The sequence below is a fragment of the Carassius gibelio genome, chromosome B19 (genome assembly GCF_023724105.1).
Source record: "Carassius gibelio isolate Cgi1373 ecotype wild population from Czech Republic chromosome B19, carGib1.2-hapl.c, whole genome shotgun sequence".
Lineage (NCBI taxonomy): Eukaryota > Metazoa > Chordata > Actinopteri > Cypriniformes > Cyprinidae > Carassius > Carassius gibelio.
The window spans coordinates 24,728,309-24,862,331 of record NC_068414.1 but is presented as its reverse complement, the minus strand read 5'-3'; the positions used below and the strand labels follow the sequence as shown (position 1 = coordinate 24,862,331).

Genomic DNA, 134,023 nt, shown 5'->3' with positions numbered 1-134,023 from the left:
AGGAAACCGACAAGAAGAAAAATACCCATTACACCATTTATGTCATGTATAAAATTTCTTGACAATTTTGAGAGCGCTGTTGCAGATGCTGCTGATAAACATCAGCTCTTATTACAGTCATGTTTACACAACTTATGAATTCTGAAGCTCATTCATTTCGGGGAGTGTAACAATCAGCTAAATGGATCTTGAGCGTAATTGCTTCAAAAGATCAGTGCTGTTGCTAATGATAGCTTGGCACCTATACAGTGCTCTACATCACTGTTGAATGTGATCATAAATTACATTTCCAATCTCCAGCCGAGCAGAAGCATTTTATTCGGCTATTTTAATAAACCATGTAAGGAAGAATTGAAAAATGATATCTAGCAATAATTCAGAATGAATTGTATATATATCTTTTTTTTATAATGTGGAAGTTTTGCAGCAGCCGGTTTAATTTTTCTTTTAATTGTATGAGTGTTGTGTGAGCTGGAATTGGGGAGAGGCCAGTATTTTGTTTCTAGGGTGAACCTACACAAGGAAAGTTATGGAGGATAGGGGTCAGTATCTGGGAGTCTCTGAAGGACCTGACAATGCTGCTGCAACCTCTTTTCCCATTGGGACGGGGTCATGCCGGGGGGTCAGTCTTGTTCATATTCCTGGGCTGCATGCCACTGACCCAGCGCCAATGCCCACAGCACTGACAGACACCCAGACTCTGCCTGTGTTTACATGGCTGCTTTGTATATTGATTGAGTAGAGTGTGTATATCCCTGCTGAGAAGACCTGCTTAAATCAGTTCAGTCCAGGCTGATTTGTGCCAGCAGAGTCACAGTGTTTTCACATGGCGCTGATTCACCAAGTAGGTTTTGCTGGTTAACCTACATTAGTTAAAAAGTTTGGTTGGGAAACTAGCATTCCAGCATCCCATGCTGGGAATCAGCAACCATAGCAAAACATATGCTGATGGCCATGATGATCTTTTTTACATGAGTGTGTGTTTGAGTGGGCATTCTGAGTAAAATATTAATTAAGCTTAAAATTATGAGAGAGGATGAGGTATAAAGTAGCTGGGGGGGGGGGGGGGGGGGAATCAGCCGAAAAGGTGAAAAGCAGTTAAAAGCCAAAATAAACTTACTTAAACTTCAGCATTTTATCACTCACAATGTACTTGACTTTGTTTTTAAAGATAAAAGATCTAATTCTCAATACTTTGTTTTGTTGATTTTAGAATTTTTGTTTTTATTTGTTTTGAGTGGCGTTTAAGTTTTTTGTATGTTTTGTTTTCTGTTGTTTTTTTTTAAGTGTTTTTGTGTTTTTGTTCTGTTTTTTGTTGTTTTTTGTTTAATTGTATTTTTGATCAGTGTTTTGTATCCCCTGATGAGGCATACATTTTTTTGTTTGTTTGTTTGTTTGTTTTTTTTTGTTTGTTTTTTAGTAAAGTATCAAAAGACCTGGTAAATAACAATGGCAGGGAAAATGACGGGACTGCTGAAAGTGAGAAAGCACCTGAAGTAAACATGTTCATTTGTGACCCTGTTCCACAAAAACAGTATTAATTAGCATAGGTATATTTGTAGCAATAGCCAACAATACATTGTATGGGTCAAAATTATAGATTTGTCTTTTATGCTGAAATCATTAGGATATTAAGGAAAGATCATGTTCCATGAAGATCTTTTGTACATTTCCTCTCGTAAAAACTCCAAAACGTAATTTTTTGATAAGTAATATGCATTCTTAAGACCTTAATTTGGACAACTTTTAAGGCGATTTTCTCAATATTTTGATTTTGATTTTATTTTTTTATTGCATCCTCGGATTCCAGATTTCCAAATAGTCGTATCTCTGCCAAATGTTGTCCTATCCTAACAAACCATACATCAGGGGAAAGCTTATTTATTTAGCTTTCAGTTGGTGTATAAATCTCAATTTTGTATGGAGGTCTTGGCACATGTACACACCCTGAAGGCTGTGAACTCTCTGCTGAAGCATTAAAAGTCTATACTCTCAGGTTCTTCCAAAGTGCTGTCAGCAAAAGGGCGCACAGACCAATTTCCTAGGTCTCCTTCATTGACATCCAATTTTTGTACATTATTTGCTCATTGTTATATCCAGATGAGGTCAAAAAGAAGGAACTGTGAATGATCAGTTTGACCTTTTAGATGAAAATGGAATTTTAAGATGTTTTGGGCCAGCAAAATGGCGCAGTAACTGTCATTAGAGAGTCTTTAAGATGCTGTAAACAGTAATTCATGTTTCCAGACTCAGCTTAAATTGCACAGCAACATTACCAAATTAAAGAAATATTACCGCTGCAGGATCGTTGCATGTTTCAGATGTGACAGATTAAAGGCGCTCTGCAGGAGCTAACCGTGGGTTCCTCTCAGGAGTGGGCCTCACGCCTATCACACTATGGGTTTTGACATGTCCCACAGCCGCAGAAAGGAAACGATATATAAGGCTTTTTATTTTCAGTCTTTGACAAGGGGCTCTGACGCATGGACCCCTATGGCACGTGTGACTTATAGCACTCAGGTTTTTGTTTTTCTGCTGCTGTAAGAGGACTTTGTATTTGCTTCCTGCATTCTTCTAGTTTGTGTTGCAGAATAATAGTTTAGTTCATCGAATGAACATCATTTCAACTAGGAAAAACACATCCATACATTCTCTTTTACTCAGAATAAACATCACATATCCGGTGAGGAACAGTACCAAACTGCCATCGTTTCAGATTAGGGAAATGAAATGACCGGACACGAGAACGCTTCCCTCGGGGTGCTGTTGTGAAACACCACATAAATCTCATTCCATTCTCAGTTTTCAGCACAGCTTTTCCTAGTAAGGCTCGGACTGATTCAGCAATAGTTCATTAAGGCTGGTGAGAAGGAGGATAAGGAACAATATCCTATGTTGGCCATGCAGATGTTTGGGCTCAACATTGAAACAAAGGCCATAACATGACATGATATATGTGGGATAACAGTAACTGAACGCACAAGACTTAAGTGTGTTGAAACTACAGTGACTTGAGATGAGCAGGTGTGCGTTTATTCACCTGGTTTTTGTGTGTGAGGGACTTGATCTAAATGCTTTAAACCAGGGTTTTGTAAACCACTGTTCATATCTATATTCATATCTATCAATAGACAGTTCATTAGTTTTTTTGTTTTTTAAAGGAAATTAATACTTTTATTTAAAAAAATTATCAAACATGACAGTAAAAACATTTATAATGATTCAGGAATATTTGTGTTTTATGCGAATGCTGTTATTTTGAACTTTCTATTAATCAGAGGATCCTGAAATCTGTCACACTTTATATAAAAATATTTGGTTTTGACTACTGTTTTCATTAATAATAATAATAATAATAATAATAATAATAAAAGTTTCTTGGTTGCTGAAAATTCAGCTTTGCAATTTCAAGAATAATTTGCTCGTCAAAATAAAACAGAAATCAGTTGTTTTAAAACGTAATAATATTTAATTTACAACATTCCTGTTTTTACTGTTTTTGATCAAATACATGCTACCTTAGTGAGCATAAGAGGCTTCTTTAAAAAAAAAAAAAAAAACCGAACTGCACCCAAACGTTTAAATTATATGTTAATATTCAATCACTTTTAAATTATAGCTTACAAATTTTATGATTTATGTGCATCACTACATAAGACAAAAATTGTTTCTGAAAATAACTTTTATATGTTGGCCAGTGTTTTAATGTAAACTTGTCACACTCTTAATGTACATTGAGTATTTAGTATTATAACATTTAGTCACATTTTTATAATGTTTGTGCATTCTGGATATTTCTTGAAATAGTGATTTAAATTTTACTAAAAAAGTTTTAAAAAGTAAACATCAATTTAAATGAAAAAAAAAAAAATTAAATATGTTATTTGGCTATGCTTTATGAAGAAGTGAACTTGTAAAGTGCAGTTAAATTGTGCAGTTACAAGTCAAATTATGCAGCAACATGTTTGTGTCTGCCGTTTAATGTTCTGAGGACGTCCTGGAAGTTTATTTCCTCATAAAAACAAAAGCTTGACAAATTTGACATCTTATACAGTACTGTAAATGAAGCGTGCAGTCATTCTGAACGAGTGCGATCAGTATTGTATTTGTGTATTATAAAATGTCTCTTAAAATATAGTCTTTTAGTGTCAGCGAAGAACAAAATACATTGGTTTGGCATCAAGCATATCCGGAAACCACAAACAGCCAGTTCATTTATCTTTGTTTAGAGACCGCAACAGCGCACTTCATCTTAATGAACATGATGTCACTGAAGAAAGTTTGCAACTGATATTTGATGTGGGTGGCTTTAAAATGATTAGACAGCTTGTTATAAGAGAGTCTATGAGATGGATGATGTGTGAGGAACAAAAAAACGTAAAGAAAAAAATCCCACTTAACAATAAGAACGCCAATCACACACTTGGCCTCTAAAGCCTGTCGTTGCATCACTGGCCTCTTTGGACATCCCTAAAAGTGTAACCAAAAATATATTTTCCAAATTGCCTTCCAAGATTCATCTAAGAAGAGATTTATAAAGCTCACTCTCTACTGTCTGATCTTATTTGTGGCCATGACTTTAAGGAAAATTATTTTGAGGGGCCGAACATGTTTCATTTGGTGTTCCTTTCATTGCTGGCGTGCCCATGCAGTACAGTATTTTGACTTTGAGTATAACACTTTAAAAAGAAAAAGAAAAACAGTCAGAGGGGTAATAACCCTCAGGTTAAGACCTTGGGCAGAACTTTTGCTGACACAATGAAGCAAGATGGGAAAATCAAAGGCCGGCCTTCAATCACCAAACTCTGGGCGTCAGTGCTGCATAAAATTAAGCATTTGAATCCAAGCCTGCATTAAGTGAGGGTTTTGAAAACTGCGGTTGAAATCCTCAAGTGTAGGTGGCTGGAGTTGAATTACACACTCTGTGTGGTTTCTACGTGTCCTTTGGTGCCTGAATTAAATGGTATGGGGATTGTGGCCAATTTTATAAAAAACTGATGCTAACAGTATAGAATGGGTCATGAGTGTGAAGGTAATTTGCATAAATCAGTCATATATGTTTCTGGCAGTATTTTTTTTCTTGTCTAAGGCCTCCTTGTTTACTTATTCCCTCTCTTCTTTTCTGTCCTCCCTCTGTCTCAGGTTGTTCCTGAAGAGCCACAGCGGGACGGCGGGCAGACAGAGCAGTCTGGCGATCCACGGCGCTGACTTCAGCACTAAAGACATGGACAATGACAACTGCACGTGCAAGTGTGCGCTGATGCTCAGCGGGGGTAAGGCAGAAATCCACTGCTGCTGAATATGTCCATACATACTAAACAATCTGTACAAGCTTGTTATTGTTCTTGGGATACACTAGCCGTGATCCTCAAGATGGTACTACCATTGCGTGTAAAGTAGAATAAAAGCTTTAAAATACATTACCACTGGAAAAGTAGAACATGTTCTTTTTTAATGATATGCAGTTAGTGCAGTGAATACTCAGTGAATAACAATTCTGTTAGGAGTTTTTTTGCAAATACGAAATGCTAATCTTGTTGCATTTACTCTACTTACCTGTCTGTTGCCACACAATGAAATGACCTAGACCTAGGTCTCTGATTCTTAAAGATTTTTAAGAAATCAAAACACACTGCGCTAAATATTTTTTCACTGTAGACATAGTGTTTCTGTAAAGTTTTCTATTCACTTCAGCAAAACTTAAGATTAGAACCCAATAATTAATCATTCTGTTTAAAAAAAATAATAATAATTTCAAATAAACTACTTAAAGAGCTGCTATAATGTTATGCTCTACATACACACTTGTCCCATTGTGAATTAAGAAGTGTGCAGACAGTAGGTTCAGTCTAAACGCTGTCTGTGTCTATGTACACAGCTAACTGCTGCAATAGGACCACCACATGCTTTCTTTTTGGCAAAGGAACTGCATAAAGATTTGAGCAAGTAGTAATGAGGCCTTTGTGGACTTTCACATCCTGTGAGGAGTCTACCAGAATGGGCTGAACACCAAGTATCTGTAGATCTGTGTAGGACTCCCACAGTCTTTCTTAGTGGATGCAAACCACAGACAACTTTTGCTTTTCATACAGACAGCTCTCAGGTCTCAAATCACTGTGCATCATTTAATCAAACCTGTCCACCCAAATCTGCCGTCACCTTCTCTGTCCTTGGTGGCCAAATGCTAAATAAAACCCTGACAGCGATTCATCTCTGAGATATTTAATATCAGGACGAGAACAAATGTGAGCCTTACATTAGGTTGACATGCATAAATCTGCTGTATGTGCAAGGGGATTTGGGCAATGCAATTAATAAAACAGAGTAGTGTCGCAATGAAAGATTTTTAATGAAAGTTTTACATAAAAAAACAGTGCAGAAATGTTTGAAATTGTCAGTCCCTTTTAAATTCTGTAGTGTGAGTGCTTTAATGAAATACATATTGGTTACAGCTCTGGTTTATATCATGAAATCAATTTTTTATAATTCTGTTGCCTCATTTCTTGTTATGCAGTGTGGTTAACAAGCTTATAAAACACATAGCCTAGAGACAACCGAGGACCTCGGCCAGTTAACGGCCTGAGATGAGAAGGCGTAGTAACAAGTAGAATCAGCATCCAACAGTTAACTGTGTCAGTGCGAGCCGTGACAAAGGGCAGCGTATTTGGCTCGCGGGACGGCTGTTAAAATGTCACAGATCTCTCTGGCATCTGAGCTTGTGAAGTGAAGCTCAAGTTCTTCATGGGAATGAGACGTGGCACAACAGGCACTCTTTTTTTTATATATACGTGTCTAATTGAATGAACATGCCAGATTAATATTATTTAATGCGCTGAAAAGTTGTACAGTGACTCAGTGTTGTTATTGTTAACTGCAACTACTAAGAATATATATTTTTTGGCCACTTTAAAATATATATAATCTTTTAGATGAAAACGAGAACTAGACAAAAACTTCAAATAACATTTCAAGCGGAAAAACTACAAATATTAAATAAAAATGACTTATAAAAATGACAAAAACACATAACAGAATTACTCAAACTTAATTATAATGAATACTGAAAATGTATCAATAAAAGTTCATTCAAATCATGCTTAATGCTATTATTCATTATAGTATAATAATGCCACAGTGACTTTTGGAGAACATCCGAGGATCTTAAAGCTAGATGATAACAAATGATAATGATTTGCCAGCAAAACCCAATCATCCAGTTTTAAATGTACTTTACTTGTTCTCGTGCACTTCAAACCTATTCAAGTTTCATTCTTTTCTGAGAAGAAGGTTCATGCTTCATTCTTGCTTATAATGTAAGTGAATTGGGACCAATGTATGTCAAGATTATTTAATTATTTAATATAATAATTAGTTTTTATGGCTATATTTTGAGTTCTATGAAACACTATGATAGCTTTATTTGAGAGAACAGAGTGAAATTAAAGTTGTTGAACTGAAAATCTTGCGTTTTTAACCTTGGTCACCATTCATCTTCTTTGTATCGGGAAAAAACAGCATGGAAGTTTTACTATAAATAACACATTTTGGGTTCCTTTGGAAATCATACAGCTTTTAAAAGACATGAAGATGAGTAAATGATGACATGACATTTAGAGACATTTTGGGAGACTGCTTTTTTTAAATTCAAGCCCATCGTATCGGGTCATCCCTCAGCACATGCTATTAAAAGTGCATCTGTCAAGAAAGGCATTAACACAAATAACACTTCGAAATCCACAGAAGAGACTTCTCAAACAGCTGATTTAAACAATTATGTAGAACATATGATTGGCACATCCTCTTTGCTCTGTTACCAAGTACAGTTACTTCAAGTATATATATATATATATATATATATATATATATATATATATATATATATATATATATATATATCCACTTTCCCTAAATACTTTAAAGGTTACGGTTTCACTCACTCCTCACCTATACCACAGTGACCACATAGCACCTGCATACTGTTGGATCCAGCTTCAAAGCTGCCTGCATAGCCTGACAAAATACACAGCTAGACTGTCAGGAATAAAAATAGTCAATAATCTGAAATAATAAACCAAAATAGTATCACACATGTACAAGCAATGTTTTAGGCATCTAGTTTCAGACACCTAGTTTACGCAAAGATGTTGGTAGCACTTTATTTTACAGTCCTGTTCCCCATGTACAGTACATACTATGAACTTATTATAGTAATTACAATAACTATGTAATAACTAGGTACTAACCCTGAACCTACCCCTAAACCTAACCCTACCCCATGTAGTTATCTTGTGTTACCAGAACTTTCTTATATAAATACACTTTAAGTACACTATAAGTACATGTAAGTACACGTACTGTAAAATAAAGTGCAACCAAGATGTTAGCCTGGCCATAAGTGGCTTTTAATGATGTGGTTGTATTTTTTTTAAGAAAAGTACAGTAATTAAATGTATGTATGATTTATGTTGTGTGGTACTACATTTGTTTGCTTTCTTCTTTTAAGATAATGTGATCCTGAATAACAGTATTACCAGTTGTTCTCAATTGTAAATGTTTTTGTTTTAGGATGGTGGTATGATGCCTGTGGCCCATCCAACCTGAATGGGGTGTACTACAGACAAGGTCAACATATCGGAAAATTCAATGGAATCAAGTGGCACTATTTCAAAGGCCCCAGCTACTCTCTCCGATCCACTGTCATGATGATACGACCGGCAGACTTCTCATAATTCCCATTTTGGTGAAGTGTTACTTTTTGGCCCAGGACAATATCAAGTAACACTGTATAAGTGGTTAGCTGCTCACCATGTGGATAATGCAGCATTCTTTTGGATAACAGCTCTCCAGGAAACAGGAATCCTGTGAATAGGAGGCTGTCCTATCACCTTCGTGGGACTACATGGGAGATGGCATGGTCTTTGGGAATTTAGGGCAGGAGGTTGACTTGGCTGGGCTTTTATTTTTAAGTATCAGAGGTATGAATTCAAGTGCCATTCACTTGTCACTCAGGACCTATGGACTGCTGAGGCAGGCACATCACCTTTGATGGTAGTGGACTGGGTTGCATCGTGTAGCAATTGCCCCGTGCTCATCTGGCTTTCGAGTCTCCAAGTGAATTTAAAGCAGCTTGAATGTCCTTCAGTATCCTATAAGGACCTATTAATGTTTAATACAAACATGTTGCACAGTTATATTTGGGTTGTGATACTCCACATTTTTATGCCTTTTTATCCCAATATATTATAATTATTATTATTTTATTGTGTACTTTATTCCTGTCAAAGTGAAGAAAACCATAGCATGCAGAATTAACGGTGACTTACAGTGCTATTTACAAGGGACATTTTCAGCAAAGAATAGCACATCCATCCTCCTGATTGTATTGATTGTGCAAACTGCATATTATTATTATTGGCTTTGAACTTTGGTGACCTTTTAAACACTTCGTAACTTGGCATAACATTTTGAAATGCATGCCAAAGATCACAGCTATTAAAGATAATACCATAAAAATATTGATCTAATATTAATCATCATTAGAACTGATGGAGTAAAGCCAATATATTTTTTTTTGTACTCCACTGGTGCAGTATTATACATATAATAATGTTTTAATTGATTCAAACCATATTGTCTTATGAGGATTTGTCATATTAGGATTGTTTTGCAGTCATATTTTGCAGCTCTTCTCTAAAGCAGTGTTGCTCTTACCGACAAGCTTGGATGAACTTATTGTAAATTTATCCTTAAACTTAAGACTTTAGGTTTTCAAAAGTGTTTAATAATTCTGAATGACTGTATTATTGAAAGATAACGTTTTGATATATGGAGTCAGATCTGAGTTTCATTTGTACATGATGTTTATTTGTAGCAATCGTAGGGCTGGTTCACACAGACTGCATTTTTGTGTTTCGATATGACATTTTTAACTGTTTTCACATATAAACATTTGCTAAACTGATGTCTTTGACTGTCATGCTAGGTTTGCTACTTTTGAAAGCATTGTGTGCTTGTTGTTAACAAATCAAGTGAAGTTAAAAGTTAAAACCGCATCTTTTCCATTCCATCCACTGTGTGAGCGAGCCATTAAGACTTTTGGTAACAATGCACAATAAGGTTCCGTTTGTTAACATTAGTTCAGTACATCAGTTAAAATTAAATAAAAAAATGTCAAATTAAAAATCCTTCGGAAGCATTTTTGTCTTTGTTAATGGTAATTTCAACATTAATACTACATTATTTAAATCCAAAGTTGTATTTTTATCTTGATTCATGCTAATTAATGGACCTGAGCCAACATGAACAAAGAAAAGTTGTATTTTTAATCATTAACATTAACAAAGATAAAAAAAAGAATACTATAACTGTTATAGTATTCTTTTTTTATCTTTGTTAATGTTAATGATTAAAAATACAACTTTTCTTTGTATTTATTTCACAATAAGCAATACAATTGTTATAGTATAACAATTGTATTGCTTATTGTGAAATAAATACATTAACCAATGTTAACTAACGGGACCTTATTGTAAAGTGTTGCTGGACTTCACAAATGTACATAAATTCTGTCGGTACAATTGTTTTGGTTTGTGGAAGAAGAAAAAACATTATCATGTAAGACTTTTTGAGCTGGCAGGATTGTAAAGAGGCTATGTTTAGCTTACTGGCATGCTCACTAAAGTCATTTGAATACCATCAGAATCTTTCATCAAAAAAAAAAAAAAAAGTCTGATAATACCTTTCTAGTAGATTGTTGCTGTACTGTCTTCCATCAAGTAACAACAGCATGGAGCATTTTACTGGAAAGTGGTACTTTTATTGTAAATCCATAAACTGTCTGGAAAGCTGCATGATAGCATGTTTCATATCACACTCCAAATACTGTAATTTACTGTGTTTAAAATTGCTTTCTAGAGGAAAGCACTGCTTTACTTTTTTTTTTTTTATTAGCTCAGAACCATCAACATGTTCTGAATTAAAGAAGATGTAGCTGAAGTAACATTAATGATATTGACCTTGTTTGCCTGATTCAAATTTCATTTGCCATGTTATTTAAATGCCTCATCCTTTGTAATGATGTTCATGACTTTATTCAAAAAAATAAACTCGATGCCCCAAGCTTAGCTGGATAAGCAATTCTGAGTCATTTATTACTGTCTCTGGAATCCAGTCTTTCTTTTTCTTTCACAGAGCTATTCAGCATTTTCTGTTTGGGTCACGTCGCAACATAGACACAATATTTACACATGGCAGAAGAAAAAAATATAAAGGAGCTCAGTTTTTGGACAGAATGGGCCCTGAGCAAGCGAGCCACCTTTGTGTCCAGAGCGAGCAGACTGTTAGTTCTTCGCCACTCTGGCGTGACAGATTGCTGAGTTGTCAAACGATCCTGTCGGGACCGCTAAATCCCCCCATAGCTGACATTCCTACACCCTAATCGAAGGGTTAAGCAAACGACGGGCGCCTGTAAACCGCTGCCTGTCCTTCAACACCTGAGCCGACCCACTATACCCTCCAGAATGCAGCTGCCATCAGATGGGCACAGACACAATGGAGGACCACACAAAACCTACAAAAAGGACAATCAAGAAGCATTCAAGATGTGTGACGGATTCATGCCAACACATAATCTAACAGAAGAGGTGAGATACGGTTGCCTTGCATTGCTGAGATATAATTTAACAAATATGTATTAAGTATTTAACAACATGTATTGATGACACATTGATATCTTCCAGTGCTTAAAGTCTTATGTGACCAGGAACACTAGGTGAAGGGCAACTCAGACGCCTCTTTGCGGTCCACTGGTGATTCTGAAGATGGATCATTTCCTGTTTGCTCAAGCTGAATAGGGGGACAGGAACCCCAGAGGAAGAGGGGGACTGGTCTACTGACGAGCAATGGGCCTGACGCCGGATCAGACGAGAAAAAGTTGGTACCTGTAGAGTGAGAAGGAAGAGATAGCATCATCACACACCAGACCCTGAAACATATTATTTCCAATAGCAATTGGAAATAATGCCACCTGAATAATAGAAAAATATACATTACTCTAAAAGTATGTTTCTGCATAGTCCAGAAATAAACCAGATATAACCTTTTAATGAATAATGGGCCGCAGTTCAGCAATCTTTTCCCTCAAGTTAGATTGAGGGAAGCAAACAGAAAAATGAATCTTCTGGAATTTCTTTGGCTCAGGACCACTTGAACTTATTCCCAGGGTGAGTTTAAAACATGCTGAAGCTGTGGATTGCACCGTTTGGGGCTATTTTAAAGTTTTTTTATTATTATTATTTCTAAACTTATTGAATTTATAGGATTTAAACATCTACAACTAAGGTTTCAGCATGTTTCGTTCATTGTTTGTTCAAATTAGGATTAATGCAGAAAAACTGTTGTGCTGGCCTTGATGTTTAACAGATGTAAATATAGTTTAGACAGTGTCATCACTTCAAATCAAAGAAGCACCACAAATGTAGCCTGTAGGACTCTTGCGCCATACATTGTGTGAAGAACTGACTGAAAAAGAAATTCAACCAGGCTTGTTGTAAACATGTGCCTGTGGCAAGATTTTAGTTCAATTATGTGACCATTTTCAGCAAGCAGTGCTAAAAACATCTTCAGATTCATTTGAAACAAATGAATGTGAATCTAGCAAGGTTTGTTTTTTATTTTGTATGATTGTAATACATATTGTGGCGGTTCAGAAGTGAAATTTCCAGTAAATGCCATTAAAAGGTTAATATTCCATTATGTTTGAAAATAACATATGTACCACCTACACTACATCTTATTGTTAGTGTTAACTATAGTAAAACTATAATAAAACCACATTTGTGCAACAAACAACAGTGCCATGTTAGCTTGCTTCTATAAGTGTTTGAGAATTTTTATCATGACTCACGTCTTTTACAGGACTTGACATTGCTACTGCCATGTTGTACCGGGTGAGCTACAGAGCAACTTTACAACACCAGAAAGATATTTTTAGCTCACAGCATTGTCATATTGTGTAAGGAACTACGCATCTGAATCTTTATTAACTGATAATCTGCCCCTGTAACCAGTATTTGTGTGAAAAATAATAAAGGTCTTTGGTCTTTTATTGCCATTAGTGTTTTAGAGTTGGAAACTGATTTGTTCATATAGGTACAATTTTACAGTTTTGCAAAAATGTAAGAAGAGAAGCATGTACTTCCACTGAATCTGTTTTGCCCTTCTATTCGCATTCAAACATCTCTAGAATCGTGCCAGGGTAAAGTTAACCATGACCGATCTTAACATAGTGAGTCGGAATAACGTTGTGCAAAATTTCTCCTTTTATGTTCCATAGATGAAAGAAAACAATACAGGATTTGGAACGACAGGAGAGTGAGTAAATAGACAGAATTTAAATGTTTGGGTCAATTCTAGTGCTTCAACTGCCTGAGAAACGCACAACCTCACTGCGACACCAATAAGTGAATAGTTCAATTTAAATATGGATCAACTTGTTGATCTCAGGGTCTTTATATTTTTAAAATGCAATAGTGGTTACTGGCAGATCCTCGGTTTCAGAGAAACAGATACTCAGTCTATCTACAGCCTGGTTGCCCTGGAGATTTCCCTGTTTGGCATTGTCAGGCTGCATTGATTTTGAGTCTGAAAGGAAAATAAAAGTGTAAACACAGTTAGTGGTTTGGGTCTTTTCTCCCCCTTTTGGAAGTCCAGAAGGTGTTCGTGGTGATGGATGGATGAAGAGAGTAAGAGTGAAATTTGGGTTTTGAGGCTGAAGGGAGAGAGGGAATGTGTTGAGGTAATGCAAGAGACTAATGGGACGAGGGAGGTGTTCAGAAGAGTTATGATGGAGCCGCGAGCCACAAGGCCATCAAAGGCCTGTTCATCAGACTCCCTCTCGTCCTGTTAGCCACAGCTGAATCAGGCCCAAGAGGGTCCTTCCCCCCCCCCCCCCCCCCCAGCCGCACTGAAGTGATTGACTGTGAATGTGCTCTGAGAAAAGCTCTGTTTGTTTGTTTGCTCAGTGGCATGAACCTTTATTTCACCAGCAGCAATCCTAATGTTTTTGGAGCACAGCAACACAGCACCCTTAGAGAATCATGCCCTTGATAAAAGTAGGACTGTTGTTTGCTTTGACTGACTTTATTATACTGGCAAAAGCTTTGTATGCTAGTCACGTCAACGAAAGAGCATGGGACCATAACTGAGTGCTAGATCCCCAACAAGCAGCCCAGAAGGAACTGGCAGACCCAACGCAATGAAACCTATGAAGCAACCATTGGTTCACAACAAAAATGGAATATAAATCAGGAGCTACAACACAATAAAAATGGGTCTGACCACAAAGAGGCAGCTTTGAACATTTGAGAAATCAAGATTTGAAGTCTTACAGGCATTACATGGCAACAGATGCAAATGTATCATCCTATTAATCTATGCACTTATGTGGCCATTAAGTTTAGATAACATATTGCACTGTTACTTTAAGTATTACATTCAGAATTTCAAGGGAGTTCTCAAGAAAGTCTGTTGGATTATATATGAGAGCTGCTGTCTTGGGTTATCTAAAAGCTAATTAGACATACATGGTTTTTTTCTTACACACAAGGTCTCAGACAACAGACAATATGGTCTCATTCCCTTATGAAGATGTGCTAGTGTTATTTTCACAGAATGGCTCGTGCCCAGTATCAAGTCTTTCAGAACATCTAGAAAATGTCTCTTTGCAGTTGCATACATCTTCAGAAAAGGTTTTATATCCTCTTGTGCATTTGAGGTAATCTGCACAGACAGTCAAGGATGAGTAATTGTGTGAGAATAGTTTCCTATTCATTATGTCCTAAAGCATTACAGTACAGCAAAGATGAGGGACAATAAATCATGTAACTCACACAAAAAAGGCAAGACCTCTTAATTATACCTCACTGTAGAGGAGAGGAAACATGTTTACATGGTATGGCCCTGTCCTCCCTCTCAGATATCCAGCTGAACTCCTAGATTTTTTCCTTCATTTTTTAATACTGTAAAATTGTGTTGTTCTTCTCAGAAAAATGTATAATGGATGTACTAACACTACCTCAGGAGATTTAGTGTCTGACATACAATTCTTTAGCATGAGGTCATGGCTTGCTGAGTTTGCTTAACACTTGTCCATAGGGATGCTGACTCAGGGGCAAACAGATTCCTGTCCAGAAATATTTATTGCAACAAATAAATTAAATTGAGAAGAAAAAAAAGAACAAGCATATATATATATATATATACAGTATTAGTGCTGTTAATCGATACAATATATCTAACATTGAAGTTTTTACATATACTATCATCTTGCAATAATTTCTCATTCATTCTTCATATTTTTATATTTGTTTAATGGCAACTTGCTTATGACTGAAGCCCAGTGTCACTGATTCCAATAATTCTACAGATGAAATAGTTTTTCCTCTAATATTTAACTGACTACTGTATAGTCATTCAACATTACAGTATACTTGAGAGCTTTCAATTTGATCATTTATTAGACTAGCAAGTTGAAAATATACAGAAATTGAAATTGAAAATGTCTAAATTAAATATAAACGAATCTTTAAAATTATAAAAGTTATTAATTTCCTCATTATTCTTTTGCTATATAATATTGACAGTCCTAAAATGTATGATTTTTATATATTTGATTTTTCATATATATTTATTAATTTAATTACTTTTTAATAAATCAGCCAGGACAAACTGCTCTGTTCATCTTGCCAACTCTCACGCCAGACACTTCACACTCACACAGGAGTCAAAAAACAACGAGACCTGATGTGTTTGTGATCCGCCACATATGTAACTCTTCACTTTTTCACATGCTTACCCCTAAAAAATGGACACATTACGAATGTGTCTAATAAATTCCAAACCAGACAGCACCTCTTGGTCCATAATGAGCTCATCTGATTGCATGAATCCACTCACTCCCCCTGACACTTAAGAGATGGGACGAAGGTGGGGATGGGATTTCTTCTTTGGCTTGTTGGCGGGTTTTCTGCTGACTCCTGAACACGTACAAGCTAATTTACCGTCTATTACATTTATTTATGGGGCCGCTCCAGATGGCTAAACACAATCAATAATGTTCATTGCAGTAGAGCTTTATTGGATTAGAGACAGATTTGAAGACCACGAGCTGACACTGTTGACTTTGGAGCACCCCGAATGTTCGAGGCAACACTTAGGTTGTTATCCATGAAAAGAGGATGTTATGATTTATTTTTTACTCATCAGATTTTTCTCTCTTATAATTTCTACGTCTAATTTCTATGTCTGTCAGAGAATTTGGGCACTGTTTTTCATCTACTGTGCGCTCTTGCAGGTATTTTTAATTCACGGTTGCCAGCTAAAGTTGGACGGCTTCTCCAAACACAACATAGTGCAACATGATTCTCACAGTACAAATATTCTGTAATAACTATGAGTAAAACCCTAGAGTATAATTCTTCAAAATTGTTACTTTCAGGACAACATTTTTTTTTTTATTTGATGGCAATGTGTTCCACCTACTGCAAGTACAGTATTTTGAAAACCAAAAGTTTTGCCTGCAACCTCAGTGAAAAAGCAGAGCAGTGTATTTACCTCTTAACCAGAGACAGATTACGACAACAGAAATCATATTTCCCTGCTCAGAATGATACGCAAATCAGAAACCCCAGGGCTTCGGATATAGTGCGGTGAAGTCTGTGCCTGCTCAATTAGCTATGATGGCCAAACTAAACAAGCTCAGGAACGGTTTTAGACTCGGAGGAATTGAAAGGCAAACAGAAAGGCGGAGAAACAGGGAAGTGCGACATGCAACAGCAGGTACAGGTGCTCTCACTCTGACTCTGGACCCTGTTGCCCGCCTTGACCAGGAGAGATTTTCGGCCCAGATTGATGAAGGAACCACTGGGGCATAAGTCTAGTGCAGACAGCCGTTCCAGACATTTGGGAAGTCAATTCACACCTGGCTTTTTGGATGAGGTACCCATCCATACCAATGATGAACGTAATAAATCAGTTGAAAGCTTGGTCGGAATGGAAACCATCTGAGGGCTGGTGTAGGACAAATATTTGTGTACTAGATGAGTTAAATGAGGTATTATGGAAGGAATGAATTGTGCACTGAGAGTGAGCTGTGTCTCAATTAGCATTTTTAATTTTCATGAAGTTGCGTGAGCAATCAAAACTGTGTAAGGGCTCTTAGCCATCAGTTTTCTTTTTACAGAGGTTTTGGGAAAGTGTGGGGTGAGATGAGGTCATTTAAAGTGGTCTCAGTTCGAAACACAAAGGGAATTTGGGGCCTTGACATTTGACCTGCATTGCAGAATGACCCCATATATCATTCGTTCTGGATGATCTGCCTTTATCTCAACATCTGCACATGATTGTGCTTATGCTCTAATGATTGTCTGCATTTCTGGTCTTTAAATATCTCCTAAAACACTTTTCACAGACCAATTTATCCCAGATTACTTTTTTGCATTTGTGCTTTTGTAGAAGCTTTTAGACACATTGCTTTCATTTGATCAGAGATTCCCTGAGAACTTTGGCATTACTGGCAGCATGCACGACAATAGCTAAAACATTGACTATTTTATAGTAAAAATTATAATGATAATAATAATACATATATCTGAATCAGCACATTCTAATTATTTCTGAATGATCACTTAATATTGAAGACTAGAGTAATGGCTGCTGAAAATTATGCGTTGCCATCACAGGAATAAATTAAATTTTACAATACATTAAGTTAAACAGTTATTTTTAAATGTAATTATTTCACAATTTAATTGTACTTACTGTATTTTGATCAAATAACAGCAGCTTACATTAAACAAATCATAATTATTCTAAACTTTTGGCCTGCAATGTAATTATATATAGTCTGTGCACTTTAAAGTAATCAAATAAAAGTTTAATTCGGTTTAACAAAAGGTTATTAAGTAGCCTACACGACAGCTCTTCTCAGCCATTCAAATTGGAACACTGTTGTTATGAGGACCTCTGCTGGCTACTCAGTGCACACACACTTTACAAACACCAACATTATTTTAATTCTGCAGTGTTTTTTTTTTTTTTTCTCTCTGTTTTGGTGATCTTTCGCTGAGATTTAATCAGTGTTAAATATAATAATATTATAATTTCAAATTTCATCTTTGTAACCTATGCAAATGTTTTGACCAAAATGACTTTTAATTTTAGCCCTTGTTGACTGTGGGTCAAATGTGCTTTCTTGTTATGACTTTGTACTGTTGCACTGTGCTCTCTCTCTCTCTCTCTCTCTCTCTCAACTCAATTTAATTTAATTCAATTCAAAATTGCTTTATTGGCATGCATTTCTCTCTGGTCTAAAATCAAGAACAGTCTGGAATATGCTGCATTTGTCTAGAGTTCTCTTACAGTCACAGTGACCGTCCACTATGCATGCACACTGACACAGCTCTGCATCATGTGACTGACAGCAAGCAGCTGCCTTTCCTTTGCTTCATGCAGATACTATTAATAATGCTTCTCAGTGCTATCAGAAAACAAACCGATAAACATAGTTGACATACTTAAACACCTTTTAGTCAAATAGACATCATTTAAATATGTAAATTTTCTGAACTTAAATGCTTTTCTGTGGTATAAAGTAAAGGAAGTGTTTCTAGTTGCATTATAATTTTGTCAAATCCTTTCTGTCTTAGCATGCTGCCAGGTGCAATGCAAGACTATCCACTGTGTACGCAAGCAGAAACTCCTTCATGCCTCCTTCAGGTGACATTTTTTCCTCACTAAAGATATCTCTGCTTCTGTCTTGGATCGAGTGACTCCTTGACATTTGCTCTTCCTTCAATCAAAAAGGTTATTCATTTCTTATTTCTTATTATTTATCTTGTTCTCTTGATTGGATTATATAGGGAGAAATGTTATTCTATAATTGCATATCTTATTTGTTATTTATTGCATGCGTTTATATCCCTTTACATTTGTTATTTGAACACACACACACACACACACACACACACATGCAAAAATAAATAAATGATAAAATAACTAAAAAATAAATAATGGTGTATGGTTTACTTTGAAACTATTTTCACTCAAAAATTACTAGTAAAATGCACAAATAATTACGAAGAAATAGCAAGTACCACACTGAATTAAAAAAAAAAAGAAAATAATTTTCTCGTCAAATGAATAATCTTTGTTTGTATACTGTATATTATGTCTATATATTAGGCTTTCTATATATATCTATTAACTATGAGCTAAAAATAAACCATGTGCAGTGATGGTCTAAGTAACATTGTAGTTTCCAGTTTGAAATGTAAACATAAGGTTTAATAAAGAACTTCTTTCTTCAACTTGGACGTTAAGTTTGAATTGTTGTCAAGAATCCATTCATTCCCACTATAATTATTCACAGTATATTGACTGTTGTGGAAAGCTATGCATATGTGATCCACAGTTCACATTGGTAGTTTACCACTTATCATTGACAACATGGACATTGTTGCTTTTGCTAACTGACACTGCTGATTGATTATCTTGATAAGCATCAGGTAATGCTAAAGACAAAGCTATAAAATGCAAGTATCCCGCTAAGACGCGCAGAGCAGCTGTCTGCACATTTGCGCAGCCTAGGAAAAAGCTTAACACTCACTGACATCTTTGCCCTGTTTACCCCCCAGCGATGGGCAATGTCTATGATGAAACCTGAATCCCCACCAATCCCAGAGGTTGGTAAGTGTCAAGGAAAGATGATCAGCGGAGATGCCTGGCATACTTTCCACCGCCATGTAAGGTTGGTTCACCCATTTCAAAACCGCTAGTGCCTAAGGGAGAGCTCAGAGTCTAGAATTTACTACAGGTTGGGAATCACAACGAGCTGCTATATAAAAGCCATCAGGGACAAAGAACTTGAATGAGAGAAGCAACCCCTTGGAGGTAAACAATGTCAGAAAAGAAGCCCTCAACGAACAAGAACATTAAAAAGCTGCGTGCCATAAGCATGGTGTGCAGCTTAACACGGAGCTGGCAGCAGTGGGTGAGTGAAAATGAAGAGAAGCAGTCCAGTGAACCCAGCGGATGGGCCCCGAGTTACTCAGAAGACCCCAAAGATGCAAAAAAGGTAGCTCCAAAGATCAAACCGTCTCAAAAGTCCCTTTCCAATCAGGATTCTAGAAATAAAGACCAGGATGATGTGGAGGCCGCCGAGGAGTCACGCATCAAAACTGCACAAGTGGTGAAAACCGTGACGAGGGAAGTTCAGGAGAAAAGTGCGGGCATTGACTTTTTGACCAAACGCATCTGTAAGGACCCGGCCACGGATGAACTGGACAAGATCCTGAGCAAGAAAGGGTCGCCCACGCGCCGCAGGAAGTGCTCCAACATGGTCTCGGAGCTGACACGGAGTTGGAAGGAAATGGAAAATGAGAAAAAGCAGGCTCAGGAGGACACTGAGGATAATGAGGATAGAAGCCTGCAGCTAGGAACCAACCAGGAGGACACCGAGAATAATAGGACGAATGAAACTACAGAGTCCGCGGTCACAATCAAAAGATCCTCTGTTCTCAGGTAGGTTCTGAACTTCTAAATGCAACAGTTAATGAATAAAAAAATGGAGTGTTTCTTTTTTTATGATAAAGCTGATGTGTGATCTTTTAGTTGGGTACGAAAGGTTAGTCAGTCATGGTAATATTTAGATGTTATAAATCAATGTATTTTTAACTTATGCTGTGTTTGATGGAAATGCACCTTAGAGAGCACCATTAGAGCTTTTATTAGACTATAATAATTTGCAATATAAGCAACATCAAAACAACATAAATATATATATATATAAAAAATATGCATTATTATAAATAATATGCAATCTTTTAGGGGCAAGAAGGATGTTGAAGATGCCAACAAAATAAATACCCTGTCCAAAAAATACAGCGCTGTGGGCAACTTAAAAAGCCGCTGGCAAAACTGGGCATCAGAGCATACCGTCAATCAGAAGCTCAACCCCTTCAGCGAGGACTTTGATTATGAGTACTCCATGTCAACACGGCTGCGGCCGGGTGAGGAGGGCTATGGGAGGCCCAAAGAGGGCAGTAAGACAGCAGAGAGGGCCAGACGCGCAGAGGCACACATCCACAGGGAGATTGATGACATGTGCTTCATCATAAGGACCATGGCGGACCCGGATCCGGACGGTTACACTAGAGTGACTTTTGGTGATCTGTTTGACAGATATGTGCGGATCTCGGATAAAGTTGTGGGAATACTAATGAGGGCCAGGAAGCATGGAAAAGTGGCTTTTGACGGGGAGATGCTGTGGCAGGGCCGGGATGATGGCGTCATTATTACTCTGTTAGTATGACACAGCGTAGGGACTCTGAACTGAACGTGAAAGATGTTGCTGCTATTGATCAAATATAGAGAGGTATATTGTTAAATTATAAATAATTATGGTTCTAACTTTATATGTGTGTATTACAGTTTGTAAGTTTGCAGACTGAGTTTACTGAGCTGTCTCAGCTCTTTCTATGTTTGCTTTTTTATGTGTATGCATGTACAAAGATTTGTTTCATTGAGTCGTGCTTTGTTAATAGGAAACTACTAAAAAGGAATTGGATTTTTTTGCCCTAAGGATATACAGTGAAGACAAAAAGGGCTGCTGTTAGTCTGGTATTTTTCATACTGTAAATCCTCCAGAAGAGGGAGCAGTGCACTAACGCTAAAATTTCCTCCTTGCCATGTATTTACAGTCGTTATGAAACTGGAAATGATCTCTGCATTTAGTACATGATGTACTTTTAATAAAATACAAGTATTTGAGTAAAGCAAGATGGGTCTTTGTTTCGATTAGTATAGAGCTAACAATAAAGTCTGTCCTTTACATGTTCATTCACAAATGCTGTCTTTTGACCGTTTGGAAATTTGGAAGTAACCTACTTTGTAAGAAGCAAATTATTTTTATTTTTTACTGATTTAAAATGAAAATAAATAAACAGTTGCTCTCTCTTTCCAAGTATGTCACATTACAGCAACAAATGGCAGCATGTTTATGGGAAGCATATGGGAATTGTTTCAACCTACGGTAAGGGCATGAAGACAGTCATGTAGCAGAACAACATGTTTAGTCACAAAGCAATCTGATAAACAATGCCAAACATTCTTTGATTGTCATTTGTCTGGAAACCAGAAAAACTAGAGATGATTGTAATCATCAGGAATGTGGATAAAAAAAATAATAATAAAAAAAAAAACCTTTACAAGGAAGTGCTGTATTATGACATAAAAATGTGGAACAATATCTCACACCTGGACTTGATGGACAGCCAAGCTCTGTAGCTCCACCTGAAGGTTTCAGTTTAGGTAAATTACATAGTAGTCACACTTCATCTGTATACAGTGTTCTCCTACTTGCTAATTATTTGCAAAGTTAGGTGTGCACTGATGAAAATAAAATAAAATGTAAATAAAAAGTATAGTTTCAGGAAAAGCCACTTGGTCAGACCCAAAATGGTCATCATTTGTTCCAGGATCCTTGATGTCTATCAAGGGGCTCCAACTGTAATGACATTGATCTGGAAGCACACTCTTCTTTCACTGGCCGTCTGTGGTTGGTTGAACAAGAGCCTTGAGGGTTGTTGAGCTGCCAAAAGTCGACCTCTAATTGTCACAAATTACAGCTGGAAGATTAAATTACTGGTGTTTTACTTTCCTGAGACTTGGATAATGACCTTGTTCTTAATGTAGGATTTCTCCACTATTTCTGTGTTCAGATATTGTTCTCCATCTCCCTGCCACAGAAGTATCCCCAAGATAGGCTTTTCATTAGAGTGGGTTCAACAAGACTGAAGCAATAATGTGCAGGATTTTTGTTTGTTTTGTTTAGTTTTTTCTTTTCGTTCAACTAAACCTGTTCAAAATACTTTCATACTGCCAAGACTTGAAGTGAACCATGTGTAATTGTAGATGACATATATTCTAACACATTTCCCATAACCTGAATTAGGTTGTGATGTGATCAGTTCTCAGTAATGGAGATGTAGGTTTACTTGACAATAGATTTGTAAAGGCTTCATGCTCATCATTATTGTATGCACTCATGCAAAAGAAACTGAGAAAGCCTGAGTTCTTCAGACTGATCTGTATCTATAATGATGCCTCTTCAGTTTCTGCATTCTCCACTTTATACTAGCTTCTGTCCCTCCCTGCGATGTCAAACTCTTTCACAGGAAGTGGTTCTAACTCCTTGAACGATAACATGTTTTGAAGGGATCTTTGACTTACAGTTTGGAAGTTTGTAGATTAAGATTTATATGGCTGTTTTTCAAGAATGTTAGAAATCTCAGACACAACAATAGTCAGAACACAAATTTCTTATATATATATAGTTATAAGTTATTATATATATATATATATATATATATATATATATATATATATATATATATATATATATATATATATATATATATATATATATATATATATATATATATATAGTTGCTTTGGATAAATGTAAATGTCAAAGTTAATCAATTAAATAAATAAATTAACAAACCTAGATAGATAAAATAACATTTTAAATGCATACTGCATATACACTATATTGAATGTTGGATAAATGTTAGCCTAAATGTTTATTTATATTTGAAATAAATACATATATTTAATATTCCAACAAACTACTAACAAACATGTCTGTGCTGACTAATATAATTAGTTGAAACCGGTTTAACAACGTGGTTACAGATCCAGTAACTTGAGGTGGAACTACAATTCCCATGGTTCTTTGAGTACACATTTCAAGCTTTTTCAGCACGCTCGGCTTTGACAGCGGTTGCTCCCAAGTGTTAATAAGCAAGACGCTTTGGTAGAGTCGGGCAGGCTACTTGGACAACCAACAGCTTTACCTTCCTTCCCATAATGCAAGAACTCATGTAGTAGCATCATGGCTGTTCAAGGTAAGACTTTAACAAACGTCTCGAGATATATTTTGTGCGGAAATGTTTGTTTATTGAAAAGAACGCTTCAAACAGCAAACAAACAAACGAAGCTTCCCCTCTGCCGGACTGAGATTATGATTGGCTGCGGATCAGCCGCAGATCTTTGTCCTGCTTCTGCGCTGGAAACCTAAGACATGGAGATGGGCTCGCGGGGCCCGTGGGCTTCAAATCAGTCTATGCATGTACTGTAAAGATTCACGATCTGCATCATTCAGCATCTGCACGTCCACCCACTGATTCACATCTTGCCGCGGAACACCATTGAGAGGAACAGAACACAATACAGCATGTTCCTTCTCCGAATTAACCATTTTAATGTTTAGAAGCCGTATTTTCTGCGACACTTTCACGTAGGTCATTGAGATGCGATGCGCTCTTCATTGAGGAGAAGCGGACTGGCGCGCGCGCGTTATTATTAATCAGCTTTCATAAGGCGCGCGAGCTGGACGCTTCTGTCAGAGAGCCAAGTGTTTCGTTTGTGTTTCGACCACCTGCTCTGGTACCATGATGTTAGGGCAGTCTCCTCACCTTATCGGGGGAATCCTCTGGATTCAAAACCCAATGCGAGGTATGTTTATCTCTGAGAACATCTGTGTCGCTGTAATGACCTGTCGTTTCTCGAAACTTGGCGTTGAATGACGACTTATCAATTATTAGTGTATCGCACTGGCAGATCAAGCAAACCAGTTTTGTTAGGTCATGAATAATGCCAAGAATTAGCATCACTTCGCTTCAGTCTCATGTATGTTCTAGTGTTGTTGTTTTTTTCTGCCAGTGAATGCGTATTAAAGTTAATTTGTGGAATGATGGGCTGTGTTGAGGAAACTACGACTTGTCACTCGTTTAGCGTCGGTACTATATACCTATTTCTAGTTGTCGAATTATTATTATTATTTTTTAAAAGTGATTTAAAGTCCTCACTACGAAAACCTACTTGACATTTTCGTTTTTGCATAGGTTCTTTGTACAGTACTGATATACACTACATGTTGACCTTTGTGACAACATGCCCCAGTAGCCCTGCATGTACAGTATGCTGTATACAGTTGTCCCAATGGAACCTTTCGCTACACAGCCTATTGTAGCAAACATGGCAACTTGTAAAAATAAAAACAATTATGAAACAAAAAATTTACTTGCACATTTATAGAAATATTTGAATTTGGAAAACAAATGGGGGGTTGGCAATATTAATAGGATCAAACAATAACCTACCTATAATTATATAATAAGCTAATCCTGAATCTTTGAAAAATGTAACTGGGAGTAGGAATTTCAGTTTAGATTTTTGTTATGATATCAATTACATTAAAGTTCCTTAAATTCTTTAAATGCCTATGCTTTTATAAATAACATTTAACCTATAATAAATAACTTTATCTGTGCAGGTGATGGATGGCCTCCAATTAGTTTCAAAAAATGACATTATTATTATTTTTTTTAATTGTTAGAATTTCATTATTTACATTATTAAAACACAATGCAATAATATATGATTTTTAAGCATTTGACTTGCTTGCGCAAGCCATTATAGAGTTTCTCTGAAGTTTTATTTTGTACATTTGCATGTTTGATGAAGACAGGGTAAAAGAAATACACTTTAACAAGCTTTTTTAACTTCCTTTTGGTGGCTCCGTCCTTAATTGGCAGGTCATACTTTACCCAATACTGTAATTTGTATTCTGGATAGGGCCAGAAGCTAGAATTACATATCCAAACCTTTTGTATTCAGCATTTTGAAGATGTCTTGTCTCAGCATGCAGTCAGGAGAACAAAGTAACTGAGAATATATGTTTTACATTAAAGGCATGTGCACAAAAATGTACACATCTTTTGAGATAATCGATCTTTAGGGAGTGTACATTGTTCAGTGTAACTTCTTACTTGTATTGCTGGCCTGCTGTTTTATTCCACTGAAAAAAATGGGCATTCTTTACAGATCTGTTGCAAAACTCTGAGTGATTATATATTTTAAACCCTTTGTACTGTAGTGTGGTTGTTCAAAGAGTCTTGCTGTATCATCTAAAGGGATCTCATACCTTATCTTGCTCTGGGTGTTTTTGTATAAATGCTTTGGCTCTTAAAAACACTTTTTATTCTGCCTCATGATTGGTCATCGGGGATGTGACATATAAACTGGAACCAAGCCTGAATGAACAAGACACAGCATTATTACTCAGCTGGAGGGCTGCTTAGTTCATGCTCTGCTGAATGTTTCATCCTTAGTGGATACTTTTCTGCTTTTAGAGTGATGTTCAGACATTATAAAACAGCAGAACACTAGATTTCTGGATGTGAGAAATGCATTGCACTAACACGGCAGAAATATGTATGTTATGTATGTTGAAATGTTAGGCATGTATAAAATGAGGAATGCTGGTATGCTTCCTGTATGTGAAATTGAGTTGAGAAATATATGTTGGAATGGCCTGGTGACGGAGCGCTTACATAGTCACAGGAGACATTTCAAGACATTTGCATTCTCAAGCCCATGAACTGACTCGAGATCAAAAAGGCGAGAGACTCCCACCCACTCCAGGCAGACTCAGAGAGTGATGTGGTGCAACACATTGCTAATATGTATGCAACACTGAAGAAACTGTAAAAAAAAAATAGTACGTTCCAGAACACAGCTTCTGAAGAGAGCAAGATCTTGCCTTTGATCAAAAGAATTGACAAGGTGTTACAAGAACCAGTTTCTGCTATATAGGGCAGCCGAGTTGGCAATGATTCTTTTAGAAAAAAAATATTATTTGTTACATTTACGGTTGCTCAGATCACAGTTATGGTTTTTGGGTGCTTTTGGCAGTCCTTCAGCAGTGTTATTCCTTATTTAAGACAAAGTAGTCTAAGGGTACATTGAGGTTTCAGGCTAGGGGTGTGCACGGATAGTCGAATATTCGTTCTGCTCTAATTATTCGATAAATAAAAATGATATTCGAATTTCGCTATATTTTTGCTTGCCATTAAAAAAAAAAGAAAGAAAAAAAGTCCACAATAAAACCTAATTCGGTCAATTTCTGTGATTCTCCACGGCATATTTGAAGATGTATGCAAGCAAAAAATAATTAATTAATGAATAAGAACTTCTACAGTACCTGAAATATTCTGTGGAGAATCACAGAAAGCGACCAAATTCAAGAACATTGTTGCGGCAACGAATAAACACAGCTAACTTGGAGAATGCAGTGAAAACTCCTCTTCTCGTGTGCGCCCTAGACCCTTGGCACAAACATCTTAGGTTTCTCAATGAAAACATGAGAGAAGTAAGAAAAAAACTTTATTTAACATTATCAGAACATTTTCCTTGATGCAATTGGAGCGGATGCAACCGCCGCCACCAACGATGAAGAGGATGCAATGCCCACTCATCGGAAAAGGCTGAGCCAGTTCTTCAGCGATGATCACAGATTACAGAGTCCAGTCGAGATGAGTGCGAACAGTTCTTGCTGGATCCATGTATTCCACCAGATGAGGATCCCATTCAGTGGTGAAAAGAAAACACGAAGCGCTTCACAAAACTTATTCGCTTGGCACACCGTTATTTGTGAGTCCCGCCAACGACTGTGCCGTCAGAGCACGTTTTCTCCGCGTGTGGCCTTATTGTTAACAGACTTAGGAGCATGATCCCCCGATCATGTTTACATGCCTGTGTTTCTTAATAAGAACATGTAAAACAATAGAAAAAAAGATTTACTGAGTTTCAAAGTTTCAAAGTTAAGTGTAAGCTACATTCTATACAATAGCCTAATTGCTGCAGGCTGCTTTAATTTTTTTCTTTGTTCACTTATTTATTAATTTTTTTGCTTTTAATCTGTACTTTTGTTTGTTTGCACGCATTGTTAAAGGTTTTCAGCTACAAAACACGATGTGTTTTGGCCACACTTTATTTTAAGGTCCAATTCTAAGTATTAACTAATGGTGCGTTCACACCAGACGCGAATGAATCATTAACCACGAGTGATTTACATGTTAAGGCAATGCAAAGACACGAATAGACATCCTGCAGCGTGGTTCGCACGAATGAGGTGGTGTGAATGACACGATTGGCGCAAGTGATGTGGCGCGAATTGAGCATTTCAGGCGAACCACACAAATCGGAAAATCTGAACTTTGGCAAACATTTGCGCCACGTTAACCAATAAAGAGCTTGCCCTGGTAGTGACGTGATTACGACATAGCAAGCTGAGGCAAAATCCGAAACAACAATGGATGAATTCTATTTTATGTTTAACCACAAAAGAGACCTCAGAGCCAGCAGCAAATGTCAGAAGGACTAGCCAAGTCGAGACTGCTCTCAACAGTAACATGAGCACTGAGCTCCCGCTGATCGCGCAGAGCTGATCATCTCCAAAATCGGCGAAACATATTTTTTATATAGGCGCTGTCTTTATACATTCTTGCCTGAAATACTTTTAAAACTACACTTCATGACACGATAACGGTAATATTTTTAGTAAAAGGTGGTTGAAATCACAATGCTGTGTGAACTCAACTGGCAGAAGCCCTTCCCACGACGCACTTTTTCATCTGTTGTGAAGCTAATTTCATGAGCGAATGAAGCGAGTGAACTCAAAATGTTTAGGCGTCCAACTACGCAAGATAGCGCAATCTATTAGCACAAGTAACACCCCATAACTCTTAACTGTGAGAATTCTGCATCAATAAAATTCTAATTTGCTGTTTATTAAAGCTCCAGTATGCGACTTTTGTAATTGACCACAATAGTCCAACAATAACAAAGGCGAATTGCGCATTTCCAACAATAACAAAGGCGAAGCTTGATGACGCTATAAAGCAGGTGACGATGGGAGATGTCGTTTTTAATGCATTTTCACCATAGCAATGTATCTAAATTGGATAAACGAATCATGATAACGGATGAGGTAATTTATTTGTTTTTGTATTACCTGTATATCTGATCGTATTATTTTATGTCATCATAATTAATGAACTGCAAGGAACGTGAAATGTTATACTATATTATCCCGTTACAACTTACAGCTATTTGTTAAATGATTTGTTTGGTTAATGTTGTGCAGTGTTACGTATTTATGGTTAATGCCGTGTTGTTTAACGTGCTCAAACCAATCGTTCTAAAAGTAAATTTGAACGAACATTTGCAAGTAATGACTAAATATATTTTTAACAACACATATCCGATTGTATTTAATTGTACTGCCATAATCTTGGTCACCACACGTGATAAAAATCTTAACCTTAGTAAAAAGAGCAATATAACAGTCCATTTGCCACGGTGTGTTATTTTCTCACAGGTAACGTTATTGATAAAAAATGCTACAGTGACAGAATGTACAGGCATGTGGTGTAATTCATATCTATTAAAATCATCTTTACTGTAACTATTACATTACTTGTACAATAACAAAATAAATAATTGATTTGCTTACCTGTCTATCAATACACTTGCGAGAGCAGAGTCTCTGTCAAGTCCAAGATTTTCGCACAGCTCTCTTCATCTCATAGACGCCTGGCCGATATTTATCCTGGTTTTATTCCTCCGTTTGTCACACAGTCTGTCATACAGACGCTTACGTTTTACTGGCACTTCAATACTCGCCAAAGAGTAATCGTGATCCATAACAACGACAACCAAACCATACGTGCAGCTATAACATAACCACCACTTCCTCATTTGACCATGTGATTTTTCCGGTGTGGTGGAACATCACATGGTCTACACTGGAAAAAAAGTATAGAGCAGACATTGCGTCACTGAGAGGCGACATTTCTTTTCCGGGACGGCCAGTTATTTAAAATCGGAATTTCTCTGAAATAAAAAATCTTTGGAGACTTTTGAGATATTGTAAGTACACAACTGGAGGAAATATATCACACTGTGCAAGTTATTTTCGGAAATTTTATTACAAAATTCCTACATATTGGAGCTTTAATAGTTAGTAAGTTAGGCTAGTTAAGTTAAGAGAAAGGGTAGGAATAAGGCATTAATATGTGCTCTAGAAGTATTAATAAACAACCAATATGATAGTAATAATGTGAATGCTAATAAGCAACTAGTTGAGCTCCTAAACTAAAAAATCAAATGCAATTTTCATGCGCATCTCGTCAATAAAGGCCCCTTTTGATTAGAACTACATCTCCAGCATGTGTGTTCAGATCAGGGTTGCCAGGTTTTCAAAACAAATCCTGCCCACTTGCTTCTCAAAACTAGTCCAAAACTAGCCCAATCGCATTTCCAGCAAGTTTTTTTTTTATTTTAAATGGGTTGCCTTGGTAAAATTCGCATTTTAGGGACTAAACATCACGTTATTGGTGTTGGGGTCGCTTCAACCCGCGGACATGGAAAAACAACCGCGGACTTGGCAACACTGGTTCAGGCGGAGCAGCATTTACTACACAGAGCCATAGTCCACCGACAAGCTACACAAAATCACTTTCAAAATCAACAAAGAATTGCCTGTAATTGTATTAAAGGCCAACCAATGTTGCCAAGTCTGCAGTTGTTTTTCATGTCTGCGGTTCGAAGCGACCTCAATACAAATAACGTGATGTTTAGTCCCTAAAATGCAAATTTTAAAAAGGGGAACTAAACCGAAACATTTTTATTTTATCGCCCGGAACAAAATGCGATTGGGATAGTTTTGAGAAGTAATTGGGCAGGTTTTGTTTTGAAAACCTGGCAATCCTAATTTGAACGCACATGCTGGAGACATATTACTAATCACAGGAGTGCCTTTACTGACAAGATGCGCATGAAAATCACATTCGATTTTTTTGCACCGCCCTACAAGTTATGCTTCAAATTTGGTGTCAATAAGTTTATTTTTCTTTAGGATTTAATGGGGATCCATGAAATTTATCAAAAGATACTGTAAAGACTTTTGCAATGAGATATATTTCAAATAAATGCTATTCTTTGGAACAGTGTACGGTGTTAGACAAACCTGAAAAATATGGTTTCCACAAAAATATTAAGCAGCACAACCATTTTGATCATAAATATTTCTTTAGTGCCATATCAGCATATTAGAATGATTCGGTCCAGATAATACACTTAATACTAGTGAAATTTAGAGATGAAGGGATCATGAGTGAATCATTATGCTGCAGGTCACAAGGGAGAAAGGCAAGTGGGTACCGATTTTCCCAGGCATCTCAGATGTTATGCCATTGATATTGTAGAAGTTAATTTGAGTTGTTTAGAAATGTAAGAAGAAGCTACATTTACAGAATGTATAGATTGCAATTATGTATCTTGGCTGGAGGCTAGGAAAAGATATAACCCAAAGGAGGCTTTTATGCATTTGTTAGTTATAGAATGTTTGCCTTCTCAAGGTATGAATCATATGGAAGTTTGATATTTATGTAACGATATCACAAAACTTAAATATGCTTGGCGAATTAGAAATAGGATTTACAGAATGATGCCTTGAAAGCTGTTTACTCAACTCATATTGAAGCTGGTCGACTTGCAGATATTGAAAATAGTGTTTGTGTAGCAACTTTGTTCTGAAGGTTTCAGACTTTGTAGGCTTAGAAAGCGTGGAAACAGATTAATATTGTTATGCACCAGTTTGAGAGGTTTAACTCCATGCCATTGATACATAGGTGCACCTTTCTTTTTCCAGCTCTTAAAACTTTGTTGTTTGAGGGAAATTTTTTATTATTTATTGATAACAATCTCCTCAGCTGCAGCTCTCAAATGTCATTAAATTGTATATTCGAAATGAAAATACGTATTCATATTCATGCATTCCTCAGTAAGTTACCTATGCAACCGTTGACACCTTAACAATGTAAAATATTTGTTTCTCATAGTTGAAGTGGGGTAAAAATTGCTTGTCTTGGCATATTATGTACATTTCTTTTTATGAATGCTATGTGAACAAGTAAGGAGCATCGATCGAAGGAGCATCGATCTGATAAGTCTCAGGGAGGGATCAATATGAATTGCCCTGCACATCTATTTATTCACTCCTCGAAGCTATTTTTACTTTAGAGAGTTGACACTGAAGGGAAGGGATAAAGATAGTCAGTCTAATTTAAGCCTTGATTAATATTCATCTGAATTGAGGCTAGAAGAGCTGGCTGCTATTGTCATGTTCACAGCAATGAAGCATATTAAGTTTGCACAAGTGTGCATGTTCAAAGGTTTTTTTGGTATTTTTAGTATAGTATCTCTTTTAGTGAATTGAACCAAGTAAAGGATGGATTGATTCGATACTGAGATATGTTATCAAACTTTTTTATTTTTTTGTTGTTGTTTTTTTTACAATATCTTAATGTCAAATTTGTATGGTATGGTTATACATCTGCTGCCTGATGATACAGGCCAATTTTTGGACATTTCAATGTTTTCAGCATTTAGATTAGTTCAATTGTCAGTATCCTCAGATCATAAACTTTATTTATTAGCATTATTTTGGACTCACATTTAGTTTTCTGCAAGATAAGCTTCTTATTTGCATGCTAAGCAATGCCATTCCAGCTGTTGTGGTCAGTAATAAGTCATCTGCTGTCAAGATTGCAGGTAGATTCATTGGATGCCTTGAATGAATCACTTGATTCACACCGAGCTGAAATATACTTTTCAGAGCATTTGTTTGTAAGGCTGTCACACAAAAGTTAACAAGCTAAATATCACAAAATGCTTGCAATTAGTTGTGTACTTACATGTACAATACAGCTTTGAAGCAGTCACTGGATGTTTGCTTTAGTATAATTTGGGTAAAGAAATCAATCACATATTAGGGGAAGTGACATGTTTTATATGAGTAATACAGTGCTGAATCTGTATGTTGCTGAGCTTGATTTGTATTGTATGCTAATTGTCACCATTGGCAGGAAATAGCAGATATCATGTATCCCTTTCCTTGGTTACAAATGCTGAGGCTACGTATCAGATTTGGGTAGCCACAACCAGTTGAAAGTGGGGAGGTCATAAATAATGACAACAGAAAGACTCTTTTGAGTAGCATAAAGAACAAATAAAATGAGAACAAAAGAAGATGATGACAGCTTCTCTTTTGTGGATCTTGAGAGATTTTTTACAAATATAAAAAGTGCACCGTCCCAGTGAACAGATGCCATGCAAGAAACTCCTTGTGTCTGTAACTAGTCACAAATCCCTAAAAAAGGATTTGGAAATGCTTTCAGAATCTTGCTTCTGATTAAATATTTATATCTGTCTCAGTACTTTGCGTCCATATTAACTTGCAATACTTGCTATTTATAATCTCTCAGAAGACCGTGACTGTTTCAAAAGTGCAGTGAGTGTTTTGCCTCTGTTTTGTCTGCTAAGCAAGTTATTGGTAGGTCAGTGCTGAAGATATTTTTTACAGTAAAGTTGTGTTTATTTAAAGTGGGTCACTAGCTTTTTGTTGTAATATATTTGGAACAATGTACAATACATCTTAGTATGCAAGGTTTTATTTTTTTTATTTATTTATTTTTTTGCTCTGCATCAGTTGAATGAATTGTAAAAGATCAAAACCCTGGAGACATTAATGCTGGGGACATAAAATTCAGTCTTAACTTTTGATACGATGTCAGATTGAATCACTTTAGAAATGATGAAGGGAAAACCTTCCTCTTGTTTTTCTGGTCAGACTTGAACCCGACTGACCATCGTTACCATGAGATCCAGATTGGATTTGGAGATGTAATGAATTCATGCTTTGTCTTCCAGGGCAGGGTCCAATATCCGTATCCAATTCCAGAATTAAGGTGACCTACTTTATAGAGCAGGGACAATCGCTTGATCTTGGATGATAGCTTAAAATTGAGAAAGGGGGCCAAGATTGGAAGCTTTTACTTGGCTCACATATGGGACAATTAGCTCTCTCTTCCCTCTTTCTCTGTGCATCTTCAAAGAGCTCAATTAGAGCTTTAGCAAGCGTGTAACAAGGAGTCCACTGAGTGGTCCTGAAGTGGCCCTGCTGACTTGAAAGCTGTTCTTCAGAGTTTTCCGAGTTAGCATTATTGAATATCTTCTCCAATTTCAACTGCAAAGGCCTGTATATTTAGATCTGTCTGGCAGATACAATTTCGCTAGTCAAGTCAGTCATATTATTACATGATCTTGAGATACTTGTACACCCTGTAAAGCATTTAAAATGTGGATATAGGCCTGCAGTGTAGTTTGACCTTTTTAAAATCTTAGGAGGCCAAAAATGCTGTATGTTCATCTCACAGCAAATGCCACTGATAATCACATGTAATATTTCTGTTATTTACTGTGTATAGTGTGTAAAATAAACATACTGTAATGTTTATACTACATTATAAGTCAAGATTTACATGGAAGTAGGAATGGGCATTTAAAAATATTTATATACAAAAATATTGTATTCTAATATTTGGCCTCATAAAAAATATATGCATTTATTTAAGTTAGGTTTAATGAGAAATACACTATTGTTAATCAAGTTTTTGTTCGGTTTCTGAACCAGCTTATAATTCAGCATTATACACAACATTCTACAACAAAGTTACATTATATCTCAAGGTTTTATTTGTATACATACGCCGCATGCATAATTAGTAGACACATAATTTTTTTTAAGCACATTTTACCAATTCCAAACCACATCAATCTTAATAAATACTATTAATTTTGTATTTAATCACTTATGACGATCTTTTCTGGTATTTATTTTATAGCTTTGATTATGTTTACAGTGTGCAATATAACGTGTTTATGTTTCGCGTGAAAAAAAAACACAATTCACCTATCTGTATATCTCTGTTTTCACTGTCATAAAAACGGGCTGATGACTTCCTTGTTCTATGAAGTCCCTCCTTCAGAAATACGTAACGAGTTCTGATTGGGCCAGCGGTTCCTGTGTTGTGATTCGACAGCAGCTGAGCGCACGCGACCCTCCTGAAAACGCGATTGGGCTAGTTCTGGAGTAATTTTGAGAAGCAAGTGGGCAGGAGCATGTGCTGGAGATGTACTTATAATCACTGGAGCGTTTTTACTGACGAGATGCGCAAGAAAATCGCATTCGTTTTTTTGCACAGCCTTAACATCTAGTTAACAAAGCTAAACAGCGTTGCCCTTTGTGTAATAAGTTACAGAAACTGTTAAATGCACCAACTTAAATAATAAAATACACTTACTGGTTGTGGTCCATAAACAACGCCTTCTCCAGACAAAGAGGGAACTGCTCCATCTTTCAAGAATAATCTTTGTGTGAATCCGGCATTAAACTGATTGAGATTGAGGAAGTTGTCCTCAGCAAAATGTGCTGCACATAGTTTTACATGTGGATTATAATTTTCAAGGAACCGAGTTAAACATAAATTGTCACCGCTAATCTCCAAGTACAGCGTCCCAAACAAAGATGATTGGACTCCGCGATGAAAATAACAGCGTTTCTACGACATGGCGACGAACACAAACATAGCACTTCCTTATTCTCCGTCGGAGCGCAACAAGGCCACGCCCCCTTTTTGTGAATTCATATGGGTGGAGGTTAGTCAAAAAACTGTTTTCGTGGCGTCATTACTGCAGGAACTAGAGGGATGTAGTCCAAACGGGTCGTTTTTTGTAAGCGAATTCTGTTAAATAAAATATCTCGCTTGGCATTGAACTTTGAGCTTTAGAATTTTGCAGATATTATTTATACTCTCGCAGTCACGCAGAACCTTTGCATGCACGGTTATTGCAAGACATATTACAGTGGTAACGTTTTTGTTTTTTTGTTTTTGGCTAAATCACCTTTTAGATAGGATGTCAACAACCGCTTAAAAATAACTTAATTTACTATGTACAGATAAGTGCATATGTATTATTTTTATTGTTATTTAATTCTATCATAATACCATGAACTGCAGTGAAACTGCTATACAGTTGAATTTATTTATACCATAGTACAGTGTTTAACAGGCGTGTATGTATGCAAATTCAATCTCTGCCAGCAGGAGTCGCTGTTGGAGTGGTACAGATCAAGGTTTCCCCGGTAACTGCTGTACACAGCAGTGGTCCGCTCAAAAAACTGCTTTAACAGACATTACATGCAAGATTAAATTAAAATTTGTTTTTCTGAAAACAGTGATATAAAAACACCGGCACTCATTGTATGGGAATCACTGTAATCTCATAATTGTAAATTCTGCAGATTACATCATTGTCCAGTATTGTACTGTCAGCAATAGCAATTTATTATAAAGACATACATAATTATTCAGGTGCATGTGTAATAACAAAAAAAAAAACCTAGAAGGCTACAGCAGCACTTTTTCTTCATCGTCTTGCCTGATTGCACTCAACCAAGCCTTCTAACCACGACTTCGCCCCTCCCCACCCCCCAACAATTTGAATTTCGAGTCTCCAGGAAGGTTGCATTGAAGGTTGAATTGAAATTACAAGGTGTCAGGTTCTGAGAGACTTTGCTTGGGTAAAAAATCCTAGAAAATTACCCTCACTTAATTAGAATAACATGCTGAAGTATTGTGAAATACATTGAGACATTATATTAAATACATTCATTTTTATAGGCTTTGTGGACAGATAAGTTTTGAGTGACTCTTGAAGGACCAGCACCACATCCTCTTGTACCACTGTTTGAAGAACTTCAATCTCCCAAATAAAAAGTTTTTAATACTTTTTATTTTTCAAATAATTATTACAGATCGAATGTTTGACTATTTGTGCACACCCCTATTTGGAAGAAGAAAAAATTATCTAGAACCATAATAGTCATTTTCCTTCCTAACCACTTGCCATGATACATTTCTGTTGTTATGAATATGTATTATTAAGTTGCCTTATAATTGTCTTGCAGTTTTTCACAGTGGGATAGTTGGGGTCAGTTCTTTTTTCCCCACCTTTTCTCTATTTTTTTATTTTTTTTATTCGGCAAGGATGCAATATATTGACAGTAAAGACATTTATAATGTTACAAAATATGTTAATTAAAAAACTAAACTTTGGATTCATTAAATTATCCTAAAAAAGTATCAGATTTTCCACAACAATATTAAGTGTGCAGCACAACTGTTTTCAACTTTGATTATAAAAAGAAATGTTAGAATTATTTCTGATCATTCTGATCAATAATGGCTGCTGAAAATTCAGCGTTGTCCTCACAGGAATAAAGTACAATTTAAATATATTAAAATCGAATACAGTTGTTTTAAATTATGATATTTCACAGTTCTTTTGTTATTGGTCAAATAAATACAGCCTTGGTGACTCCTTAAAAAATCTTAAATCTTACAAACCCCAAATTTATGAAAAGTAGTGATATAAAACATTCATAGATTATATTTTCACAAATGCTTTATAAATGAGTTAAAGAAAAAATAATCAAATGGCAATTGGCCTCTTAATGAAATTAACACATAAAACTATGCTTTTAAAACTAGAATTTAAATCACATCAGTCTAGTCATTAAGTCAAGGAGAGCAGCATGGTCTGGTCATAGTTGTTGGTTTCTCCTTATGGATAATGTATATACTGTAATAGGTTAGTGATTTCCACCCTCCTTCAGTGTGTGTGCATCAGAGCAGTTGACACACACAGCCCTCACAGCACAGTAGACCAGGCTTTATTTCTTCACCCCATCCAACTAGTGATGTACGTTTGTGTTCTGAATCAGCTGATTCTCAACCAACTCCACTTCTGTTTCTGGGTCACACGCTGAGTGCACAAACAAACCACTCCACTTTTGAATGACCTGCCATCTAGCCTTACTTCAGATTGCACAGCCAAACCCATCATGAAGCACACTAGAGCGCTGCAGATGATATACTCACTATACTGCTGAGGCTAAGGGTAATGTGAGTTGTGATTTTCAGACACTATTGAGCTGAATCGATCCTCTTTTCATTCATCCTTTCCGGCCTTTCGCATTATAGGAAATGCTTCACTGTGTAAACCAACCCTACTTTCCTTCTCATTTAAACGGAGAGTTGATAAAAATGTTATTTCACTTTATCACAAATCACATTATCAGCCTTTTGTTTTCTTTTGAATAATCTTAATTCAGCAGCTCTTAATATTGTCAAAAACATGCAGTGCTTGCAAACTTGTGTAATATTCATCTTCTGTATATTTGTGTGAAGAACACTGTAATTTGTTACCCTATTTTCCATCAAACATTAATCTTAAATATTTATTTGATGTATGTTTGATGTCTATGGAAAGGAATGTAAGCAAATAGACTGCATTGTACTGGACTGCAATGCATTAATGGAATTTTTTTGTAAATATGACATGAGGCATCATGTTTGAAATGCAAAAACCAGTTATGTTTGATAATGTAACTTACATCCAAATTCATGTTATGCTTCATAAGGTGCACTTTTTGATTTGAAGGCTACAACAAAGGGCATTTCTGATTAAAAAAAAAAAAAAAACTTTAGGCTGCTCACAGAGGGGCAATTATTTGATCAAAATACAGAAAATATAATAATACATAGTATATAACTAATTTATGTTAATTTAAAATAACTGTTTCTGTTTAAATATTTTATATAGGGATGTCCCAAGCTGATCTCAAGGATCGGGATTGGAGCCAATCAAGCATTTTTTTAACTGATCAGTATTGGCTCTCCAAAGCCTGATTCTCATGATGGTGTTGTGCAGTTGGAGGCAGCATGCACCTTTAAGAGTGTTTACCAACCGCCATTAAAAGCAAATGAAGTTGTTGAAATTTACGTGCATAGCACAAAAAGAAAATAATACAACAAGTTTATATCAGTAGTCCCATATTTATAATTGTGTCCACACCGTCTGTGTACAATGTCTACCATTGATACATGTTTACATCTAACAATGTCTTTATACAGTGTGTGCATACATATACATAGAGACAATATGACAGTATCTTGGTATCGACAGAAATATTCAATGACTTGGATCGGATGGGGGGCACAAAAAACCTAATCGGGACATCCTTAATTTTAAAATGGAATTTATTCTAATGATGGTACATATTAACATAATTAAAATTTTTGGGTGAACTAGTGCTTTAAATGAGGGGTAGGAAAGCAGGGCTGGATTAAACCATGAAGCATCTCTCGCTTCATTCTTTTCTCAGTGCGCATGTCGTACAGAAGAGAGGAAGAACGTTCTGATCTATATTTAGAGGCTAAGGCAGAAAAAGCATCCTACCCACCTCAAGGCCCAACATCATCCTCCGGCACATGTACACCCCTCCAAACACACAAATCAAGGGCAATGCTCTGTCTTTGAGATGAATGGATTTTGTGAGTGTGTGTGTTGTAATGTGTATTGGTGTGAATTAATGATAGTAAACGTTATGGGATGCAAGACAATTTTTGGAATAAATTCCAGCAATAAAGTGAAAATTGAGTTAAATGTATAATTTTATATATCCTGTGGAGTGCCTGGCCATTAAACAACCTGACCGAATGGTTTCAATTTTGTGGAACCTAAGAAAGATGGAGAGGGAAGCATGGAGAAAAGAGAAAGGGAGGGAATCCGAGAGAAGGAAATGCTTCGTGCTTTGCATGCTAAGTTGCTTTTGTTTCAAGGCTGCTTCTTTTCTTGTAGATGCTCTGGCTCTGTCTGTTTTGGAACTGACACATCACACAGGATGAATATTCCCAGCATTCACAGCAACAGGGGCTCAGTAAATAATAGCAGAGCAATTTGTTCTGCTCAAGTTATCAGTCATTCTCTCACTAAATGGTGTTCAGCAGATGTCATCATGGCTTAGATTCATTTGATGACCCGTTACGCAATGCCACAGGCTGGTGTTAGCACTGAGAGCTTGTTGAGCTTATCATCCCAGTAGAATTAAAGATACAATTACAATTCTTAAAATACACTCACCTTCATGTCAACCAGTATGACTCACTTTCTTTACACTAAAAGAGATTTCACAGAATGTCCAAGTTGCTCTTGTGCTCTCATCCATAAAAAGACAGTGGATAGGCTGCAAAGCTCCAAAAATGACAAAAAGCACAAATAAAGCATTGTAAAAGTAGTTCTATGAATTATGCACTATATTAATATAGTCTTCTAAAGCTACATACCGTTTACTCTCAATGTATGGAAAGGAGCAGCATGGACATTCTGCTGAACATCTCCTTTTGTGTTCCGCAGAAGAAAAGATTAATTAATGTTTTAAAAAGACACAAACAATGCAAAACAATGACAGAATGTAAGTTTTTGGTTAACCTGTCCCTTGTATTAACTAATTTTCCCCCGTGGTTGTTAAATGCTCTATTATAAGACGCTTGTTTATTGTTTGCAAACAGATGGGATGGAATTTATTGAATTATTAACTATTAAACAGTTGGCATTTCTGATGCTTCAGTAATGATTTTTTTAGTCACATGTACTCAGAGTGTAATCACATATGGCTGTCTTGGAGATCTGTGGATAGTCATTAACCACCCTATGTTTCAGCTATGAGGCAGCACTCGGTTTTATTTTGGGCTTTTAATTCAGTCTTCAGCTTTGTGTAATTTCTGCCAGAACAAGCTTCGTCTGGCTCTCATCTGCTTGGCCTCAATTCACTTCAGATAACATGACAGACGGATTTGTTCAAGTGTTTTTCTCTTTAACGCTCTGCAGTTTGTCACAGCGACAGACAGAAATGTGCTCTGTAAGCAAAAGCTTTTAAGACGGAGTTTTAAAAGATTTCTTTCCTTCTTTTTTATTAACATTTTTGTACCTAAAATAATCACAAAATGGTCTGTAAGCATTAACCAAATGATTGTTCTCACTGAGAAATATAAAAGCCCTGTTTTATTATTATTTTTTATATAAAAGTTACAAGATATTCCATGTCCATTAACATTATGGTGTGTGAGACCTCTGATTTCAATCAGCCAGCATTATAAAAATGCTGTAGTGTCTATCAGACCTCGGAAGATGTATAATTTTGTCATCTTATGCCATCTAGAGGACATTGTGAAACGTATTTATTAAATAGCATGCCTTAAATGCTGGATTTAATGCTTTGTATTCTTCAGAGACCCGGCAAAATGCTAGTTTTGGTAATGCAAATCTTATTTTATTATTACATATTACAAAATAATAATAATAATTTTAAAGGAGGTGCTATTTAAAGCAACATTTTCTGCACTACCTCCATTTGTCATTGCCCAGACAGGGAGACTTGAGCTTGAGCGCACTTCAGCTCTTAATATACATTTTGCAAGATGTAAAACTGAATTGCTGTCAATAACTTATTCATAATATTGTGTGTTAAACCTTCACTGGTGAGTCGTTTCATGTCATTTTGCTATGTAGTCTGGAAAGAGTCATCAGTTACAGCTACAGTTTGTTCACATCTTCACACAATGGCTCCACCTCATGGCCATTATTGGTCACTAACCAGTCCTGGACTTGTTGTTTTCCACAGCTGTTCACTGCAATCTGACCCAGAATGGGATTGACCATCAGGTGTGTGCAGAGGATGTGACCTCACACCTGGAGGAAGTGTCTGTTGATCACGGACTGGATGATGACAGCCCAGGCTTTCAGGACCAAAGTCCTGGTTTCCAGCGACGATCTCCACCTCAGCGCTCTGTCTCAGAATCTGAGCTCTCCAGGGTGAGAAGAGATTCAAGACTATTACCATGATCTCACACGCTAATGACTTCTAGAATTATGCTACCGCTTTAAAGTTTGGGGTCTTTTAAAAGAATAATATTTTATGCTCACCCAGACTGCATTTATTTGCTCAAAACTACAGTTGAGCAATATTGTGTAATCTTGTAATATATTCTTGCAATTTAAAATAAGTTTTCTTTTAAAATATATTTTCAAATGTGACTTATTCATATGATGGTAAAGCTGACATTTTTTCATTTGAGATTGGAATGAATTATAGCCCCTTTTTTACAGTTTCTGCTACTATCATTTAATAAGTGATGCAGAGTTAAAATCTGCATTGGCTTCTTTAAACAAAAGCTAGCACATTTTCTCACTGCACACATTAAACTCACTGACATCACACATATTTTTGATAGTTAAACCATTCACCACGAGATGGCGCTCCAATCCACGGAGTCTGTGCATTGTTGCTCTGATTTAGGCTGTCTGTCTTATTAAATTTCAGTTAAATTTACAGCCAATCATATATAAACATTTGAGCCATATATTTGAGAAATAGACAAGTTAATCAAATCGCCATACATCCAACAATAAAATGCATTAATAAAAACGCATATTGTCATTTTCATTGAAGCCATATATTTTTCTCTGTCATCTTTAATAATGCATTTTGTTTATATCGACCAACCCTTCAAGTCATAAGCCTACAATGCTTCCAATATGAATTCTGTCTCCTGTTGTTGTAGATGATTATTTTAGTGCTGTTATGCATTCATATCTTCAAGTCATCATGCTTTGTTGCTATAGTAACATGAAAATTCTTGAATGTCTAATTATACCAAGGACAGAATGACTGTGACATTGTGTTTGCATGCGTGTGTTATAATTTAAAAGCTCACTGAGATATTCCTCCCCTCAATATCTCATCTGTCACTCGTCTTCATTTAATTGGCTGGGAATCCACCTACAAAGCCGTTCCCACTTGTCTCCTACCTCCAGGAACTTCAGAACTGGTGACTCTGTCCTCACAACTTCTTAAAGTCTTCCGTGATCGGAGCTCACGATGGTATCTCCACTCGCACTGCTCTTTCGATGCAGTGTAAAGTGTCTTTATATTAAACCTCATCAATCCTTTTGTAATACTCTGTCAGTGATCACGGCTCCGCGGGCCTGCCCTCGCAGCTCAGTGGCACATATCTTGGGTTAATTAGCTCGGTGCTGTATTTAGTTGGGCTGTGACTCTCGCCCCACTGGAGGTTGTTTCTACTGACTCAGTGTCTGTTTGTTTGCCCGAGCTCTTGTCGCTGCTGAATTAGCCTGAGTCCTAAAGGTAGCGTACACTTCAGCTCTCAACAGCGCTGTCACAATGGCCCTTTTTCCAGACGCTCTGAATTCAGCTCACACCACACTCAAATGGCAAGTATTGGCATTCAAACAGGAGGCGGTCATTAAATGGATAGTTCACCCAAAAATGACATTTTGTTATTATTTATTCACCCCTCGCGTTCTTCCGAACTCGTGTGACTTCTGTGGAATACATTTAAGAATGTGTCAGTTGCTGTTTTTAATGCAATTACAGTGAATGGGAACTGAAGCATTTAAGCCTTAAAAAGGTCACAAATAAAAGTGGTCCATATTTTTCCACATTTAATGAAGTTATGTGACCAGTTTATGTGAGTATCCAGTGAAGTTTATTCACCATTGATCAGTAAGTTTAACTTAAGAACCAGATCATTTGTACAATAAATGAATCTTTCTGACTCGTTTTGTGAAGTGCTTCAATCAATTTATAGAAAAGATCTAATTCATTTATAATTTAAATATTGCATATAGCACAAACCATGATGAAAAAATGAATAGTTTCTTCTGTAAGGTTCCAGAAAACAATTACATTGTTCTCTTTTTCCCTTGCCCAGCCGGGAACTGTGAAGCTGTCCAAACCCGTGGCCCTGTGGAGCCAGCAGGACGTGTGTAAATGGCTGAAGAAACACTGTCCCAATCAACACCAAGTCTACAGTGACTCCTTCAAGCAGCACGACATCACAGGTAAACACAGGCACCCTGTCAGTCCTACAGTGATCTTGTCCAAGGTCAAATACCCACAGTCCAACGCTTACGCACGCATTCCACTAACATTAAGACATTCATAATGGCACTGCCATTAATTGCTGCCGGCTCAGCCTAGATGATTGCATTCTGATGTTTATTAGCTCAGCAGGGGTTCCTGTGTAGTTGAGGAGGCATGTCAGGGGAATTTATGTATGCTTGTGTCGTTTTAATGTTGTAAGCTAACTTGTAGTGATGGATGAATGTACCATGGTTTTTCATGTTGTATTGTGCTTTAATGTGTTCCTACTTCAAGAAGCATTATAGAGATGAATTGCTTTCATGGTGCAGGCATAGCATCAAAATCCAATATGTTAACATTTTGTAGGTGTATACTCATATTATATTATATTATATTATATTATATTATATTATATTATATTATATTATATTATATTATATTATATTATATTATATACTTAAAAAGCAATATCTAATTATAATGTACAGTTTATTACTCACACACACACACACACACACACACACACACACACACACACACACACATATATATATATTTTTAACTCTAAAATTGCAATCTTTGATTTGATAAAATAGAAATGTTAAAATGTGTAGTTGGAAATCAGGGTCAATGGTATTTTATTCCCAAGATGTCCTTCTTATTAAAGTGGGAGATGAAGTATACCAAAATCAAACTTTGCGGTCAAATAGATCATGGAGTGATTTGCTCTGCTTTGTTTATAATCATGACTTTCTTTGCAGTAGTGTAATCGCACAGTGCTGATGAACTGAGGTCCTTTAATCAAGAGCAGTCGTCCTGTAAATGTTCAGTTTCCAAGGTCTCTTGATGAAAAGCCTTTGTGGTGATTTATCATGATTTGGCCAACTGATCTCAACTGTCATGAGTAATGCTAACTAAAGCAGTGTTATGTCCATTCTGGATTGTTCTAGTTTGACTGGAAGAATTGTGAATGTGATTTGCATTAGGGTGATGCGTGATCCAATTAGCCTAAATTTATGCAGAAAATATGCAAACTGCTCGATTTGATGATCCAGTATTAATTAACTGGAATCAGTTCATAAACATCAGGCCTTACCAATTAGAGACACAATACAATTTGCATCCATCTCTGGTCATACCATGCATAGCTTAACACATTTCATTAGAGTAAAGAGAGATGGATCAGTGCCAAATCACAAAAATACAATGTTAAAAACTAACTTGCTTGTGCAAAAGCACATTAAACAGATGCTTTCTGGTGTGGTTTTCTTCCATACCACTGTGTTTTTCTGCATCTTAAACATTTTAAACATATCTGAATGAATGAGATGAAGATCATTTGCACATTAGTTATATTCTATACATCTCTAATATTGGACTATATTATGTGATAAACATTTGTTTCTTCTTAACAACAATCTTATTTTATCTTATCTTAAGGTTAAGCCATATGTCTGAGAACCTGTATGCCATTTAGGTATATTTTTAATTCATTTAATTATTTTATTGTTTCAAAAGGTAAAAAAATAATGCATCCATCAGAGCTTCAAGGGTTGTGGAGTTATAAAGTGAAGCCTCTGAAACTGGTATTGATTAATCATTATGTCTTCATCAGATCACATTTTAGAGTCCATTCATTCTGAAATTCACAGGATTTTTGAAGATTTCGCCAATGCTTTCATTCAGCTTTACATCAAACCAAGCATCCTCAAATACAGCTTTGAGAGAGCATGATATTACTACCTATTAAGTTACCTAATGACTTACTATTAAGTGTCGGTTTGTTTCCGTTTGAACCAGAGCGTAGTAAGATAAACCTTTGCATCGCCAACATACGACTGTTGAGATTCTCCCTCACCATTTCGACACATCTCCCAAATCGCTCTGAGAGTTTGACTGGAACACCGAGCTGTCATTAAAAATGCATTAAAGCATATTAAGGCATAATTAGATATTAGTCCCTAATCTGCAGTAATTACAAAGACAGAGGCAGTGAGTGCTTTGGTAAATGAGTTAAGCACATATTTTTGATAGCGTAGGTGTAATCAGGGGAGAAGGTGCACTCATTTTGTGTAATATACAGCCAAGGAGATAAGAGAGAATGACTGAACCAGAGCTGCTCTGTCAGATACAATGAAAATCTGGGCTGGATTTCAAATAGACGTCAATCCCATGGGCCACAGCACAGTAGGGTTATGAAAATACAACACTATATAATACCACAATTAATGCTGTTAAATAACCAGCTGTTATTGGACAGATAGTGGCTAATTGGACATTAAAATGAAATAATCATTCAAGAACTGTTGTGAGTGTTTTGCCAGTGTTTCTTATTTATTTATGTGCGCAAGGTCTAGCATAAGACTGATGGTCAGATCTGTTTTATGGATGGCAGTGCAAACAGCAAAAACCACATTAAATGGCATTTTCTATTACAGTTTGGGCTTTTTTCTAAATTGAACGAGTACTGGATATTAATCATATTTCAATTTAAAGTGCATCATAACATATCAGTTAAAACAGCCAGGTCAGAATGATTGTTTTTTGTTGTTTTTGTTTTTAAAGCAATGTAATAATTTGTGCCCTTGAGTTACTGTAAAAAAAGAATATGTAGGACTGTAGTGTGATGGCAAGGCATTAGTCATTAATATTTTATGAATTTTATATTTAAAAAAAAATGTTTTTTTAAATGAACAAAATTAATTATTTAAAAAATCATGCACATATTATTAATAAACTATGATAAATACAACACAATAATAAATACCAGGGTTGGATGTTTTGGGGTCAATTTAGCAGTGTCGCCTCTCCAGTCTGTTACTGTATGTGGTGCTTTTTAAAAAGTCATGTGAACAAGCATAATCACATTTTGGATTTAAGCAATAAAATCTGAAGTAGGCACTTTGACTTATGGTGTCACTGTAACCCAAGTGTCCATTTTTTTTAAGCATGTTTCACAGCAATTATGAAAAATGCCACTGTTCGGTCTGGCGTGGCTATTGGCAGCATCATCAAATCATACTGTAGTCCTGAATCATTTCATGATCATTGGATCATTCTCTGTGGTTTTACAGGAAAGAAAGGAAAGTTTGACATATCTTCTGCTGCAGGAGGATAAATGAATCCAGCTGGGATGTTTCTAGTAAACTGGCTCTTCTCGTGCTTCCACATGCACTGGACAGTCGATGTCTGTGCAGGCGTTCTGGCTCTTTGCTGGTCAGATCAGGCCAGAGAATACTGGGTGTGGTGAGACATTGGGTTTATTTATATGACTTTATTAAGAGTTATAAACAACTCATGCAAAAGAGACTCCCATCAGGCAGCACACCGGTGGTCTTGGCAAAGTTTATGAGCTTTTTTATGGGCCATATAGACTGCATTTGTCATGCAGTCCCAGTTTGATCTTTCTGTTCACAGTGAATTTATATGTATTTGAGTTTCATATTTAACATGAAAATTATATGTTGTAATATGGACATAGAAAATCAGATGTTTTCTGAAATGCCTCTTAAGACATTAATAGATCTTAAAAGATTTAACACGATTGCTTTGGAGTTAAACACATATTCAGGGCTAACACTTAAATAACTGCAATGATGTTTTCTACAAAACATTCCCAGCTTCCACTCTGGGCTGAATCAAAGGACCCAAACTAAACATCGACCTAATGTCACACCCTCTATAAACACAATCCTGTCTGTAAACTGCATGTAATGACGTCTGCACAGTAGTGACTCCAGTTTTACAAGTTATATGAATTCTTTGCTGGATTTTACATGGTACTTTCCATTTTTTTCAGTGTGCTGTTCAGTGACTATCAGAGATGTGATGAGGTTGAGATAGCTGGTGAAAAGCAGCATAGGCTGTAGGTTATCTAAATGAAATACCCAGTACTCTGATTATCTGAGACCGAATCAAAAATACATGGTCTCTTTCATTTGTTGGAATTGGCATTAAACCTGGAATTTGTGTCGCTAATTTGATACCAATGGATCTTAACCATTCATATTATATTTTTTGCTGTTACGATAAAAGGTTCATTAAAGTTAGGGAAGAAATTGTCCAATTGTATCCCAATAATCTGCTAAATCCCAGTGTAATTCAACTCTAGACTTCTGACTTCAAAGGAGCAGCCGTGTATATTTGGGATTCAGCACGATGTCTCTGCAGAACAGCACAGTTTCAGCCTTCGGTAGCACGGCGGTGATTTCCGCGAGCGGGATGATGAGGTATGAGCGTCTGAAATTGCAGTGTTCTGCAGGGATGCAATTCAGAGCCATCAGATCAATTTTTCAGTATTCTGGGGAGAAGGACGGAGAGGAAAGATCAGATTGAATTGTGGTGATGTTGGAGGATAAGAACATGATGTGGCCTGAATGAAACTACTGCAATTTTTGTGTTTCTAAGTATTCTGATGGGTGGGGTGTGGGGGGTGTACAGTGATATTCTATTGATGGCTACATTAACAATTAATATTTTGGCTGCTATTACTTGCTTTTTCAAGCATTTTATTCATCATGCTCTGATGGATGTTGAGGTGAGCGGTTTGCATGCCACTGTATATAGCGGATGACTCACACAACTGATGTTTTTCTGGATGGAGTGTAATGAGCATCTTGATAATGCTGCAGTTTTACATTCTGGTGAAATGGAGGCCGGCGGCACAGCATCAAATTCTGCTGTAGAGAATGGGAATCCAAATCACTCCGTGCTGGATTATGCCATGTTTTAGTTAACACTCAGGAGCACGCAGTGTAAACGCACGCAAATCACCACAGAAAAACCTGACTGGTTACTATTATTTTTTTTATTTTTTTTAAAACCATCTTAAATACTCATAGAATAAAACGGATTAATAATTAAGTCTCTTTAAATAAATAAAAAAATCACTATGTGGTTTGTCTGAAAGGCTGCAAATATTCATTATTCAGTCTCCTTCACTACACAGTGGTACTAATATAAGCTAATTGCTAAAACACTTTGGTTAGAGTAGCAAAACCATGGCTATTTTTTAAAAGGGGAGAATACATAGCTAGTTCTCAAACAGTGGATTATTTATCATTGTTATATATCATCATGTTGCCCAGTAAAACTGCTTAGTGTAAATAATTAAGAATAAAGAAATTATTATTATTATTATTATTATTATTAATTATTATTATTATTATTGAAATTATGTGTATTGTGGATGCTATGCAAAAAAATATCTTGACTTGACTGAACCAAGGTGAAGATTCTTACTATTAGAGATGGCGAACAACGATGCAAGTGATCAAATAAATTAATGAAACTTAATCTGTACAAACAAGTGGCTGGGTATCAACGAGCTGCCGCAAGATAATGTTTCCATATAGAATTTTCTTCTATTTGTATGTGAGGACTTATAGTTTTATGCAAACCACCATATATAATAAATCTACAGAGATCATTTATTAAGAACACGTCTTATTTGAGTTGTTTACCTCAAATTGATTGTATGATTAACACTTACTGTATCAACACAGCGTTAATCAAAAGCATAGGAATTTAATGCAGACATTGATGAGGGCTATGGCATAATTTACCCCTTATCGATGTCTGCAGAAAATACCTCTGCTTTTCCAGCTTTCTAACCCTGAAAAAATGCAAATGGCTTTGGCTAATGATGTAAAGTGAGCCATAACCACTCTAACGGACCTTAAGTAGAATAATATAAACACATTAATAATATCAAGCGTCTACATTCACTATATTACCCAGTCTCCACTGTACCATGACCTAAATTCCCAGAATGCATTGCCACTGTGACGGGATTCCCATTCTCTATAGGATCTTTCCAAATGCGCATGTCATGTGGAAAGACATGGTATGTTATGACTGCTCATTCATAATAGTTTGCCTCTCTGGTGGTCATGTAGTTGATTGACTTGACTGTCCCAGTTGACTGTTTTAGTTTTTCAGAGTAAAATACAAAATGTCTGCGCCACTGGAGCCACCAAATGGAATCGCCAAAAAATTGTGGTCAAACAGGTTTCTAGATAAAAACTGCCCCCGTCTGCTATTTGTCTAACATGCATAAGCCCCACCCCCAAACTGTAGGTTGAGCCACTGTTGCTACGTATGTCAGGCTGGGGATTCTCAAACCAAAAGTTAAATGCTTTGATATCGCCTCAGTGCCTGCAGATGACTGACTTACGGCTGTCTTTTCAGATTAAGCTGGGATACGAGAGCGTATTTTACATTTACACACTTAAACCGCTTTTAAATTATGCTGATTTTCCTCCTTGAAGTCATTAAGTAGAAGTTACGTTCACAATCAAGTGTGGGGTTGTTGCCAGCACAAATGCACATCGCTAAGCATCAATGTCTCTCTCTCCCTTTCTCTCCTTATGTTCTATTCATCCCTGTAACTCTTACTATCTGCCCTCTTTTGATTAAATTCCAAATGCCATTGTCCTCTTATCTAGTGATCAATATGGGCTCAGCAACAGGACAGTCCAAATAATGATAACAGTTCAATCTCCTTCAAGTGATTTGGACTTATTAAGTTGTCCTAGGGATGTCCTAGGAACTTTAGGAACACCGAAGATAAGCTGTTGCAGGACTTGACTTTGTATTTTTTCTTCTACACTTGTACTTTAGGCTTTATATAACTATATGGCAGTTGAACAGAAAAGTCACGGGTGAATATGAACCTTACATCAATCCTTCTGAACATGCATGAACTTCACTGATGATGTTTATACTTACCAGGGCCAAACCAAATGTTTTACTTTATATATTTTAGTAGTTGTAATGAGAATAATGTAAATGTTTCTTTATAATAGGCCTACTATTTTACTATATAAAAAAAAAAAAAAAAAAAACAGAAAAATGCTGAATTTTGGACATTTCTCCATTTGATTATATATGTAATATAGAAAATAATGTAATATATAAAAATATATTCTTCCATTTTCTGAATAAATGCAGCAGAACATTCCATTCAGCATCAGATTTACAGATTTTAAAAACTGGTTTTGAATCCTCACTGGCATTTTCCATTTAGAATTTGGTCCTCTGCCATGTAAAGTAGGTAATTTTGCTGCATAATCTTGCCTGTTGGATGGTACTCTGTATGGATCTGCGTAGGGACGTACTTGGCAGCTATGCACTCAGGCTCTTCGATAGTTTGAGGGGCTAGCGAGCCTGCCAGGTTGTGTATCTATACGTGTGTGTGTGTATGTGTGATAGAAAGAATGAGAGCATGAGAGGTCCTCTTGGGACTCATGAATGCAGCTGCGGTTAAACTATGTGAAGTATGCTACAGTATCACCTGAGGAGTTTCCTTCACCAGTCCAAGCAGCCTCAGTGTTTCTCAAGTACAGTCCTGCTTGTTCACCATGAGAGTTTTGTCAGAGAAATTGAGGTTAATTTCCATCTTTATAGGCCCCAGAGCCGCCCCAGCCCCCTTCTCTTTCTCCTTCTGTCTGTCATCCCTTCTGGTTGTTGGAGAAGTAATTAGCCAGGCTTTTGGATCACATGTAAAAGGGACAGGTCCCTAGAGTGACAGTGGAGGGAGAGAGAGCTTTAAGCTAATCCATTCATCAGGACTGAAGACTAGTATGCCAGTCCAGCAACCGGAGGGAGAAAGAGAGTGAATTTATCTGCCCTAATGTCTAACATACTGTATGTGGGAAGTCGTGGCCTAATGGTTAGAGGGTAGGACTCCCAATCGAAGGGTTGTGGGTTCTAGTCTCGGGCCGGACGGAATTGTGGGTGTGGGGAGTGCATGTACAGTTCTCTCTCCACCTTCAATACCATGACTTAGGTGCCCTTGAGCAAGGCATCGAACCCCCAACTGCTCCCCGGGCGCCGCAGCATAAATGGCTGCCCACTGCTCTGGGTGTGTGCTCACAGTGTGTGTGTGTGTGTGTGTGTGTGTGTGTGTGTACTTGTCTACCTATCCAACAGGGGACCATGGTGTCGTTACACACTCACCAACAGGGGACCTCAGAGCTAAGAGGGGACATTTTTCAGGTCCCCTGTTAGACATGCCTTAAATCATGCTAAAATCAACTGAAAAAGCCCCTGGTGAAGTTTTTTTAATTTTGACCAAGTGGGGACCTGGACGTGTGTGTGTGTTTAAACTCATTCTCAGCAGCGCCCCTGTAGGCCGGGGCAGGAACTGTAAGGGCAAATTCACACACGTCGTTCACACTCCTCTATTGTCTGAATGCCTGCTGTTCCAGAGAGACTCTGAGGCTCTGAGAGGAGATTGAACACAAACCAGTCTTTTAAACTCCTAAACTCTTCTAAAATCTTAAAACATTCATATTCTCAAACATCCAGGAAGACCACATTACAGTGAGGCAAAATAGTGTCTGAATTATTAGCATTATTATTTCACTCTAATGCTAAAAAAAGTTTATTTTTATATTTTTTACCCCAAAAATTTTTAACAGTGTATGTTGAATGTCAAGAACTGGTATTTTATTGTTATCATCAACATTGCCATTGCATGCACAGATAGTGAGAATGTGAAATATTGTTAAATGTAAGGTCAGCCAATCAGGCGTCACACTTCACCATCTAACAGGGGACCAGTGTGCTTATTTTTTTTAATGCAACAATCAATATATAATTTTGAAAAACTGACATATTATAACCAAAAATTCCTCATAAAGTAGACTACCAGTAAATTTGATACAAATTATTCTGACAATAGACCTGACGATATTTTGCTTAAGTGCTATCTGACATTATCAAGATGAATTTGTTCTGACAGTTTAACTGTGAGTTCTTGTCATCTTTTATTACCATTATCTTAACTATAGCAAATAAACTGTGATAGCGTTTGAAATGTTCAAGGTGTCTGAATAAATGTAGTTTTTACTGTATACATACACAATATACGTATATGTACTTATAATACTGACACATTGAGAAGTGTCATTATAGTTAGTTTGTTAGTACTTAGTTTCTTTATTTTTCAAATAATAATAATAGTAATAAAAAGTAGTAATATAATTAGAGTCAGCCAGCTGTCAACAGTTCAAGGGCAGAGGTAATGCCTCTTATAATTAACTATATATATATATAAAATTATCATTTATTTTTTTTACATTTATTTAACATTTTCTTGGCTTAACCCAAGTACACTTCTCAACGTATGAATGCAATCAAAACCCATTCCTGAGAAGGTCCTATCAGTGATGATAATTTGATCAGACAGATAGATGGATGGATGGATGGATGGATAGATAGAACAGATAGATGGAATAGTGCTAATGTTGATCTGAACACTTAGGTCCCCTGTTAAATGGTAAACTGCGACCTCTCTTTGGTTGCTTTGACATTTCTTGAAGATTTCATGTTGACTTTGAAAATATTCACTTGGCCAAATTTCTAAATCAATGTTACAATCAACATATATTGTAACATTGTATTATCATCCTTGCCATAGCATTCAGAGATGGTGAGAATGTGAATTATTGTTAAATCTAAGGTCAGCCAATCAGTTGTCACACTTCACCATCTAACAGGGGACCAGTGTGCTTTAGTCTAGTGAAATCACCACTACATGCACAGATCTGTTGCTGTGTATGTTTAGCATGTACAGTTTAGCCTGTGTGGAATTGTTTTTATTATCTGACTTTTTTCTGTTCAGCACAAACAAAAATGACCCTCATTGGCCGATAAGAAACATCAAAGGAGGATTCGTTGTAGAGTGTCTGACAAAATTAATGTCTTGTAATGTATAATGTACGCTCAGCACCACCGAGTGTTCCCGCGATCATTAAATCGAAACATGTACGCGTATTTAAAAGCAATTTTAATACCCCGCATTTTGAGAGTGACTCCCTGATGCTCGCAAGTTAGGCTTGATAACATATCTAGACTGTTATTAGTATGTAGGCTATAACAGGTTTTGTAGTTGTCTATAGATCTGTTATCTTTCTCTATTTGAACTTTGAATATATAGAGAGCACTTATTGTTTCTACTTAATAGAAACTATTATGTTATTTGTTATGTGTTTATTTGTATGTTCAGTTTGTGAAAAGAAGTTCACTTTCAGTCAGTCACTCTCAACGCCACATCAGTGATGACCGAAACATTGTGATCCCAATTCTAGAAGCTCATAATTCATGTACGGTTCCAGTGTCTAAAGAGACTCAGATAAAATCATGCAGGAGAGAATCCAGTTGAACAAAACCTTTTACAGAGCTTGAGTGTTGTTGTTTTTACTGCATATGATAATTCATACTCAGAAAGTAGAACTGAAATTATATTTATTACAGGATGATTTTTCCAGTCAAACATTTTTACACCAGTAGTTGGTCACTGAGATTCCTTTTTTTTTTATCTGTAAAAATCTTGTTTTGTGGCTTGAGTTAAGTGTTGGCATTAATGCTAATCAAACAATAAAAGGCGAGGAGAAAATAATTACATTAATTTCTCCAGTAAAGCATAATGATTAGTTTGTGTTAATTTACACCAACAAAACAAATTTACAGGTTAAAAAGAGCAGAAAGAGCTCTTTAAGATAACAATTGCATGTCAATACTTCTGACAGTAAAGAGTGCATGTGTTAGATAAAATGAGTTTGGTCCCCAGTTAGATGGTGATGTGTGACGCCTGTTAGACTGAATCACCTCTTCTTACATCACAGACACATTAACATTATATGTTAAGTTAAGAAACTACATTATATGTTAACTTAAGAAACAATATTATATGTTAACTTAAGAAACAACATTATATGTTAAGTTAAGAAACAACATTATATGTTAACTTAAGAAACAACATTATATGTTAACTTAAGAAACAATATTATATGTTAACTTAAGAAACAATATTATATGTTAACTTAAGAAACAATATTATATGTTAGCTTGCTGCATTGAAAAATTTCAATTGAGTTCAGTAAAACACCTTTTAACTATGCCACTTTAGCTGTTTAACACTGACATTTTTCAGAGGCTCCATTTTTAGGGTATTATCAGCATTGCCATTATATTCAGAAATAAATAAATAAATGTAATTTGTTAAATGTAAAGGCAACCAAACAGATCACGTCATACTTCACCATCTAACTGGGGACCGGTTTGATCTTGGAGGCCAATTTGTGCATTTTTTTAATAGATAGATAGATGGATAGATGGATGGATGGATGGATGGATGGATGGATGGATGGATGGATGGATGGAATAATGCTAATGTTGATCTGAACACTTAGGTCCCCTGTTAAATGGTAAACTGCGACATCTCTTTGGTTGCTTTGACATTTCTTCAGAATTTCATGTTGACTTTGAAAATATTCACTTGGCTAAATTTCTAAATCAATGTTACAATCAACATATATTGTAACATTGTATTATCATCCTTGCCATAGCATGCACAGATAGTGAGAATGTGAATTATTGTTAAATGTAAGGTCAGCTGATCAGGCGTCACACTTCACCATCTAACAGGGGACCAGTGTGCTTATTTTTTAAATGCAACAAGCAATATATAATTTTGAAAAACTGACATATTATAACCAAAAATTCCTCATAAAGTAGACTACCAGTAAATTTGATAAAAATTATTCTGACAATAGACCTGACCAAGTGCTATCTGACATTATCAAGATGAATTTGTTCTGACAGGTTAACTCTGAGTTCTTGTCATCTTTTATTGCCATTATCTAAACTATAGCAAATAAACTGTGATAGCGTTTGAAATGTTCAAGGTGTCTGAATAAATGTAGTTTTTACTGTATACATACACAATATACGTATATGTACTTATAATACTGACACATTGAGAAGTGTCATTATAGTTAGTTTCTTAGTACTTAGTTTCTTTATTTTTCAAATAATAATAATAGTAATAAAAAGTAGTAATATAATTAGAGTCAGCCAGCTGTCAACAGTTCAAGGGCAGAGGTAATGCCTCTTATAATTAACTATATATATATATATATATATATATATATATATATATATATATATATATATATATATATATATATATATATATATATATATATAAAATTATTATTATTTTTTTTACATTTCTTTGACATTTTCTTGGCTTAACCCAAGTACACTTCTCAACGTATGAATGCAACCAAAACCCATTCCTGAGAAGGTCCTATCAGTGATGATAATTTGATCAGACAGATAGATGGATGGATGGATAGATAGATAGATAGAACAGATGGATGGAATAGTGCTAATGTTGATCTGAACACTTAGGTCCCCTGTTAAATGGTAAACTGCGACATCTCTTTGGTTGCTTTGACATTTCTTGAAGATTTCGTGTTGACTTTGAAAATATTCACTTGGCTAAATTTCTAAATCAATGTTACAATCAACATATATTGTAACATTATATTATCATCCTTGCCATAGCATTCAGAGATGGTGAGAATGTGAAATATTGTTAAATGTAAGGTCAGCCGATCAGGCGTCACACTTCACCATCTAACAGGGGACCAGTGTGCTTTACTCTAGAGAAATCACCACTACATGCACAGATCTGTTGCTGTGTATGTTTAGCATGTACAGTTTAGTCTGTGTAGAAATGACCATGCAGTAGTGAACAAAATGGTGACCTAAACATGGAAACATTGAAATGAACTGATTTTGTTCAAGTGAAAAAAATTATTGAACATCATTGAACCAAATTTACACTTCAGTTTTCACCAACAAAACTTATGACATTGTTTGGGTAAAAACCAGCAGAAAGAGCTCTTTAAGGTAACAATTGCAGGTCAGTACGTTTAATAGTAAAGAGTGCATGTGTTAGATAAAATGAGTTTGGTCCCCAGTTAGATGGTGATGTGTGATACATGTCTGGCTGATTTGCCCTTTCTTGAATAACAAACGCACTATAAAGATTCTGTAGCTTAAAACTCAACAATTCTATTACTGACGAATACTGTTAAATTTAAAGGGTTTATCGTGGACTACGGTGTTTATAGTTTTTATTCGTTTAATACGCAAATTTTACATTATTTCGAGTTTAATGAAACACAACTTTTTTTCTGTCAAAAACAATTTTGTTTGACATGAGTAGCATATTTTACTAACTATTCAGCAGATGTTGTAAAAAATGCTTGAAAAAAATCTTACATTTCATCTTAAAATCTTAAATTTAATTTTAACAACAGTTTGTAAGTAAAAGTTCTTAATGTCAGTTTACAGTGAACCCTTGGCGTCAATATTTAGTTTGTCCATTTAGTGCAGTTTGTCCATGTGCAGGGTATTTCACTGGTTTCATTGAGATACCTTTGCATCAACAGACATGTTCTCTCATGTTTTCTCATTCAAAGCCATGGAGCGCCTGCATGTGGAGAAACAGTGTTTTCTGTCAATATGTGACCGGTTGAGAACGCTTGAGAGTTTACGCAGTGTGGAAATACACACAGAAGAGATTCTGTTAGAATAACTTTGGTCCCCAGTTAGATGGTGAACTGTGACGTCTATTTAGCTGATTTTGCCATGAGAAGCCTACTAATTTTAATTATATTTAGCCATTTTTTACATTATTTCTGAATGTAATAATGACATATGAGTTACACATATTATCTGTCTTTATACACAATTTTGACTATAATGTATATTAGTATATTACTTATATTACTAAAAATTACTTAAATTACTTTTGATTGTTCACTAGTAGTATTAATATGGTTTTATTTTTTTACAGTGTTTGTTGAACAGGTATTTTAGTGTTATGATCAACATTGGCGTTGCATGCACAGATAGTGAAGATGCTAAATGTAAAGTCAACCAGCATCACACTTGAGCATCTAACAGGGGACCAGTGTGCTTTAGTGTAGTCACATCACTTCTACACTCTAAAAACCCATAAGTTCTAAATACTCAATTTTTTTGTGGACACCAATTATCTAAAAAAAAAAAAAAGAATAATTAAGCAACTCTAATTTTTTTATTTACTTATACATTATAATAATTACATGAATTAATTTAGTCAAGTCAAGCTAAAAAGCTTCTTTTTTTTTGCTTAATGTTTAAGTGCAGTGTACTTAAAACTGTTTATCATACATAATGTTTTTCATTTAGCAATTATTTTGGTACTTTATAAATTACAAATACTAACTAAAAAAAGAATCAAAAACTCAAAAAAATATTCAGCCTTTTTTAAACCGCACGATCTGTGTATTTCTGAATGTGAAACACTGGAAGATCATCTCATCACAGCTGCAGTGTTGCAGGACATTTCATTGTCCATGATAACACAATCAGCAGGAGAGGGGCTTGTGTCAGTGATGTCTCGCTCAATTCATCCTAGAATAAGCACAGAGTGGAAAACTTTGTCGTCAGAGACTAAAGTAGACATTAATATGTAATGCCAACAGAGTGGGGAGAACTTTAACATCAGAACCCAGAAGAGTAATTCACCATCGTTCTAGAGCTGGGCGATATGGCCTAAAAAACAAACAAACAAAAAAACTAATTTTTTCATTAAAAAAATCTGATTTACAATTTTAATTGATTTTCCCCCTACTTAAAATCAATATTCAGATGACAAAGAAGTAGTTCCAAAGCAGTTAAAATGTCATTCTTTATAATTTAACAGTCAAATTTAAAACTGAGACAAGATATATAAAGGCAGAATTACCTTAAAGCTGGAAAGACCTTATTGTTTTTTATACTAGCCCATCATGCATCTAACCATCCACTCAGTGTTAAGAGATGTTCAGATTAAACTGCAGCTCTGCAGTGAGACAGTGTCATGGACGGAGGACAGAGCAAGTGGAAATATATTTTCTAGGCTATATTTTCCGTCTTGTAATGCCACAGGTTTAGGTTATTTATTGATTGATTTAAATATAAATTATTATTAATAGAGCAGACACTGTCTAACCATGTCTACACCGAACGTGAGAGTTGTGCCGTGCCCCGCTGAGCTAAAAGTGTGTCTAGACTTGATGACATCACACTACAGTGTCACATCATCTGAACGTAGTGTCAGTATATTTGATCATAAACAGAACGAGCATCAGTTCACTGATGGGGATCGTGTCACATCCAGTGTGGACAACATCAGACACAAATATTGAAGCAGTTATGTTCATTTTTGAAAAATGATGTTTTTAATAAATAGCTAAATAAGCAAAAAATAATAAAAATAAGCAAGCAAGCGCAAGTGTGGGGGTTTGATTCCCCGGGAACACATGATATGTAAAAATTGATAGCCTGAATGCACTGTAAGTCGCTTTGGATAAAATAAGAATAATTTAAATAAGAAAGTTTTAGGCTGTGAGTGTGTGCAGTTTACACTGTAGAAAATAAATAGAAGCATCGTCAAATTATGCTTACCACAGGCACTATTTTATTCATAAATTGAAAAACTCCATTAAAAAAAACATATGAAAATCTCAATGCAATGCACAGCTCTGACGTCATAGTTCTACCACTCTTATTTCAGATCTATTATGGCACTTAATTCTTACATTTTATGTCCTAAAGAACATTTATTCTCACACATGTACACTGGGAAAGCATGAAGGGCTCCTTTCATGTTGACATCATGTAAAAAAAAAAACTATAATAATAAAAAAACGGTGATGGAGGCAGTTAGTGTTTGTGATTTGCCCTCACATGAAGATCAGACGTTTAGAATGTGATGAATGTCTGTGGAATCCTGCAGGTCTCTGATATGGTGAAACCTAGAAAACCACAAAAACGTAAAGTGTTTAACCGACATTGGAAAAGAGAAAGCCAAGTCTGTGTCCTGTTAAGTTAGGTTTGCTCTTCAGCTCAACAGAAGTTACCTGAAGTGTTACGGCTCACTCTGTTATATTCAGCATCCAGCTCAGCCTGCAGTTTAAGAAAGATTTGTAAAGGTTTACTACAAGTTTGTACATTTCTTTTGTAATTTTAATATATTTCAATATTCATGTCTGTGTATAAGCTTAAACCTAATTTTGGATTAGTACTCTTAGAAGCTAGTTGTTTAAAAACAGACCAAAAAACAAACAAACACACGTTTACCAGGGCATTTCCCCAAAAAAGCACTGTCTGGCTAAGATGAGCGTAGAAACATTTGACACCAAATGGTCTCAACAATCGACTTGTTCATAATGCTTTTGAGAAACGCAGCCCTGAACATCACAGTTAACATCAGTGACATTCAAATCGTTTAGTGACGAAATGCCAGCTAACATTAAGATTAGTGCCCTTCTTAGACGTTAACATCATACTGTAAGCAGTGATGCTAAAATAGAATCCAGATCAATGCACATTCAAAAGCACTTGGGCGCTCTGTAAAAACAGCATTTCCCAAAAATAAAAACATCCCTTTATCGTGATATTCAATAAGACATTTTCACAATTGTTTTGATGTACTTACAAGTTGTTCCATAAGTTTGCTCCAGTCGCTTGAGATTATCCGCCGTGTTGAATGGATTCTTCTGAACGTCGATTAGAACAACAACGTGACGTCACGGAGTAAACTTAAAATTAATAATTTAAATAGAAAAGTCTACTCAAAACCCGACGTTAAGCCACACAAAAAAAAAAAAAACAATTCCTCATTCAGAAAATGTAATTTTTATAAGTTGCATCAATGATTTAAAAGACTTTAAATGCGGTGTTCTTAATCTTTTTACGTTAGTAGTACAGTTCAGGTTCAGACCTGTTGCTGTGTAAGTTTAGCATGTACAGTTTAGTCTGTGTAGAAATGACCATGCAATAGTGAACAAAATGGAGAACTTAACATTGAATCATACAGATATATATATACATACATATATATATATATATATATATATATATATATATATATATATATATATATATATATATATATATATATATATATATATATATATATATATATATATATATATATATATGTATCAGTATCTACAATGTGTATGATGGTCTTTCCTGGCTAGTGCATTATAAAAAAGTAAAATAAAATTGGATTATTTTTCAAGCTACATAATCTTAAATCAGATCAATCCGAATCAAAGTGACTTGTTTTAAGGAATCCCCACACCCCCAGTTCCCCCAGCAGTGTCTGGTAAACTGATGGTCTCCTCTCTTCATATGCTAATAACACTAATGCCTCCACATTATCACCTGGCCTCTCACAGCAAACAGATATTCAGACATACAAGCAAAGCCCAGAAAAGAAAGCAGGTCAATTTAAGTGTAATTTATAAATGAAATGATACAAATAGTATTTAATTATACCAGATATTAATTTATTATTATTAAATTTAGGTTGAAACTCAACATTTTAACAAAGTAGCTGTTTATATTTTAGGCATTGTATATTATTTTATTTTTAAATGCTAGATAAATAAAATAATATCATAGCAGTAAGTCAGGGGAATACTTTTATTAAGTCAGGCATTTGTTGAACACACTGCTGGGTACTTTTACAGTTACTTAAAAAAAAAAATACAGGAGACCTTCTTTCCCATAACATGCACCAATCCGGCATCAGGGTCTGTGGTCTCTCAAACACTGGATAATATCAGTAAAAAATATCATTTCCCTTAGGGCTTAAATGAACCTCATCATTTAAATATAGCTCAGGTTTGTCAAACACTATGTGTGGATGATGGACAATGCTCCATTAACACAGAGAACAAACTTGGCCAAAACATTGTTCACAAACTTCCTGACTCTGTCCACCTTTCCTCCAGTGGTGCCTCTGGTCGATTGAAGAAAGCATAATCTTCATTTGTTCAGTTCTTTCTTTAAGACACTGTTGGAAGAAAGGAAGGAGGTCACCCCAAACCACTGGAGCTGGGAGGACACACAGAGATTGGTGCCCATGGTTTCCCTTGCTTGCTTTCCACCACGACCAATGTAGCTGTCCAGATCCAGATTCTGCATGCAGCTGATAGAAAATATACAATACAAATTATTAATTATGGCTCAAATCTTTGGAGGTTCCATAATTGCTGAAAAATGTGTTTATAGGATGTTTAGTTTATAGTTATATTTCCAGTCTTTAACATGGACAGCCAAAACTCACAGGTTTAAACGTTAAAGCTGGTCCCTGAAACTGAAAGATATTCAAATCAATATACACTAACACTAAGAGGTTTACTTGTCTTGAAATGAGATTGACATCTATTATTCTTGTTGATTGTGGCAATTCCATTTTTGGGAATATATATTTTTGTATTCAGAACATTTTATATTCAAAATATATTGAGTAGCAACATACCTTTTTTTGAGGACTGAACTTTCTGATGAAGTGAAATTCTTCTTTAGAGTGAACAATGTGAACTGTTGACTTGACTTTTCTTAAAAGAAAAAAAAGGAAAGACAGTTTTGTTAAACATGTTTAAACATAGTTGCAACATTTGTAGAATAAGTGATTAGAAAATGTAGAACTTACTCATGTTGTAGGATATGTTCTCCTTTCTAGCAGCCAGAATCACTTTAACAGTGAGTGAATGTTCTGTGATTATAAAGCAGCACTTCCTCCAGCTGGAGAGCAATTGGTTACATCAGGATGTGATCACTGTCTGTATGATGCGGTCTGTATGACCGGTTATCTGTATGATCAGCATCTGTATGACCAGTCATCAGCGTGCTGGCCATTCTCTTATGCATTGCATCTCTACCTGACGAGTCACTCTATGTCTTATGTTTTTACTTAAGTTTAACTATTTCTGATGGCAAGAATGGCTGTTTTAGTGTTATTATCAACATTGTTGTTTCATAGATAAACAGAATATGAAATATTGATAAATGTAAAGCAACCAAACAGGCATCACAATTCACAGTCTCATTGGGGACCGTCTTTTACTCTTTCTCAATCCTTGACTCTTGGTCAAGAGCCCTTGGTGTCATTTATTAGTTTGTCCATTTAGTGCAGTTTTTCCATGTGCAGGGTATTTCACTGGCTTCATTAAGATACCTTTGCATCAACAGACGCTGTGGACAGGGACATTTATTACGTCAGTTTTGATGTCTTTTATTTCAAACTCAATTCAGCTGTATTTTATGATGACTGTGGTTATGGAGTGGAATTATTTTCAGCAATTAATACCTCAATGTTGAAACTTTTCACATAAACTTATTGTATGACTTCAGAAGACTTTGGATACAACACAAATACTTTTATAAACTTTTTTTTAAAATCCCTGATTATTTTTCAAACTACATAATCTTAAAGCAAACCAATCCCAGTCAAAGTGACTTGTTTTAAAGAATCCCCACATCCCCCAATTCCCCCAGCAGCGTCTGGTAAACTGATTGTTCCCTCTTTTTATATGTTAATGGCACCAATGTCTCCACATTCCTGAGCATTATCACCTGGCGCTTCAACGCAACAGTATCCGCGCTGACTGAGTCTTATACAATCACGCTCCAGATATCTGGGTTGGGTTGTATATATACTGTTTTCCTGACAGAATCTTCATTGATTTTTTTATTTTTTGTAAAAATAAAATTCTAAAACCTTGAAGGACAAACTGCTTTTTGAGATTCCTACATTGCCTACAAGGGACCACATACAACAAAGCCTACTAAGGCCATTTCTCATCTCTTTTTTCCATTCAAGACTGAAAAGGTAAGTTATACATTCTGAATTTAGATTCTGATAATATGTAAATAGTAGACTTAAAAAATAAATGTGTCAAATGCATGCAGACTGTTAAAATTTGTATGTAGTCTCTTAGTAAATGTTAGTGCTGTTTAATCTCTATTTACTGAATATATTTGTTCATTTATTGATTGATTGTTTTTTTTTTGTGTGGTTGTTTCTTAAATATTGTTTTTCATTTTGGCAAATGCAGTGTACCCTAAAAAGATCTTGAATATTTCACAGGAAAATGAGACCCAGAAGAGTCTGTCCTGAAAAGGAAGCTTTGAAATTCATCGCATCTGGGAAAGATAAAGACATATTTCAGTCAAGAGTCAAGAGAAAGGTAAGATATCATTCAAGACTCTGTCTCCAATACTGTATGACTGCAAATATTAATTAAATACTTGGCATAGTAGCTTATGAATTTCAAGAAGTGCACTGTGCAATGTTATTACTTGTTCATAGTGTGCAGTGTGAAAAAATACAGAAACAGAAATTATAGATAATCAGTGGCTTGAATATTTAGTGTATTTTAATTTTGATGCACAGTTATAAAGATTGTAATGTACTGATAATCATACTTGATAAAATATTAAATATTGATGATCATTGGAACTCGAAAACAACTGGGACACATATTAAACTTGTATCATAAATGTATGTATTCTCTAAAGCTAATATATGCATGTGTATGTGTTTGTGACCAACAGATTGTTGATGAACAGAAAAGAGCAGATTTGTGTGCATTTGTGACCACAAACATAACTAAAGGAGAAGAAATGATGTTGGACTGCGGAGATCCTGACTGCTCATGGAGACAGGTTTGTACATTTCTATTTCAATAACTTTAGCTCATATTTCAGTTATTTCATGAATTGTTATTTATTTGTAGTAGTCAAACTTCCTTTGAGTTTTAATGTAAAATAATGGAATTAACTTGGCAAACTTGTTACAAACAATTTTAAATCAGTTTGGTTTGGGATCAGTAAGATTTTTAAATGTCTTTAAAAGAATATTCTGCTCACCAAGTCTGCAAGTATTATCACAGTTTAAAGTAACAGCTCTCTCTATGTATATATATATATATATAGGCAAGATATCTATAGATATCTCGATATAGGTCTATTCAGTTTATTTTAAATAAATGCTGTAATTTTGACCTTTATTTTCATTGAATATCCTAAAAAGTACTATATATCACAGTTTCCACAAAACTATGAAGCAGGAAAATATGCTTTCAACACTGATAATATAAGAATCATTATTAATGATTGAGAACCAATAATAATTGATCATAAAAGAACATCAATTCTGCTAATTTAAATGATTTCTGAAGATCATTTGACACTGAAGAGTGGAGTAATGATGCTGACATATTTCACAATTTCAAATTCATTTTACAATATTTCTGATCAGGTAAATGCAGCCTTGATTAGCAGAAAAGTCTTCTTTTAAAAACACTAAACCAGTCTTCCTGACCCAGACTCACTGGTCAGGTGTTGATCATGTGAGAGGTGTGAATGTTTGTGGGGGAGAGAGAGAGCGTGAACAGAGCAGATAGCACTACAACACAATAGAGATTATTGATCAAAGTGAAGAAAAAACAATCCGCATTGGTATGGTCTTTACTATATTTCATAAAATAGTAGCACTTTCCCATAAGATGTCATTGGTTAACACTAGTTAACATGAAAATCACTTTTAAAGTGTTTATTAATGTTAGTAAACATGACTTTCATCATTAACAAATACAATGTTTGATTTTAATAATGTATTAATAAATATTATTTAATGGAGCTGAGCTAACATTAACAAAAAATAAACAGTTGTATTTTTTTTTATGTTAACAAAGCTTAAATATTTAAACAAATGTATTGCTCATTGTTAGTTAATGTGTCCTGTCCATCGCTCAGTGTTTTTAAATCAAACTTAAAGACTCATTTTTACACCCTTGCATTTGAGTGATGCGGTGTACGGTTCTTTTGATGTATGTTTTAATTTTTTTAAATGTGTATATATACATATTTTTTATTTTAATTTTTGATCTCTGTCGCTTTTAAAGTAACATTTTCTTGTAAAGCAGTTGGATCAATGCTGGTTGTGTTAATGTTGTGCTCTATAAATAGAAATTGAATTGACCTGACTTATTGTAAAGTGAAACTTTACACTTCAACACTTTATTTTAAGGGAATAATGCATTAGTAATCCAGAATAATGCATTAGTTAATCAATAATTATTGGCTTATTCTGGTCAATAAACTTGAATATCACTTAGTAAGAGCCACTCAATAATTGTGAAAAAGTTAATAATTAATTACTGGTTTGTTTATTCTTAACTAATGCACAATTCTGGATCCTTAAAATGTTAGGTTAATCACTAATTACTAGTGTGTTATTACATGAATTACATCTTTTAATTTGGGTCTGGGTTTGAGTATAAAAGGGGATACAAGTCAACAAGTTTAATGTATGCAATGATAAAATCAGTTTTACAAAAAAGAGCACTTGTTGAATTGTTCTGCATGTCACTTTCAGCGTTCATGACAATATAATTATTAATTGTATTAATTCTGTACAGCTTAGTCAGGTGGCCATTACTAGAGATTGTTATAAATGAATCTTCTATATTACAGGTAGCAGGATGCTTGGTCCATTACAGACGGATGGACAACACCCTTATCAGACTACTACACCCTCCACCCAGGATCCACTTGGTCTGTCTCTACATGTCAGAACGAGTAACTTCAGTCTTCAATGTGATGAAAGACTATCTTAAGCAGAATGATGAGCAAATCAGTGGAAGAGCATCCTACTATTGAGGAAAGCCTTCAGGAAGCCAAAACTATGTGCAAAGACTTATTGTAGAGTACAATAAGCATTAAAATGATTGGATATAAGTATTAGTGTGAATTTACAGGTTTGATCACCAGTCTTATCAAATATCAACCACAAACAGCTACAGCTCAGGAAAGACTTCAGCCTTCAGTCTCGGATACATCAGTAAATCAATAGTGCCATTAAATCAAAACGGTGTGATCCATTCACCATAAACAATATACAAGATCTAAAGATCATTGTCTTTTTGTGTTTTCAACTTTGAAAAGTATGTATTACTGACATTAATTTTTTTTAATTCATTCATATATTTATTCACTATATATATTTTTTATCTTTTAATTTTGTTAAATAGCAAGAGCCAGAAAGCCCTGGTCAGAAACAGAGAGGAAAGTCATAGAACACTGTTTCAAGATCTACTTGGAGGAAATGAAGGCTCCTGGAAAAGTGGACTGTGAAAGATGCATAAATGCAAACAGGATTCTAAAGGATAATGGAAGAGACTGGAAAACAGTTAAATACTTTGTGCTCAACAGAATAATTTCAGTTAAGAGAAGTTTGGGTGAACAGTGCTGAGCCCATAAACCCTGAGAGCGTGTGATGTGGAGTATCAGTGTTGAGTCCTAACTGTGCCGTGAAATCGACGGTCCATGTACATGAAGCATCAGTGCGTCATAGCATTGAAATGATTGACTACAGCTGTTTTCAGCTGCTGTTTGGGACTCTGTTTTAGACCTGTTATAACTTTGATGTAAGCCACTGTAATTTTGAACTATTTAATTTTTTTTTTAAATAAACAAATTTTATTATTTTCATTTTGATTTGTTGTTTTACTTTTCTTGGCAATGTTGATAATAAAAATGGAGCCCCTAAATCAAGTGCTGCTCTGAAAAATGTCAGTGTGTTAAACGACTAAAGTGCCAATGCTTAAAAAGTATTTTATTGTAGCTCTCCATACAACACCTGACACTAATACACACATAGAGGTCAAAACTCAAAAATATATATTGATTGTTGCATTGAGAATTTTCAGTTGGTTCTACAAATGTGCAAATGTTAAAAGACATTCAGTTCATCTAATTTACTGGAGCCAACTGAAGATTTTAATGAAGTAAATAAAAAAATAGAAAAACACTGGTCCCCTGTTAGATGGTGAAGTGTGACGCCTGATCAGCTGACCTTACATTTAACAATATTTCACATTCTCACCATCTCTGAATGTTATGGCAAGGATGATAATATAATGTTACAATATATGTTGATTGTAACATTGATTTAGAAATTTAGCCAAGTGAATATTTTCAAAGTCAACATGAAATTGGCAAGAAATGTCAAAGCAACCAAAGAGATGTCGCAGTTTACCATTTAACAGGGGACCTAAGTGTTCAGATCAACATTAGCACTATCTATCTATCTATCTATCTATCTATCTATCTATCTATCTATCTATCTATCTATCTATCTATACATCTATACATCTATACATCTATCCATCTATCTATTAAAAAAAAAAAAAAATCCCAATTGGCCTCCAAGATCAAACCGGTCCCCAGTTAGATGGTGAAGTATGACGTGATCTGTTTGGTTGCCTTTACATTTAACAAATTACTTTTATTTATTTATTTATTTCTGAATATAATGGCAATGCTGATAATACCCTAAAAATAGAGCCTCTGAAAAATGTCAGTGTTAAACAGCTAAAGTAGCCTGGTTAAAAGATATTTTACTGAACTCAACTGAAAATTTTCAATGCAGCAAGCTAACATATAATGTTGTTTCTTAAGTTAACATATAATATTGTTTCTTAAGTTAACATATAATGTAGTTTCTTAACTTAACATATAATATTGTTTCTTAAGTTAACATATAATGTTGTTTCTTAAGTTAACATATAATGTTGTTTCTTAACTTAACATATAATGTTGTTTCTTAAGTTAACATATAATATTGTTTCTTAAGTTAACATATAATGTAGTTTCTTAACTTAACATATAATGTTAATGTGTCTGTGATGTAAGAAGAGGTGATTCAGTCTAACAGGCGTCACACGTCACCATCTAACTGGGGACCAAACTCATTTTATCTAACACATGCACTCTTTACTGTCAGAAGTATTGACATGCAATTGTTATCTTAAAGAGCTCTTTCTGCTCTTTTTAACCTGTAAATTTGTTTTGTTGGTGTAAATTAACACAAACTAATCATTATGCTTTACTGGAGAAATTAATGTAATTATTTTCTCCTCGCCTTTTATTGTTTGATTAGCATTAATGCCAACACTTAACTCAAGCCACAAAACAAGATTTTTACAGATAAAAAAAAAGGAATCTCAGTGACCAACTACTGGTGTAAAAATGTTTGACTGGAAAAATCATCCTGTAATAAATATAATTTCAGTTCTACTTTCTGAGTATGAATTATCATATGCAGTAAAAACAACAACACTCAAGCTCTGTAAAAGGTTTTGTTCAACTGGATTCTCTCCTGCATGATTTTATCTGAGTCTCTTTAGACACTGGAACCGTACATGAATTATGAGCTTCTAGAATTGGGATCACAATCTGTCAGTCATCACTGATGTGACGTTGAGAGTGACCGACTGAAAGTGAACTTCTTTTCACAAACTGAACATACAAATAAACACATAACAAATAACATAATAGTCGTATTACGTAGAAACAATAAGTGCTTTCTATATATTCATAGTGCAAATTTTTCAAGCAAGACAGATCTATAGACAACTACAAAACCTGTCATACCCTACATACTAATGATATGTTATGAAGCCTAGTTTGCACGCATCAGGGAGACACTCTCAAAATGCGGGGTATTAAAATCCCTTTTAAATACGCGTACATGTTTCGATTTAATGATCGCGGGAACACTCAATGGTGCTGAGGGTACATTATAAATTACAAGACATTAATTTTGTCAGACACTCTACAACGAATCCTCCTTTGATGTTTCTTATCGGCCAATGAGGGTCATTTTTGTTTGTGCTGAACAAAAGAAAAAAGTCAGATAATAAAAACAATTCCACACAGGCTAAACTGTACATGCTAAACATACACAGCAACAGATCTGTGCATGTAGTGGTGATTTCACTAGACTAAAGCACACTGGTCCCCTGTTAGATGGTGAAGTGTGACGCCTGATTGGCTGACCTTAGATTTAACAATAATTCACATTCTCACCATCTCTGAATGCTATGGCAAGGATGATAATACAATGTTACAATATATGTTGATTGTAACATTGATTTAGAAATTTAGCCAAGTGAATATTTTCAAAGTCAACATGAAATCTTCAAGAAATGTCAAAGCAACCAAAGAGAGGTCGCAGTTTACCATTTAACAGGGGACCTAAGTGTTCAGATCAACATTAGCACTATTCCATCTATCTGTTCTATCTATCCATCCATCCATCCATCCATCCATCCATTTATCTGTCTGATCAAATTATCATCACTGATAGGACCTTCTCAGGAATGGGTTTTGATTTCATTCATACGTTGAGAAGTGTACTTGGGTTAAGCCAAGAAAATGTTAAATAAATGTAAAATATATATATATAGTTAATTATAAGAGACATTACCTCTGCCCTTGAACTGTTGACAGCTGGCTGACTCTAATTATATTACTATTTTTATTACTATTATTATTATTTGAAAAATAAAGAAACTAAGTACTAACAAACTAACTATAATGACACTTCTCAATGTGTCAGTATTATAAGTACATATACGTATATTGTGTATGTATACAGTAAAAACTACATTTATTCAGACACCTTGAACATTTCAAACGCTATCACAGTTTATTTGCTATAGTTTAGATAATGGTAATAAAAGATGACAAGAACTCAGAGTTAACCTGTCAGAACAAATTCATCTTGATAATGTCAGATAGCACTTAAACAAAAAATCGTCAGGTCTATTGGCAGAATAATTTTTGGTCCCAAATTTTTAGCAAATTTACTGGTAGTCCACTTTATGAAGAATTTCTGGTTATAATATGTCAGAGTTTTTCAAAATTATATATTGATTGTTGCATTAAAAAAATAAAATAAAAACACTGGTCCCCTGTTAGATGGTGAAGTGTGACGCCTGATCGACTGACCTTACATTTAACAATAATTCACATTCTCACCATCTCTGAATGCTATGGCAAGGATGATAATATAATGTTACAATATATGTTGATTGTAACATTGATTTAGAAATTTAGCCAAGTGAATATTTTCAAAGTCAACACGAAATCTTCAAGAAATGTCAAAGCAACCAAAGAGATGTCGCAGTTTACCATTTAACAGGGGACCTAAGTGTTCAGATCAACATTAGCACTATCTATCTATCTATCTATCTATCTATCTATCTATCTATCTATCTATCTATCTATCTATCTATCTATCTATCTTTAATAAAAAAATTTAGCCTCCAAGATCAAACCGGTCCCCAGTTAGATGGTGAAGCATGACGTGATCTGTTTGGTTGCCTTTACATTTAACAAATTACTTTTATTTATTTATTTATTTCTGAATATAATGGCAAAGCTGATAATACCCTAAAAATGGAGCCTCTGAAAAATGTCAGTGTTAAACAGCTAAAGTAGCCTGGTTAAAAGATATTTTACTGAACTCAACTGAAAATTTTCAATGCAGCAAGCTAACATATAATATTGTTTCTTAAGTTAACATATAATATTGTTTCTTAAGTTAACATATAATATTGTTTCTTAAGTTAACATATAATGTTGTTTCTTAAGTTAACATATAATATTGTTTCTTAAGTTAACATATAATGTTGTTTCTTAAGTTAACATATAATATTGTTTCTTAAGTTAACATATAATGTTGTTTCTTAAGTTAACATATAATATTGTTTCTTAACTTAACATATAATATTGTTTCTTAAGTTAACATATAATATTGTTTCTTAAGTTAACATATAATGTAGTTTCTTAACTTAACATATAATATTAATGTGTCTGTGATGTAAGAAGAGGTGATTCAGTCTAACAGGCGTCACACGTCACCATCTAACTGGGGACCAAACTCATTTTATCTAACACATGCACTCTTTACTGTCAGAAGTATTGACATGCAATTGTTATCTTAAAGAGCTCTTCATTTTACTTTATTTTTGCTATCGTCAAATTAACTATAGTGTCTTGTTTGTTTTGTCTTAATATTTTTTGGTTTGACTGAAACAAATATATATATATATATATATATATATATATATATATATATATATATATATATATATATATATATATATATATATCTGTGTGATTGCATTCATATATTGAGAAGTGCATTTGTATTAGTGTCAAGCCCAGAAAATATCTGCACCTCATACTAATTTATTAAACATTTTGGATTTCTATCAGAATATTTCTTCAATGGTGATATAGTGTGAATGTTTCAAAGTTTAGAGTTGCATTTAAATATAGTTAGATTGTAAAGAAACACTTGGTACAATTGCCCTAATGTTTGCACACACAGTTGCATTGCAGTCTATGGAGGTCCTCTGTTGGATAGGTAGACGTCACTCAGGTCCCCACTTGGCATGTTTTTAAAAAAAAATTTAAAATTCATTTTTTCAGTTATATTATGAAAAAAGACCTCAAATGAAAATTTTGTATGTAATTTTTGTTTCTTAAAAATGACCAGAATCACTGGTCCCCTCTTGGTCAGTGTAGAGCGATAGTCCCCTCTTAGTAACATAGACGTGTATGGGTGTGTGTGTGTGTGTGTGTGTGCATTTTGGTGGTGGTGTTAGCGCAGTGGATAAGACGCATGCCTTTGGTGTGAGAGACCCGGGTTCGAATCCACTGTGAGACACCAATGTGTCCCTGAGCAAGACACTTAACCCCTAGTTGCTCCAGAGGCGTGTGACCTCTGCCATATATAGCAATTGTAAGTCGCTTTGGATAAAAGCGTCAGCTAAATGAATAAATGTAAATGTAAATGTAAATGTGGATTGCAGCTCCTATAATATAATTATATGTTTGTGATTTTAAATGTTGCTTGCAAACCATTTAATCTACTACTTTTTGCGTATGCATCATTTAGGCTCTGATTTGAGATTGTAGCCTTAGTTAAATGGTTATTGTAGTAGCACTGTATAACAGTCACAACAGTATTCAGAAGCCAAGCCAAGGGTGGAGTGTGATTTCCAGCTGATCAGTATGCTGGAATCCAAGATGGTGTTACATTTTTGAAACCATTTCTCTGTTAGTTGCACAAAGATAAGTAGACACAGTAACGTGAACAAAGAAAACCGCAGTGATGGTGTTTGCACTAACACATGCTCAGCTCCTACTGGAAGGATCGACAAGAGACTTTAACGTCATTAAAACATGAAAAGGCCATTTTCGACACTCAAGGGCAAACAAACACATGATGCACAGGCTGCATATTTTTATAGCATGTAACATACATTTAATTTCTAATTATTTTTATTATAATTATTTAATATTTTATTATAAATAGTAATACATTAAATAGGAGCAGTAGTTTTAATACATTTCTTTATTCTTCTTTTACCTTTTACAGAAATTGTTTTGTTTAGTTAGCTTTCAATATGATTTTTGGGAATAGTCTCAAAACACTCAATATTAGGACATATTTATATTTTGAATCATCTTCAAGTGAAGCTCTATGTTTAATGTTATTTGCGCAATTGATGACCAACACATCTTGTGTCTATAGCAGACAATAATTTATGCTTTTTTGTTTTCTACCAGACTAAATTCTTTTGCATCCTTATCTTGCTGAGACAGCTGTTACCCAGTGACCTGTTCTTCCTGCTAAGTAACATCTAAGAAACATCTCAAATGTTTTTGTTGGACAGTTATTTGTTTAGAATGGCACATTTCCCATTTTTTTTCTCATGCACTCACATGTGTACTGTAACTCTTTTCCCATCTGTATATGTATTCCTCTCTTATTTTCTTTCTTTTCTGTTTTCACACTCTCTTCTGTTCTTTAACCAGGCTTTGACTCATCTTCTCAGTGAAACACTTATGGCAGTGATTCAGAGAGAAGGCACGCCGAGTTTCTGTTCCTCATTGAGGCGTTTCAGCCAAATGCTGCCAAATGAAGGGGTAGTTTGGCACTCTACCAACATACTGAAATACCTTACCCCGATCACCTCAACCTACACGCCTCACACATACTCCAATTTTCTGCTTCTAATGTTCCGTGACTAAAGAGGCCCCATCTGTGCTCATGGCGCCTCAATATTCTATTTAGAAATATAGATGGCATCAAAATGTGATACCGTTTGAGTTGATCAGACACAATAAAAGGGATTTTTTTGTTCTCATATTGTTTTATTGTAGGCTGTCCTATAAAATGATTCTAAAGAAAGGCCCATGTACATCTGTTTTTACTTTAAAAGAATCTTGTTCTTCTTAAGTATCTGACTTTTTTCCCAAGAAATATAAATGAACATCAAATCACTTCAATTTAACCGAGAATACAGATAATAAAATGTTCAGAGAATGTATTTAACTCAGGACGCAACAATACGGAGGACCTGATGGCCCAGGGCCAGTGTAAATTTGGAGTCAGTTACTGTGTTGAGACGTCTGGTCATGTATATTTGTTTTATGCCTTGCACATTTAAACATTTGGCTTTTTGCAATGTGTTGAATATTGTTCTTGCTAATTATATTGATTTAAATGTCACCAATGTACATCATTATTATTATTATTATATAGAGTGGCAGTTTTGTTGAGTGATTTGGGATCCTTATCAGTTAGAATGGTTTGAATTTTAAAAAAATCATCTAGTGCATTTCTTTTTTTCTTCTCCACATTATTCTTCTCTGCATTATTGCTTATTTTAATCATAAAGCTTACTACATGTATTATTTTATTTGCAATTTTCTAACAGATGTTTCCTGCCTTTTAATTATTGTAATTGTACTGATTTTTTAGAGGCTGCCCTGTCGTTTACTGATAAACTGTGCTACTTAATTTTTCTTTGTGTTCCCTTTGTCCTTTTAATTTCCGTTTTTTGCATTACCACATGAAATGCTCTCCAGTGGGTAAGGGTCAGCTAAATTGTTTGTTTGGTTAGCTTTCAGTGGATTTATTTTTTCAGTTCTACATAGCTTTCCTCTTCACCGGAGACATGCTGCGATTTAAACACGACCATTAAGAGAGAGTGAGGGAACAAGTGACAGGAGCAGAGCATCCACACTCATAATGCAACATAATCACTGAAAATTGTACTGTGCTCCATCTGAATACCATCCTTACCATAGATAATGATACAGTGTTTTATCTCTTTCACGAAAAACATCCAAATTAAAAATTTTCATCGCAGTGTAAATGCATTTGCAGGCTTTCTGCTTCGCTACCTCAAGGCGTTGTGTGAGATGGTACAATGGCTTTAACTTTATTGTGCACAAATGGCAGCTGTTAACTGGGGCATTGACAGGCACTATTATGACTTTTATCAGCACTGATATTAGGAGAATATTTGTGAGGCGATGATTAAAAATGACAGTGAACTTCATCTGACCTTGATCATATTTCTAGCTTTAGGAAAAAAATTCCAGTCTATTTCGTTTCACTAATTACAATATATTCTCGTTAGGTTCTTGTAATTTAGGTTATTACAATACTCAATCCGTTTTTCCACAAGGGAATTATAATAGCGCCTAATAATTGGCAACTACAGTTATTCTTTATGTATTATAAATGTGCAATTTGTAATGATTTTTTTTTCTTTGTACAGCCCAGCTTGGATTCATGTTCTTGTGTTTGTGTGTGTGCAGGTCGAGCTCTGATGAGGCTCACTGACAGGAAGCTGGAGCGTATGGGCATCATGCAGGAGAGTCAGAGACAGTACATCCTACAGCAGGTCCTCCAGCTCCGCGTCAGAGAAGAGGTCCGCACTCTGCAGCTACTCACCCAAGGTACATGCACATACACACAAACATGTACAGCTATGCATATAGACTTCTGATCTTTTTCATTTAAACTGAAGTGAACTTTCTTCACTTTAACCCTGCCTTAATAGATTTTAATTAATGGATAACTACCCTTTTATGAAGCTGTTTTATGAACCTTTTTTTCCTTTAATGTAGATTGTGTAGTTAAGCCTGTGTAGTAGTGCTCTTTTTCGTGTCTTCTTGATCTTGTTGAGGGTCCCCTCACACTTTAAATGAAAAAGTTATTGCAGAATTGCAATTCAAAGAAACTCATATAAGAGTCATTTTTAACTAGAAATGAAAAGTGTGTCAAGACCATTTTTTAAACTTGAAACTTTTAGTTTAAAAAGCCATCAATCTATGGAACGACAGATGGAAAGATAGACGGATAGATGGTTGGATGGTTAAAGAGATGTATAGATGCATATTGTATATGGACGGATAGATAGATCGGATAGGATTCAGATCTGTTGACCTCCATCTTTACTGGCTAAGCATTCCTTGAAAGAGAGAGTTGGTGATTGAAAAGGAGAGAAAGAGAGGTATTATTTGGTGAAGGCCCCAGCTGTCACTGCTGTTTTTTGCCTTCTTTCTGATATACAAACTAAACTAAACAATGACGTGCATGGGAACGGACAGCAACACAGATGCTCTCTAAATCGGCCAGAAATTGCAATCGCCCAGTGAAGGACAGTATTTTTAGGGGACTAAAGAGGAGCTGCTGTGCCTGACAAAGTAAAGCAAGGCTGAATGTTGTTGTTTTTTTAGTTATTTATTTTTTTATTTATTTTTTATTTTTTTGCAATACAAAGCAAACATGCTTGTCTTCATAGTAAATGAAGCCAAAAAAAAAATATATCATAGAATCCTCCTCACGAATGCACCTGGTAACTCATGTCGGACACTTGGATACATACAGTCTGACATTAGCTCCTATCTGCAGCGACTAACAGCTTTTATTGTGCACTGGCAGTCGGGTATCATGCAGACAGACAATAATTAACCTTTAAGGCTCATTGGACCATGCAGAGAAAATAATTAGATTCTGGCTCCCGTGAATGCCAGAGGGATGGCTGGACCACGAAGGCCTTATCAGTTACAGTGAACCGGACAGTAACAGCCAGTGTTTTCTACTTCATATAACCATCCACCGGGCGGAAATCACTGATTGGCTTTCATGTCATGCTATTTCATGCTATTGTGAGCAGTGTTTGTGGATTTTATATTGTCGTTCAATCAATGCAAAGTTTGTGAGTTTTTTTAGGCAACATTAATGGTGTGTTCAAGTCATGACGGATGGATCGTATTTATGAGTTGAATGCATATTAACTCCACAACAAAGTCGTTTTTACAAGTGGGAAACTGAGTTGGGGGCGTGTTAGTAAAAAACGTGTGCGATACAGTGGATGTAGCCAAAGACTATAGATACCAGTGTCTGTCTGACCGTAAATTTGTTGAAATTAATAAAATTATTAATGTCGTAATTTGTAGACTCATAAGTACATACGTTTTCAAATATGTGCAAGTAAATGTATTTGGTAGCTTAAACACGATTTATAATGACCGAGTTAGTTGATCTATAATGGGTGATGAGCGCCACCATGTTAGTTCGTGGTGAATCCGAGCTTGTGAGATTTAAACGAAAATAGTTTTTTTATAATTATTTTTTTTTTTTGCAGATGCACTCCCCAACAAAATCTAGAATGATTCTTTCTTTCCAAGTATTATATTTTTTTTTTTAAATAATGTTTAGCCCTAATCATTTCATTGTTGATTAAATTGGATTAGAACACGTTGCAAGCAGGGCTCAATCTTTGTCGCAGCTCTTCGTGTCAGGAACAGGTACACATGGCTCAGACAAACATAAGCTCTTCCAAATTAATAGATTCAATGCAACCCATATTTCTTTGATTGTAAGCATGAAGTATTTTAGGCGTTTCCATTAGCATTTGGCTGGATGTGTATGATATGGAAAGTATGTATTTTGTTGCTGTACACCCATTAGGGAACAGTGACCTCATACATGTGGACATAACTAAACATGGTGTAAGTTTTTCTGTCTGTGGGACATCTACAGTATCTGCTGATGTTGAACGTCTTCGCTTCTCCCCTGAGTGAGATCAGACCTGTTATTTTGCCAACTGTGACAGTACCAGAACCCAATGAAATCATCAATACAAAATTGAAACCCACCCATAGATACCAAACAATCACAACAGATGGCTCACAAAGCGGTTGTACAATTGTTTATGGGCCTTGAAGTAATGAGAACTGCTGAGTTCTAATCATTCTGTCATAATTATTTCTCATTAGTGTTTACACATTGCTTTTACATCGGTATCCATGGCTACATCGAATATTAGACTTCAGGGGAGATAAAAACCATCTACACTGTTGTGATAAAAATAGATGTTCTCAATGTTAATGAATCAGGCAGCCCAGAAAACAAAGAGTGACTGAGCCGAGTTTAATGAGTATTATCTATTTTTTCTTTCTTCTAGCCTTTTTGATTCAAGTATCTCTGAATTCCCCAAAAACATCAGTCTCATTTTAATTCATGAAGAGGTCAGAATCATAGAGGTTATTGCACAGATTATGAATTATTGCATACATGTGTCTTGACAGGGTCAAATCTCAGAGGTTGTTATACAGGTTTTAAATTGGCTGCCATCTAGAAAGTTAGACAGGGAGTTTAATAGCAGTCCAGCAAAGCGCATTTATCAAACCAAAAGAGCAAAAGTGATCAGTAACAAAAACGTTCTGTCCTTTCAATGTGCTTTGAATGTCTTTGGGAGTCTTTGAGGGATGAGGTAAACATTCATATTTTTTTAATGATAGCAGTTTGATGATAATACACTGTGATGTTTTAATGTTTTTTAAGAAGAAAAAAAACATTTCTAAGTGTGATAGAAGTGTTTTATTGATCATGTGGTGGATAAATTTGTCATGTTATTGTTTGAAAACATTTAGCATGTGTTATTATAGAGTTAAAAGTATTCTGCAAGATGAAAATGTTGTATCTTAATCATTGCAAAAATAAGGAGAAGCATTTTTGTTTATATACTATGTGTATGTACTGTGTATATTTATTATGTATTTCTAAAGACAGACACGTACAGTATATATATTGTATATATTTATATGAATATAATTTACTTTATAAACAGGGCTTTAAATGAAAAAAAAAATCCAATTGGTTTACTCCGAGCAGAATCAATATTTTAACGTTCCTGTTCCTGCATTCCTCTCGTTTCGGTTTCTGGTCCTTTTCCTGTCAAAATTCAGTTTGTTTCCATTTTTTGTTTTCAATCGTTGAAACGGTTTAGTGCCCTGTATTTTCACACATTCATGTATTTTTCATAAATACATGAATGTGTGTGTGTGTGTGTGTGTGTGTTTGTGTATATATATATATATATATATATATGATAAATATACACAGTACACACATATATATTATGTACGTAAAAACGTTTAATTTTGGATGCTATTAATTGCGATTAATCATTGCGATTAATCATTGCACAGCACAAATTTTTAGACATTTCATTTTTGCAATATGTAGTGTAATTTATAAGAAACTAATACTGGACTGGTCAATAACAGTCTTAAAGTGCTGTATTTTATTTATGAAAAAAGTAATGGCTGTTATAAATAAAGTGCACCACAAAAAAATCTAGCATGTGTTGTGAGGTAGTCTGTAATGTTTAAATGGAGTATTTTGCAGAGTCTTGGGATGCACATTGTAGCATTTGCACTAGTATATCTAGGAGACAGAGGTGAGGAGATCTCTATTATTAACATTATTGTGTGTGTGTGTGTGTGTGAGCGAGAGAGAGAGAAAGAGAGCGAGAGAGAAAGAGACAAAGCCAGAGAGAGCACTCTAGGGAGAGAAATGCACTCAGTGGTCCCCTCTCTTGGGGTGTCGGTGGGAAAAGGTGCAGATTGGTATCATTATTTTGCGGCGCTTCGAGGAACCCTTCCTCTTCTCCAGAAGGTCAGATTAATTTCATTTTTTAATTTCCTTCCTAGGCAATCCCAGAAGAGACACTTCCTGAGCCCTGTTTGGGAAGATGTGATTAAGTCTTGTTGAAGAAAATGAGTAAAAGAAATATACTCTCCTATTATTCCTCCATAAGTTCCTGTCATTCAGTCACATGTTGTTTAATAGAGTCCTCAGCTGAGAATCACATTTATTCCAAATCAGTATCGGAATGTCTTAGATGAGTTTGCACATTAGAAGCTCATTTTGACTGACACACAAACTGTTTGACATCATTAGAAAGTGGAATATATAAAATTAAATGAGATAAATGCTTTGTTTTGAGTCTTTTGAAGTCTCAGAATAGTAAAAATTTAAATTACTGATTACTCCTTTTAAAGGTAATCATGTTACTGTTCTGATTCATTTATTTCAAAACGAATTAGTTACATTACTAATTGTTACTTTCTTTCTGTGTCCAAGAAATCCTAGAAATTTATATGAAATCCCAGCATAAACTTTCTTGATAAATATTTGTTGTTAAAGCATCAACATTCCCAGAACACTGTTATAACACTGAACACTGTTATTTTTAACTAAAACAAGCATAGACTGCTACGTACATGGTTTGGCATGGTAGGAAACCAGCAAATAGTTCTCAGTTTATCGCAATCTCATGAAGCTCTGTTATAACACGAAAAATATATGCATAATGAATAATTTTTAATGTCTACAATTCATGTGTTATAATTAGAGGATTCTTGTGCACGCAAATTTCAGCACTGCACTCCTGACTGGCCATTGCGTCCCAGAAATCAGCATAGCATAAAGAAATGACAGGAGGGTGAGTAAATGATAACAAAACTTTAATTTTTGGGTGCACTGTCCCTTTAAGAGATCCTCTGCCAAGTTAAATTGAATTTGCAGTTCTACAAATTGAAAAGAGATATTATACAACTGAATTGAAATTAAGCATTTCTTTGAAGTACAGTTTTCTTTAAAAATCAATTTGAGGGAATTTTTTTCTTTTTTTTTTTTATGTTCCTCAGGGACAATCAGTTTAAACCAATTCTCAACTATCCATTCAAACAAAAGCTTTAACAAAGAAATGCATTTTGAAAAATGTTTATCTATTGATGAATGAAAGACATCCCACTTCCAAAAGGGTTCTTTTGTTTGCTAAATAGGCATGAAGAGTCTCTTCAGGGTTCAAGCAGATCTTTTGCTTGGATTTTCATCAATACGTTCAATAGAAGTACAGGGCTTAGAAAGTTCAGAGAACTGTTTGTGTTCCTTCGATTGACCATCATTGCTCATTAAAATGTGATTTCCAAGCAAAACTGTCTTTATTGAAACTGAACATCTTTAGATTTATTTTCATGATCTCATTTTTTTTTACTGATTTTCACCAACTTCCACCCACTGCTGACTAAAATACCCTTGACATGAGAAATCGAGAGCTCCCTACTTACATTTCCACTTTAGTTTTCATGTTCTGTATCAGAACTACAAGGCTAATCTTAGCTGTGCCATTTTGCTTTGCTCTTCACCGCATCTTGTTGCGTCGCACTTTGTGGGCTGTGAATACCAAGGTCACAGAGATGCCTGTTGCAGCACGATATTCCTCCAAATAAAAGATAGAGGAAACTGCAAAGTGTGTGTGTGTGTGTATGTATGTATGTATGTATGTATATATATATATATATATATATATATATATATATATATATATATATATATATATATATATATATATATATATATATATATATATATATATATATATATATATATATATATGCATGTTTGTGTTTCAAGGACAGAGGAAGAAGAGCATGCTATTAATGAAACAAAGGCTGAGACTCCTAGATATAGAAAATGTGCACACATGCATATGGATTACAGTATGCAGACAGCTTTGTCCCTGTGCAGTGTTTAATTTTAAGTATGTGTGTTTGTGTATATAGTGCATATATATACAGCTGAAGTCAAAAGTTTGCATACATTTTAGTTTTTTTATTATTTAAATTATTTTAACAAAGTAAAAGTGGGTAAACAAAATGCATGTTAATGTTTAATTAGTACTGACCTGAATAAAATATTTCACAAAAAAGATGTTTACATGTAGTCCACAAGAGAAAATGATAGTTGAATGTATGCCCCCTTTAAAAGTTTACATACGCTTGATTCTTAAAGGGTTAGTTCACTGAAAAATAGTTCTCGAGTCCAGAACAGTTTCTGTCGGATGCATCCGATTCGAAAACCGAGGAGCTGATGATACTGCACATGTGTGATTCAGCGTGAAGCAAACCGACACACAGAGCGTCTGAACCGAACTGATTCTTTTGGTGATTGATTCTGAACTGATTCTGTGCTAGTTTTATGAGCACGGGTAAACCGAAGGCTTGAATCAAGGGCAATCATTGGCAATGACGTCATTACGTTGAACGCAAAAGAACCGGTGAACCGTTTTCTTTAAATGGTTTATTGAATCGAACTGTCCAAAAGAACCGGTTTGCGGAAAAAAATGAACTTGAGATCTGAAAACCGATGCAACCAGTTCTTGACTCGAGAACGAGTCAGTCTGTTGTTCGTTATCTTGCTCGGCTCGGTGTTCATCTTCAGTTCTCTCTTCACAGCAGTTCAGTCAGTGTACTGTTTGAGTGCATGAATTACTCCGGGATATTGGTTTGTTTGAACTCAGAGGGAGTGTTAGCCACATTAAAAAGTTAACAGCTTAAGTCATTTGTGGATTAATGCTTATTGGAGACGCGAACCATTTCAAACGATTCAGTTCGATTTGGTGAACTGGTACAAAAAGATCTGGTTACATCGAATGATTAATTTGTGAACTGGATATCACCAAACTGCAGTGTCTTGAACGCGCTCACAACAGACAAGGAAGAGAAGACAATGCTGAATAAAGTCGTAGTTTTTGCTATTTTTGGACCAAAATGTATTTTCGATGCTTCAAAATATTCGAACTGATCCTCTGATGTCACATGGACTACTTTGATGATGTTTTTCTTACTTTTCTGGACATGGACAGTAGGGCTGCACGATGTGTCGTTTAAGCATCGATATCGTGATGTACGAATCCACGATAGTCACATCGCAGGATGTGCGATGTAGGCTGTCGTAGTTCATCTGTTATTCATTAACTGTACGTGCCAGCTGCTCCCCGGCCCTTGACGAATTTGTTTTGTGGATTAATTGCACAGCTTAACCATCATAGAGTGAAAGTTTATCATTGACAGGACTGAAAAACACATGCAAGTTTAACAGGGCAGAGAGAGAGAGAGCGCGACAGAGACAGAGAGAGAGAGAGCGTGAGAGAGACAGAGGGAGAGAGAGAGCGTGCGCGCGCGAAAGAGACAGAGAGAGAGCGTGCGCGATAGAGACAGAGAGAGAGAGAGAGAGAGAGAGAGCGCGCGTGCGAGAGAGACAGAGAGAGAGAGCCGTCTTCAAACAACACGAGCGCTGTCTTGCTCTCTCTCCCTCGCGCATATTAATCAATTGACACGATGGTGTCGATGTTTAAATCATTTAAAATGAGAATGTAAGTGTGCTCACACCATTTTTGTTTGTAAGTAAAAAATCGCAATATATATCGCAGAAAAATTAAATATCGCAATGTCATTTTTTCCCAATATCGTGCAGCCCTAATGGACAGTATACCGTACACACAGTTTGAATAGTTCAGTCCTGAATAGTTCAACTGCCTGCAGTTCTTCAGAAAAATTCTTTCAGGTCCCACAAATTCTTTGGTTTTCCAGAATTTTTTTGTATCTGAACCCTTTCCAACAATGACTGTATGATTTTTATGTCAATCTTTTCACACTTAGACCAACTGAGGGACTATTACCGAAGGTTCAAACACTCACTGATGCTTCAGAAGGGAAAATTATGCATTAAGAGAAGGGGTGAAAACTTTTGAACAGAATGAAGATGTGTAATTTCTTTTTTTATTTTGACTAAATATGTTTTTTTTGTACTGCCCTTCAGAAGCTATATAAGATAGTTTTTTCTCAGAAGACATTATATGTAACAATTATCTTGATCTTCAAATTCAAAAAGGTTTCTCAAAATTTCAGAAAAAAAAAATACTTTGCAAAAACTGATACATGATCCACCGAGCTGTTACAATGGTCTACACCATACAGATAAATCTGTGCAAATGGGATCATTTGCCCTGGAGGTCTGTCAGGTGCAGCCATCCGGTCAATACAGAGGAACAGCGTAGCATTGGCTGGATTAGAAAATCAGAAATGAACTGGCTGGAGGTTTGAGTTTCACAGCGTGGAGCCTCGTACATCAGTTTCCAGAGAGCAGCAGTGCCATTAAAAACGCATCGGCCCGGTTCCACTCTGTCTGCATCCCCCCCACCCCCCCATCTGCAGTGCAAAACCACCGAGCTCTCCGGCCGCCCGACGCCAAGATGCTCTCACAGATACACTCACACTTATACATTCACATAAACATGCACTGCCTTGTGTGCATATACACACTGGTAGTTGCCATGAAGTCAGCTTCCCAGCAATAGGCCGTGGACCTCGCCAGCAGGATCAATACTGTGGGCATTAAACCAAGGAAGCCAGTCCAAACTCTGCCCTGCTCCACCGAGGGTTGTTAATAAAAAATTTCTTCATTGCTTTTTATCATTCAGGCCAGGTCAGGCTCTTTAATGCTGTGCTTTTCATAGTGCGTGACTGTGTCTGCTCTGCATGAGAAAGATCAGGATTGTTGCACGTCTACAAAACAACCTACTGTACATTCACTCCAGGCACTCATGTGTGAGCAATCTGGTTTTGAAATGTCATGTTACTTGCAGTGTGGACAGGGTGTAAAATGTATTTAAATCAGATTTCATAGGTAGAAGGCTTAGTAATTCATTAAATCATATTTATTTTTTAATAACCGTGAAAAAATTTGTGTTCCGTCTAGCATCAAAAGTTAGCAATAACATCCAGTCTCTAAGTCTGACAGTTAAATTTTAATATAAAATTGGCAAATTCCTAATACAATCCATCCAATTAGTATGAGAAGAGCACCGTTCTTGACTTTGGTAGAGTTATAGTTGAATTGGTATTCTTGAATGTCAACTTGAAAGTTGACACACTGGAAGCATGTAATAATTTTATGAAGGCAGGTTTAGAGTTTTAAATTGTCTTTGTTGTGGGAAATGAAAAGGGTCTTTTAAAAGCGTTTTTTATTAATGAGCTAGTAAGAGTGTGAGGCTGGTTTATCACATGGCTAGGATTGCAGGTTACTTCACCTAAGGTTACTTAACTGTCCATTTTATTCTCTTGCTCCAGCCCCAGCTATTTCTAACAGTGGCCCTTGAGCTCTGTAATTTGAGACTTCCTGCAGTCGAATATTACACCCTATGAAGGTACTGTATAGTGATGAAACTATGGTACAGTGATAACATCAGATGGTAATACTGTGGTATTTAGGTACTTCATGATTACCATATTTATTTTACGATTGTATTTTCTATTTACATGCTCAAGGTACTTTTAAATAATACTTTGAAACATGCCCAAAACTATGGTAGAATCATTGTATATTTTTTATTAGCGTGGGCATTTGAAAAAGTTTATTCTAAAGAACAGAGTGAAGGAATGGTTAGGAGAAGGTGGCTTGGTGTCCTAGATTATATTGTGGGGTGGGAAGGAAAGTGTGTTTTGCTGACTGTCACCATACAATGACTCCATTTACCCCTAAAAAAAAAATCAAGCTTTCATTTTACTTGGTCAAATTTTAAGGCTAATTTTAACTTTGGATGTGCGTAATTTCCATCAGTATAATAGTGTTTAGTTATTGTTATTTAGACAGGGATTTTTTTTAATTAGAAACAATATGTATAAATTATGAATTATATCATTAGTTTTCCACATAATGCAAATAAGAGAATGATTTTATAATAATAAATGTGCATGATTGACATATTTGTAATCATCCTTAAAGCAGACTTAATTCTGTTTATTCGGTATGTATTTTGCAGCCATTTAGCATTGTCAGAATCACTCAAAACAGATGTTTATAAAAGGGCAGACACCATCCTTTCTGGAGATAAGATACATAGAATGTGGTTTTCCTGTGCTTGTCTGAGCTTTGTTCAGAAGGTCTGAAATATGAAGGTTTTCAGAGGCAGGTGTTCAGGTTTACTTTCTTGAGTTGGCAGACTCAGCTTCGATTTCCCCCTCGTCTTATTCAGATTCTCATCTGAAGTGGACTTGTGAGTTCATGCGAATGAAAATCGCTCAATACACCAGAGGAACTGTTCTGTACATGTTATGTCCATGGAACGGTGACCTCTCAAAATGACATAAACATCTGTTTGAGTTCACTGGATAAATTGCCTTAATTATGCTATATTTTCCCCTCCATATTCTACAGAGGCTTTTGGACAAATAAAGCTAATTTTCCCCTCTCAGTCAACCCAGGGGCTCCACCTCTTGTTTTTCAATAAGTCTGATTGTAGCCTTTCACTGGACTATTGAACCTGCTCTCCCTGCTGTGCCGTCGCGCACACATCCTCTCTCATTTCTAGCCTCATCCATTCCTTCTCTAAAGAATTGCTGTTACATTCTCCAGCACTGATCAACAATCCATCATTAGCTATAATTGCTGCCATTACACATTTAATTGCCTGCCAAAATGTCCCTTTCCTCCCTCTCTGGGTGAGCATGATGAGAAGTGAATATCGTTTACAGTCTTCTGCTCAGGAAAAGTTTGCACTTTTCTTCCTTTAATTAAAAGTGTTAATTTGTTATAAGAAACAAGGCGTGACTGTAGGCACAGCTGGGTAAATTACTTACTAATTGTAGTCTGATACTGATTACAGATTACATTATGAAAACTGTAGTCACTTGTATTTAAGTAATCTAGGTTACTAATTTTAAGCTAATGTATTTTGACTACTTTTTAGATTGCTTTTATATTACTTTTTTCAAACTTGTTTTGCCATTAAACTTGCCATATTGATGTAAAAAAAAAAAAAAAAAAAAAAGCTAAGAGTACGAAAATATATTATTTGAAATATTTTTTGTCTGTCTTTGTGAATATAATCAAAACTGAATTGTATGACACACAGTAGCATTTTTGAAAGGAAAATTTAAACGAGACAAAAGAGGAGTGCCATTGTATGAATATGTAATTATGTAATCCATAAAAAATAACTGTAATCATATTATGAGCATTTTAAAATGCATTATACGCTAATTACAAGTACTAGTTTTTTTGTGAGAAACAGACCAAAGTTAATGTGAAACTTGCACATCCATGATAAGCGTAACAATGTCAGCTTCATGAATCAATCGTTACGTTGATTTGGACCTTCTCAGTGAATTGTTTGATCAGGTTTCTAAAACTTGTTTGAATGATTTGTTCATAAATAAGACTGAATTGGTTCTAGAGTGAGGGATAAATCACCCAAAATTAAAATTCTGTTATCATTTACTCACCCGCGAACTGTTACAAACCTCTATGATGACTTCTGCTGAACAAGGCATGCATATGTATAGGCTAACCCTATTTATTTATTTGTGATGCGATCTAGGAAAACCCAACACATGGTGAAATTTTACCTATTTTAGGTTTTGGTACCATATGAAAGCTGACTTACAGACTAACATTAGACCGAAGAGGACTGTTTTCTGTTATTTATCAAGATAGGCATAATCTCTGAACGTTTGATCACCCCTTTTATGTTTGGATAGCACGAATAGTGTACCTTGTAGTTAGAAAAGCGAGCGCAGCACACCTGTACATATAACAGACTCCTCCTCTTTAGTAACATCATCATCGAATCCTTCATCTCTGAACTTGAAATAGTCCATCATAACATCTTTTAGGGCACTGACATCACCACGACTGAGTGGACAGAGATGAGCAAGATCGTCTAAAAAGTGAGCAGCCTCAGACTACATTGTTTTCTTGCGCTCCACCATCTCACCATATTAAAAAATGAATTAATAAATATTGAAAATTGTTTTTTGCTAAGAAATCTTTAGAGGTGATAGACATGATGTTATAGAATAATAATTGAATGCAACCTATTTTTCGAATTTCCTGAAAACATCCCAGTACGACATCCATACAAGTATAGTGAAATTTGAGCATTCCTAACAGCGCAGTCACATGTCCCTATCATGCCATTTTTAAGGTTGCTGATATCGTTTTATGAGTATCCTAAAACAGGTTTACATGCATGCAAGGTCAAAAAACAGATTTAATTATACATCATTTCTAAATTATATGTAAACGACTTGTGTGAAGCAGTTCAAAGAATCAGTCTCTCTTAAGCAGTGTTGGGAATCGTTAAAAATGTTCCGGTTCCGGTTCCACCTAACGGTTCTGGTTCCGGTTCCATTAAAAAAATTGTGGTAAGGAACAATGCACAGTTTGTGTTCCACAGAAAAGGCAAGTCTTATGGGTTTGCAATTGAGAATACATAATGACAGAAATATTACATTTCACGGCCCGACTTCCTAGAAACCATATAGCAACAACCTGGCAACAACTTAAAACATTCTAGAATTGTGGCTGGGATTTTTATTTCATTCATTCAGTCCCTGTTTCCTGTTCTCTACTACCACTCCATGAATAATGTCGCAGCTGTGATCTAATTGTGAGTTTGCTCTTGCATCAGCTCACAGTATATCAGAATCTCACTGACTCATGGAGAGCAAATTGGCTTAAATCAGTTTGAGCCTTGATAAAAATCGGTTTATAAATATTTACCGACAACGACTGCCTAAAGGGTGGGTACCAATGAGACTTATTTGTATTTGTAAGTAGCAGATACACTGCACTATAGTTCCTTGTGTGAGAATGTCAAGCTGTTTGTGCCCCGTCTATATATCTGTGAGCAAGTATGTGTGCGTGTAAGTTTCAGAGTAGCTGCAGGCTTAGTTTTGCCCCCTATTAAAGATTTACACTCTTCACAGGGGTAGTTATTAAGCCCCTGGGCCCCTTTATGACACTTACTTTTAGTTTGATGGAAACATTGTGAGGAGATTAAAGCCACTTTATTGAAAGGGCTTTTTGCTATTCTGCTTGATTGATCTTCAGCAGGCCTTTGATACACAGAGTTAAATGTGTCTCTCTGTCTCCTTGTCATCTTTAAGGAATAGCCCAGAAAGAAAAAATCAACAAAAAAGAAGATTCTGTCATCATTTACTCCTTTTGAGTTGGATATTTCCATTAAATAAAAAATCCAATGCATCTTTCATCTTAGTTTCAATCTATATTTCATCCTATGTGTTGATCTATCTAGCAAGCAATTGGTCTGTTAAACTACCATTCTATCATTTTCTGGTTCTGTCTATCTATCTATCTATCTATCTATCTATCTATCTATCTATCTATCTATCTGTCTGTCTGTCTGTCTGTCTGTCTGTCTGTCTGTCTGTCTGTCTGTCTGTCTATCTGTCTATCTGTCTGTCTGTCTGTCCATCGAGCTATTGATCTGTCTACCTATTGTTCTAGCATTTTATTGTTCAATAGCATTCTATCTGTCGTTCTATCATTCTGTCTATTTTTCTATAAATTCTATCCATCATTCTGTCTATCATTCTGTCACTCTGTGCCGTTCTGCCAATCTAATTTTCATTTTCATATATCTTTAGTTCTGTCATTCAGTCAAATTGTAATTCTATTTGTTACGTTATGCAATTATTTTTAGTTCTGTTTATCTATCTTTAGTTCTAAAGATCTATGTATAAGCACTCAAAACTCTCCAAACATGCTTGCAACAAGAACAATTCGCTTAAATTGTAAAATTATGTAATCTTGTTTTGAAAGATTATATCTTGCAGTATGTTTTTTGTCCTTACTCGTTTTTAACTAAAGAAAATACAACAACGTACTAAAATATTTAAGACATTTTTATGCAGTGCACACTCCCTACATTCTTCCTCTCACTCCATCTTGTTGTCATCCCCTTATGTAATTACCCGTCTTAATTGCTCACCTCCCTCTCATCCTGATAGCTTTCCTGATAACAAAAAACCAGTCATAACCGGCCGGGTGCGTGCAGGCACAGAAGAAACAAGTGCTGTGCATCCTCTTTCCACCTCAGATGTTTCCACGTTGAGTGATCTGTCCAAAGCATGCGTGGGCTCACCATGGCAAGAGATGCTCATATTTTATGGGCCCTGTTAGCGTTGAGATGTTACATTTTGGCTGAGAGCGAGATTATGAGAACCAGAAGGAGCGATGCTGCCGTCACCTGTTCTGACAGAGGCCAGACGGAGGAACACAGATGGTGCCTCGTTTTAGCCAATGGTGTTCCAATAAACCCATGATGGATGGACCATTATCCCACCCCCGGTTGCGGGCAATATATTACCCCAGTTGTTTGAACTGTTTCTCAGTATAAACACGCGTTTTGATTGTGAATGATGTTTGATATGTGATGATTGATATGTGATGTAATTTGTTGTAGTATTTAGATCAGTTTTTTATGTTGGTGGTTCCTTTAGCTATTTTCAAACAACTTAATGCAAGCCTGCCAGTCCTGTTTAACACCCTACATACATAATAGTGAATTTAAACTTCAAAAGTCATAAAAAAAAAGATGCCAATCCACTCCAGTCTGTAATTATATGTACATAACAGATTATAAAGTATACCTAATAAATAAGTTTGAAAGTCCCAAATACGGAGTGAATATAATCTTAGTTAATCCAAGCTTTTAAATAGTTGTGTTCCTGAAAACCTACAATGAAGTTCGTCTAGAGAACACAGTGTACAGCTGCCCCCAGATCGGTTGCTGTGAAATCGAACACAATGAGAAGGTTCTCTCAAATGTACTGCTTAATAAATTGCAGACGGCAGGGTATCTAACAGTGCCTGGCAGAAAAATATTGTATTGTTTAAAAAATAAAAAAAAACTTAGCTTAGGTGCTGGTCTTAACATAAGTAATAGTGTGTTATTTAAGGTTTGATGCCAGGCTTATTTGATGCATATAAACAACCTCTGTGCTCAAGAGTCTTCATTTAATATTCTCTGTTTGCACATTGCGTGCCACACAAAGATTTGGACGTCTTTACGATTTATGTCTCTGGCTGTCTCTGTTACAACTTCCTCTGTGCATGCTGAGTGTACATTTATCCTTCTTTTCAATGGCGTGCACCTGCGTTGTGCAAACTAATCCTGGAAGGAGGTTGTGGAAACGCTGGAACGCCTCATCGGAAGTGCATTTATTAGGATTTGGATTAATTAAGGTTATGTTTTATGCCTAGACTAGACTGGTTGTGATTTAAAACCATCAAACGGCATTTCCAAAGTCTCTCCAAGTGCCAAATCCCTACTTCTGGTGTTTCTGGCAGCTCGCAGGAGACATAAATGTTCATCATCTCTTTGATTTTACAAAGTCTACCTTATTATAATATCTGATAGCATGCTCACCCGTGACAAGTTTGTTATTAGCCCAATTTTACGCTTAATTATGGCCTCCAGCGGTAGTCAGTGTTTTTTTTTTTTTTTCTTTATTTAATGATGTGGTCTGGACAGGTGGCAACGACGGTATTTGCATGCGGTGAGGGAGTCACCCCTCCAACCCCGCACACTGCCGGTTTTTAATTAAGCCATGTGATTAAGGCGAGCCACGCCAAGCGTTTCAGCACCACGACAAATCAAATCAAACCACCCCCGTCGTGCCTAGCTGCCCTCTCCATTTCTCCTCAGTACAGGTCAGAGATGTATCCTCTGGCCATTAGGAACAAAGCAGATCTAGCAAATCAATTACAGAGAGCAGCGATAAAAGCCCAGTCGGTTTTATTTACACCCTTCGTTCACATAATTACATACTGTGCGTGAATGCCGGGGCGAGCTTGTGTGTGTGTCACACACTTCAATTTGGAGTGTTCCTCACTTTCTGGTTTATTGTGATAGTCCCTTTTATAGTAATTTGTCACACTCGGGGCAGCGATTCATAACAAAGCTGTCTGGTTATAAAGCAAATGCATAATACGTCCTCCCTTCTTTTGAGACTGCAGGCTTCTGAGATGTTCATGCTGCAGCTTCGGGCCTATTCAAGCAAACACTGGCTTTCCATTACACTATAAAACACACCTCAAATTTGTGTCAGGAATTTTTAAGCTGCCATGAATATTAATAACAGTAGGGATAAGCAATTGCATTTTATCTTTACCTTGCCTTAAAATGAAGATAAAAATGCATTATAATATATATGCATCCCTGCTTAGTTTGTGCGATCTCATCCTATTAAAGTTTGTTAACACTGGGGTAAAAATACACAATTCTTCAGCCAAGGTTCACTGATCGGTGCAGGCTGTATGTTTGTAATTTCTAGCTCCGCACAAGGAGTCACATCATAGGTCTGATCCTAAACAACTCACTGCCTTCACCCTTTTCTTTTTTACTTTCCTTCCTCTTTTTATCTTTTTCTTCTCCCTGTCTTTCTCTCCCCATCTTCCACACTGCCCCCTCTCTCCTCTGAAGTGATAAGTGTTCTCTAACATGAGTGTTGCTCTCATCAGCTCATGATCTCTGATAAGATCCCTGCCGCCGTCACTGTAATATTATTCTTCTTCTCTCTCTGTCACTTTTCATTCTTCCTCTGTTCATTTCTGAGTTTCTGTCTGCACCTCATGCCGCATTGTGAGTGTACTGCATAGATATGAAAGGCTTATAAAAAAAGTCTTCTATCCTCATATATACACTAAATGTGGAGCTCATTGGCCGCGTGAAAACGGCACATTGAAAACTCCATCAAAAATAAAATTAAAATAAAATGTTTGCAGCCTTGGTGCTGCCACCACTGACATTGCTCTGTACATTGCCAGTATATCCTATGTGTTTGTTTATTAGATATTTTGGGTAATTTGATTATGCTCTAAGCCACCAGTGGGAGTGTAGTACATTCAATGCTGTTAACACATTTTACCATGAAATCACTATGAAAGAGTCCACAGATTCCTGGACCTGTTCATTGCACTCACTTTATTCAAAAATTGGCACAATATCTGGCCATCTTTTAAACAATGAACATGTAGATGTTTAATTTATTAATTTATTTATTTTGGTAACACTTTAGTATAGGGACCAATTCTCACTATTAACTAGTTGCTTATTAGCATGCCTATAATTAATATATTGGCTGTTATTCAGTACATAAAGCACATATTCTGCAAGACCATATTCTGCATCGATAATCCTACCCCATACCTACTTTTACAGGAACAGCTACCTTACTAATTATTAAGAAGCAGCACATTTTACGTTTGTTAATATCGAGAAGTCAACCTTAAAATAAAGTGTGACCGTTTATTTTTTTCCTCTACTATGCTCAAAAGAGACAGTAGAGACTTTTACATTGTTACAAAAATTTATTTCTCAATCTCTTATTTCCCATTATACAAATTCATACAGTCAAACCCAAAATTAATCAGACACCAGATATAATTTTCGCATTTTTTTACTAATGGGTGCAGGACTCTATAGTTCATTTATGTGAGTGAGGATAGCAAAATAAAGTAAACTGTGACATACCCAAAAATTCTTCATACACTGGACTACCAGTAAAATTGATTAAAAAAAATGTGGGACCAAAAATTATTCAGACACTTGCTTAAACACTTGCTTTCTTAAATTGCTAATGCAAACTTTTTACACCAGATTGAACAAAATTAAACATTGTTTGCTAATTGCTTGACCTAATTTGGTATTATCTAATTGTGTATTTAAATATAACAGCTGACATCTAACAGCTATTCAACCTAATTCATTACATACCTTTCTATCAAAGTTATCTGACATTATCAAGATGAATTTATTCTGACACAGTTTAACTCTTGTCTCTTGAGTTCTTGTCATATTTTATTACCATTTTCTAAACCATAGTGAATAAACTGTGATAATGTGAGAAATGCTGAAGTTGTCTGAATAAGTTTTGGTTTTATTGTATATACCATTCTACCAAATTTTTGTATTATATTATGAACATGCACTTGCACTAGAGTGCAGATTGAGACTCCCTCAGAAGTATTTGAAACCAATCATTGTCTGGATAAGCACCTTTCACACTGTGAAAATACACGGGTAATGCGTCCTGGCAATTGTTCCCGGTTCGCTAGATTTTGCCGCTTTCACACTGACAGTGATTACCCGGACTATGTGCGTGCGTTCACACACAACCCGTAAAGTCCCGTAAAGACATGTGACATCAGGATGTTACATGTAATGTACAAGTCGAAAACGCTAGGCACGTTAACTTTCATTTAACCCTTTGACGCATACGATCACACCGATGTGATCAGTCTTGGCTGGTCCCTGAAGCGTACGATCACACCGGTGTGATTAGAACTTTCAGTGCGTCACATCATCAATTGCTGAATTTAAATCTGCTTTCAAACTTTGCCTGGCGCAGAGCCAGATCAGACGCGCTGAGCGCTTGTCATATTATCACACACATTCAGTATTTTCAACCATTTAATGCTTATTTAAAGTTTCAGACATTTAAATACACATGAGTACTAGCAAAAACATACATTTACAGTTTGTAAAATATATGCTGATGTCTGTGGAAACGGCAATAATGATCCTTACAAATATAATCTGACAACATGTTTTTTATTGATATTATATACAGATTGTGTAGGTTACTAAAGTTTACTTTGCTCTTCTCCCAGTTTACCGTGGATTTACGTTTGTGTTTTCAGGAGGAGAGGATGAATTTGCATGTGGTAAATCCCACAGCTCGGATTCAGGTGCGAACTAACATGGCAGCGCCCATCACCCGTTATAGATCAACTAACACGGTCAATATAAACGTTTTTAAACTACCAATTATATTTCCTTGCTCGTATTTCAGAATCTGAATATCAGATATTTCATAATATAGTTTACACCTGTCAGTTCATGATATTTCATACAGGAAATTTTTGAATAAAACAGAAAAAACTAAATAAAAGCGATCCATGTGTCATACAGATCTATTTTGACTGTGTTGTGTCACATGACAAGCATGACGTGACGCCATGGAAAAAGTAAGGCTATACATTCTTAAATAACGGTCGCCTAAAGAAACTCACGCTAGGGGCTCAGTAAGAATATGTTAAACTAACATGCGAGAGGGTTAAGCTGGCGAACGATCTCAGCGTCAGTGCGGAAAGTGAGGAACTAACTGATCTCTGCTTCATTACAGTTTGCCCACATTTTTTTTTTTTCGCAAGCGCTGATTTGCCTTCAAACACCTGGTAAAAGAGTCACGTGATAATGTGGGTCATCACTACAAAACACCCTTTACGTCATTAGTTCTGGCTTTTGTTCACACAGTGCTCGTTCCAGGACTGAACCCGGCAATGTTACTAGGTCCCCGACCCGGGACCGATCCCGGAATCAATCATGGAATGTGTTTGCATTCACACAGAAGATAACCCGCCAAAGTTCCGGCAATTTTCCGGGTCCAACATTATACAGTATTATGAAAGGTGCTATAGAAACTTCTGTTAACATAGTGGGTCAGAGAGATTCATCCTATCTAAATGTTATCATCCCCCCAATGTCCAATCACTACAGGTTACTGCAGCAAGAGACACCCCCCCATTGCCAGCAGAACGTCACATAGATTTGCGGTCTACTTCGTCTTAATTAACCGAATGCATTTTTACATAGCCTGCCCTATTTTTTTGCATTTAGGTATGAGAATTGAGAACGGTCAACAAAAGATTCATCCCTAAGCTGGAGTGGACCCACTGCAGCTTACCTTCTTAATGCTGAGCTCAGGGCCATTTATCATTTTCAAAGTCTTATCACGAACTAAGCCAGGACCTGCCGTTCTTTGTTTTCATCTCCTGCAATGTTGGTTAGCCACTTGTGTTGTCAGTTTTCTAGCAGCGGGAGATTTGAGAGCACTCCTATATAACGCCTTCATTGAGCTTGAGAGGGACGGATGGGGCTGTGGGAACCAATCCAAACCACCTAGTGAGGTTTAGTGTTGTGTGTCCAGCCATGCTGTTTCCTCTCTTCTCTCAGCATTTGCGGACCTTTTGGAAGGGCGTCTATCTCTGAGAAGCACTCTTACTCTCTTAACTGCTTTCTCGCCTTACCAGATTTGAGTGTTGACTTTATTCCAGCACTTTCTAAACCCTTCCCCTCACATATTCTACTGAACTCTTTCCCTTTTAATCCTGTTGCCTAAAATGGACTTGTGTTTAATGGCGTACTCTCCTCCAGAGTTCTTGTTGAAAAGAGTTAATGGAGAGCATGGCTCTTTTAACTGGAGAAGAAGGGAGGAAGAAAGGAAAAAAGGAGGGAGAAAGGAAGAGAGGCAAGGAGAACAGGGAAAAAGAGGGAACGAGAGATAAAGGATTAAGGTAGTTACAGTACAGCCACTCCACTCAGAGCAAGATTATCCTGCCTGCTGCAAACCAGGCACACAACACTCACGTCTTATCTGTGAACACTGTTGTTCTAGAAATTAGAATTCAGATTCAAATATGGAAATGTGTGGATTTGCAGCTGTGGGAAAAATGTGACTTATTTTGTGTGCAGTATGTGCACGTACAGTTAGGTCCATATATATTTGCCTGACACAAGCACAATTTTTATTATTTTAGCTGCTGACCAAAACATTTAAAGTCATAAAGTTACAGTTATATAATGAATATGGGCTTAAAGTACACACTCTGATCTTTAATTTCTCATCAATATTGGAGGAAAAGTTAAAGGAATTACAGCTCTTTAATATATGCCTCCCCCCATTTTCAAGGGATCATAAGTAATTGGACCATTGTCTCAAAAGCTTTTCATGGACAGGCATGGGCTATTCCTTTGTTATTTCTGCATCAGTTAAGCAGGTAAAAGTTCTGGAGTTGATTCTAAGTGTGCCCTTTGCATTTGGAAGCTGTTGCTCTGAACCCACATCTCGTGGTCAATGGAGCTCATGCTAGTGAATGTCTTCAAAGTCAAAACAAATCCATCAGAGAGCTAGCAGGAACATTGGGAGTGGCCAAATCTACAGTTTGTTACATTCTGAGAAAAAAAAAAACACTAGTGAACTCAGCAACATAAAAAGGCCTGGACATCCACAGAGGACAACAGTGATAGATGATCTTACAATCCTTTCCATGGTAGAGAAAAATCCATTTCACAACAGCCAGCGAGGTGAAGAACACTCTCCATGAGGAAGTTGTGTCACTGTCTACATTCATGAGAAGACTTCATAAGAGCAAATACAGAGGGTTCACCACAAGGTGCAAACAAGGCCAGATTATACTTTGGAAAAAAACAACAACATCTAAAATAGCCAGACCACTTCTGTAAAAGCATTCTTTGGACGGCTGAAATTAAGATCAACCTGTACCAGAATGACGGCAAGAAAAAAGCACTGGCTTGGAACAGCTCATGATCCAAAGCATACAACATCATCTGTGAAGCGGTGGAGCAGTGTGATGGCAAGAGCATGCATGGCTTCCAGTGGCACTGGATTACTGGTGTTTAGTGATGATGTGACAGAATACAGAATACAGGGAAATACTCTCTGCTAGATTTGGACAAATGCAGTAAACTTGATTGGGCGGCGCTTCAAAGAAGAAGTGGACAATGACCCAAAACATACTGCAAAAACAACCCAGGAGTTTTTGAAGGAAAAAAGTGGAATATTATGCAACTGCCATGTCAATAGAACATGTCATGTTCAGCCCAATTGAGCATGCATTCCACTTTTTAAAGACAAAACTAAAGACAGAAAGACCCACAAACAAACAACAACTGAAGTCAGCTGCAGTGAAGTCCTGGCAAAGCATCACAAAGGAGGGTCTTTGATGATGTCCATAAGTTTCAGACTGAAGTCATTACCTGCAAAGTATATCCAAAAGATGTCAAATAAAGTTCACTCATCCATAATAAAACATGCCTCACATGGCTACAGGGGGTGAATAAAGGCCTCCTGTAGCAAATCAATGTATTTTTGTACGAAAAATATCCATATTTCAAACGTAATAAACACTTCTGTCTCACTTAATCTAACTTTCATAAGCAGAATCGGCATTGCATGATTAGTGACGGACGTGGAGAGAGAACAAAACTAAAAGCCAGTTACAAATTAGAAGCACAAATCGAGGAAGTTTCTTCTGCTCATCAAGGCTGCTATCATTTGATCAAAAATACAGACAAAAAACAGTAATATTGTGATACCCTACCCTATTTTATTTGTTCATTTCTTTACTTTTATTCTGGAATTATTCTGGAAAAGAAAGAAACGGGCTATATTTGTTTATAAAAGTGTTTAGGACTACAAGGGCTCTTGTGTGGCCATCAGTGAGTGTTATCATGGAGTCTTTTTCCTTCTGTAATTAGGCGACAGCCAGTCAAACAAACCTGGATGGAATGAGTGCCCATGAGCAAAGATGGCAGATTGAGATAAATGAGAATATACATGGGTAATGTAGACTTTCTTGACCAGCTTCTCTAGATAACTTTTTCTGCTGAACAGTATGGCTTTTCTGTTAAGCTGGTCTTTTCAGCTGCGCTTTTCTCTTTCTGTGTTTTTTTTTTTTTTTTTTTTTTTTTTGTGTGTGTGTGTTTTTTGTAGATATCTACATATTCCTTGTTCTCATTTAAGCGAATGAGTATGTGAGCCAAGCCTTGGTCTCTCTCTCTTCGTCCCTCTTTGTCTCTTCACCACACAAAATCAGGAAGAGATGTAGTGAAAGACTAGAGGAGGCGACAGGGGCTCTAGGGAAATACAAAGCAATATCCCGACCACCCGGTTCATCCGCACTGCCCCTCACAATTACAATGCATCTGACAAAAGTATTGGGCCCAGATCCCCTGCCATTTCAGCTGATAGGCCCACCTGTCAGTGACAGGATTTCACAAAAAAGTGACCCCAAAAAATTGTATTAGTGCTGCCTTATTGAAAAAGAATGTAGGCAAGAGAACTCACAGGCTAACAATACAGTGTGTGGAGGGTGTCAGTCAGCAGCCATAGAGATATAGTGTGTACAGATTTATTGCTGACATAAAATGGAGACAGATTCAAGTTAAAGAGTGCAGCCTAGTACTCCTGCTATATTAATGGATGCTTTATGCAACTTTTCACAGAATTTCAGCTTTATTGCTGTACTTCTTACATCGTTATGTAGATATTTGGTCATGCTGTGTTCACCCAAAAATGTGTTAGTGTCATATTTACATATTTTACATTGTTCATCCCAACCCTGTGTTATTTTTATTCTTCTTTGAAACAAAACTGCTAGATATTAGACAATTTGTGAGCTGTCATATGGGACATTTTTATGTCACAGCCCTGCTAACGTGAGCTCTGGCAAATGAAACCTGACAAAATATTAATTTATTTTTCTCATTCTGTTTTTATTACTATTTTTATTTTTATTAATTAATTAATTTTGGTGAATGAACTGTTGCTTTAAGATTTCAATGTATTTTAAGGAAACTGTTCAAATTCAAGTGTGTCAGTTTATTGTGATTTTTTTTTTTTTTTTTTTTTTTTTTTTACAGTTCATGGGATTCGAATCTTCATGGACTTAATCCTAAAATGTCAGCAGCTTCCAAACTAAGAGGATCAGATTCTTTACTAGTGCTTCCATTTCCATTATCAGCTGTGTAACGAAACTGACCAGTGGAGTCAACTTATTTCCACTGAGCCTCAAATACTGTACAGGGTCCCAGCCAGGCGCAATGCAGTTTCCAACAAAATGAAAGTCACCTTGGTTTTCTGTATATATAGCCATATAGCCTTATATTTAAAAATCTTTATATTTTTGTTTGAAAACCCCTGGCTTTGGACAAAATACATTTAAATGGCATTAACTCTTGTCGCTGTCTTGGCATCACAGTTATGGTTAGGATGCAGAATAAACCATCATCTGTGAATGAGTCTAGCGCTTCTTTGTTCACCAAATAACTTTATCGCCCAACGAAAAATCAGAAGCAGGACCACTTAAGTAGATGAAAGCAGCTATTCTGATGGCATTCAGTCTGGCTGATTCATGAGCAGGTCAAAGCACAGGGCAGATCATTCTCGAACAAGAGCTACTCGTCTTTGTACACAACAAATGGAGGGCAAGGTTCACCAATACAGTCCCCTGTTCTGAAAGAGGTTTTGACGCAGGACTGCTGCTCTGGAGTCAGATTCCCTCAGTGTGGTCCCCGAATTAGAAATACAGGCTTCAGGCGAAGTCTTTCTTGCTTCCTTTCTACAGTTTTACAATGAAGTTTTATACTGCATCTGCTGCTGGAGGGTCCCCAGAGAGACTGCTGGGGTGGCACAGATGGGTTATATGTAATCTTAAGGTGGCCAGGCCACTCAGTGTGTACGTTGCCAGAGATTCAAGATTAAATTTAGTGAGTTTCGTGAAGGTGAACTGAAGGTTCTCTCACACCACCTGCTCAGAAACAGCCCATGAGAGACTAATAGAGAGCAAATAGTTATGAAGTTGTTTGTCTTTTGTACTTTTATGGTTCCAAAGCAAAATCTACAGTTTTCCAGCATTCAGGACACAAAACCTAAAATAAATAAATGCATTTGTTTAGGTTGAGCAGCAACACTATTTTGTATTAATGGTAGGGATTCTTTTAATAACTTTCTAGCCTCTGCAGGAAAGCAAAATCAGGTTAAAATGTGTCTGAAGTGTTTTTTAGTTTTTTGTTGTTGTTTTTGTTTTTTTGCTCCATGAACTTCATTATGCATTGGCTTAAAAATAGAAGTGTGTTCTCTCCAACGCTCTGCTGCTTTGCTGCAAGCAACATTTTCATGTTTGTCAAAACAATAAACACATCCATCTAACCATCTAATCAATGTTGAATCAAATTGTTTCGCTGAAAAAGACAAATTTCACAGCTTAATGAAGCATTCTTGACATTTCCTGTAATACTCCATTCAGGCCAAGTTTTTGATTCAAAACCATAAGAATCCCTTCCATGTTGCAATAAAATTTCTCACTTGCTATAAATAACTAATATGCATGTGCATCTTAAAGGGATAGTTATCCCTCTAAGCAGAGGTGGGACAAAGTCATTGTTATGCAAGTCACAAGTAAGTCTCAAGTCTTTGCCCCCGAGTCAAAGATGAGGCAAGTCCCGAGTCGAGTCAAAAGTCAAAGCCAACAAGTCTCAAGTCGAGTCCAAAGTCCTGCCATTTTAGTTTCTAGTCATTTCAAGTCCTCTTACCACAGAAATAAAATGGACGTTGACATGATGTTGGCGAGGTTTTCCATCTGAGTGTGCTACACTCATGTACCTCATATAATCCGGGTTCAAAAATCCCTATTTTTGTTAGCATGCACCAGCAAGGGAGATGTGCGTTTACTGTCTCGGTGATACAGTATTGTAAATCCAATAAGGTGCTTAGCATTCATTCAAAACTTACCTTTCTTTGTGCAACTTCGGGTGTCGTAAGTCAACTATAGGAGAAAAAAAAATCAATCCGTGGCGGTGGTTTTGCAATCCGTCCCCTCAGTTTATAAACTGTACTCACAAATTCATAAACTGTTCCCTCTGTGTAACAAATCGTGCCCACAAATTTCCAATCCGTGTGCTCAGATTTTGTAAACCGCACCCTCGGTTTTTGAATCCGGACCCACAAATTCATAATCCGCGCGCACGCTTTCGCAATCCGTTCCCACGGATCTGTAAACCGTACTCACGGAATTCATGCAGCAAGCTACGTGTTAACATACAGTTTTACTGAATATTATTATGTGGAATATGTTTAATAATAATAAAGGAATAATCTTGATTATTATTATACAATAAAACTGCCATTGTGACTAACTCTGGAGTAATTTTTTCCTCTGTTGTAAATTATTTTGGATAAAAGATTCTTATGCATAACCTGTATAATAATATATAATAATGATAATAATTAAGTTATTTTTATCATTTTAATTTGTAAGCTAAATAAATGAGTACAAGAAAATAATTCATGAATTGCTTTATTTTTAAATAACCTTTGACAGTTTTGGAAATGCTTGTGTTGTGTACAATTCTTTCTTAACATGCATGAAGACTTATTTTTGTGATTTTATTATACTAAGCTCCATCCACCCCACCCCACCTGCCTGAGTTAGATGCAAGTTTCACTATTAATGGTATTATTAAATAATGAGGCCAAAAATAACATTGCATTCAGTTAGAGAGAAAAGGAATTAAAACATAACCGGCATATTATTTGTTTTATATTGCTTTTTAACCTTATTTTCTTCTTTTTAGCGTTTATTTTTTTTGGCCATAAAACACAGGCGGCTGTGTCTTATCCTATTGGTGATTAATGTAAAATAAACGCTAAAAAGAAGACTATTTTGTGAATGCTGATCGTGGACTCATTGGATACTATGAAAAATAATTTTTAATAAACAGAAATGAATCTGCCGGTGGGGGCGGATGCATGTCAGTTTACAGATTGCGAAAGCATGCGCACGGAATATGAATTCGTGGGTACGGATTCAAAAACCGAGGGTACGGTTTACAAAATCTGAGTGCACAAATTGGGAATTTGTGGGTACAGTTTATAAACTGAGGGGACTGATTGCAAAACCTTTGCCACGGATGGATTTTTTTTTCTCCTACAGGTGACATGCGGGGCTCTGTAATACGGAGAGCGGCGCAGCCGTGTAAATCTTTTTTTTCCCCCCAGGTTTTCATGGGAAGTAGCAAGTCTTCTGGAGTCAAAAGGTGCAAGTTCAAGTGAAGTCACGAGTCATTAATGTTAAAGTCCAAGTCGAGTTGCAAGTCTTTGTACATTTTGTCGAGTCGAGTCTGAAGTCATCAAATTCATGACTCGAGTCCAAGACACATGACTCGAGTCCACACCTCTGCCTCTAAGTTAACTTTAATGTTGATCCACAGAAGAAATTAATTCATAATGGTTTACAATAACATGAGGATGAATATATGATGACAAAATTTTAATTAAGGAGTGAAGTGTCCCTTTTATGAGCAGAGATTAGTTAAACATGCAGATTTTTTTGTATACACTAACAATTTTAGGATCAGTATGTATGTTTTTGAAAAAAAAAGTCCATTGTGCTCATTAAGGCTACTATAAAATAGATGCAGTGGTATTGTGAAATATTGGTTTTTTAATGGAAAGCTGAATTTTCTGCATTATTATTCCAGTCTTCATGGGGAGAGAGTCACCATGTTTTGAGGGGGTCCCCCACTAAAAACCACATTCCGGGTCCTAAAATACGGCGCCGACATGAAAAACAATCCCCGGGAACAGTGATAAAGTAGCCTAATTCCATGGGAAAACTGTGGACGTGGCAAGAGAGTAATGTCTATAACAGACATGACCGCTGTCGCAGCGCGACCACAACAGTTTGAAGTTGTCTAATTTGGCACGGTCTCCCTGCTGCACTAATAGGCTTTCCTCTGTGTATACATTTCCTTACAAGTACAATTTAAGCTGCATCATTTGTGTCCCCTTCAAAAATTGCTCTTGAGAAATTTTATGTTTATTGTCCCCCCAACTGTTAGACGAAATTTACGCCCCTGCAAACATGGAAACATCCACATACAGGAGGCCCATTTGGCGTATGTGCGTACGCTTGTCCTCGCACCTGTGTGCAGTAACCACGGATACAAGGATCAAATGCAGGCACAATCGATCCCTCTTTTTCTCTCCCTCAGATCTGTCTCCCTCGACTGATAAATCCTGTCAGAACAATAAAAAATGCAAGACAGCTGAGATTTTCATGAAGTCTCACATGAAAGTTATAAGAGGTAATAAATCACGCAGAATTTCATCGAAGCGACGCATGTGCGTTCCAATTTCAGAGAACCGGGGTGGAGGAACAGTATTGCTGATTTGATCAGCAGACAAGGAGCGGGACGAGGCGGTATGTCATATTCGTGTATCTTTTCTATCAGCAAGGGCTCGTCGAGGTTTGAAATCTTGATGTTCGGCAATCCTCCTCTGTAGTGGGATATATCCTGGCGTTCCTGATTTTTCTTCTTTTCATGTGCACCAAACTCGGCACGAGAGCTACTAATATCTCCACACCATTAGCAGGGGAATAGAGGAACAAACTGAAGAAGAGCAGAGTTATAACTGTGGCTTCAAAAGAGTTAATGCGTCTTGAGCTAAAGATTACATGTTAAGATCAAGTGTAGTAGACATTGATTGGTGTCTTTGTCAATATGATGTGTGTCGATGTGCTTTTACGGGAAAAGCATGTGGAAAGGGAGGGCTGAGCATGAATAACTCTTTAGTATTAGCAGGGACACTGCAGCTGCTGTTTGCTTTCTCATTCTCAGCTTAAATAGTCCAAATAATTAGAGAGATGGAAAGAATAGGAGAGAGAGGAGTCTGAAACCAGCAAGTCCTTTGATCCGACCTCCTGCTCTTGCTTCATAGAAACACAATTAAAAGAGGAATATATGAGTGTCATGTGACTGAAACGATTCTGACATGACCTTAATTATAAATGTTTGTACCTCGGGGTTGAAGAGCTCAAAGAGGCAGAGGAGAAGTAGAGAAAGACAAACTGGCCCTGTGCAGTAATATCAAGAAGTAAAAGAACCCCATTAAGGGGGAAAAGATATAGTATTTTCATTTCCAATGATTGTCCGCATTCTTCCACAGATGTGGAATGAACACCATAATAAAATATGCAATAGGATGAGAATCATGACTATTAACATAGTCTAACCTATTTTCTGTCGGCTATATGCACAAGAATCAGCAATCATATTTTGAGCATGTGAGTCCATTTTGAACACACCTTGTACATGATATGCTTCAAAGCAAAATTTATCATATCATGAGTAGTGATATGAAGAGATATTTGTTAAAAGATATAAAATATGGCTGGAGGAAAAATAGTTTTGTTTTGTTGAATGTTTTCCTCTTCTGCCTCATACTGCTTTGTTTTTTGTTTTTTTGTTCTTTTGTTTGTTTTTTGTTGTGCTTTGCTTTGTTGAAAATATATTCCTCTCTGTCAGTTGCTGCCTGCTACTGCTTTATATTTTATTTATTTATTTTTTTGTTTTGTGTTGTTTTGTTTTGTTTTTTTCTGTTTCGTTTTTTGTTTTGTTCTTATTTCTTTTTTTCTTTTTTATTGTGCTTTGCTTTGTTGAAAATATTTTCTTCTCTGTCAGTTGCTGCCTGCTACTGCTTTATTTATTTATTTATTTTTTTTTATTATTTTTTTTGTGTGTTGTTTAGTTTTTTTCTGTTTCGTTTTGTTTTTTGTTTTGTTTTGTTGAAAATGTATCCCTCTCCTTCAGTTGCTGTTTGCTTCTATTATGGTTCTTACTTTTGGGGTTCTTTGTCCATACAATTAATATCAATGGGGATGCAGATAACATTCCACTGAAATAAGAACGTTTGGAACAGCATGAGGGTGAGTAAATGATGGCGGAATTTTCATTTTTCATTCCAACTAAGTGGAATTGGAATTGGATATAGAGCCATTTAAATCACTGCCTTTAGACTGAAATATCATCATACAAATGATGTACACTGCTGTATGAGACATTATACTGAAACAGTTTGTGTAACCATGTAGCAGAGCTCTGTATAAACCTTTCCCAAAACAAGAAAACTGAACAGGTCTCTTGGCATCCTCTATTTCGATTTGCACGCCAACTCTATTTGCAATGCCAAACACCCTCTGTGCCAATCAAAAAGTGCTGTTTATATCTGGGTGTTCATATTTGAGAACTCTTCCCCTAAAATATGAATAAGGGAGGAAATTCATTGGCACATGACCTTTAAGAGAGAAATCCTTCAGTGAGAGCCAAATGCCATTGACGCGAAGCAGACAGAAAAATGCCTCAGTAGGAGCTTTTGAGAGCATTTAACATCTTCACAAAGCTTCTGCTGAAAAGACTGAGTGGTGGTCTCTGAGCTAAAGACCCCCAATCAGCCTGTCTATCTGAGAAAAGGAGGGCCGATTGTGATAATCGCTCCTTGTCTTTTACTCCCCTCCAGAAAGTGTCATCAGTTCTTCACAGAATAACTATCTAAACCCTCACCTTTCCTCTCCCCTCCCTCTATTCCTTCCCCTCTCCGCCGTCCCTCCCGCATGGAGCAATCAAAAATGTGAGATGGATAACAGAGGGGTGGCAGGGCTTTTTTTGTGTGTGGTGGTTCCTCAGTGCTGTAATTTACAGCGGTATCACAAAGACTGCCTATCAGTGCCCCCGTTTCGCAATACATGAGGGGCTGCTTTTTACCTGGTCCCCATGGAGGGTCCATCAAACACCACGCGGTCCCTCCGAGAGTCATGCCAGCATTCATATAGACACCCCAGTCACTTCAAATAACATGGCATGGGATGACACACTGTGGATGCATCTGGGAAGTTTAAAGGGACAGCTCACCAAAAAAATTCAAATTCTGTCATTATTTACTCACACTTAAATCTATCCATACCCACATTACTTTTTTTCTTTTTGTTTTTTTTATTGGTGTTAGAAATGTAAAGACAAAAGAATGCAAGCGCGTGAAACTATCATAAAAGTGATTCACACAAATCATAAACTATACACCAAGTCCTCTGAAACCAAGATTTGTAGCAATGACCGATTTGTGAATAAATCATTCTGAATGATTTGCTTCAGAAGTTGTCTAAATCATTTGTCTCTAAATTGGTCTAAATGATATGATTTAGAAACAGTCCAGATGATTTGCTTCAAAATTGGTCTCAATAATTTGATTCAAAATTGATCTGAATGATTTGATCCAGGATTGGTCTGAACAATTTACTTCAGAATCCGTCTAAATGGTGTAGTTCAGAATCTGAATGAGTCAATTCAAAGTCAGACCGGCTGCCGTTAACATAAAAAATGTTTTTTGAAACTTTTCCAGAAAATTTTCCACGCCTTTTGCAACTAATAACAACCCATTAAATATGATTTATTTTTCACACACTATCATATGGATTCAGAAGACATGTCATACGTATACAGTATACTGTTTATATATATACACATATATAGTGCTCGAGTCATATGAATGACTTTTATGATAATTTCATGGTGCTTTTGTGTCATTTTAAAGCCTTAAAGCTTTAATTCTCCTTCATTGTAATTGCATGGTTTGGATGAGTGGGAAGAAGATAATAATGTTCTCATAGTTGTATATTTTATACAGGATAAATCTGTAATTGTGTGTGTTTATGCAGATGAATATATTTCTTCCACAAGACTGATTACAGTGCTAGAAAATATGTAGATTGAGGGTAAAAATAGTTACAGAATGAGGTGCTGATTATGCTGAACCAAATGCCATATAAGGACCTTGTAAAGATATACCCATGTTTCATGTGGTTAGTAGCAGTCTCATGAATTGATGGCTTGGATGACCCCAGCACTAGGAAATAAAACTTAACTCAGTAGCCTCGCCACATAGAAACGAAAAAACTTTGTTGGGTAGAATAATGAGCAGAAGACCATCTACATCTGTCAGCATCTTCATAACTCTGCTGAATAAATGATGGTGGCTGATTACAGGCAATTTCTTAATTTCTGAGGGCAGCGCATAAATCATCAATGTTTGTGTTTCATAATTGCTGACATGCAAGCCAAAACCATCTTTTTCAGCCTACATAACTCGATTGAAAGCAGAGAGCGTTGACTGTTTACCTTTGCCTGATGCCTGAAAGTGCTGCCTTGCGTTTTCACCTGTGGGAAGTTCTTAGAGCTGATTTTGATGTGCGGCTCCACGCAGGTCTAGCACTGCCCTCAAATGAGCTTGTAATTGAGGAGTTGCTTTGAGAGATGGGTGGCTGAGATGCATAGCAGAAATAGTCTCTTAAACACTTGTCAAGATGCCCTCCTCCAGCCCACCCACACCTTCATTAAGGTCGTAAGCAGAGGCAGCAATTATCAAATGCCGGCGATGGCAGTGCTTGCTGGTCCAAGGGAAGATTGTCAGGAAAGTCCACACTGAATGGCCTCATAGATGGAAAGTTACAAATTGCATGGCTTTGTGTTTACTGCTATTATGCTTTCCTTATCAGACGATTTTGTCAAGAAATCTGCACTCTATGATATCAACAAGACAATCTACAGAGCTTGTGGAGGCAATTGTAAGAAACTGGTATTTTCCTGCACATTATTTCTGTGGCTCCCCTTCGATTCAGCATTGGAATAGTGGGACTTATATTTAAGCATGTGATTCATTCACAGCGGGAGTCTTTCTCTGAAACTGCCAGTACACACAAATGATTATACTTTAAAATAATATTGGAGTTTCAAATAAATGTTTAGAATGAGCATGTTCGCATAATTACATCCATTGAAGTAAGACTGTGTAAAGACCGTTTGCCTCATGTTTTTTCTTTTATTACCTCATTTTTAGGTGGGGATCTTAAAGCTTAGGCTGAAAGGTTTTTCTCAATCCTGTCTATTTAGGGCAGTAAGACACATCTGTCTACACTTGTAGAATTCTCCAGCTCATGTAATGATGTATGAGTGGCATGTATATCCATTTGTGAATTTGTTTTTGATTTTAATTGCCATTATTACTGCTTTTAAAGGAAAATTCTGGGCTGGGTTCAAAACAAGATAAGCTCTGTGTTGATTCCTTAAATTGCCACAGACAAAAAAATAAAAATAGTGCTTACAGTTAAACCGCTTCAGTGGAAGTCAATCAGGCAAGGAATTAAGGATAATTTCTATTTTATTTTATTTTAACTTTTTTATTTCCAATAAAAAGTCATCTTTTACTCACCCTAATTGTACATTTTTATTTTTGATAAAAAATTATTCTTTAATCTTTTTTTATCCATGTAATGAAACTGAATGGAGTTTAACACAGAAGCCAGGTTCTTCCACATTTATTTTATTTTATTTTATTTTATTTTATTATTCTCAAAATAACACTTTTTTGGCTTTACTCTTGAATGTGAATCACAATTTATCCTTACTCCTTTGACTTTCAATGTAAGTTAATGTAAATATTTTACAGAATAATGGATGAAGCTTAATTTAATTTCCATTATAACAGACAGCATTTTAAAGATTAACTTGAAGGACACCCAGGACATCCCTTCAATAAATATTTAAATTGATTGATTGTATTTGAATATTGTTCTGCATAGTCACATATTGTTTACTCCACTAACACCTAAAGATATTTTCCCCATTTTTCTTTTTTTCCCCAACCATCATTAAAATGTTGGATGTCTCCGAAGCTAATACCGAGTGTGAATGTGCCATGCTGCTCATATTCGACTGACGAGGAAAGACAAACTCATTTTCCTCTCCCTTAATGAAGAGTGAAATCCTGCTATTTTTCGTTATTGCTGCTGTGTGCCAACCCATCCTCCCTTCAGACGGAAGCTTTCCAAATACATTTGGAGAGCTTCAGCATAGAGCGCTAATGAATCACCAAACAGAGATATTATATTTAGACAGACGCAAGCTGAATTCACACACAGAGCAAAATACTCAGACCGAATCATTGTTATTAATGTGCTGCACATTAACTATATTTCTAAATCTTTTGTTTATGCTTAGTCCTCTCTAATCACATTATACATAAATAAAAAGTCTATTAGTGTTAGCTTTGCAATTGGTGTGTAATGTTTGCTTCAATGACAGTGGCATTGAGCATCACATATTATGATTTTCCACACTGCAATCTTAAGATATTATGCTTTTAACCTCTTAGATAAAGGTTAAATAATAGTAATTTGTTTTGTCACTCTTTGGGTATAGTAAAACACCCACATATTGGTCATGTTCACAATTTGTTCTGTCAATGGCCATGATTCTAACCTTGAAATCAGGATTAGTCATAAAAAAAAAGATCTTCAGACTCGTTCATACAAGTGAAAATTGGCTGAGAGTTTAATAAATAGTTGAACCTGACTCAAAGGACGATAGAAATTGTGTCTTTGCGGCAGGTTTTACTCTTTTCTGGTGATTAAGGGATAATACAAGGCTTCTTCACCTTACAAATAGTTGTAAAAAAATGCACATACTATTTTGTGAAATGGTGTGACATTCAAGATCAAAACAGACACTGTTTTCAGAAATTGGTGCCCCAAAGTTAGTAAGAAACAACTTTCAGATTTTATTCAGCAAATATGATGCAGGGTAGACTATGAATGGCGTAGACTCAACATTAGGCAAAATTAGCACCAGTTTGAGAACCACTGATATAAACTCCTCCTACTGTTTAAGAAGTCCACAAGAGCATAGCTCAAAGGGAACATTACCCCAGCAGTGTTCATTGGAACTGCCATGCATGATTAGATGTGTTATTGGACTGATTTCCGAACTGGAAATGAGTTGGCTTATTTTCATGGGCTTTTCCGATTTAAAGAGTAATTAGACATCTCTGGTATAGTTTATCTTTAGTTTGCGTGTGTGTGTTTGGTCTCTTAATACAATTGGGAGGAAAAATAATAGTATCGGTCCATTTCCGTATAGAAGGAAGTGATTAGCATTAGATCCTAAAGAGAAAATGGATTTGAAACCATTTCCGCTTCACCAAGCTCTTTGTTGTCCTTAAAGAAAACAGTTTTGCTGCATAGGAGGGCAGGGAATGTGCTCTTTTGCTTCCTTTTTCTGTCTGTCTCTCCTTCTTCCTCTTATTCCTGGTACAGTAATTATGACTCTGGGGTAAATTCAATGAACAGAATTTAATTTAAAAGAAATATTTGTGTACATTTCCTATTGATCACAGCAGCATTAATTCATCTAATGATAGAGCAGAGCATAATAATCAGGCGTATATCCAGACGAGTGCACATTTTTAATGGTTTAGGTACCTTAATTGGAGTGCTGAAGCTTTATTATATTGTCTAGTTTTCATATTTTCAGTAAAATATATACTTAAATAATGCTATCAGTGGATCCAGTTCATTATTAAAGGGAAAGTTCACATCATTTATTCACCCGCATGTCATTCAAAACCTGGGTTTTGTCCATATTATCAAAGTCAGTGGGGTCCGGTGTTGTTTTGGACCCCACTTCTGTACGAGTTATCCTTTTATGAACTACTTCCACACTGGACCTTAACAACTTTTATGGTAATTTTCTTTGTGAAACAGGCTTTGATGAATTTCCTTTCTCAATTTTGCATTTTTTTTCCCCCAAGGCACATACTAGGCGAAACCCAGGCGTTGTGTTCTGTGCAAATAAACTGTATTTGTCAATCACACGTTTGACATCTGAATGGATTTACGGGGAAGAGGAGGGGTAGGAGGCTGTATTCCTCCGTGATTAGTCAGTGTAGCGTGGGTGTCTTATCAGGCAACAAATTCCGGGACTACTTGTTCCTCAATGTTTGAAATTAGTCATTGTGGCTTGTGCAAATATTTCCTTTGCCTTTTCCTTTTTGCTTTTTTGAGTAATTCAATCATAGCCGGGTGAGATTTACCTGGAGTCACCATATTGAATAACACCACTGTCACTTACATTAAACATTTGTCATAATGCTGCTGCAATAAGCTGGAAGCTTTTTCCCTTCCATTACTGATGGATGAGACTGAAGTTATTATATTCAAAGAGAGAAAAATGATGTTGTCATGATGGCATGTGTTCCCCGGAGTCATTGCGCTGTCTTATTAATATTTATCATTGAGTTGTTTGGCACATGCCCTTATATGACCCAGCCCATAGAGCTGACAGCTGCTAATGTGTTTCTGAATCTACATACAATCTGGTATAAGCTGTGTGCCATCCTGTGAGTAGTTTTCACTTGAGAGTTTTAAATTCTGTTACTTATTTTTACTTCAATATTGGTGAAAGAATATAAAATAATTACTTCGGGAAAAATAGTTATCTCAAGCATGTTGTCTAGACACTAAGCTGTTTATTGACTTGGGTCACTGTTGTATTTTTTTTGGTATTTTGTTCATCTCTAGCTTTCATGGGGGTCTTCCTGTTATAATGTGACCGAAGAATCTGTGTAATTAGGCCCAGACTTGCCCTGTGCAGAATTTCCGGCCCCTTAAAAACAAACCAGAAGGAAAAAAGAGGAAAGAATGTCTTTGTATGTAATGAAGCGATTCCAACACCCACATGCAAGCCACAATGTTCTGTCTTCTCCCAGACAAATTGATTTTTAGTTCAATTACTGACTGTAGAATGTGTTACATGAAGCATTAGGGCATGTAATAATGTGAGGGGAGGAAAGGTCTGGGAAGAAAGAGTAAGGTTTACTCTTCAAGACGGCTGCGTTTAGTAACATGTCCCATTGAATCTTTTTGATTATGTGTTTACACTGTAATAAAACCGAGTTATGACCTCAAACAGTTGCCTGCCATTCATTATGATAGTTGAAATTTGGAAACATGTTGTATGAAAAACCAGTCAGTAATGAAATCTAATGAAGTTTCACAAACTTAAAGGGTTAGTTCACCCAAAAATGACATTTCTGTTATTAATTTCTCACCCACACGTCATTCTAAATCTTTAAGACCTTCATTCATTTTCAGAAGAGAAATTAAGATATTTTTGATAAAATCTGAGAGTTCTCTGACCCTCCGTAGACAACAATGCAACTGGAATTTTCCCAGATATGTGAATTTTACATAGCTATGAGAATACTTTCTGTGCGCAAAATAATATCATAAAGACAGTAACTCGGGAAGAAGAATTGCTGAATAAATATGTTGTTATTGTTTTCTTTGCGCACAACAAGTATTCTTGGAGCTCCAAATCAGTTCATAATCTTTATTTGTTAGTGGTTCACTCTAAATCTACTATGCTGCATGTTTGTTTCGTGTGTGGCTTTTGAGGATAACACAATAAAAAAAGAAACATTTTCTTCCATTAATTAGGAGTACACAGTCATTTTCATTTAATTCAAACCGCAAACTCAATGGAGCTGTTCTGTTTTTTTAAGAATATTTTTAGAATATCAGTTTTTGATATAAGTAAATAATGGATTATGGTAAACATTTACTTGAGGAGACTTTTCATGTTTGTTTCCTCTCAACTTAAAGTAAATGTCACACAGCAATACCTGAAATGTGAATTTTGAAACCATTGCACGTTTTTAAAAATGCAAGTTGCTAGCAAGAACTTCAGCTCTCTGATTCAGCAAGTTTGTAAACTCACACTTGCGTAGTCGTGGTCTTTATGTAGTGTAACAATAAAAACTCCATAATTATGCGAAGAACGAGGCGAGAACCGGCAGACAATCAAAATGACTTTAATAATAAAATAAAGACAAAACAGCGTAGCAGCCCCTCACGGACCACTGCCGTGCACAAAACAAAATCAAAACACAAAATAAATCCAGGCCTGGTCCTCTCTCGTCCTTTACTGTCGTCGCTCCTGTTTTATATCCTTCCATCTCCTCCGTGGGACTCGAGACCGATGGGTCAAGCAGGTGTTGCTCATTTCCAATCACTCCACCCGCCTCGTCCCGTTCCCACGGCTCTCGGCCCCATCGCCCCACTCGTCACATGTAGCAAATGCCAATTGACATATTGAGTGAGGATCTGCAAGGTTGGGGTACATTGATAATGTAGTTAATATATTCAGCTTCTGGTCATAAATTTGTTTCAAAATCCGACATATTAGCAACTTTAAGGAAGTGACAACCTTCCGTTTGAACTTGAGCTTGATGATTTAATATCAGTTTTACTAGATAACATCTCGTCAAATAAGTGGAAGTGCCAGAGAAAGAGGAGAAATACAATATCCTTTTCCCATATGAAAGATGTCCACTTACTGAGAGGGGTCATTACTCGCCAACGAACCTCAAGGTTATGAAGATAAATCACTGATTCAAAACATTAGGACTCCTTCCTGGACTAATTTCCTGGTCTCTGCGGTTCATGGCTGTTTAAAGTGTCGAGTCATCAAATTGAAGGACTCTTTTGAGAGTTTCATTCCTATCAAAGAAAAGGGTAATGAGATCCAGCACCTTGCTGATAATCACACACCACGGCCAGAACTTGGCATCACCAGCCTCACCAGTCGAGATCATGAACTTCCCAGCCACTTACACGCTCATCAATGTCTAATGTAATTGCATCTTTCGACTTAGGGGTCTGGATTGGTTTCATATATGTGGGAGTTATAGACCTCATCTTTTTGTGTAGCTCTCAAATAGACTTAGCTAGCATAGATTCAGTAGTAGTAGATGATTCTCAAGGGCAGTGGTGATGTTCACACAATTTGTAGAATAATGTGAATGGAACATTAATTAGTGCTATTATTGTTTTATTTATTTAACATATTGATGTAAAGTACACTAATATTCCAATTCTGGTGTTGATAAGATTTGTAATTTCTTTTGAAGGAACTCTGGGAGGATTGTTGTCTGTTTTCAATGTGTTCATCTGAGGTTTTATTTTCAAAATGTTAAGACGTTATAGAATGTTAAAGACCAGATATTTTTTTTATTATGTCCTGATACAGAAAACCATGGAATTCAATAGGGTGTCCTAATTTTTTCACATGACTATATGTATCAGTGTTAATTTCGTTGACTAAATATTTTCGTCATTATTTTCATCACGAATATATTTTTGCGGACGAAAACGAAACGAAAACTAAAAAAGAAGGCACTGATGGAGACTAAAACTATGACTAAATTGATTGACATTATCGTCAATGAATAAAGGACGAGACGAAAATAGACTGTGACGAAAATCAAATCAGCAGACGGGAGAAATGCGAGGAATGAACAAAAGAACCGGCAAAACGGAACAGACTGCATGAGAGAAGAGAACCAATCAGAGAATGACTTACTGAGTCGTGAAGCGAAGGATTTCAGTTTTTAAATGAGCTCCCGGGAAGACGGCATTCGAAGAGGTGATGTCTAAAAGAGCGACAAAATGTCCAAAGCTCACTTCACGTTTGACGACGAACAAAACAAAACAAAGTGTAAAGCACGCGGAGCGCTCATTCGTGGCAAGAACACAACCAATTTGAAAAGACATTTACAGACGAGCCACCCGGACATTTTCAACGATGTTCTTTTGTTTATTGAGCTAATCAAAATTGGAAGACTGCAGTGCGTAGATGTTGTAGCATTAAATATTACGAACTGAAAAGTACTGTAAAATAGCCCCTTCTTCAAGTTAGATGAGAGCACAATACTAATACGTAATATTATGATACATACATTTGATTAATACTAATGTTTAGTATATTTTATAATGTTCTACTTGTTGACAATATCACAAATATTTCTATATTAGTCATGTGAAACGTGAATGTTCACATCCTATCATTATACATACTAATCTAGCAATATTGTAGTATTTAAAACATACAATATTGCTAGACAAATGAATACCTTATAAAATCTTGTTACTTTTTTTATCCACCCAACTTATTAAATATTTACTTTAAATGTATGCACTTATTGTTCAGCTCAGCTGTAAGCTTTAAGGTCCTGGACCTAAATTTATTTTTCTTTTATTGATGGTCAATTGGCAGCTAGTTATTGTTTACATTATCATGACAGTGTTTGTTGCTGCATAAAAGCTTTTGAATCGAAATAAAGACACAGTTGTGTTGAAATAAAGTTGAATTTGTGTTTTATATATTTTGGTTAAGTTTGTTTCCTATACCAGCTGTAAAAAAAATTGTCTAGTAAATCTGTTATTGATTTTAGTCTTATTTTAGTCGACTAAAATACCAAGCAATTTTAGTCGACTAAAATACCAAGCAATTTAAGTCGACTAAAATACCAAGCAATTTAAGTCGACTAAAATACCAAGCAATTTAAGTCGACTAAAATACCAAGCAATTTAAGTCGACTAAAATACCAAGCAATTTTAGTCGACTAAAATACCAAGCAATTTTAGTCGACTAAAATAAGACTAAAATTAAAACAAATCAGATGACTAAAACTTGACTAAAACTAAAAAGAATTATAGTCAAAAGACTAAGACTAAGGGCCCTATTTTAACGTTCTGAAACGCAAGTGTCAAAGCGCGAAGCGCAAGTAAGTTTGTGGGCGGGTCTCAGCGCTGTTGCTATTTTCCCGGCGGGATAAATGGCTCTTGCGCCCGGCGCAAATCTAAAGTGGGTTGGTCTGAAGTAGCTTCATTATTCATAGGTGTGGTTTGGGCGTAACGTGAAATAAACCAATCAGAGCGTCATCCAACATTCCCTTTAAAAGCAGGTGCGCAAGTTCCATTATGGATTGCTATTATTATGGCGTATTTACCAGGCGCACGCCAGGAGTGGTTCACAGCCGAGGAGACTGATGTTCTTGTAAGAGCAGTGAAAGACAGAGAAGTTGTGTTGTATGGGGATGGGAGAATAATTAGCCTGAATAATTTGTAAGCTAGATTTATGCCTATTTTGTTCACATCTTCGTGGCACACCACAATGATTTCCGTCATCTCATGTGTTAATATTTTTTTAGTATAACAATTTATGATTTGCAAAAATAACTGTTGCATCTGTGTAGATGACATGAGCAAAGTGTATGCGCGTTGTGCACGCTATACATTATGGTCAAGCATGCGCCCTTAAAATAGCATAATGAACAACGCGCAACACGCCACTGATTTTAGACTAGGTTTTTTCTGGTCAGTGGCGCAATTGTTTAATGGAACAGCAAAATAGCACCAGGGATTGTTTGCGCCGGAACACACCTCCTTTTTTGCGCTGAACCGCCCAGGGAGCGCATGTTCATTCACTAGTTTAGCGACGTGCCTCTGTGGAGGGAAAAGCGCGCTTTGCGCGGGTGCAAAATAGGAATGACACATGCGTCGGTGTACAAAGTCAATTGCGCTGGGTGCAAGATAGGGCCCTAAAACTAAATTAAAATTTTGTGTCAAAATTAACACTGATATGTATAGCTTTCTTTATTGTCACTTTTGATCAATTTAATGCACCCTTGCTCAAAAAGAAAATTAAAAAAAAAAGTTACCACATTTTTTAACTTATTTGAATCACTAATTAAAAAAATGACATGACATCGTCAGAGACATAAAAATGAAATGACTACCAAATTACATGATAGATATAGTATAGGCATTATCTATATCTTCTCATTCAGGTCCAGCAGTTATTCACAATGCGTCTGTCTTTTCTGCTATTGCTCAGATTCACAATATGCTTTAACAACTACTGTGAGAAGCTCAAGGGAAGCAAAAGAGACTTCATCTGCCGATTTTGATCTTAAGATGGTGTTTCTTTAAAAAAATAATCACTTACACACTATTTGAGCTCTTTTTTTTTCAATTTTGTTTCTACTGTTTGTTATTTTCACCTTTTTTTCAAGTATGTCTTTCTGGAAAAAAACGCCCCTGAATTCTAGTTCTTTTCCACATTTTTTTTAAAATGACAATTAACAGCATAGTTGAAAGTCTGAGGTTCCGTGTTTATTTACATGAGATTTGTGGAAGGATATCGTTCTCAGACAGAGGAAATTCTTCTTCAGGAACACAATGCAGACAGGCACACTCAGGCTAAATAAATGATCACCGGGCTATTTTTAATCTGAAGTGTAAATGCAGTAATCCTCCAAGCAGGAGCTGAGAAAAGCCTAAATCCAGTGGCACATCAGAGAATACTCCTCATCTCTGCTCTATCTCTCCCCCTCTCTCGTACTTTGTGTCATCATTCTCATTTTAAATTAGGGATGGTGTTTTTATTCCCTCTTGTGTAAGTGCTGAATGTAAATTCCATTACAAATATCAGTACCACACAAATCGCAAAAGAACAATTGAAGTTAATTGATTAAATATTAAAAGACAGTTAAAATGTCACTGCAGTGGAGCAACCATCGTCAGAGACAGATTGGGAAATTTGCTAAGAACTCACTCCTTGATAGCACTGTTGGTTTGCACATGCATTGTTTAGGACCCAATTCACTAAAATAATCTAAATATGTCTACTGTTATGCTTTTTTAAATAATTTGTTGAATTATGGATCACCTGCTTTTAATGGACCTTTTTAATAGAGGTGAAATCTATAGGCCTTATATACATATGTGCACTGAAAAGAATGACACTCACAACACAGTACTATATAGGATGCATTTAGGATTGCAGGTGGTTTGTGAACAAAAAAGTGGTGCAATGTTTTTAACAATTACCCCTGACCGTTCCTTTGTGGCTGTTGCACCTTCTTTGTAGAGTTTGTTGTATTTTTTGTGTAAGATTCAGCCTTTACTAATGAAATCTAATAGCGCATAATGGCGTGCTGTTAATCATCAGCTGAAGGTTGGTTTTACAAGGTTAACTATGGCAGGGAGAGTGTATTCTCATGTGGGCTCAGGTCCTGGGGTATTTATCAATGTCAGTTAAGGGCGAGCGGCACACTCCATTGAAACTGCGGCAGCATCCCTAAGTGGAAAAGTTACAAAGGTCTTTGGAACTGTTCATGGACTTTTTTGAAAAACTTGTGAGAAGCTGTGCTAAGTTTTTGCATTTGATTGTTAATGTTTTCCCGGGTAAATTTTAGTAATTTAGCATCATCGTACAGGAACAATTGCTTACAGTCATGAATCTCTAAATGGTGCAGGCTGATAGGTTCTTTAAATAGGTCCCTGATTCTTCTGATCAGACTGTTGCTCAACATTGCTGTAAGCTGGTCCTGCTATAAGCTATCAGAGTTCCTCCTAAACCCTCCACTTCCCCCAGCTCCACCTGTTTAGATCTACAAAAGGATTTAGGATTTATGCCTGAGTTCTATATATAAAGATTTACCATATATATGAGAAAGGTAGAAAAAAATAGAAGAGTAGGCTGTAGAAGTCTTAATTTTGTTCATTCCCTGATCATTTCATGATTCACAAGTTATCACTGCCTTGTGGCCTGCAAATCATAGAATACTGTTGTGCAGGAGAGAGGAGTAAAGGCATAGGAGATGCACAGGCATTTGATGTTAGGCACAGCAGAGCAAATGACTAAATAAATAGACCCATTTATTTCTCCTAGTAGAGATACAGCAATCTTTTGTTTGTTGTTGGAAATCAGGGCAGAGAAGAACAAAACTTATAAGTTGCAGCAGAACAGGACGACCTATTTACGCTTTTGCAGTGTGCAAGGAAGAATGCATTGAACATGTTGTACTTACTGTAAATGTGGTAGTCTGTAAATGTTTTTCCCTTGCAGTCAGAAATTGCAGAACTATACAGTGTTCAGTGTGACAGATGGGACATGTGGACCAAAATATATATGTGTGAACAGAACAGATGCTGCATTAGGGTGTAACTAGTCATGCAGACATAAATTCATCAAATTCAAATCTCTTGAAAATCAACCTCAGATGACATTTTGAGTTCGAAGTGATCCCATTATTATTTGTAAATGAATGATAAATTGGCATTCCAGCCGTGCTAAAATGCATTGCTTCAAGCTGAAATTACTCTGTAGGACAATCTTTTATTATTGAATTTATGTATGGGTCCCAGGCTTGATGGGGCTTCTTTTATGTGCTATTTTTATATAGTTAATCATTTATATTAACTGGATGGAATTTAAAAGTTTGGGGGTAAGTAAGTTAATAAGAAATGAATACTTTTATTCAGCAAGGATGCATTAAATTGATTAAAATTTACAGTCAAAAGATCTATAATGTTCCAAAAGACTTTTGTCTTTTTATATATAAAATTCTGGGTTAAATACAACTGGGTTGTTATTTAACCCAGCATTTTTTTTTTTTTTTTTTTTTTAATAAGAGTATACAAATATTGTTCTTTTATTAATATTTTTTACTGAAATAATAAGCAGCAAAAAATGGTTTTCAACATTGATAATTATTTGAACAATTATTATTAATAATTGAGAACCAGTAATAATTGAGCATCAAATCAGCATTTTATATTTTTCTACTAAAAGGATTCAGCTGAGAATTCACATTTTATATATGTGTGTATATATACAATTATGTATATATATTATTAATTTAAATGGTAATATTTAAAAAATGTCTCATATCCAATCAATTGAAGAAGAACAGAACCACAATAATCTAACTTCAGAGTCTGTGAGCATTGCCTCAGGTCATTTGCCGAAACAGAAGTTGTGCATGTCAGAGACATCATAGAACCCTTCCAGTCGTCCAATCAGAGCACATCTTGGCTGTACTACAAAGGGAAGAGCTGTCAATTTTCGGTGGAGCTGCAAAAGCTCAGGGTTATGTTAGGCAAGGAGGAGAATCTGGTGTTGAGGCAGGCGAGGGTTGTGCTCTGGTTCAATAACACTGGTAAGAACTCATTATGAATGCATAAGTAGCCTCCAGCTTCTGTTTCTCCTGAGCTTTCCAGGATTCCTGGCGCTCCATTTTTCTCTCTCTTCCTCTCCACTCTCTCCAAACACTATTCTCATAGCTCCTCGACTGTGATGTATTTGAATCCGATCTATCGTTTCGACTAATGCTGAGAAAAACTGATGGGGAATAGAGAAGGGAAAATATCTAATGTCATCTTTTTCCCCCTTTAATGTGCTATACATCACATCAAGCCAAGGTTGCATTGAAAAACATCTGGTTCTTTTGTTATTGGTTCAAGTATTTTATAAAAGCAGTCTTGATGCACTGAATCCAAACTACAGGGATGCAGGTTTTGCATCGAGAGCCCAGCAGCATGAGCACATCTCATTGTTTCAGAATTTCCTTGCACGGAGAGACCGAGAATGGAGCGGGTCCGCGGTACAGTTCTCCTGCTGTCACATTCAGCCTGTGATAATTAATCAGAGAGGAAAGAATGAATCAAAAGGACGGGAAAGGGGAATGACTCATTTGCAGTGTTTTTTATTTTTTATTTATTGTAATTCTCAGCTCTTGTTCAGTCTGGCTGAGATCGCGTTGTTAAAGGGCATCCATTGAAATTGTGATACAGTGATATTATTCTAGTTTCCGACATCCAGGTTCAAGGTTGACAGAATAATTTTCAGCAGAAGAAATGCAATAGACCATTTTTGATACAATTAATAGTGCCTGATCTAAAATTACTTGTAAAACCCCTTACAAAAATATTACTATTATGTGGTGATGGTACTGAATGGTTGCCATATTTATATACCAATCTAGCTTTTCAAGAATACTATGATCCTACCAAAAGTGTATTTACTTTAATCCAACACTATCAAGAAATACCATGGTACTACCATATTTTTAAAATGGTTTTAAGCTATTTTAAAAGTACCTCTGAGTACCATAGTATTACCTTCCTTTACAAAAATTAGCCATGATTTTTTATGTAGTAAAACTGTAGGATCCTTGTTTTTTTGGTGTATTGATTTCTATTTGTATAACCACATTTTTACCATGCAACTATGGTTTAAATATAGTAACAATGGTTTATTGGTATTATTTGTGGTAAAATCATGGTTAATTTTCTTAAGTGTTGGTATTTCCAGTTTCAGTGAAAGTTAACGTGCCTAGCGTTTTCGACTCGTACATTACATGTCACATCCTGATGTCACGTGTCTTTACAGGACCTTTACGGGTTGTGTGTGAATGCACGCATATATTCCGGGTAATCACTGGCATTATGAAAGGGGCAAAATCTAGTGACCCGGGAACAATTCCTGGGACACATTACCCATGTATTTTCCGGAATCACAGTGTGAAAGGGGCTTTATTTGCATGGTACTCCTAATTAATTTCAGAAAATCACTATGATAAATGTTCAAATCCATGGAACTGGAACAGTCACTGTAAAAAAAATAATAATAATTTGTCACAAGTATTTTTATTTTATAAGGGTAACATCCATAAAATACAAGTTATTGCCATGGTACGTCTTATGTTTTGTCTGTACTGTACAGTAAATCAATTTTATTCCATTTTGTTCTATGATGTGGATGGCCGTAGAGCAGTACCCTTTGGCTAGTTGTAGAGATGTTTGTGTGTGTGTGTGTGTGTGTGTTGTTGTGTGTCTAAATATGTACCTGTCTCTATGCAGCATGTCAGCACTCCTTGGCAAATTGAAGGAAAATTCCTGACCTTGATTTGCAACAAACAAAAACAAAAAATGGGCGGCTTTATCGTTCAGCTGAACCTCCAGAGCTACCTCCCTCTTCCCCCTTTTTCAACAACAGCGTCGTATGCGGTTGTTTAGGATGGAGAGCCTGTGTACGCTGCTTTGACAGCTTGTCAGGCTACCCCATGATAATGAATTTCAAATGCTAGATATGCTCTCTGTAGCCAAGCAGCCAGTGTGTTCTTGGACTGTTTGTGCTCTAACAGGGTGATCTACGGGAGCTCATGTTGTGTGTGTGTGTGTGTGTGTGTGTGTGAGTGGATGCTTAATTTAAGCTATAACAGACCGTGATTCATACATACGATTTTTATTATGGAAAATTCATACTCGTACCTCTATCTGAATGTCAAAGATGTCACATGCCAGGTAAATCGTGATGCATATCGTACTTTGCTTTTGGCTCTTCATTTTTCTCTTTGTCTTTTCTCTCTTCTCTCTGTCTTTCTCTTCTAAAGGTCAGATGAGCTTCTCTGAGATACTGAATGCTGGGATAGCATCTCTGCTATCAATTCACCACTGTAACCACCATTTTGTGTTTTGTTTCATTTCCTCTTTTTCCATCTTGCACTCCGTTTTATTCTCTTTTCCTTCTGGACTCTTTTTGTTTGTACATATCAGTTCATTCATTTGTTTCTACACATGTGCTTTATTATGTTCTTCTCCTTATTTTTATTCCCCCTTAGTATGAGCTTCGCATTTAATTTCCATCTCTATCCAGAGGATGGTTTTATTGCTCAGAGGTTGTTCTTTCATAGCTCTTGAGACTTAAATGGGGTTCTCAGATATGTTCCAATTAAGTATCAACATCATCTAAGATGTTTCACGTAAAATTCTTCTTTAGGATAATAAGAAGCAATTTGTTGACAATCGCAATATAGAGCTATAATGTGGCATAAATTTAATATAAAATATAATCTTATTTTAATATTAAATATACAATTCTGCTATAATATTAATTTCTAGTAATTGTTTGATGAGAAATGTTTGTGATGTTTGTCTTGAAATATCTACCTGACCAAAAGTTTTAGCATCTTGGCAAAACTGAGTGCATCGTGTGTTTATACATAAATCTGATTAATAAGTGGGACATTGAGATATTTTCTGATCCACTATAGTAATGAGAATAGTGTTCTTTTTCTCAGTAGGAAAGTCTTATTTTGCTCTACATTTATTTTAATTGGGCTTTTAATGCTAATAGGCAACTTTTTTTTATTGCTTTATACATATAAAATAATGACATTAAAGGGATTGTTCACCCAAAAATGAAAATTTTATGTTTATCTGCTTGCCCCAGGGCATCCAAGATGTAGGTGACTTTGTTTCTTCAGTAGAATGCAAACAAAGGTTTTTAACACAAACCGTTGCAGTATATCAGTCTTATAAGGTAAGTGGATGGGAATCATGACTAAAACATACCAAAAAAAACCTAGACAAACAAAACCAATTAAACCCTGTGGCTCGTGACGATACATTAATGTATAAAAGACACAAAACGATAGGTCTGTGCAAGAAACTGAACAGTATTTATATTGTATTTGACCTCTGATTCACGCAGTGTCCGAACTGTTCGAACTCTCCTATGTGCGTCCTCCTGAGCGCGTTCTCAAGCAGGCGCATGAGGCATATTCTTCTTCTTCTTGCTTTATGGCGGATTGCAGACTTATAAGTGCATTATCACCACTTATCTCTCAAATGTACCATTGACACTCCTAATTCAGATTGTAGATAGAGTGTCAATTTGTGTATGTTTTTTTTATTAATTTATTTTTATTTGTTTTAGCGGTGATTCCCATCCACTTACATTATAAGACTGACTGCAACAGTTTGTGTTAAAACTCTTTGTTTGCATTCTACTGAAAAAACTAAGTCACCCGCATCTTGGATTCCCTGAGGGTAAGCAGATTAACATCAAATTTTCATTTTTGAGTGAATTATCCCTTTAAGGGTTTCAACTTGATGTTAGAACATGGCAGAGTTTTTCTCTCATTCAGGAGGTCATAATTCATAATAAAGGTATTCAGTAGTGTTCAGTTCTGGGCTCCTTCTCCGTCAAGTGCTTCCACTCGAGAATCTATATGGACTTCACTGTGTCATGGGACTGAAAGGGCCCCTGTTTTGTCTACACTGGAATTAGGGAGTCTAGCCAATCCCATTAATTAGAGGGAATGTTCACATACTTTTGGCCAAGTATTGTATTAAAGATATCTTATTTACAACAATCCTCCACTCCCTTATTCTCAGCAATCTCCTCTGCAATTTCTCAATATTAGTCTTCTGTATGTAGTTTGTGTTCCTCTCTCATTTATTTTCTCCCTTCTGTGTTTTTCCTTTGCAGCCTCTCTGGAGAGTTCACCATAACTTGAGGGTTCCAGGAGGTCCTCCGATCCTTGACCATCTTCTCAGACGTCCACAGCACACACCAGACTGCGGTCTTCCTTCAGTCTACTTCTCAAAAACTCTTCTAAAGCAGATCTAGACCCTCCCTCATCAAAACAATCCTAAAAAGGACCCAACTGATCTTCAGTAGCTCTTCAGTATACAGCATATCAGTTCCAAACACCAAGAATCGCCTGGACAACTGATGTTCCCTTTTGGACAATGTGAAAGACTTGCTGCTGAATTATCTTGTTTGTTGTATGTAATCCTGAAGTGTAGCACTTTAACCTCTTTCTTCCTGCCAGTGTTCAGCACACAGCCTGTTAGCATATCTGACTAGCATGATGTTCTACAGTATGACACACCCTGGACTTCCTGCAACAGTACAGAACAAGAGTATCTATCTATCTATCTATCTATCTATCTATCTATCTATCTATCTATCTATCTATCTATCTATCTATCTATCTATCTATCTATCTATCTATCTATCTATCTATCTATCTATCATTAGATATATAGCTATCTGGCTATCTAAATGGGTAGCCGTTTAGCTAATTAGCTATCTGTAGCTAACTTGTCTGTCTATCTATTTAGCTAGCTAGCTAGCTAGCTAATTAGGTCTATGTATAGCAAACATGTTTAGCTATGCAGCTTATTAGCTATCTAGACAAGAAAACAAGCTGTCTAGCTAGCTTTCTTCACCTGTTAACATTCTTATGAAATAGCAACATGTGGACTCCACCCTTTGCACGTCTAAATATTACTTGTCTTTTCCTCTCTTTTTGTGTCTGCCGTCTCTTAGTGTAATGTAAACCGTCTGGTCGGCTTGCTTGGTTAGTCGTCTTTTTTGTCTTTTTATGTCCCCAAGCTTGAATTCCTTCAGCATCCATCAAAAGCAAGATCCTGTTATTACGTATCCCATAGACTGAACTGCACTGTGACTGTGACCAGGTCTCTTAAAAAGACAAGCCCACCCTTCCACTGGGAGCTGCGTCCCACCCCAAATCCTTCTTTCATTGCCGGACCAAATGCATTATACTGTCATCTCTTGATCCGGAGCCAAACTTGGGTTTCGACTCATGGAGGAATTCAATTAGAAGGCAGGATGAAGCAACTGAGCTCAGAGTTGTGAAACTGCAAAGAATCAGAAATTGGAGACGATACTTCTTTACTTTTTTTTGGTTATGAAGGCAGGAGAAAGAAGGGGAAAAATAGATGACATGTCTCTCTGAAGTCTCATCCTGCCATTGGGAGAGATGGAGAAAGGAAGGGAATGTACTTTTAGGCATGGAACGGCATTATTAAAAAAAGTGTATAAACCAGACAGAGTGTTATTTTTGAGAAAAGAGGATGCAAGATGCCTGTCACTAAGAGCCTTGAACTTTCCATTCACTGTATCTTTTTGAATAGAAATCTTCACAAAGGCATCACTGTTAATATGACATGGCCATTCGCTGTTACCTTTTTAACTTGGAAGCACATGGAAGTACTGAAACTGTACCCTTTGATCATTGTCACCTTTGTATCAAACCTCTGCTACTTACAAGAGCCTCAGGCGTCAACAAGGCTTCTCACAACAAAGAGACTTACCACAATTGTAGCATGACTCCGCAAATATTGCACACCTTCCACAAATGCGCTGACATGGTTGCCGATAAAAGTCCATGACAGCGCAGACCCACCATTGATTAACCGGAGCAGCTCCGGTTATTTTGAGGGCTACAGTAATAGGTTACATGCTGCCGATCGTGGCATCCGGCCATGCCTATGATGGAAGGTTTGCCTTACAAGATGCTTTAGATTGCAATGAGATCCAAAAATTTAGTACTTTCGATTAGACCCTGTCGATTAGATCTTGTATTGGCTCTTGTCTGGCTCACAGGATGGAGTCAATACTGGGAATCTGGGGAAAAGCATGTTCCAATTAAAAACTAGCTACCATTTCATGCCTTTGTGGGGCCTTGGTGTTTTTTTTATAGCTTAGAGAGGGCTCAACGCCAGAGGCTTTTGATGACTGAGGGAACTTATGGAGGGCTGAGAGAGTGAAAACCGAAATGGTCATTGGTTTTATAGCTGCTAAACTAGCATGGATCTCACTATATAGAGAATTTGTGGTTCCTTAGAGAGACATTTTTAAAAGGAAATCACATTTTGGCTCAAAATCACATTTTGGACAGTTCACATGAGCCGTAGTAGGAAGTGACAAACATTATGCAAGTAGCTCTATATCAGCTCTTAAAGACACTGAACGAGAGTTTGTGTTCTTTTCATGTGGATTAGATTATTAGATCGCAAGATGTTCACCCACGAGGGGTTTGTTTTTGATTTGAACTTTATGAGACCATCTCATGGTACATTAACCGCAGAGTTCAAGTCAATTCAAATTGTTCAGCAAAAACTCAATTACAGCATACTGTCGATTCAGACTCTTAGTTCGCCTTAGGGTCTTTTTGTTATTTTCTAAGAAAACTGCATAGGAATTATTTAATTTTTTTAAAGATTACATTTTATAGCATAATACTACAGTTGTACAATATACTAAAATTGTGTTTGATAATCACATAAAAAGATACCTAGTAGTACTATATATATATATATATATATATATATATATATATATATATATATAATTTTCTTTGATACACTTCAGGATCAAATAACATAGATTCAGTCATTCTCACGACAGTGGCCACAGAAAAACAAAAAGGCAAACACTAATGGTTCTTTTTGATCTTCAAGACGTTAGACCTTGAAAAAGCAAATTCATAATAATTAAGGCACGAATGTGCAAGGATAATAAACAAATAAAAATTCACCCTCTGCTCTTTTATTTGTGAGATTTGCCTTTAGATCCACATAGACTCCAACACTTCTTTGAGGAATAGAATATGGCTTTTGTTAGATACGCATCTCTCTGCCAGTGTAGTTCGATCTGACATAATGTAAAAGTGTGCACTCTACTCTAAAAAGTTTGCGAGTTTGACTGTGGAGCTGAATTTTAGTGGATTATTAATGCCCACACATGTACTGATGTTGTTCGCGTTGGTTCTTTTATCAGCTCAAGATTGGAGAGCTGGACGCCACACCTGCACACAAATCAAGTGAACGTTAGCCTCAACTGCACAAACTACTCATGGATATACTGAGGTTATTATTGTGCATACACTGTATTGTTAATATATTGATATATTCATGCACACACATGCACCACCACACCGATATAAAAGCTGTACACATTAATCTAAATAATGTCCATTACATTGTTTAAGCCCATTGTACACCATGAAAAACAATTGTTGACACTATGCCGGCATGTTTTTACTATTGTGGTTATTAATTTCTGATGTTTTGAATTCGGAAGGCATGCAGACCAATCTCTCATTCCCGTTTCTTTTCCTCCATCTCGATATAGTGTGCCTACTCATGAATAATGTTAATATTCTAATAAACAAATTAATATAAAAAGGCCCTTCTTTGTGTTTTATTGAACCCAAGAACGATTTGAATAAGATGCTTATTAAGCCTGTTTGTTATGTGATTTTTAATTGGTTCGATTTCGTGTTAATCATAATAATTGATGAGAGTGGATGACAAACAGGATGTAGTTCTTCAAGAGGGTTTAAATGAGAAGTACAGCCAATAAAATGGATGTCTGGTGTGTTCTGTGGCTGGTTTCACCGGCACGTTAATCTAGATTGATATTGACTGCGCTATGTCTTACACACACATATAGAAGGCAGCAGTGAGATCGTCATCTCACACACACACACACACTTTGTTCTCTTGCTGACGGTAAAGATTCAGGGTACCTGGTGGGAGAGAGTGAGAGATGAACAGACGGAGAGATATGACAGCACATCACTCCACCTCAATCCCTCTGTACTCCCCAGCAACTCTACCTGAGACATTCTCAGCATTTTACAGCTCTTTCTTTCAGCGCATCTCTCTCCCTCTCTTTTTCTTCATATTCTTGACTGCATTTGCACTTGCTCTGTCCTCTCATATCTATTTCGGAGCTGTTTCCATATCTATCTATTTAAAATCTGTCTCTCTGCTCCCTCATACTTGCATGCACCTTCCCTCAATCATGCCGTCTCTGTCACGACTATTAAAATTCAGCAATATTGCAGTCTCTGTGTATCTATAAATACATACTTAAATAAAATCTCCACCACTATTCTGCAGCACATATTGGCGATATATACGAGTATGATCCTTCTGGGTAGCTACATCCCAGCATTGCTCCAGGCAACAACACACATGCAGCCGCATACAGTAGACAAGTGTGATGGAATAATCAGAAACACCTGCTGTAAATGATTGGCCATTACTGGAAAAGACTAAGTTTATTTTTTTTTTTTTTTTTTACTGCACATACTGTAACTCGTTTGTTTTTCAAAACCTGACCTTTAAGATGGACTGTACTTGCTGCTCTTTTGCTTCTTGTACAGCGGTATATGCAGCAGATTTCCAGCAATATCTGCACTACCGTTCAAACGTTTCTGAAAGAAGAACATTTCTTATTATCCGTATTGAAAAAAGTTGAGCTCCTTAATATTGTGTGGAGATATTAATACATTTTTTTGTATGATTCATTGATAAATAGAAAGTAAAAAATAAAATTTTCACTACAAATTTTTTTGCACAAACATACAATTCATTAAATTGACATTTGCATGATCACAAATTAAATCCTCTTATAGATTATTAAAGTTTTTTTATATACCTAAAATAAAAAAATTGAAAAAAATAAAACATATTAATGTCTTATTATCTTATATATTAATATCTTATTATTTAAAATAAATCTTCTATGTCCTGACAGGAAGAGGTTAATATAAAACACACACATTTTTACTACACTTCTTTCTGCATTGTTATGTATTTAACAAAATATAATTATTAAATAACAAATTATAGTTTATAGTTTTATGGGGTTTAATTATAATTTCTTATTACATAACTCTGTCATATTGGAATTTCAGAAAATTTAGTTTTGGGTAGATAATATTTCTAACTAGCACCCTCCACTAATCAATCAATCAATAAATAAATTAATGTTTTCATGTTCATTTAGTCGAGATTTTATTTGTCACATACACAGTTTTATAGAGAATATAACCAGCAGTGAAATGTAAATCAGCTCCGTTCCACAGTAATAGACAGTATTACAATAGACTTAAACACAATAAATGTACAAATGAACAGGAATGTAAAACAGCAGAACATGCAAAAGGTACGTAAATTAATAAGTAATTAAGTAATTCTTGTCTTTTTTTCAAAAATATGTTCATTCCTGCAGACTGTCAGATTTCAGTAGATGAATATGAAATCTTATTAATTCGTTTATTAATTCATTCATTAATAAAATGTTTTTCTGAATGTAACTTGCTTTAGATAAAAGCATTTAAATTCATTGATATAAATGATTCATATAGATAGGTAGATAGATAACAGACATGCCAGAACGTCATTCAAGCATGGCCACGATGCTGCAGGCAGGAACACACACTCAGCTCAAGACAGAAGTCTGCGGCTGTAGGCGACATGGCTTCCATGCCTCAAGGCAAAACAATCATTATGTGATCAATGCGTAAATGCACTTTTGGTAGTCTGCATGTGTCTTCTTAGACATAAAGGTAGATATGTGAGTGTGTTTTTGTGCCTAGAGAGAGTGCCCAGCCAAGGGGATGTCTGGTGGTACTGTCAGAACGACACAGCGGGCAGCCAAAGACTTTCTTCAGCCTTCAGGCAGCGGTGCAGATGGAAGACTACAGTTATCCTGCTCATTAAAGCCTTACACTGGTCACTAATGATGTCCTGTTCGCCTTCCTGCCCCATTCACTCTCCCTGCATTCTCATTCTTTTGTGTGTCTCTCGTTCTCTCTTTCACACTCCATGCCCTTTTCACTCCTTCGACCAGTGTGTTAACTGCTACTGTTTCTTTCGTGCTGACACAGTGTGTCTTTATCATTCACACGCACCAAAATAAACACTAAGAAGACTTCCTGAACCGTTACACCACAAAAGGGCACAATACAGGCTCTCAGCAAATGGCATGAAAGCAGCCAGACAATGGACGGATATCATTTTTTTTTTGAAAAACCATACTTGACCGAGAAAGCTGTGCTTCAGTGTTTAAATCTGCTTTGTTAGCAGCTTCTGAGTAAGGATCACGGCAAATTTATGTCTTCAGTTCTGCTTTTTGCATTTCTGCTGAAATCACGAGTGCACCAAAAAGATTTTTGCCACCTCTTTTAATTAATTAAAACGAGCTAATGCAATAATTCTTGAGAATTTTGTCACAAGTTCATCATGTTCAATCCACTTAAATTTGTATAATGTACGTTTACTTAATCCATTTTTGTTTAGGCATAAATCATTTTAATGCGTGCCATTTGCAATTCTTTGCATGCAACCAAGACTTGATAGGGTCAGCAAATGTTGATATTAAATCTAATTTTATGTCTTTTTGTAAGAAGGGAATGGGGGAGAACTAATAGTGCTTAATTTGTGTTGGGTTTTAGAGGAGTTACTGTTACTTCTAATCATAGGTAGACAGTAAAAGCGAGTTAATTTAGTTCCGTGAGAATTAACAAGAAAATGCTTGTGAATTAACTGATCTCTATTACTTTACTGTATATGTTAGTAGAAAAACTAGCAGTTAGCATACAAATTCATAGTTTTCAGGCATATGACTGGCACTGAGCCCTGGAGGACAGAAATACATATAACTGCAATGTAGGCCTGTCGATATTTTATCTGTTTCAAGCCACAGATATTTAAATCACCTCTCAAAAGGGGAATAACAAAGATATGTGAACAACCTACAAGTTTGCCATCCATAAACAATGTCTGCTGCAGTATTCCAGTCAATAAAAATAGTTGGGCATTCTGAAACACTCAAAGTGAAAAACACATGTCCTAATGTGATATTGAAAGATCACATTCAATATACTCCTCACTGATAATGCATATATACAATATGAATATGAATATGAAAGCAACATATTTAATTCTTAATGAATAATTATGAAATTAAACTGTAAGAAGAAAAGATTGATTCATGTGGACCCAACATAGAAATTCTAAGCAATGTATTGGTGCATTAGATTCCTAAGCAATTATTTTGTGCATATGGTATATAGTGTATAGAATTCATTCACAATTTCAAATATCAAGAAAAATGTTTAGCTGGAGATGTAGCATATCTTTTTTTTATGTCTTCTTCTGGAAATGCCTAAAAAAATAATGCATTTCGAAGAAGAAAAAAAGAAACGTATTCATGTTGCTTACTAAGCACTGTCTCAACATCCACAGTTGTGCTTCATGGTGCAGCGTTCCCAATCAACACCCTCGTCATCATCTTGTTTCACAACCTTTCCTGTTAATGATCTTCTTGTGCAATCATGAGTGATTTTCTGCTAGAGATTCCTCTGTGAGGACACGTGTGAGTCATCAGCTTCTGAAATTCTGGGAATCGTGTTTGTGTGTGTGTGGGAATGTTAGGAACAGGTGTTCTGGAGCAAAGATCTGGTGTGTCATCACTGGCACACCCTGCCTCGTTCTTTTTCTGTTTCTTTGTCTTTCCAATATCTTGAGACAAGTTTGTGCAGTTGTGACCTTTCTGGCCTTTTGTCAGTCATAAACACAAGAAATTGCATGAAATTCCCACACTTGTATCCAATACCGTGCTGAAATTAAAGTGTCTTTACTGCTTGGCAGTTGGGTTACTAAAACAAAAGGACTAAGCATCCTTTCTCTTTTCAGGTTAAGTGGAAACCAACCTCAAAATAAAGTCAGAAAGTCATGACACATCTGAGGTATATATCTTAACACAGGAAAACTTAAATGCTAAATGTGAGAGGAAGTAGTCATATGATTTTTATATGTGATTCATATGTGTTTTTTATGGTGAGAAAATATTTTTCCAGAGCCACGGTGCAGAAACATTTAACAATACATTCATCGCTGGCCCTCAAGAACTATTTTATATCACTGCTGAAAACAGATGTGTTTCTGAGGACTTTGTATTTTTTTATTTCTTTATTTTTTTCAGGGTTCTTTGAAGAAAGGAAAGTTCAAAGAGCAGGATCTGTTTGAAATCGTTTGTAAGATTATAAATGCCTTTACTGTCACTTTTAATCAATGTAATGTGTCCTTGGTGAATGAAACTATTAATTTCTTTCAAAAAAAAATCTTAGAGACCCCAGAAGAAACAATAAATATAGATAAAAATGCATACACTATACAACTGTGGGCTAAGCAGATGGCTGTGTGATGCAGCATTTCCCCAAATGCCTAACATTATCCAAAGTGACCTAAGAGGAAAAGGAAAGGTCATTTGAGAGGATGAGCAAGTTATTACATTTTGATTAAAAATTACAAGGCTAAACCCTTTTTTTTTTTCTTGGAGTAGCATGCATTAATCATTGGCGATAAGATCAGGAACAGTGTTAAGAAAGCAAATAGGAGCATAAGTATTCATGTCAGAGCTCACTGTGTAGGTATTTGTGTTTCATGTTGTAACTGGATGATGACTGAATGAACTGCACACCATTTTGTTTGCATGCACAGTTTGCTTTGTTTTTGTTTTAAGAGCTATGTTATATATTTTCAGCGCTTAATTTTTGTGCATACTTGCACATGAATGCAAGGTGTGTCTTTCTGTGGTGACTTATTAAATACAGAATGTGTTAAAGCAGTTGTTTGGTTCACAATGAAGGCTAACTTACTAATTTCAACATAGAGTTAGTTAATGCTTGTTTTATTTTCATTCATTTATGACATTATATTTTTTGCATTCATGTATTTTCACCATCTGACTGTTGTTTTGTGAATGACGTTTCTCTCTTTCCCAAGCAAAACCAGCAAGCATCCCACGTCAATTTTATGCTTGTTTATACTTGATTCCTTAAGGATTCTTTTTGGTCCTGGAAGACTCTTTTGGAAAAGAAGCCATCCTGTTTAGCGTCTGGAGTGGGACCCTTGAGATTGATGATGGTGTGCTTGGATGTGTCAGATTGTTAATGCTCCTGTCGTGTTGTGACAGCTAGTACATGTGTGGGCTGGATGCCATGCCCATTTTAGTGATGTGTCTGTGTTTGGAGAGAGAGCAGGAGATGATCTTGGAGAGTCCGGGGGGCCAGCTGGAAGCAGTCTCAGCCCTGGGCTCAGCTTTGCCCCATGGGTATCAGGCCTGGCACGGTGTTGTTCTGCGCCAGCTGGGACTAGGAATGACAGAATGGGCAGTTGTCTGCTGCTGCAACATCATGTTAGCAAAGAACAAGTTGTGAAACAACACTGATTGGGTTGGTTGATATATTAAAGCAAGAGCAATGGAGAGTTATTTCCAAAGCATTCGTTTTTCTTTTTTTAAGAGGTGATCTAAATAGCTTGTTCTGCAGTTCTATTGATGTCTGAATTCACAGTGTTCATAAAACAGTAAGGAAATGCCGGAATGATCTACTTCCAGCATAATTCTGATGTGTGCATCCGATGGATACTCTATTTATCCTATGAGGGCATGAGATATGTTTTGTGAATATGCAACAAACGCTGGTATGCAAAAAGGACGGCATGACAAATGTACAGTAGTATGTCCAAATTACATTCATACACACACAGACCATATTTTTTAATCGCCATTAAGCAGTGACTGTCTCTATGACTAAACGTCCTTTCAAATTGAGTCTAACATTTTTGGTTGTGTTATTTTTATCTTTCGTATACGTCATTCTTTCCTCTCAAAATGCATGCTATGCGAAAAACACAAAAAAATCGAACCCGATCTGAATTTTTTTGAGTGTGTGAGAGCGTGTGTGTATACTGTACATGATTGTCACAATGTGACGTTGTATTTATTTTTAATGTGCAAAAATTTAGGACGAAAATTTCAGACTCAGTGTGCAAGGACCTAAGTCAACGATTGTTCCTTTAAACTTGAGTAAAAAACACTGATTCATTCAGGAACACAATAAATGAATGGGCCACATTCAAACAGGAATGAAACTCCTGTGTGTTGCTGCAGAAACACAAAGAGATGAGAAGATCTGACTCTCTTAAGTCTTTTGATAATTCGTCATGTTACAGACACAGAAATCTCACTGTTCCTAAATGACCCTTTACTTGGACAGTTAAATGTTTTGGATTTGTTTGTAACTACAGTATTTTCGTTGCTGGAGCAAGAAACAGACAGTTATTTGGCAATGTTGTGTCTGATGAATTAAGTTACCCAGTATGAATTGTTTATCAAAATGGTGTTGGAAAGCAAACATCACACTCGCAGTGGTGTGGTTTTCTCTGAACATCACCACAGCTGTGATCATCTGCTGCTTACAGAGCAACAGCACTCTCACGCTGCTTGCATTTCCAAATCTCAAAAAGTAAGACATTGCAGCCTCAGCTGGATGTGTTCTGACGGCTCATTCTGTCTCGTTTTTAATCTGCTTTGAATGCAGAAACAGAAAGGGTGTGATGCATTGTTGGAACTCCAAACATCTCCACCCACCAGCGTTCTTCCAGCGCTCTTTATAGGTCAGCTGTAAGATGCTCTCTGCTTCTCCCTTTGTCTTTATTCTCTTCTTTTTCCTGGTTCTTTTTTCTTTCTTTCCATTTCCAAGCTATATATGACCCCCTTTTCTCCTCGCTGGCTACTGATGTGTTCAGAAGGGATCTTTACCTCCTTTCCTAATGGGAGTGAAGGCACGCTTTGTCGGCTATTATATCGCCCTGCCTTGTCATAATTACTGCTGCCTCTGCCTCTAAGTGCCTGAGATTGGAGCAGTTTGTCGGGCTCACAGTGATTAATTGCACACAAAACTGATTGCTCTAGTTCCCTTCTGGGCTGATAGGTCAGACACTATGTGATGGGTGCGTCTTAT

General features: G+C 36.2%; 3 protein-coding genes and 1 long non-coding RNA gene across 5 annotated transcripts in view; all 4 read left to right on the top strand.

The window, feature by feature from the left end:
* The window catches only part of angpt1 (angiopoietin 1), a 51,818-nt gene extending 40,695 nt beyond the window's left edge, over window positions 1-11,123 (top strand). Inside the window, exons 8-9 of the mRNA XM_052584995.1 lie at window positions 5,143-5,273; window positions 8,566-11,123. Coding sequence (XP_052440955.1) covers window positions 5,143-5,273; window positions 8,566-8,729 — 295 coding nt within the window. The 3' untranslated portion in view covers window positions 8,730-11,123. The remainder of the gene's footprint in view (window positions 1-5,142; window positions 5,274-8,565) is intronic.
* Window positions 11,124-19,828: 8,705 nt separating this feature from the next.
* Window positions 19,829-21,830, top strand: abrab (actin binding Rho activating protein b). Its single transcript, XM_052584996.1, has 2 exons — window positions 19,829-20,577; window positions 20,884-21,830. Exons 1-2 carry the CDS (start codon window positions 19,955-19,957, stop codon window positions 21,365-21,367), a joined length of 1,107 nt encoding a protein of 368 aa, XP_052440956.1. The 5' UTR covers window positions 19,829-19,954; the 3' UTR covers window positions 21,368-21,830.
* A 1,992-nt stretch (window positions 21,831-23,822) lies between these two features.
* samd12 (sterile alpha motif domain containing 12) lies at window positions 23,823-126,605 on the top strand. Of its 2 annotated transcripts, none has more exons than XM_052584998.1 (5): window positions 23,823-23,963; window positions 41,333-41,523; window positions 43,443-43,572; window positions 74,753-74,893; window positions 123,097-126,605. In XM_052584998.1, the coding sequence occupies exons 1-5, from the start codon at window positions 23,951-23,953 to the stop codon at window positions 123,117-123,119; spliced, it is 498 nt and encodes a 165-aa protein (XP_052440958.1). In that variant the 5' UTR covers window positions 23,823-23,950; the 3' UTR covers window positions 123,120-126,605. The 2 variants fall into 2 exon arrangements, with proteins under 2 accessions (XP_052440958.1, XP_052440957.1); XM_052584997.1 differs by lacking the exon at window positions 23,823-23,963 and adding an exon at window positions 24,241-24,573.
* LOC127979495 (uncharacterized) lies at window positions 62,986-66,838 on the top strand. Its single transcript, XR_008158800.1, has 5 exons — window positions 62,986-63,110; window positions 63,369-63,468; window positions 63,836-63,946; window positions 65,759-66,155; window positions 66,316-66,838. It is a non-coding gene; the product is annotated as an uncharacterized LOC127979495 (long non-coding RNA).
* Window positions 126,606-134,023: the final 7,418 nt, after the last annotated feature.

Bases quoted from the DNA above. Each gene is read 5' to 3' on its own strand.
- abrab (XM_052584996.1), top strand. From the start codon at position 19,955: ATGTCAGAAAAGAAGCCCTCAACGAACAAGAACATTAAAAAGCTGCGT. The intron at 20,578-20,883 runs GTAGGTTCTGAA...GCAATCTTTTAG, and splicing joins AAAAGATCCTCTGTTCTCAG to GGGCAAGAAGGATGTTGAAG.
- samd12 (XM_052584997.1), top strand. From the start codon at position 24,510: ATGATGTTAGGGCAGTCTCCTCACCTTATCGGGGGAATCCTCTGGATT. The intron at 24,574-41,332 runs GTATGTTTATCT...TGTTTTCCACAG, and splicing joins GATTCAAAACCCAATGCGAG to CTGTTCACTGCAATCTGACC. The intron at 41,524-43,442 runs GTGAGAAGAGAT...TCCCTTGCCCAG, and splicing joins CAGAATCTGAGCTCTCCAGG to CCGGGAACTGTGAAGCTGTC.